Genomic DNA, 144,179 nt, shown 5'->3' with positions numbered 1-144,179 from the left:
GATTTTCATTTCCGCCATTCCATACCAATAGGACATCGTCTATGTACCGTATCCATTTAACAATGTTTGAATTCCATTCTTGCTTTGAAAAAATTTAGTTGGATTCCCAGTATGACATGAACAAGTTTGCATAGGCCGGTGCAAACCGATTGCCCATGGCCGTTCCTTTGCGTTGGAGGTAGTAGAAACCATCAAAGAAGAAATAATTGTTAGGCAATATGAAATGAATTGATTCCATAATGAAGTTCTTTCTATCTTCAGAGTGGGAAGTTTGGTTGAGAAAATGTTTTGTAGCTTCCATGCCTTTCTCATGGTCTATTATAGTGTATAATGAAGATACATCTGCAGTTATTATTGACATCTCTGATTCCCATGTTATTTCTTGAAGTTTCCTAATAGTGTCTCCCGTATCTTTTAGGTAGGCTGGAGTAGTCACAACTAAAGGTTGAAGTAGATGGTCAATGAGAGCGGAGAAATTTGAAGTTAAGGTCCCGGTGCCAGCAATGATGGGGCGTCCTGGTGGAGCAGTAATACTCTTATGTATTTTTGGTAATACATATATGGTAGGAGTTGTTGCATCTTCAATGTTGGTAAAGCCTAGTTCTTCTTCGCTTATTCCTCCAGTCTCTCTGTGTTTGAGTAGTAGCTTCTGAAAATTCGATTTTATTCTTGCGGCGGGATCACTTTTGAGTTTTTGGTAGACTTCAGAGTCGGATAATTGTCTTGAAATTTCACCTTTATAGTCGTCTGTATTAAGGATCGCGATGCCTCCACCTTTATCACAAGGTTTTATCGTAATAGTTTCATCTTCTTTTAATGTTCTAATGGCGTCCCTTTCTTTCCTAGTGAGATTCAAATTTCTTCCATTCTTTCTCCGTGTTTTCAGGTTTTTGAAGTCTTCAATCACCAACTGTTGAAAAGTGTTTATGAAATTCCCTTTTATATGAGCAGGATAAAATGTAGATTGTTTCTTAAACCTGTTCTCTGATGTATTCATGTTGGGCATTGTTGTCCGTGTCTCATTCTCTTTTATTTTGAAGAATTTTCTTAGTGATATTTTCCGAATGAACTTGTGGACGTCAATACATTTTTCAAAATCATCTGGTTGTGCCGTTGGTGCAAACTTCAAGCCTTTTACAAGGACCTTTCCTTCTATTTTGGTGACGGTTCTCGAGCTCGTTATACCCAAGTGAAGCGCTATTAGTACACTGTCACCCCAAATACTTTGTCCAGTTATTTTTACCCTAAGACAGAGTCCTGAGCAGCATCATGCTACACCATATTACGAGAAGGTCACAAGATGTCAAGGAAGCTTTTAGTATTGATTTTAAAAAAGAAGAAATTGAGATGACTACAGAGAATTTATCAACTGCCATGTATAAGATGGGAGAGTGGCTATTGAAGGAGAACCGCCTTTGGTGGGAAGTAGCCACACTTGAAAAATATATAGGAGAACAAGTAATACCAAAAGGCTTACGCTTTGATAAACAACCATAATTTTCAGATTCATCAGAAACTTTCATAAAAGAGTGGACAAACTCGTTAGATACATGCTCCTTTGCCCTCATGAATTTAATAGTGAAAGAAAGGAAAAGTAAATTTATAGAAGTCAAGGAAAGAATTGATACACTACAAGTTTTGATGGAACCGTATAAAAATCCACCCTCTTATAACACACTAGAGGAAGAAATCGAAGTAAAGATCGAACAGAACACAAAGTAATTGATAAAGAAAAAGCAGAAAAAACTCCAAAGAGATTTTGATTTCTATAAATTTGGGATCATAAAATCTAAACAACCCAAACCAGCTGGCAACATAAAAGATACGATAAGGTTAAAGGAACAGAACTCTAACAGACACCAATCCATCACCAGAGAGAGAGAGGATAGACAAGACATAAGGAAAACAAGAATATACTCTCTATATCGAGAGGGAAAATTCCCATAGATTTTATGATCAAAGAGAACCCAGGTTTAGATCTCATTATCCTTATAGGAGATATAACAACAGGTACCGTTCGGAACCCAGAATTCATCAGGATCGACAATACAGGAGGAGATTCCAAAGAAAAAGGGAACATCAGGAGTCTCATAAAGAAGAATGGAATCACAATAAAGACAGGCATTTCAGAGCGGAGAAAAAATGGACCGTGGATAGATGGCCATCAGTAGAAACATCACGACCGAGGAACAATGATAGAAGGAGTGTGGATAAAGAAATAGCAGGACCATCGCATGTTTCTTCTGGAACCCCTTTTTTGGAACAAAGACGGGACAGGAGACAATATTGATAAAAACTAAAAAGAAGAAAATTAAGAAAAATAATTCCAAAAAGAGAAAATATGGGGAACAATTAAAAAAATCAAGAAGAGGAACTAGAGGAGGAAAACGGAAAAAGCAAAAAGTTAACAACATCATTAGAACCAATAATCAATCACTTGAATCCAATATAGAGGTTAAGAAAATGGTCTTTAACTTGAGCTCGAGAACCCTCACCAAAATAGAAGAAAAGGTCCTTGTAAAAGGCTTGAAGTTTGCACCCACGGCACAACCAGATAATTTTGAAAAATTTATTGACGTCCACAAGTTCATTCGGAAAATTACACTAAGAAAATTCTTCAAAATAAAAGAAAATGAGACACCAACAACAACGCCCAACATGAATACATCAGAGAACACGTTTAAGAAACAATCTACATTTTATCCTGCTCATATAAAAGGGAATTTCATAAACACTTTTCAACAGTTGGTGATTGAAGACTTCAAAAACCTGAAAACAAGGAGAAAGAATGGAAGAAATTTGAATCTCACTAGGAAAGAAAGGGACACCATTAGAACATTAAAAGAAGATGAAACTATTACGATAAAACCTTGTGATAAAGGTGGAGGCATCACGATCCTTAATACAGACGACTATAAAGGTGAAATTTCAAGACAATTATCCGACTCTGAAGTCTACCAAAAACTCAAAAGTGATCCCGCCGCAAGAATAAAATCGAATTTTCAGAAGCTACTACTCAAACACAGAGAGACTGGAGGAATAAGCGAAGAAGAACTAGGCTTTACCAACATTGAAGATGCAACAACTCCTACCATATATGTATTACCAAAAATACATAAGAGTATTACTGCTCCACCAGGACGCCCCATCATTGCTGGCACCGGGAGCTTAACTTCAAATTTCTCCGCTCTCATTGACCATCTACTTCAACCTTTAGTTGTGACTACTCCAGCCTACCTAAAAGATACGGGAGACACTATTAGGAAACTTCAAGAAATAACATTGCCGCGATTCGCCCGCAATTGCATATACCCCTTAAAAGATAATAATTTACATACAAAAATATACAAGAAACCCACAGACTGTAATAGCCATATACCAGTAGACAGTGAACACCATCAAAACTGGCTAAATGGCATACCAAAGAGCCAGTTTATTAGAGTAAGGAGAAATTGCAGTGAGGATGCTGTATGTAATATGCAAATACAAGAAATGAAAAAAAGTGTTCCTGGAAAAAGGATATAATGGAGAAGATATAGATCAGACTGCAGCTTCTGTGCTTAATGCGGAGAGATCTACTTTACTACAAAAAAAAAGAGAGAGAAAATACTGAGAATAATTCCAAATTTCAGTTGTCCTTTCTCACTGGATATGATCCCAGCCACAAACAGGTGGAGAAAATAATAAAAAAGCATTGGCATGTTTTACAGATGGACAACACCCTGAAAGAGATTATTCTGGATCAACCCACCTTCATCTATAAAAAAGCAAGAAACCTTAAATCTGAACTGGTGAAAAGTACTTTACCATTTAAATCCATTAACCCTATCCGCACGGAGGGTTTCCATCGCTGTGGTCTCTGTGCAGCATGTAGACAAGTGAAAAGTGATATCTCTAACTACACAGAAATACGAATAAATGACATTCCATTTAAGATTAAAAATGTCATTACCTGTAACACTACCAATGTTGTATATGTTATTGTATGCTCGTGCAACAAAGCATATATTGGGAGGACATCAAGATCCCTCAAAACGCGCCTATCAGAACATCTTAGAAACATCAGAAAAGGTCTGCCAACACACAATCTCTCCGATCACTGCAGACTAGAACATAATTGTTCAGTTAGTTCGATCAAATTTTTTGCAGGACTTATACATGTTAAACCAACTTGGCGTAATCGAGATACAGAGTAGATTCTAGCAAAAACAGAAATGAAAACAATATTCAAATTGCAAACCCTATCACCAACTGGTTTAAATCAAGATTTTGAAATAAAATGGTTTTTGTAAAACATCAAACAATATGTATCTTTTATATCTGTTTTTTATTTATTTTTTATTATTTTTTCTTATGTCTCGCTTCTCTGAGGAAATTATACAAGATCCAGCTATTAAAATGAAGAAACACATAAGGATACTCCATATTGCCTAAAGACTGCATTTAATACATCTTTTGTTGCCACCTGGATCAAGATTATCATTGATTTTGACCATTATCACCTTTGCCAACATTTTTGCCCACAGTATCAATGACAGTTTGAAGAATAGGAGCACATTGTGGATTTGAAATGGCGGCCGCGGAACTTCCGGTTGACGCACTTCCGGTCAGCAGTCCTGCACTTCCGGTCAACGTAACTTCCGGTTCCGGGATGACGAAACCGGAAGTACCAATTTCACTGCCTTTTTAAATGGATCCTGGAGCAGAGGGGGTTACCTGCCTTGAGAAAGGAACCTTGTGTGTTCTGAAACGCGTTAGTAACATCCCCCAGTTGGACGGTCTTACCATCTTCTGGACCAGAGGAGTGATACCTGCCGGAGTGAGGACTTTAAGATCTGGGAGCAAATGCAGGGCAAGTCCGGACTTCCCTGCATAAACTATCACCTGCAGCTCCCCTACGTATATCCTCGGTAGGACTCCTTCCCTATTATCACATTATGCCTGGTGTGATATTTTATTAGTTGTATTTTATTAATTGTATGGTGTTTAGGTTATTAAAATGTGTATTTGTTTACATATTTGACTACAATATCCTATGTCAGCAATTGGGTAGCGCCACATTCAATACTAAACCTACGTATTTCTATATTCACTGAAGTGGGGTAAGGTACCCCATGCATGTATTGAACGGCTTGCTTATACCCAAGTGAAGTGCTATTAGTACACTGTCAACCCAAATACTTTGTCCATAGATTTGTATAATGTATATGGTGCCCAATACCACGGTCAGCAGACTATTACTGAGAGTATTTATGTGAAAATCATTTATTTATCTATGCTCTCTGAATAACTTTGTCTGCACAATAGACGGAGCATAAACTACTCTAAGTGATTATATATGATTGGTGAAAAATGTACCTAAATATCAGTCTATGTGATAGAAGTTTGTGGTACAACAGCTAAATAGTTTGAGGAATTGATTTATAATCTCTTATTGTAATATCTACATAACACCTAATTTACCCATTTATTGACCTTGAAGCAAGACAAATATAATTATATAAGTCTCATAGCTGGATACAATGTTTTAACATATGGAATTATAAATGGATATATTGGTAATATGTCCATGAAATAACTCTGACTGGTACCTTAGATAAATTAATAGATATACCTATCTAAACCTCTAATAAAAACTTTAACTCCGCTGAAACAATTAATTGATATGATTTAAGATCCATATATAACTACAGATTAAAATCAATGAAAGACCAATGCCAAAGCATCACACAGTGAGTCATAATTTTTTAAATTTTTTTATTATTTTTATTGTTATTCACTTTTTCGTTTATATTTCACATCACAAGAAATTCTTAAAATAATTATTAAAAGTTATATTTTAGCTATATAAATTATTACATTTCTCATTAAGTGTGCCAACAAAGAAACAATCCATTTCTGTTCTTTGGTTGTTCTTCATTATTATTGTTTCAGGCAGCATCCCCATTTTTGTTAATTGAACTATCTAATGGTAATAATAATTGGGGAATCTTGTGAAGGTAACTTGTGCAGAAGTCTATCCCCTTTCCCAGTGGCGTAACTAGAAGTTTTTCTCCCCCAAGCCAAAAAATTATTTGGCGCCCCCCCCCCCAATCCCTCATCCTCCATAATTGGCACTATGAAAGGGACAAACATGCACGCGCGCCACCAAAAAGGGTGTGTGGCTTCGTTGTAATGGGCGTGGCTTTGCATAAAGGGGCGTGGCATTGCAGGAAAAGACTTCCTTATACCCCAGTTTTGCAACCTGCACGCCCAGACGTTAGCCACCACAGGAAAGAAAAATAATCCTGATTCATGCCCCTTACATTATTTGTCATTGTTCCTCCTTATAGTAATGCCCGTTATACATTATGCCACATACTGCAATGGCCCTTAGACATTATTCCACACACAATAATGCACATGACACAATATGCACACACCATAATGCCCCCGACACATTATGCTACACACCGTAATGCCTGTGACACATTATGCCACACACAGTAATGCCTGTGACACATGACGACAGGAATCGCAATGCCCGTTATACATTATGCTACACACTGCAACGCCCCTGATACATTATAGCACATACAATGTCTGTGACACATTATGCCACACACCGTAATGCCTGTGACACATTATGCCACACACCGTAATGCCTGTGACACATGACGACAGGAATCGCAATGCCCGTTATACATTATGCAACACACTGCAATGCCCCTGATAGATTATAGCACATACAATGCCTGTGACACATTATGACACACACTGCAATGACCCTGAGACATTATACCACATACCACAATGCCTGTGATATAGTATACAACACACCGTAATGCCTGACACATTATGACACATACCGCAATGTCCGTGATACATTATGCCACACACTGCAATGACCCTGAGACATTATACCACATATCACAATGCCCGTGATATAGTATACCATACACCATAATACCTGTGACACATACCACAATGCCCGTTATACCCTATGTCACACTGCAATGCCCCAGAGACATTATACCACATACCACAATGCCCGTGATATAGTTTGCCACACACCGTAATGCCTGTGACACATACCGCAATGCCCGTTATATATTATGCCACACTGCAATGCCCCTGAGACATTATACCACATACCACAATGCCCGTGATATAGTATGCCACACACCGTAATGCCTGTGACACATTATGACACACACCGCAATGTCCGTGATACATTATGCCACACACCGTAACGCCCATTACACATTAAGTCCTACAGTAAGGCTTCTAATTACTTTTAAATTACCTGCTCGTTGCCAGGGGTTTCATGCTCTTGGTTCCATGCACGGTGCCAGGGGTTTTCATGCTCAGGGTGTCATGCTCGTTGCCAGGTGTTTCATGCACTGGGTGTCATGCATGTTGCCAGGGGTTTCATGCACTGGGTGTCATGCTCGTAGCTAGGGGGTAGTGCTTGTTGCTAGGGCTGTGCGCCCAGTGCCACATATGTCCCCAGTGCCAGATATTCCCCCACGGTACCAGGTACTCATGTGCCCCTAGTGCCAAATATAGCCCCCCCCCCAGTGCCACATATGCCCCCAGTGCCAGATATTCCCCCCCCCCACAGTGCCAGGTGCTCACGTGCCCCCAGTGCCAAATATAGCCCCCCCATGTGCCAGGTGTACATGCAGTGCCATATATGCCCCCTCAGTACCCCCCAGTGCCATATATGCCCCCTCAGTGCCATATATGCCCCCACAGTGCCATATATACTCCCTCAGTGCCCCCCCCCGTGCCATATATGCCCCCTCAGTGCCCCCCGTGCCATACATGCCCCCTTAGTGCCCCCCCAGTGCCATATATGCCCCTTCAGTGCCCCCCCTCAGTGTCCCCCCCTGCGCTCTCCCGCTGCTGTGAAGGAGGAACAAGGAGGGCACAGCGCGCGCCTCTCTCATGTCCCTCCTGCATCTCCGTCTTGTCTAATAAAGGAAGTGCCGGTTCGTGAGCCAATCAGAGCTCACGAATAGCAATTCCTTTATTAGACCAGACGGAGACGCAGGATGGACACGGGAGAGGCGCGCGCGGCGCGCTGTGCCCTCCACGTCCCTCCTTACAGCAGGGAGGGAGAGGAGACAGCAGATTGACATGTGGACGCTCGTCCGCATGTCAATCTGCTCTAAATCAGTGGCGGCGCCCCCGCAGCCCCTCGCCCCCAAGCCACCGCGAGGGCTGCGGGGGCAGTAGTTACGCCACTGCCCTTTCCCTATCCCCTGATGATAAGATCATTATGTAATAGCCACACCTCGTGCTACTGCTATCTATCTCTATATACAGATGTGTCCTCCTTCATTCTTGCTGCAGTCATGCTATACAGCCCATCTAGTCGCGCTTTGTCATGAGCATATTTACTAATGCCGGGCGTCTTTTTGTGCATTTCCCCCCCGAAAATGCATCTTATTTGCATTGCTATGCAAATAAGATGCACAAACAGACTCTACTAATGAAAATTATATGTGGCATGCCTATATTCTGTGTGTGACTGCGACTCTATCTGCATACGAAATGCTACGTTACTGTGTTTTCATGGATATTAGCAGATGTCTACATTAGAGTTTTTGCCTGACTTTACCAGAGTTGTGTGAAACCTGTCAGCTCAGTCACACCAGGCATCTTGCAGTGCATGGCATATTGAGGTTATATATATGGGGACACGTCTGTAGTACCGCTAATACAAAAATAAAAAGCATTCATCTACAATGACCATGTGGCTCTCACATATAGATACAGTACTTTGTGATACCCCATAAGTGTAATCACCTGCTATGATATGTATGGACATTTTTGTGCATATATGGAAATCTATAAAAAAAATACTGTTGGGACACTAAAGTACCTGGAGATACACAGGTATCCATCACAGAGGGTTATACAGAGCAGGGTGTGACCTGTCTCTGAGGAGAGAGGTGGAGTGATTTAGCTGGAGGGTGATTCATCTTGTCAAGAGAACTCCTAAGGGAGTAGACAAGTGGAGGGGAGTGTGTTCCCCGAGGTAACGTTTTGGAGAGGTGAGTGCTGCACGGTGTTGAAGGGTACCTCAGACACAGTGTCTGACCAGAGAAGGCAGTGTTGGAAGGAGATACTCTGTCAGCAGGTTGGAAATACCTACTCCAGGATCCTGTTTTTTAAAATCACGACAGTGGAGAAGGAAAGTTTACTATCCCCTTCCCCCTTACTGTAGCTTCCCACAGCCTAACCCTAACCTCCCCACTTAGTGCTAACCTTATCCTCCCCCAGTGGTACCTAAACCTAACCATCCCTCCCCACAGCCTAACCCTAACCCTCCCCCATTAGTGCCTAAACTTAATCTCCCCCAGTGGTGCCTAACCCTAACCCAGCATAACCCTAACCTCCCCCTGCTGCCTAACCCCACCGGGTGGCACCTAACATAACCTCTCCCACCCCTTCCCTAACCCTAACCTACCCACTATACTTATGGTCAGGATGCCAGCTGTTGGCATTCCGGCCTCAGTGTCCTGAGCCTATAGGGATTCAGGCGTTGGAACTCTGATAGGTGTGGGGATTCCAGCATCGGGATTCTGACTGCTGGAATCTCGACAACCGGTATCTTAACTGCATCCCTAATGTAACATCTTTAACACCCCGCGATTGGCGGATATGTCTAAGTGGCTGAGAGAGGTATCAGAGGTGTTGGGTGGCTGTGTGATGGATCTTTCTTCTGAAATGTTTATACTTTCTTCTGTAGTACCATGTTCAGAGAGGTAGAAAAGATGAATGTGATACAGGAGTGAGTCAGCCATTCCAACATGATGTCTTTTTCATCAGCCACAATGAACTCTGGATTGAGAATGATGATTGATTGATTGATTGATTGATTGGCATAAAAGAGGAAAAATCACAAGAAGAATTGGGCATCAAAGCGTAACGAGAAGATGTTGCAATGTTATCTGCAGCGTAATCTGGGCAGTACGGATGTTGTAATGGTTAGCATTACTGCCTCTCAGCACTGAGGCCATGAGTTCAATTACCACCATAGCCCTTTCTGTGTGGGGTTTGTATATTCTCCCTATACTTGCATGGATTTAACCATGTACTCCGGTTTCCTCCTAAAATCCAAAAATATACTGGTAGGGTAAAATGAACGTGTGTGTGTGTGTGTGTGTGTGTGTGTGTGTGTGTGTGTGTGTGTGTGTGTGTGTGTGAATATAGATTGTAAGCTCTACTGGTGCAGGGACTGATATGAATGGACAAATATTCTCTGTAAAACTATTTAAGTAACTGATAATAAATAAAATACACAAATAAAATTACGGATCCTGGTGGAAGTCTAAATGGGATAATCCGTTTCTGAGTTTTTCAATATGTTGACACAAGTATATTTTTTAGCAATAAATAAAGTAGCTTACTTGAAATGTCCTGATGTTACAATGACAGGATGAGAAGGACATTGATCATGCTGCTAAAGGTGCTGCTGTCAGCAGGCTGCCATGGCGGTCATTCTGAGTTGATCGCTCGCCAGCTACTTTTAGCAGCCGTGCAAACGCATAATCAACGCCCACGGGGGATTTTTTTTATGCTTTGCAAGTGTGCAAATGCCTGTGCAGCCGAGCTCTGCAAAAACAGTTTGTGCAGTTTCTGAGTAGGTCTGGACTTACTCAGCCCTTGCGATCACTTCAGTCTGTCCGGTCCCGGAATTGACGTCACACACCCGCCGTCCAATCGCCTGGACACGCCTGCGTTTTCCTTACCACTCCCAGAAAATGGTCAGTTGACACCCATAAACTCCCTCTTTCTGTCAATCTCCTTGTGATCAGCTGTGCGAATGGATTCTTCGTTAAATCCATTGCTCAGCAACATTCCGCTTTGGACCCGTATGACGAGCCTGCGCATTACGGTGCATGTGCAGTAGAAACCTGATTTCATTGTAGCGAAAATTGGCAGCGTGCGATCAACTCAAAATTACCCCAAATGTCAGTCCGCATGTCAGTCTGCGGTCTCGTTCCCTCCCCTGCTGTTAGGAGGGACAAGGAGGGAACAGCGCACGCCTCCCTGTGTCCCTCCTGGGTCTCCGGCGGCCGCGGGTCTCATAAAGGAAGTGCCGTTCGTGAGCACTTCCTTTATTAGAGTGACCCGCGGCCGCCGGAGACCCAGGAGGGACACAGGAGAGGCGTACGCTGTGACCTCCGTGTCCCTCCTAACAGCAGGGGAGCGGGGAGCAGCGGCGGCGGAGGAAGTGGGGGGGGGGGGGCGCACTGAGGGGGCATATCTGGCACTGGGGGCATATTTGGCAGGGGGGGGGAGAATATCTGGCACTGGGGACATATATGGCACTGGGGGGAATATCTGGCACTGGGGTTATATGTGGCACGGGGGGGGGGGATATCTGGCACTGGGGCATATGTGGCACTGGGGGGGAATATCTGGCACTGGGGACATATATGGCACTGGGGGGAATATCTGGCACTGGGGACATATGTGGCAGGGGGGGGATATCTGGCACTGGGGCATATGTGGCACTGGGCGGGAATATCTGGCACTGGGGGGAATATCTGGCACTGGGGGCATATGTGGCACTGGGGGGGAATATCTGGCACTGGGGGCATATATGGCACTGGGGGGGATATCTGGCACTGGGGGCATATGTGGCACTGGGGGGGGGAATATCTGGCACTGGGGACATATGTGGCACTGGGGGGGAATATCTGGCACTGGGGCATATGTGGCACTGGGGGCATATATAGCACTGGGGGGGGGGGAATATCTGGCACTGGGGGCATATGTGGCAGGGGGGGGATATCTGGCACTGGGGCATATGTGGCACTGGGCGGGAATATATGGCACTGGGGGGAATATCTGGCACTGGGGGCATATGTGGCACTGGGGGGGGAATATCTGGCACTGGGGGCATATATGGCACTGGGGGGGGATATCTGGCACTGGGGGCATATGTGGCACTGGGGGGGGGGAATATCTGGCACTGGGGACATATGTGGCACTGGGGGGGAATATCTGGCACTGGGGCATATGTGGCACTGGGGGCATATATAGCACTGGGGGGGGAATATCTGGCACTGGGGGCATATGTGGCACTGTGGGGGAATATCTGGCACTGGGGGGGTATATGTGTACCTGGCACATGGGAGGGGGGGCTATATTTGGCACTGGGGGCATGTGAGTACCTGGCACCGTGGGGGAATATCTGGCACTGGGGACATATGTGGCACTGGGAGCACAGCCCTAGCAACAAGGACTACCTCCTAGCAAGAAGCATGACACCCAGTACATGAAACCCCTGGCAATGAGCATGACACCCAGTGCATGAAACCCCTGGCAACGAGCATGACACCCTGAGCATGAAAACCCCTGGCACCGTGCATGGAACCAAGAGCATGAAACCCCTGGCAACGAGCATGACACCCAGTGCATGAAACCCCTGACAACGAGCAGGTAATTGAAAAGTAATTAGAAGCCTTACTGTAGGACTTAATGTGTAATGGGCATTACGGTGTGTGGCATAATGTATCACGGACATTGCGGTGTGTGTCATAATGTGTCACAGGCATTACGGTGTATGGTATACTATATCGCGGGCATTGTGATATGTGGTATAATGTCTCAGGGTCATTGCAGTGTGTGGCATAATTTATCACAGACATTGCGGTGTGTGTCATAATGTGTCAGGCATTACGGTGTGTGGTATACTAAATCACGGGCATTGTGGTATGTGGTATAATGTCTCAGGTTCATTGCAGTGTTGCATAATATATAACGGGCATTGCGGTGTGTGGCATAGGGTATAACGGGCATTGCGATATGTGTCACAGGCATTACGGTGTATGGTATACTATATCACGGGCATTGTGGTATAATGTCTCAAGGTCATTGCAGTGTGTGGCATAATGTGTCACAGGCATTGTATGTGCTATAATGTATCAGGGGCAGTGCAGTGTGTAGCATAATGTATAACGGGCATTGTGATTCCTGTCATAATGTGTCACAGGCATTATAGTGTGTGGCATAATGTGTCGGGGGCATTATGGTGTGTGCATACTGTGTCATGTGCATTATTGTGTGTGGCATAATGTCTAAGGGCCATTGCAGTATGTGGCATAATGTATACTGGGCATTACTATAAGGAGGAAAAATGACAAATAATGTAAGGGGCATGAATCAGGATTATTTTTCTTTCCTGTGGTGGCCAACGTCTGGGCGTGCAGGTTGCAAAACTGGGGTATAAGGTAGTCTTTTCCTGCAATGCCACGCCCATTCCAACGAAGCCACACCCATTCCAATGAAGCCACAGCCCTTTATTGCTCCCAGTTATGGGGGATGGGGGGGGGGGGGGCGCCGAAGAATTTTTTGGCTTGGGGGAGATAAATTTCTAGTTACGCCACTGCAGGCAAGTGTCCCCATTTTACACATTACAGCAGGTGGAAGAGAAGGGGGGAGAGGGAGAGACTTTCATTTGAAGCGGTTCTTCCCGCTCTTTGGCCCGCCTCTCCCTCGTCGTCGTCGCGACAGCCCTTCCTGAGTGTAGCTTGGCTCCACCTCCTCCAAAGTACCCAGCTCGGGGGCGGAGTTTTGTGGAATGACACGATTGCGTTGTGACGTCATGAGCTGGGTATTCGAGAGGAGGGGGAAGAAAAAAGCACCAGAAGTGCAGCGGTGGGCGCCCCGTGCGGTTGCACGGATCACCCACCACAAGAAACAGCACTGACTGTAGCCCCTGCTAGTCTTCATTTGTATCTGCTACAGCACAAGTGGTACAGTATATGCTTCATCCGGCCGCTCTAATCGTAGTTAGTTGTCCAAGAGTCAAGGAAAATAAATATTAAGCAGTCCTTGTGTTCACCATTCAACAATGAAATATAAATGTGGGCACTGTTAACATATTGTTAAATATATAAGTGCATAAGAAATATAATTTATTTTATTAATTCAATATATTTGCATATTTCATCAGTATAAAGCTGTACCTATACCCTAAGGGTGCATACACACGGTGAGATTCGGACTTATCCGATTCTCACCGTGCGACAGGGGGCCGGGTCGGCACTTAGCCAGTATCGCAAGCACATAATGAGTGTGCTTGCGATGCTGGCTATGTGCGATTTTGGCTAAGTGTCAATCCTGACTATCTCTTCTATAGAGATAGTCAGGATTGACTTGCCTGCACAGCCTATTTTTTCTGCCGATGCCGACCGCGCGGGGCCGCGCATCGGCATCGGATCGGGATCGCAAGGTGACTGTCACCTTGCGATCTGCACTATCTTTTCATCCGATTCTGACTATATAGTCAGAATCGAATGAAAAAATCTTACCGTGTGTACACACCTTAACCCTCCATCCATTTTGTTAGATAGATGACCTTTATACAGACATTAGTTCACCTATGAGATACATGTACCTTTAACAGAGTTTAGCAGACTCATTGTGTGTAATAGAATTGGAATTAGCACCGAATAAGGTTAACTAGCTTCTAGCTGGTTCCCTGTCCTAATATGAGCATAACATTGTACTCCAAGATGCATGAAATCAGTGGGAGTGTTATAAGAATTGGGTGTAACCATGTATTATAAAACTAAATGAATCGCCATGTTTCTCTGTTGATGTATTTGACCTGGGCTGAGAGGATGCTGCCTCTCACACTGTATATGAGCGGGGTCTTTTTTAATAAATAATTAAATAATTAATTTACTTAGTTGCAACAAGGAAAGCACAATGGTTATAATTAATTTGGTATTCAACAATATATTTCTATGACATGTTAAACCTATATACAGTATAAGTGGGCTTTTTCAAATAGAATACAAAACCACCTTAACAAAAGACATTCGTTAAATACTTGGGTGAACAGGTAAGTATTGAGTCTATTTTTTTATTAATTAAATGGGGGCTCCTCAAACTGTGCGGGGAAGTGAGTTCCATTGAGTCTGACCTGCAAAGCTAAAGGCTCGACCCACAAATCAATTAATGGAGAATCTAGATACTGTTAATATAGTCCTTCATCAACAGATCACAGTAATTGAGTGGGTAAGTAACAGATGCTTCAAGTTCCCTGGTCATATACGGCTTTGAAAGTCAGTAAGCCATTCTTGAAAATGAATCGCCATCTTACCTGCAGCCAGTGGAGGGAGTAAAAAGTGGGTGTTACGTGGCTGAAACAGTGATAGTTGGTTAATAGCCAGACAGATGCATTTGGTACCATCTGCAAGTGGTGCAATTCTTTTGCTGGGAGACCAGGGTTCCCTACCTAGCCATAGCAGTAGTCCTGGAGCCATGATATAAATGCATGTATGACATATGGAAGATCTTCTGAGGGAATGATGTGCTTGATTCTGGATATGTTCCTCATATGAAGACATGAGGATTTCATTGTGACTGATACCTGATGTTTCAATGTCAAGCAACTATCCACGACAACACCAAGATTCCTCACATGTTCAGTGTTTTGTAGTTCTGAACCCACAAAGGTAAGTCCTATTGGTTTTCTATGCTGCAGCAATGTCCACTGACCAATCATGAGGACCTCTGTTTAATAGTCATAGCCAATTGGCACTCATCCACTCCTGGAGCTCAGCTAGACATACATAATACCATTATAAATTAGCAATGTCCAAAGTAACTATCTCAATTTCTATGTTTAAATCATTACCATTTTTATGTAATCCTTACATTTCCAAACTGATGGTAAATTGTGGAAGGAGGCTGCTCTGCAACTATAGTGTCAGGATTTGTCAGACTCACATATAGCACTCCTGGACACCCTCAGACTCTCCTCAGAATGCTGCAAATTCAACATTTCTTTTTCAGTCTAAATATTCTGTCAAGGCTCAGTTGTAATTATTTTAGAGGTTTGAAACCTAGACTCAGATTCCGTAAGTGGTGCCTGTTCAAGCACAAAACATTATTGACCATGAGGGGGCTCAATTTTGCACTGGTACATATAAGATAATTAGCAGGACCACTACTAGCCAAAAGTGATTGTGATTTGAGCCATTCTTTTCACAATGTGAGGTAAATGGGAAAATAGCTATTTAATTTTATTTTTTTAACAAATCACTTCATTCATCAGCAACTTTTACATTAATACTTAGATCTAGAACAAATGTGGTCTTTTGATATTATTATAGTATTGTATTGTTTATAAGATGGAGTATTAAAGTAGGGGGAAAAACCTCAACATTATGTAATCATTTTTTAAAATTTTAAAATAAATTGAAAATCAGTACCACAACCAAAATCAAGGTGGTTTTGCCGTAACCAAAACCAAAACATAAAGTTGGTTTTCAAATTAAAACCAAGAAAATGGGGGTCTGTGCAAATCTCTCATATTCACCATAGCAAAATTATTTAGCACAAATACAAATTCTACATTTTTGACAAGCAAACAAACAGTTTAGCACACAGTAACATACAGTACAGTAGAATCACTTATTTCAACCTAGATTTGTCACTCCTACTCCTATTTTTAAAGTAGCATAATCACAATCTCATTTTACATTTTAGAAAGGCTGCTTTTACATCATTATTTCTAAGAGAATAAATCAAAGGGTTCAGCATTGGTGTAATAACTACATAAAATATAGCAATGAATTTGTCTGTTCCTGCTGCAGAGCTTGACCTAGGTTTCATGTAGGCAGCCATAGCTGAGCCATAAAACATTGTCACTACCATCATGTGAGATCCACAGGTGGAGAATGCTTTCCATTGCCCGGCTGCAGATTTCATTTTCAAGATACATGAAATTATTTGAGAATAAGATATTACAATAAATATCACTGGTATCATAAGATCACTCACACAAATAACAAAAATAATAAATTCAACAAACAAAATGTTTTCACAGCCCAGTGATATTATTTCTGGCACTTCACATAAAAAATGATTAATTTCATTATTGCCACAGCGATTTACATTGAGTGTAATAGTAACAAGTGAGGTAGAGAGAGGAACCCCAGATATCCATGTACCAATGGCTAATCTCACACAAACCGTGTTACTCATGATTGTAGTATAATGTAATGGATAATATATAGCTAAATAACGATCATAAGCCATAATAGCAAGCAGAATACACTCTGATTGTCCTAAACAGAGAGAAATAAACATTTGTGTTGCACACTCAGCATAAGAAATAGTTTTCTTTACTGACATCAAATCTTTCAACATCCTCGGCACAGTGGAAGATGAGTAGCAGAGATCCAGAAACGAGAGGTTGCCAAGGAAGAAATACATAGGTGTGTGAAGGCTGACATCAGACAGGATTAGAGTAATGATGGAGATGTTTCCAATTAATGTAATTATATACGCAAGAAGGAAGACAAAGAACAGAATAACTTGTGTCCTGGGATCACTGGAAAGTCCAAGAAGAATAAATTCTGTTACAACAGTATTATTTTTCCAAGGCATGCCTTAAAAATTTTAAAAATTTTCTCAGTGGTCTGTTACTAAATAATTTGCTTATTAACGTTGGTTAAAACTGTAAAGGAACTATTATTCATTGAACTTTGTAAATGTCTTCTCAATATTATAACAGATAAAATACATTTATGATGTACATGAGGTTGCATACCATGGTTTAAACTCATTTTGAGTAGACTTCAGTAACTTAATAGTTTATCATGCTTTACAAAGGCAGTCAGACCCTCTGAGATTATCCAATATCTGTACAATAATTAAAGCTAGAGGGTAAAATTCTGATTCTCTGATATTTCACCAACATTTATAAGGATGGATATCTCAAGATGAGTACAATATCCAAACTTGATTTAATATGATTTTAGACATATGTTGAACCAATATTTTAAGGTAAATATTAATAAAAGTTATGTTTTAAAAATTACATTATTTAATTGATATGAGTGGCCAACAAATATTTTTTGTCTTCTGCATCTACGCATTCGAGTAACTTGCCATAGGAGTTCCACATGCAATATTAGAGGAGCACATATCAAAAGGTACAAAGTTTATTTTACAGGTTGAATCTCCCACATACAATATTAAATAATACGGAATATTCCAAAATAATAATAATGGTTCAATGCACAGAAACTTTGTTTTATGCACCAAATTATTAAAAATATAGTACTAATATCTCATACACGCAGAAACAGAAGCTGCAATCTGGGTGCACTAAGAACCTCACAATTAATAAAACATATCCTTTATTCTTGTCATTTAAAATGAAGCTATATTTATTCAGCCATTATGAAATATATTAAAATCAATAGAAAAGGTGAAAAAGATGAAAGAAAATGTGATTAAAATTAAAAATATCTTTTATAAAGAGACTGCTCGCTTCTATTTTAAAGCTTTTTCTTTCAATAAAGATTAATCTCAGATATGTACAGAAAGAGCATGGTTAGTAACAGTATACTGCATGCGGAAAGTTCACATTTACCTGCCACAATCAAATGTGTCCCAAAGGGAGAATTTTTGCGTACGTGCAGGAATTGCACCAGTGATGAAAGGTTCAAACAAAGGGCCCAAGAATTAGGACAAAGATTAGAAAAGAGGGTAAAAAGACAATTAAGAAAGGATATAAAGCAGCAGCAACTAAAAACAGAAGATCCCTGATTTTACCAAAGTATAAAAACAGAACAGCAGAATCAACAATTAGATTTATTGGGAAGATATATACGAAAAATCCTGCAAAAACACTGGGCTATCCTCACTAATGATCAAGCAAGGGCAGAAATAATAGGAAAAAATGTCAATATACTGTAAATTGGAGAAAATCCCCTAATTTGGGAGATTGACTTGTCCATATAGACATTTTGGGAACCAGAAAAAAAATGAGAAAATAACTAAGGCATGTTCCCAGTGTGGAATTTGTAAAATTTGCAAATATGTAGAAAATACACCCTATCAAACACTTCATCAATTGCAAGACTGTATGAGTCATATATTGCCTAACTTGTGGATGTGGACTGAAATATGTAGGACTAACTAGTAGACAGTTAAGAACGAGACTGATGGAACATATCAAAAATGTGAAAAATTCTGAACAGGACCAGTTGAGATTCAAAAACTAAACGAGTGTGGTCAGACACTTCCTTAAAAAACTTGGAGGAATTCCAGAAAGTTTAAAAATAAAAGGTCTGGAAAAATACAATTAGGAATTTGAGTAGTAGACATGATGAGTAAACTCCTGAAAAAGAAACCAAGTGGATATTTCTGATGAATCGTGTGGACCCAGAGGGTCTAAATGAATATTATCAATTTTCCTCTTTTTTAGAAAAATTATAAAATTGTTTCAAATAAAATGAATATGTTATCTTGAATTATCTGAAATGTATAGATACTTTTGTAACATCTTATACTTTGCCTTTCCAAATTATTATCCAACTTAAATGAAGGGGCAGAATGAAAGATCAGCCATTGAAATAGGATTTAGCTTTGTGTATTCATGTTCATACAAAAATGTCATTATTAATTTGTATTTATCCCATTTAAAGTGGACACACGAAGAATAAAGATTGGTAGAATAATATGCTCATTTATTGGAATATATAAGAGGTAATATAACCTCTCTATAAATTATGATATTCCATTAGTTCTTCCTATATATATTTAGGTTCAATACTCATAAATTAGCCACCTTACATTTACTTTATTATATGAGCCTATCCCATGTACACCCAGGTCTACAACCGACTTGCTAGATAGATTTTATTTACCTTATAATACTGGTTTCAACAAGCTGAACAGTAGGGGAGAATAAAATAATACAATCTTAGTAGAGCATTTTTATATCTATGCTCTTTCTAAGAATTCTCTGTATGATATTGAGGTCTTATGTAGACTGTAGAGTCACCTTACCTTATATATAGCCATACCTACCTTATGTTTAGTCATAGTTACCTTGAAAATCGGAAACATGAGGAAGAGAATGGTGAAACATCAGGAATAGTAATCTAATAAAATCTAATGAGGTTTCCTGAACATCTATGCTATGTATAATGAGGGACTCTCCACAAGACATTCGATTTGTAATTCATGAGAAATAATAGGAAAATAAAATATTATATAACTCGTAGAAATGTAAACATACATAATGGGATCAAACACTAGGACAAGACCACATGATGGAATGGAATGGAATATAGGTCAAAGAGAAATCAGTGTGGAAATTTATGTTACTAATAAAAATATGGGTCACTGTGAGGTGGGATAGGAGATGAGTTGACCTACTGTATATCCATAGGTATAAATGATGAAGCAAGGGGCATATATATATATATTTGTTAGTTCTGCATTTCCAGCATTGTTCATGCCTGCCTTGAAGACGGTGCTTGCAGCCCCGAAACGTCGGCCTTAGCATAGGCATCCTGTAAACTTCCTAACATGCTCCAGTAAAAATATCTTTCTACTTTGATACTGAGTGCCGCAGTCTCCATGTTCATTATTCATCAGTTATACTGAAGGCACCGAGGAGTTACTGTTTTTCAGCACGGAGTGACGGTTCAAACCAGTCCTATATATATATATATATATATATATATATATATATATATATATATATAAAATACTCCTTGCCAAAGGGATGAATATATAAGACCCTTCAGAGAGATCATAATTCTATATTTAAGATCATAGGAAGAAAAAGCCTCTACTAAAATAATGACATTATTCTTACTAAAAAATATTCTTATCCTCTTTTCGATATTCTGCAAATAAAAGTTTTGAAGCACAAGTATTATTTTCAAAATGAAAATATGGATGAAATAACTAAATATAATTAAATGATAGCAAAGCACAAATATATATATATATTTTTTTTATCACTGTGCACATAGGTTTTAAAGGATTTTTACTTACTTCATAGTATTGGTTTTCAACAATTGTAGCACATTTGGTCGCTCACGAACAATTATCAGATCCTATTTTTCTACTGTTCATAATAGGAATATCCACCATAAGATATTTTATTATAATATACCAATAAATATTACACCTAAATATCACACAGGACATACACTATCATGAAAGATACCACTAACCACTTAATAAGAATACTGGTATATTACACCATCTTTTTCCTTATGCAATTAGTATAATGTCATACACTTATGGAATCTAGAACAAATAAAACGATATCACATGCGCTATGACAATAAGGTAAAATATCTACTGAAAACCGTTTCTAGAACGTCCACCAAATGGAAACTTCAAACTGTGATGGTAATTTCCTCTCCAAAAGGTTGATACATGCAACAAGCGAAAATGATAAACAATCCAATGTGTAGTATGTTCCTCAAATCAAAAGAGATAGGGGTTGGGAAAGTTCTATTGCAGAAATAGTCTCACTTTGTGTGTTATATTACAGGACCACCCGAAAAGTGTGCAACATCCGCTGCAGAAAACAAAATGCGCACTTTTTTGCTTACATAAAAGCAGTGAGATAAGGCATATAAAGGTATCTTTGGATTCCTATATGGAATATGACTTCTTATATTGTATGATTTTCTAATATTTCAGGCTTACGTGTAGGCTTACTTGAACAAACGTGATGTATGTTCCCGTAGCGGTTTCTTTAATTTAAATCCACGTCACAGACTCATGGAATCAAAACCTTGGTATGTAGGCTTGAACAACGTGTTGTATGTTCCCGTAGCAGTTACTTTAATTCATATTCGCGTCACATATTTTTGCTTACATAGAGATGATAAGATGAAACATATAAAGGTATCTTTGAATTTCTATATCAAGATATACTTCTTAAAAATATGTATTTTTCTGATATTCCAGGCTTACGTGTATGCTTACTTGAAAGATAAACTGTATAATCCCGTAGCAGTTTCTTTTATCAATATTAGCAATACGTATCCATTAAAACAAACCGTTTGTATAAAAACAGAAATTTTGATTGAAATAAAAACTTAGGACAAGGGTCACTTCACACAGGTAAGATGTATATACTCCCAATGAGTGGGCAAGTAACAAAAAAGGGCCCAAATGTTCTCACCACTCTGCTGGGGTTCACCAATATGAAGCTTGCCAAGTCCAAGTAAAAACAACCTGTCACCAACATGTTTTATCTAGTTTAGTCTTCCTCAGGGTGATGGTAAATTTTGGGATTCCATAGTCATCTATTTATGCTCTGGCAGGTCCCTCCCCTTTTTCTTAATTAGTGTGGGAAGGACTGGTATTGCTATATCCATGTGTCTCATATATACAGTGTTTAAACTTAAGATGAGATTGAACACTTATATAAACAAATAATTCCAACAAAATAACAATATTTCAAACTTTATAAAACTATATTTCTACTGGATTTGCGGGTTGTCATGGCAACCCACGATTTTATCCAATGAATGATCACAACAAACGTGGGGTGGAAGTACGTGTGAAGTACTTACTTATTGTGTGTTCCACTCCTGAATGGGTGGGAGGCACATAACGCACTTCCTGTCTGTGCGTTTCACCGACCAGGAAGCATGCGCTCCACTGCAGGAGGACATGTGGTCTGTCCTCCGAGCGGAAGTGTACATGACGTACTTCCCTTGTGCACAGTCTGCTCAACTTCTGAATGGGCGGTTGAGGTTACTCGCGGTCAACTGCTGACCGCAAAGTTCCCATCATTGGATACAATGGAGCGCCTATGCGCTACATTGTATCTTCACTGCACAGCCTCACTGACACTACAGGAGGACATAGCCAATCAGGAGGGTGCCACGACGTGGCGCTCCCTGATTGGCTGAAGGGACCCTCTTTGACAGGAGTCAGGGGGGGTCCCGGCACACGGATGAAAGGGGTCCCATGTGTAAACATGGGTCCCCTTTCAGTGCGTGGTCCGGGTATGCGTTTTTTTTTTTGCCAAGTACGTGGATTACAAAAAAAGAACTGGACACACTGGATGTAGGTGAGTATAATTTTATTTTCAGGTACGCCGGATTCTATGTGGAGACGTGGACAGAGTCGGCATCTGAACATAGGTAAGTATGTGTGTGTCGGCATGTATGTAATAAAGTTGTACTTTCAAGGTGTGCGTGTCCTGTTTTTATTTGGGTATTTTTTTGCAGAAGAACTACAGGTACCAGCGGGCCCGTTTAACCCCTGCATGCTGGTACTTGTGGTTCGCCAAGTACCAGCTGGCGGGGGTGGTTTGCAGGGACTTGTAGTTCTTGTACAAAAAACAATATTCTTTTATTTTACACTTGGCTATCAGCCGCCCTTGGATGGAGGGGGCCAGCCTCGGGCTTCACCCCTGGCCCTTGGGTGGCTGGAGGGAGGGACCCCTTGATTAAAGGGGTCCCCACTCCTTCAGGGTACCCCGGCCAGAGGTGACTAGTTAGTGATTTAATGCCAGGGCTGCAGGAACCTATATAAAAGTGTCCCCCGGCTGTGGCATTATCTCTCTGACTAGTGGAGCCCGGTGCTGCTGTAAAAAATACGGGGGACCCCTACGCTTTTTGTCCCCGTATTTTTTGCACCAGGACCATTCGCAGAGCCCGGTGCTGGTTGATGAAATATGGGGGATCTCCGGTCATTTTTTTCCTCAGATTTTTTTAACCAGGACCGGCTCAAAGAGCCCGAGGCTGGTTTTGCTTAGGAGGGGGGACCTCACGCATTTTTTTCCATAACTTTAAAAAAATTAAATTTTTTTAAAGGTGCACTATGAAGCCCTGCACGGATCTCACAGATCCGGCCGAGATTCATTGTGTTAATGTCGGCAGTGTTTTACTATTCACTCCCGTAAAACACTGCCAAAAAATACGAATGACATCAACATCAGAAAACTCGAAAAATGTAAAATACGACAGCATAGTAAATGAGTCGTAATAAATTCAAAAAGTTGCAAAATTACACATTCGTTATCATTCGTGTTTGAACTTTAATCTCATTCTGAAAATTAAGATTTTTAGTAAATATACTCCATGGAGTCTGTTACTGATCGTTTGAATAGATACATGCACATTTGTGGCTTGCTGGAGGTCATTTTGCAGGGCTCTGGCAGTGCTCCTCCTGTTCCTCCTTGCACAAAGGTGGAGGTACCGGTTCTGCTGCTGGGTTGTTGCTCTCCTTCAGCCTCCTCCACGTCTCCTGATGTACTGACCTGTCTCCTGGTAGCGCCTGATAGACACAACAAACCTTTTGCCACAGCTCGCATTGATGTGCCATCCTGGATGAGCTGCACTACCTGAGCCAATTGTGTGGGTTGTAGGGAGGTCATACAGGCACGTAGAGGCCACACACACTACTGAGCCTCATTTTGACTTGTTTTAAGGACATTACATCAAAGTTGGATCAGCCTGTAGTGTGTTTTTCCACTTTAATTTTGAGTGTGACTCCAAATCCAGACCTCCATGGGTTAATAAATTTGATTTCCATTGATAATTTTTGTGTGATTTTGTTGTCAGCGCAATCAACTATGTAAAGAACAAAGTATTTAATAAGAATATTTCATTCATTCAGATCTAGGGATGTGTTATTTTAGTGTTCCCTTTATGTTTTGAGCAGTGTAGTTTTACAGCAGCAAATTATAGTCATCACAATTCATTTAAGGGTCACAGCCTTATAAAATAAGCCTCTGCAGGTTCCGTGTTATTCCCTGCTACATCAGTTATTACGTTTAGCTGGTCATGTAAGTTTTGGGCCTCAGCTGTATTGGATCCAGCAATAACAGCGCTATTATACTACTCAGCATTACTCTCACAAAGCAATGGCATTATCATCAGAGTTTGCTGGGCAATGGACCAAACTTATACCAAGAAACCCACTGACCAGGAAGGTATCCGGTAGAGATGAGCAGGTTCGGTTTCTCGGAAACCGAACCCGCCCGAACTTCAGGGTTTTTACACGGGGCCGAGCAGGCTCGGATCCTCCCGCCTTGCTCGGCTAACCCGAGCGCGCCCGAACATCCTCATCCCGCTGTCGGATTCTCGCGAGGCTCGTATTCTATCGCGAGACTCGGATTCTATATAAGGAGCCGCGCGTCGCCGCCATTTTCACACGTGCATTGAGATTGATAGGGAGAGGACGTGGCTGGCGTCCTCTCCGTTTAGAGTGACTGACTAGTACAGAGAGACACAAATTTTGGGGAGCATATAGGAGGAGTACTACTTGCTGCTGATAGTGTGACCAGTGACCAGTGCCACCAGTTTACTAGTACAGAGAGACACAAATTTTGGGGAGCATATAGGAGGAGTACTACTTGCTGCTGATAGTGTGACCAGTGCCACCAGTTTACTAGTACAGAGAGACACAAATTTTGGGGAGCATATACAGGAGGAGTACTACTTGCTGCTGATAGTGTGACCAGTGACCAGTGCCACCAGTTTAGTTACTAGTACAGAGAGACACAAATTTTGGGGAGCATATAGGAGGAGTACTACTTGCTGCTGATAGTGTGACCAGTGACCAGTGCCACCAGTTTACTAGTACAGAGAGACACAAATTTTGGGGAGCATATAGGAGGAGTACTACTTGCTGCTGATAGTGTGACCAGTGACCAGTGCCACCAGTTTAGTTACTAGTACAGAGAGACACAAATTTTGGGGAGCATATAGGAGGAGTACAACTTGCTGCTGATAGTGTGACCAGTGACCAGTGCCACCAGTTTACTAGTACAGAGAGACACAAATTTTGGGGAGCATATAGGAGGAGTACAACTTGCTGCTGATAGTGTGACCAGTGCCACCAGTTTACTAGTACAGAGAGACACAAATTTTGGGGAGCATATAGGAGGAGTACAACTTGCTGCTGATAGTGTGACCAGTGACCAGTGCCACCAGTTTACTAGTACAGAGAGACACAAATTTTGGGGAGCATATAGGAGGAGTAATACTTGCTGCTGATAGTGTGACCAGTGCCACCAATTTAGTTACTAGTACAGAGAGACACAAATGTTGGGGAGCATATAGGAGGAGTACTACTTGCTGCTGATAGTGTGACCAGTGCCACCAGTTTACTAGTACAGAGAGACACACATTTTGGGGAGCATATAGGAGGAGTACTACTTGCTGCTGATAGTGTGACCAGTGACCAGTGCCACCAGTTTACTAGTACAGAGAGACACAAATTTTGGGGAGCATATACAGAAGGAGTACTACTTGCTGCTGATAGTGTGACCAGTGCCACCAGTTTAGTTACTAGTACAGAGAGACACAAATTTTGGGGAGCATATAGGAGGAGTACTACTTGCTGCTGATAGTGTGACCAGTGCCACCAGTTTACTAGTACAGAGAGACACAAATGTTGGGGAGCATATAGGAGGAGTACTACTTGCTGCTGATAGTGTGACCAGTGACCAGTGCCACCAGTTTACTAGTACAGAGAGACACAAATTTTGGGGAGCATATACAGAAGGAGTACTACTTGCTGCTGATAGTGTGACCAGTGCCACCAGTTTAGTTACTAGTACAGAGAGACACAAATTTTGGGGAGCATATAGGAGGAGTACTACTTGCTGCTGATAGTGTGACCAGTGCCACCAGTTTACTAGTACAGAGAGACACAAATGTTGGGGAGCATATAGGAGGAGTACTACTTGCTGCTGATAGTGTGACCAGTGACCAGTGCCACCAGTTTACTAGTACAGAGAGACACAAATTTTGGGGAGCATATACAGGAGGAGTACTACTTGCTGCTGATAGTGTGACCAGTGACCAGTGCCACCAGTTTAATTAATCCGTTCTCTGCCTGAAAAAAAACGATACACAGTGTGACACAGTCACGTACCATATCTGTGCTCAGCCTCAGTGTGCTGCATCATCATATGTAATAATATCTGACTGTGCTGAGTGCTCACACAGCTTAATTGTGGGGGAGACTGGAGACTGGGGACTGGGAGCAGTTAGAGCAGGAGTACATATAATATATTTTAAGTACAGTGCACACTTTTGCTGCCAGTGTGACTGACCAGTGACCAGACCACACTGACCCCCAGTATATTGTGATTGTCTGCTTAGGACGGAGTACTACTTGCTGATAGTGTGACCAGTGACCATTGACCACCAGTTTAATTAATCCGTTCTCTGCCTGAAAAAAAACGATACACAGTGTGACACAGTCACATACACATACCATATCTGTGCTCAGCCCAGTGTGCTGCATCATATGTAATACTGTATATCATTATCTGACTGTGCTGAGTGCTCACTGCTCACACAGCTTAATTGTGGGGGAGACTGGGGAGCAGTTATAGCAGGAGTACATATTTTTAAGTACAGTGCACACTTTTGTGTGACTGACCACTGACCACCAGTATATTGTGATTGTCTGCCTGGAAAAGTTAAACACTCGTCGTGTGCTGTTTTTATAAACGCATTCTGCAGACAGTGTCTAGCAGGTCCGTCATTACATTATATACCTGTCCGGCTGCAGTACTAGTGTGATATATATATATATTTTAATTTTATCTCATTATCATCCAGTCTATATTAGCAGCAGACACAGTACGGTAGTCCACGGCTGTAGCTACCTCTGTGTCGGCAGTCGCTCGTCATCCATAAGTATACTAGTATCCATCCATCTCCATTGTTTACCTGAGGTGCCTTTTAGTTGTGCCTATTAAAACATGGAGAACAAAAATGTTGAGGTTCCAAAAATAGGGAAAGATCAAGATCGACTTCCACCTCGTGCTGAAGCTGCTGCCACTAGTCATGGCCGAGACGATGAAATGCCATCAACGTCGTCTGCCAAGGCCGATGCCCAATGGCATAGTACAGAGCATGTAAAATCCAAAACACCAAATATCAGTAAAAAAAGGACTCAAAAATCTAAAATAAAATTGTCGGAGAAGCGTAAACTTGCCAATATGCCATTTACCACACGGAGTGGGAAGGAACGGCTGAGGCCCTGGCCTATGTTCATGGCTAGTGGTTCAGCTTCACATGAGGATGGAAGCACTCAGCCTCTCGCTAGAAAAATGAAAAGACTCAAGCTGGCAAAAGCACAGCAAAGAACTGTGCGTTCTTCGAAATCCCAAATCCACAAGGAGAGTCCAATTGTGTCGGTTGCGATGCCTGACCTTCCCAACACTGGACGTGAAGAGCTTGCGCCTTCCACCATTTGCACGCCCCCTGCAAGTGCTGGAAGGAGCACCCACAGTCCAGTTCCTGATAGTCAGATTGAAGATGTCAGTGTTGAAGTACACCAGGATGAGGAGGATATGGGTGTTGCTGGAGCTGGGGAGGAAATTGACAAGGATGATTCTGATGGTGAGGTGGTTTGTTTAAGTCAGGCACCCGGGGAGACACCTGTTGTCCGTGGGAGGAATATGGCCATTGATATGCCTGGTGAAAATACAAAAAAAAATCAGCTCTTCGGTGTGGAAGTATTTCACCAGAAATGCGGACAACATTTGTCAAGCCGTGTGTTGCCTTTGTCAAGCTGTAATAAGTAGGGGTAAGGACGTTAACCACCTCGGAACATCCTCCCTTATACGTCACCTGCAGCGCATTCATAATAAGTCAGTGACAAGTTCAAAAACTTTGGGCGACAGCGGATGCAGTCCACTGACCAGTAAATCCCTTCCTCTTGTAACCAAGCTCACGCAAACAACCCCACCGACTCCCTCAGTGTCAATTTCCTCCTTCCCCAGGAATGCCAATAGTCCTGCAGGCCATGTCACTGGCAATTCTGACGAGTCCTCTCCTGCCTGGGATTCCTCCGATGCATCCTTGCGTGTAACGCCTACTGCTGCTGGCGCTGCTGTTGTTGCTGCTGGGAGTCGATGGTCATCCCAGAGGGGAAGTCGTAAGACCACTTTTACTACTTCCACCAAGCAATTGACTGTCCAACAGTCCTTTGCGAGGAAGATGAAATATCACAGCAGTCATCCTGCTGCAAAGCGGATAACTGAGGCCTTGGCATCCTGGGTGGTGAGAAACGTGGTTCCGGTATCCATCATTACTGCAGAGCCAACTAGAGACTTGTTGGAGGTACTGTGTCCCCGGTACCAAATACCATCTAGGTTCCATTTCTCTAGGCAGGCGATACCGAAAATGTACACAGACCTCAGAAAAAGAGTCACCAGTGTCCTAAAAAATGCAGCTGTACCCAATGTCCACATAACCACGGACATGTGGACAAGTGGAGCAGGGCAGGGTCAGGACTATATGACTGTGACAGCCCACTGGGTAGATGTATGGACTCCCGCCGCAAGAACAGCAGCGGCGGCACCAGTAGCAGCATCTCGCAAACGCCAACTCTTTCCTAGGCAGGCTACGCTTTGTATCACCGGTTTCCAGAATACGCACACAGCTGAAAACCTCTTACGGCAACTGAGGAAGATCATCGGGGAATGGCTTACCCCAATTGGACTCTCCTGTGGATTTGTGGCATCGGACAACGCCAGCAATATTGTGTGTGCATTAAATCTGGGCAATTTCCAGCACGTCCCATGTTTTGCACATTCCTTGAATTTGGTGGTGCAGAATCATTTAAAAAACGACAGGGGCGTGCAAGAGATGCTGTCGGTGGCCAGAAGAATTGCGGGACACTTTCGGCGTACAGGCACCACGTACAGAAGACTGGAGCACCACCAAAAACGCCTGAACCTGCCCTGCCATCATCTGAAGCAAGAAGTGGTAACGAGGTGGAATTCAACCCTCTATATGCTACAGAGGTTGGAGGAGCAGCAAAAGGCCATTCAAGCCTATACAATTGAGCACGATATAGGAGGTGGAATGCACCTGTCTCAAGCGCAGTGGAGAATGATTTCAACGTTGTGCAAGGTTCTGCTGCCCTTTGAACTTGACACACGTGAAGTCAGTTCAGACACTGCCAGCCTGAGTCAGGTCATTCCCCTCATCAGGCTTTTGCAGAAGAAGCTGGAGGCATTGTAGGAGGAGCTAAGACAGAGCGATTCCGCTAGGCATGTGGGACTTGTGGATGGAGCCCTTAATTCGCTTAACAAGGATTCACGGGTGGTCAATCTGTTGAAATCAGAGCACTACATTTTGGCCACCGTGCTCGATCCTAGATTTAAAACCTACCTTGGATCTCTCTTTCCGGCACACACAAGTCTGCTGGGGTTCAAAGACCTGCTGGTGAGAAAATTGTCAAGTCAAGCGGAACGCGACCTGTCAACATCTCCTCCTTCACATTCTCCCGCAACTGGGGGTGCGAGGAAAAGGCTCAGAATTCCGAGCCCACCCGCTGGCGGTGATGCAGGGCAGTCTGGAGCGACTGCTGATGCTGACATCTGGTCCGGACTGAAGGACCTGACAACGATTACGGACATGTCGTCTACTGTCACTGCATATGATTCTCTCCCCATTGAAAGAATGGTGGAGGATTATATGAGTGACCGCATCCAAGTAGGCACGTCAGACAGTCCGTACTTATACTGGCAGGAAAAAGAGGCAATTTGGAGGCCCTTGCACAAACTGGCTTTATTCTACCTAAGTTCCCCTCCCACAAGTGTGTACTCCGAAAGAGTGTTTAGTGCTGCCGCTCACCTTGTCAGCAATCGGCATACAAGGTTACTTCCAGAAAATGTGGAGAAGATGATGTTCATTAAAATTAATTATAATCAATTCCTCCGTGGAGACATTGACCAGCAGCAATTGCCTCCACAAAGTACACAGGTAGCTGAGATGGTGGATTCCAGTGGAGACGAAATGATAATCTGTGAGGAGGGGGATGTACACGGTGATATATCGGAGGATGATGATGAGGTGGACATCTTGCCTCTGTAGAGCCAGTTTGTGCAAGGAGAGATTAATTGCTTCTTTTTTGGTGGGGGTCCAAACCAACCCGTCATTTCAGTCCCAGTCGTGTGGCAGACCCTGTCACTGAAATGATGGGTTGGTTAAAGTGTGCATGTCCTGTTTATACAACATAAGGGTGGGTGGGAGGGCCCAAGGACAATTCCATCTTGCACCTCTTTTTTCTTTAATTTTTCTTTGCGTCATGTGCTGTTTGGGGAGTAGTTTTTTGGAAGGGCCGTCCTGCGTGACACTGCAGTGCCACTCCTAGATGGGCCAGGTGTTTGTGTCGGCCACTAGGGTCGCTTAGGTTACTCACACAGCTACCTCATTGCGCCTCTTTTTTTTCTTCTTTGCGTCATGTGCTGTGTGGGGAGTGTTTTTTGGAAGGGCCGTCCTGCGTGACACTGCAGTGCCACTCCTAGATGGGCCAGGTGTTTGTGTCGGCCACTTGGGTCGCTGAGCTTAGTCATCCAGCGACCTCGGTGCAAATTTTAGGACTACAAATAATATTGTGAGGTGTGAGGTGTTCAGAATAGACCGAAAACGAGTGTAAATTATGGTTATTGAGGTTAAGAATACTATGGGATCAAAATGACCCCCAAATTCAATGATTTAAGCTGTTTTTTAGGGTTCTTTGAAAAAAAACACCCAAATCCAAAACACACCCGAATCCGACAAAAAAAAAAATCGGTGAGGTTTTGCCAAAACGCGTTAGAACCCAAAACACGGCCGCGGAACCGAACCCAAAACCCGAAAAATTTCAAGTGCACATCCCTAGTATCCGGTCTCCACATGTCGACCACACTTAAGTCGACAATGTCTAGGTCGACCACTATTGGTTGACAGGGTTTCTAGGTCGACAGGGTCTCTAGGTCAACAGGTCAGAAGGTCGATATGAGTTTTTCACAATTAAAAAAAACAACTTTTCCCATACTGAACGATCCACGTGGACTACGATTGGGAATAGTAACCTGTGTCGAGTGCAGCGGTAGCGGAGGGAGGCACCTTGCCCGAAGCATGGCGAGCTAAGCGAGGGGACACGATGCACTAAGTTGAGGTTCCCGGTCACTATACGGAGAAAACGACACCATAACCCCCTCACAAAAACCAATAGTGGTTGACCCTCCATACCACACCCAAACTGGCCATAATAAACCACTTACTGCTGGATACCACGGATCAGACACTACAGCCATCGTACCGTACAGGTCAGTGGGACCTGATGCTCCCAGGGCAGGGAACATGCATCTGGATATATAACTTCATGTATTTTGCAAAGCTTCACGATGAGCCCATTGTGTAACACATAACCTGGGTTCTTCATGTCAAAGTCGAAAAATATTGCAATGCACACATCACGTACAAACTACACACACATGGCCTCCGTGTGCACACTTGCTCTGCCGTGCGTGCGCATATTCACAATTTGCCTATGGTTGCTCCCGCGGACCTGCGCATTAGCGTGTGGTATGAGTATTTACAGTAAAGTTCGTAATTGAATGGAAAAGCCATCAAAACACATTACATATTAAATCCAAATAGTGCACATTTTACACAGTCTCCCTGCACCACAGCAGCAAGTTACAGCAGTTTAAATGGTTTCAGAACAAAGGGATTCACCTTCACAGGATAGGAGGGGGCAGACTAAGGTTCTAATGTGGTGTTTGGTATCCAGCTGTAGGGTATTTTAAGGGTAATATTCCAGTGTTGGTCTGCAGCAGATCGCATGTTCCTGCGGATAGTTATGTGCAGGAGCAGAATATAGATATAAACTGTATTTACTGTACATTATGTATGCGGCGGGAATCCAGAGGAGACCACCCACAAGAGCAGTTGGAACAGACATCGCCCATCTATTCAAACTGACCTATGACCTCTCCTGTACTGTAAATGACCATCCCTGTGTCCAATGGACAAAGAGATTACAGTATCCATTGTGTTGAGTTTTGAAGAATGAGAGCCTGCTGCAGGCCTTGTCAGATACAAGACTCACAAAGTTATCTATCAGATGACTGAGGACCAGACTGGGTAGCGCGGCGAATCCAAACACGTATGTACCATTGATTGTAGCCATTATTCTGTTGTATTGTATTGTTTGAATTGTAACCCCCTTTCAGTAATAATACGATATGGTGTCGGAACCCAACATTTTAAATAGCAAACCGGTGTCGTGTTTTCCTTTCCCTGCTAAAGGTTTAAAAGTGTATTGATATCGCTTGCATTGCTGTTAAGGGTTTGCGATGTATCTCTGGGAGTGGTGTACGCGCTGTGTGCACTATGTACCGTCAGCCCGGCGTTTGTACGCAAAGTCCGTACACTGTACGGGACTCTGTACGCAAACGGTGTACAATGTACGTAGGTGGTGTACTAAGTATAGCGGCCGCATCGGCTTCATGATAAAGTGTATTTAAAGTGTGTATAAGGTATAGCCTTTTATTCCTGTATATAAATCAGCATGATCATTCAGGAAATATTCCAGATCGCGCTTCCAGTATACATAACAGGACAGATTATTTTGCCTTATCTAAATGTTGGCATTTTATTGCTGAAGAAAACAATTCTATTATACAGGAGAGAAGCATTTATGAATAGGCAATGATCCACCGAGGCACAAGCTATATTGTTTAATAAAATTCTTTTTCAACAAAAAAAACATGAGCGTCCAAAATATAAATTTATTTCATCTGCAAATAGCGAGACGGCAGCGCGTTACCTGCATACATTTCCTTATCTTGTCTGAAATGCTTAATGGATGGTCTGATTTGCTCCTACGTAGGGCTGCGATTATACTTGGATTTTCCCAGTGATTTCTCATGAAAGAAGAAGTGCTTAGCGAAGACTATTTGCCTAGTTTCTTCATCTTCGATGTAAACATTCATCACGCTGTATGCTTGGCTTTGATTATGGACTAGATTGCAGCTGGCAATAGTAATTGCACCCGATTACTGGAACCATTTATCTCTCCTCCTGGAGCTCTTTCCTCTGTAGCTGGTGAATCCGGGTCTCCGCAGCCCTCTGAACTATTTCCAAGCCTTCCGTGTCTAGGTCCTTCAGCAGCAGCAAGACTGCATTAAGGAGGTTATTCTGATGACATTAGAAAAAAGAAAAGAAAATTTAAAGATCATTTTTAAACCATGGACCCCCCCCCCCCCCCCCCCGACACATAAGTGTCTATATTAATAACAGGAAGTTATGAAACTGTTTAATTATCCTTCCATCCCACAATGTAAGAACTGCGTCTTCGGAACATTACTGAACAGCGGGTTTACACAGCTGGTGATTCTCGATGGCTCTGACCACTGAACAGAAGACAGTAATTGTAAAACATGCTGCATCAGGTTTGTGTTGCAGTTACTTTATTGCTCTTTCCATTCTAAATCCAGCGGGCAAAATATTCCCAAGCGTTCGTACGGATGAGAGAGGTTACAGGAAGCAAACTGATGGCAACATACAGCAGGCTGGGGGTCCGATGACCATTCCATCTTCCCGCATGTACCGTCTAGAAAGCAATAAAACTGAGTGTCCCAAATGTGGGCGGGATAACACGACGTGTTGGTAATGATCTATTTACCAATGATTACTATGTTTTCATGGTTCAGATACCCATGTAAAACACCAGTCACGACAAAGAGCCCGATTCACAGATGTGCGCCAACACAAGTTTTAAGCAGTTGAGGCACTATTGGCCGACTGTGCATTTTCAGTGATGGTCTTGCGATGGCAATGAGGATACATTCGCAAAGTGACTGACAGGGACTGTTTGGGGAGAGCGACAAACAGACGTTTCTTGACCATTTTCAGTGCGCGCGTCTCAGCCCGCAACTGCGATCCTGTCCGCAGCAGTAATGGCTGCAGCGTCTTACTTTCTGCAACCATACTGCGTGACCATAGGGCTCCTCCGTTCATTAAATCAACTGATGTGCAGGCAACGCTGCATCTTTGTACCCAGCCACTGGGGCCCGGAAAGATGCCAGTGGGTATCTGTGTTGACCAGGATATAACACAAAAACTCCTTGGGGCTCAGATGCTCCCCACTTTTCGGTCAGACCATTTCGCTTTATTAATCTCTCCTCAGCTCAGATAAAACTAGAAGCCCGGCGTATCACCCCATTGGAAACGCAACTTGCCTTAGTAACCCAACAACATCAACACCATCCAAAAAAAGACTACTCAAAAATTCTATCGATTAAGGGTCACCTGTCTCAAGTTCTTGCTAAAAATAGTAGGTATGTATTATCAGGTGTGCAATCAACAGCAGCCGGTAGGGTCAGTTCCCGTATGGGTATATAACAAAAAGGAAAGTGTGTATACCGGTGCTGGCTGTTTATAGAAAGATAGAAAAATAGGACGGCTTGTAATATTAAAAATAAAATTTACAATTTATTAAAATTACACACAATAATGTATAATCAAAAAATGTATAAATATTAATATGCATCACCAATTCTCTGTGCTGGTGTAGCTTGGTTGTCAAAGGTCTCCACAATAGGGCTGGCTAGGACTCAGATACATTCAATCACTCAAGTAGCATCACCGGATCTCAGACCAAGCAAAGTCTTGAGGTGAAATTAATAGATACCGGTAGGCCAAGGTAATGGTTCAGTCCCCATATTTCCTCAGCTAGGAAAGAGTTCTCTGTAAAGCGGGGAATATATTACTATTCATGAATTTTTGACTATACAGAGTGTGTCATTTTAATAAATTGTATATTTATATATATAACAAGCCGGTCTCTTTTTCTTTCTATAAAAGAGACAGCGCCGGTATACACAATTTCTTCCTAAAAGGATGTTGTGAGTTCGTCAGACTCTATGAAAAATCGGACAAGGGTGACACGCTATTGGCTCGGAGATTATGAGCGAAACGCACACAAAACCACATACACTGAGATACTCAGACGGCTCCATCACAGGGTTTAGTATGAAATACCTACAATCAAAATACTGACAACGTCAAAATCCTGACAAGATCAAAACACCAACATTTAAAATGTCAACAGGTCAAAGTCGACACAGGTTTTTGATTGTTTTTTTGGGGGGGGCGTATGTCGACATAGGTCAACATGGGCACCGTGTAAGTGTACAGAGTAACATAATTCAAAAAGTTGCCATGCTTCGGGCACGGTGCCTTGCTGCGCTGGGCACACTATTATATTCCCCCTCCTGTCGGCACACTATTATATTCCCTCTCCTGTCGGCACACTATTATATTCCCTCTCCTGTCGGCACACTATTATATTCCCCCTCCAGGTCCACTGGGATGGTAAAAATAAGAATTTACTTACCGATAATTCTATTTCTCGTAGTCCGTAGTGGATGCTGGGGACTCCGTCAGGACCATGGGGAATAGCGGCTCCGCAGGAGACAGGGCACAAAATTAAAAGTTTGACCACTAGGTGGTGTGCACTGGCTCCTCCCCCTATGACCCTCCTCCAAGCCTCAGTTAGGATACTGTGCCCGGACGAGCGTACACAATAAGGAAGGATTTTGAATCCCGGGTAAGACTCATACCAGCCACACCAATCACACTGTACAACTTGTGATCTGAACCCAGTTAACAGCATGATAACAGAGGAGCCTCTGAAAAGACGGCTTCCAACAATAATAACCCGATTTAGTTAACAATAACTATGTACAAGTATTGCAGACAATCCGCACTTGGGATGGGCGCCCAGCATCCACTACGGACTACGAGAAATAGAATTATCGGTAAGTAAATTCTTATTTTCTCTGACGTCCTAAGTGGATGCTGGGGACTCCGTCAGGACCATGGGGATTATACCAAAGCTCCCAAACGGGCGGGAGAGTGCGGATGACTCTGCAGCACCGAATGAGAGAACTCCAGGTCCTCCTTAGCCAGGGTATCAAATTTGTAGAATTTTACAAACGTGTTCTCCCCTGACCACGTAGCTGCTCGGCAGAGTTGTAATGCCGAGACCCCTCGGGCAGCCGCCCAAGATGAGCCCACCTTCCTTGTGGAGTGGGCATTTACAGATTTTGGCTGTGGCAGGCCTGCCACAGAATGCGCAAGTTGAATTTTGCTACAAATCCAACGAGCAATTGTCTGCTTAGATACAGGAACACCCAGCTTGTTGGGTGCATACAGTATAAAACAGCGAGTCAGACTTTCTGACTCCAGCCGTCCTTGAAATATATATATTTTTAAGGCTCTGACAACGTCGAACAACTTGGAGTCCTCCAAGTCGCTAGAAGCCGCAGGCACCACAATAGGTTGGTTCAGTTGAAACGCTGATACCACCTTAGGGAGAAACTGAGGACGCGTCCGCAGTTCTGCCCTGTCCCAATTGAATATCAGATATGGGCTTTTGTACGATAAAGCCGCCAATTCGGACACTCTCCTGGCCGAAGCCAGGGCCAGTAGCATGGTCACTTTCCATGTAAGATATTTCAAATCCACCGATTTAAGTGGCTCAAACCAATGGGATTTGAGGAATTCCAAAACTACATTGAGATCCCACGGTGCCACTGGAGGCACAACCGGGGCTGTATATGTAGTACTCCTTTGACAAAAGTTTGGACTTCAGGAACTGAAGCCAATTCTTTCTGGAAGAAAATCGACAGGGCCGAAATTTGAACCTTAATGGACCCCAATTTGAGGCCCATAGACAATCCTGTTTGCAGGAAATGTAGGAATCGACCCAGTTGAAATTCCTCCGTCGGAGCCCTCTCCTTCAGGATCCGGCGTTCAACCGCCATGCCGTCAAACGCAGCTGCGGTAAGTCTAGAGGTAGAGTGCATGGATCCTCCGTGCGCATCTCTTGAAGTTCCGGGTACCAAGTCCTTCTTGGCCAATCCGGAGCCACGAGTATCGTTCTTACTCCCCTTCGCCTTATAATTCTCATTACCTTGGGTACGAGAGGCAGAGGGGGGAACACATACATTGACTGGTACACCCATGGTGTTACCAACGCGTCCACAGCTATTGCCCGAGGGTCTCTTGACCTGGCGCAATACCCGTCTAGTTTTTTGTTGAGGCGGGACGCCATCATGTCCACCTTTGGTTTTTCCCAACGGTTCACAATCATGTGGAAGACTTCTGGATGAAGTCCCCACTCTCCCGGGTGGTGATCGTGTCTGCTGAGGAAGTCTGCTTCCCAGTTGTCCACTCCGGAATGAACACTGCTGACAGTGCGATCACATGATTTTCTGCCCAGCGAAGAATCCTTGCAGCTTCTGCCATTGCCCTCCTGCTTCTTGTGTCGCCCTGTCTGTTTACGTGGGCGACTGCCGTGGAGTTGCTCTACTGGATCAACACCGGCTGACCCTGAAGCAGAGGTCTTGCCAGGCTTAGAGCATTGTAAATTGCCCTTAGCTCCAGTATATTTATGTGAAGTGAAGTCTCCAGGCTTGACCACACTCCCTGGAAATTTCTTCCCTGTGTGACTGCTCCCCAGCCTCTCAGGCTGGCATTCGTGGTCACCAGGACCCAGTCCTGAATGCCGAATCTGCGGCCCTCCAAAAAGGTGAGCACTCTGCAACCACCACAGAAGAGACCCCCTTGTCTTTGGAGACGGGGCTATCCGCTGATGCATCTGAAGATGCGATCCGGACCATTTATCCCGCAGACCCCACTGAAGGGTTCTTGCGTGGAATCTGCCGAATGGAATCGCTTCGTAAGAAGCCATCATTTACCCAGGACTCTTGTGCATTGATGCACTGACACTTTTCCTGGTTTTAAGAGGTTCCTGACTAGCTCGGATAACTCCCTGGCTTTCTCCTCCAGGAGAAAAACCTGTTTCTGAACTGTGTCCAGAATCATCCCTAGGAACAGCAGACGTGTTGTCGGGATCAGCTGGGATTTTGGAATATTTAGAATCCACCCGTGCTGTTGTAGCACTACTTGGTATAGTGCTATTGCGACCTCCAACTGTTCTCTGGATCTTGCCCTTATCAGGAGATAAGGGCAAATTGGGACATGGAGGTAAGCATCCTTGATGTCCAAGGACACCCTAAAGTCCCCTTCTTCCAGATTCGCTATCACTGCTCTGAGTGATTCCATCTTGAACTTGAACCTTTATATGTAAGTGTTCAAAGATTTCAGACTTAGAATAGGCCTCACCGAGCCGTCCGGCTTCGGCACCACAAACAGCGTGGAATAATACCCCTATCCTTGTTGTAGGAGGGGTACCTTGACTATTACTTGCTGGGAATACAGCTAGTGAATAGCTTCCAATACCGTCTCCCTGTTGGAGGGAGACGTTGGTAAAGCAGACTTCAGGAATCTGCGAGGAAGAGACGTCTCGAATTCCAATCTGTACCCCTGTGATACTACCTGCAGGATCCAGGGGTCGACTTGCGAGTGAGCCCACTGCGCGCTGAAATTCTTGAGACGACTCCCCCACCGGACCTGAGTCCGCTTGTAAGGCCCCAGTGACACGCTGAGGACTTTTCAGAAGCTGGGGAGGGCTTCTGCTCCTGGGAAGGAGCTGCTTGCTGCAGTCTCTTACCCTTTCCTTTGCCTCGGGCAGATATGAACGGCCTTTTGCCCGCTTGATCTTATGAGAACGAAAGGACTGAAGCTGAAAAGACGGTGTCTTTTTCTGTTGGGAGGTGACCTGAGGTAAAAAAGGTGGATTTTCCGGCTGTTGCCGTGGCCACCCAGTCCGATAGACCGACCCCAAATAATTCCTCCCCTTTATACGGCAAACTTCCATATGCCGCTTGGAATCCACATCACCTGACCACTGTCGCGTCCATAAACTTCTTCTGTCAGAAATGGACAGCGCACTTACCCTTGATGCCAGAGTGCAAATATCCCTCTGTGCATCTCGCATATAAAGAAAATGCATCCTTTAAATGCTCTATAGTCAATAAAATATTGTCGCTATTCAGGGTATCAATATTTCCAGTCAGAGATTCCGACCAAACCCCCCCAGCACTGCACATCCATGCTGGGGCGATTGCTGGTCGCAGTATAACATCAGTATGTGTGTATATACTTTTTAGAGTATTTTCCAGCCTCCTATCAGCTGGATCTTTGAGGGCGGCCGTATCAGGAGACGGTAACGCCACTTGTTTTTATAAGCGTGTGAGCGCCTTATCTACCCTAGGGGGTGTTTCCCAGCGCGCCCTAACCTCTGGCGGGAAAGGGTATAATGCCAATAACTTCTTTGAAATTAGCAACTTCCTATCGGGGGTAACCCACACTTCATCACACACTTCAATCAATTTATCTGATTCAGGAAAAACTACAGGTAGTTTTTTCACACCCCACATAATACCCCTTTTTGTGGTACTTGTAGTATCAGAAATATGTAACGCCTCCTTTATTGCCGTGATTATGTAACGTGTGGCCCTACTGGAAAATACGTTTGTTTCTTCACCGTCGACACTGGAGCCAGTGTCCGCGTCTGTGCCTGTGACGGTGTTTGAGACGCCTGGACAGGTACTAATCGGTTTGCCGGCCGTCTCATATCGTCAACCGACCTTGTAGCGTGTTGACACTATCACGTAATTTCATAAATAAAGCCATCCATTCCGGTGTCGACTCCCTAGGGGGTGACATCCCATTACAGGCAATTGTTCCGCCTTCACACCAACATCGTCCTCATACCTGTCGACACACACGTACCGACACACAGCACACACACAGGGAATGCTCTGATAGAGGACAGGACCCCACTAGCCCTTTGGGGAGACAGAGGGAGAGTTTGCCAGCACACACCAAGGCGCTATAATTATACAGGGACAACCTTATAGTAAGTGTTTTCCTTTATAGCAGCTTAATATATATTAATATTGCCAAAATATGCCCCCCCTCTCTGTTTTAACACTGTTTCTGTAGTGCAGTGCAGGGGAGAGCCTGGGAGCCTTCCCACCAGCGGATCTGTGTGGGAAAAATGGCGCTGTGTGCCGAGGAGATAGGCCCCGCCCCCTTCACGGCGGGCTCTTCTCCCGGTTTTTTCTGTAATCCTGGCAGGGGTTAAATACATCCATATAGCCCAGGGGCCATATGTGATGTATTTTTAGCCAGTATAGGTATTCTCATTGCTGCCCAGGGCGCCCCCCCCCCAGCGCCCTGCACCCTCAGTGACCGCGGTGTGAAGTGTGCTGAGAGCAATGGCGCACAGCTGCAGTGCTGTGCGCTACCTTAAGAAGACTGGGAAGTCTTCAGCCGCCGATTTCTGGACCTCTTCTCTCTTCAGCATCTGTAAGGGGGCCGGCGGCGCGGCTCCGGTGACCCATCCAGGCTGTACCTGTGATCGTCCCTCTGGAGCTAGTGTCCAGTAGCCTAAGAAGCCCAATCCACTCTGCACGCAGGTGAGTTCGCTTCTTCTCCCCTTAGTCCCGCGTTGCAGTGAGCCTGTTGCCAGCAGGACTCACTGAAAATAAAAAACCTAACAAACTTTTATTCTAAGCAGCTCTTTAGGAGAGCCACTTAGATTGCACCCTTCTCGGCCGGGCACAAAAATCTAACTGAGGCTTGGAGGAGGGTCATAGGGGGAGGAGCCAGTGCACACCACCTAGTGGTCAAACTTTTAATTTTGTGCCCTGTCTCCTGCGGAGCCGCTATTCCCCATGGTCCTGACGGAGTCCCCAGCATCCACTTAGGACGTCAGAGAAAGTATAAACAACTCTGTAGCGATGAAAAAAAATCCTGAAAAACTCATGTCGACTTTTTGACCTGTCGATATTTTAAATGTCGCTATTTCGACCTTGTCTGTATTTCAACTGTCGGTATTTTGACCATGTCAGTATTTTGATAGTCAGTCAATGGTTGACGGTATTTTGATTGTAGGTAAATTGGCCGCATCCCCCATCACATGTGATCCTACAGTAATGGCCACATAGTTTTAAAACTACTGTTGGTCATTATATAATCTCGCACCCGCTAGTATCACTGATACTCAACATACCCTTAAAATACAGCAATACTTAGCGTCTCATCATCTTCCAAAACTCTGGGACAGACGTTGCTGCTCTTCATGCGACCATCTCACAAGAGGAAATCTTAGGGGCAAATACTCGGCCGCTCAGAGGCCCCCAGAATCGATGGCCTCACCACTTTATACTACAAAAATTTATCGGAGCCTATTCTCCGTATGCTCCACTCTCTTTTTAATTCACTTTTAGATGGGGGCTCGCTCGATGAGGCCACCACCAGGGCTAACATTAGTGTCATCCCCAAACCAGAACAAGACCCTCTGGAAATGAAAAATAATAGGACAATATCGCTTTTGAACGTTGATCTAAAGCTCTTTGTTAAAATCCTTGCTCCCCTCCTACCTTCTTTCATACATCCGGACCAAGTCGGCTTTAAATTTATCGACCCTGGTGGTGGCCCTCGACACAGAAAAGGCCTTTGATAGAGTGTCTTGGCCCTTCATACAACAAACCCTAGTTAGTATGGGTTTGCATGGAGCCTTTTTCAAGGGTGTTACTTCACTTTATCAGAGTCCCTCTCTGTCAATCCTAGTCATTGGTCTCTCTTGTAGTTCCCTACTTATTAGAAATGGACCCTGTCAGGGTTGTCCCCTCTCCCCTCTACTCTTTGCCCTGGTAATGGAGCTGTTGGCCGGAAAAATCAGATTAAATCAAAGTATATTGGGTATTGTTGTATGAAGTAGAGAGCATAAAATTGCATTATATGGTGACGATGTTACCCTGACCCTAATGGACCCTCGTGTTTCCCTCTCAAACTTATTCGAGGAAATTAAAGTTTATAGTCAACTTTGAAATTATAATATTAACACTGACAAAAACAGAAATCTTGGATCTACATGTTTCAGATCCCGATCTTCATCTTTTACAGTCCTCCGACACATGCAAATGGCAAACTGACAAACTTAAATACTTGGGCGTTTACCTAGCCAAATCCTGTACCAGTTGCTATGCAGCCAACTTTCCGACTTTTGGACGCATGGCTGCGGCTAAGCTGACTTTATTGCCACATTGGTTGTATCTCTAGCAGACCCTCGCAAGTCACACTACGACTAAAATACTGAAAAACCTCCAAATAGAAATTTCCAATTTTATCTGGGCAGGGAAAGAAAAACCCAGGGTTAAAATGCAACTCCTACAAAAACATTGACCATCAGGGATTTTTGGAGTTCCTGACCTCATTAGTTATCATTGAGCTACTCAATTAACTTTATGTGTCCTCTGGCATGTTCCCCCTGACCATAAGATATGGACACTCCTGGAAGCGAATACTCTTAAGATATACTCTCTATGTAGTCTTTAATGGTTCCTGCCCCAAACCTTCTCCTGTTCATTCATTCCCAGAATTTGCCGATTAACAGTCCCATTACTCTCTCGCTCACTCTGTATTCTACCAATTTCTACAGTTACGTCATTTTTATAATTCCCTTGACAAACGGGATCTTACCAAAGAATAAATTAAACATGTAATCATTATGTCAATATCACCACTCTACTGAAGGCTTGATCTCTACTAAATATCAAGTCTTACTCTCTTATAATTCACCTCAAAAAGAGGTTCATGAAAGAGCCCAGGAGCAAGATGTAGGTGAGACTCTGACCCCCGAGGAGTTGTCCGATATTAGAACAGAAATTGCCAAAAGCTCCATATCACTTCGAATCAAGGAAAATTCCTACAAACTAGACTACCTCTGGTTCCTGGTGCCCACCCAACTCCATTCAATCTACCCCACTTGTCCAGATGGATGTTGGAGACTGTGTGGTCAACGTGGAACCAAGCTTCCTATCTGGTGGTCTTGACCACTAATTCAACAATACTGGAGTGAGGTTTATAAATTAACCACTGATAATGTCAATATTTCAATTATAAACTCACCCCTATATACTCTACTCTCTCGCCCTATGCTTAATGCTTCTAGTCAACGAAAAGTTGGCCAAGCATATCCTGAATACATCTAAATGCAAAATTGCAGCATGTTGGAAATCAACAACACCTCCTACACTAGCTGCCACAATAAATGCCATCTGGTTCACTTACAGGCTTGGGAATATCACAGCCGTCTTACATGATATTTCTGATTACTTTGTTAAAACTTGGACCCCTTGGACACCATTTCGGAGCTGAGCCTCCGTTAGCAACTATATAACTCTGTACAACTTAGCTGCAATCTAACTTATTCTTATAGCTTGGACTGGATGGCTATCTCACCCGTTAAACGTAGATGGGTGTCCATAAGAATTATCTAGATTGAAATGCATTGATTCTTTCACTAGAACCCTTACAAATCTAACCTTGGCCTTTATTACCCGACGTTCTATTGATGATTTATTGGCTTATTGTTATACACCAATGTTTTGCTATTTTGTTCATCCATGCACACTCAAGATCTCTCTGTATGTACTTCATCCTTGACTGTTAAACTTTGAAGTCAATAAAAAGGTATTAAAAAATAAGATTTCACTCACCGGTAAATCTATTTCTCGTAGTCCGTAGTGAATGCTGGGGACTCCATAAGGACCATGGGGAATAGACGGGCTCCGCAGGAGACTGGGCACTCTAAGAAAGATTTAGGACTACCTGGTGTGCACTGGCTACTCCCCCTATGACCCTCCTCCAAGCCTCAGTTAGGACACTGTGCCCGGAAGAGCTGACACAATAAGGAAGGATTTTGAATCCCGGGTAAGACTCATACCAGCCACACCAATCACACCGTACAACTCGTGATATGAACCCCGGTTAACAGTATGATAACAACGGAGCCTCTGAACAGATGGCTCGCCATAACAACCCGATTTGTGTAACAATAACTATTTACAAGTATTGCAGACAATCCGCACTTGGGATGGGCACCCAGCATCCACTACGGACTACGAGAAATAGATTTACCAGTGAGTAAAATCTTATTTTCTCTGACGTCCTAGTGGATGCTGGGAACTCCGTAAGGACCATGGGGATTATACCAAAGCTCCCAAACGGGCGGGAGAGTGCGGATGACTCTGCAGCACCGAATGAGAGAACTCAAGGTCCTCCTTAGCCAGGGTATCAAATTTGTAGAATTTTGCAAACGTGTTTGCCCCTGACCAAGTAGCAGCTCGGCCAAGTTGTAAAGCCAAGACCCCTCAGGCAGCCGCCCAAGATGAGCCCACCTTCCTTGTGGAATGGGCTTTTACAGATTTAGGCTGCGGTAGTCCCACCGCAGAATGCGCAAGCTGAATAGTGCTACAAATCCAGCATGCAATAGTCTGCTTAGAAGCAGGAGCACCCAGCTTGTTGGGTGCATACAGGATAAACAGCGAGTCAGTTTTCCTGACTCCAGCCGTCCTGGAAACATATATTTTCAAGGCCCTGACTACATCCAGTAACTTGTAATCCTCCAAGTCCCTAGTAGCCGCAGGCACCACAATAGGTTGATTCAAGTGAAAACCTGATACCACCTTCGGGAGAAAGTGAGGACGAGTCCTCAACTCTGCCCTATCCATATGGAAAGTCAAGTAAGGGCTTTCACATGACAAAGCCGCCAATTCTGACACATGCCTGGCCGAAGTCAGAGCCAACACATGACCACTTTCCATGTGAGATATTTCAAATCCACGGTTTTAAGTGGCTCAAACTAATGTGATTCCAGGAACTCCAAAACCACATTGAGATCCCAAGGTGCCACTGGGGGCACAAAAGGGGCTGAATATGCAGAACTCCCTTTACAACGTCTGAATTTCAGGCTGACATCCTTCCTGGCTTTGATCAGGGTAGGAATGACTTCCTCCGGAATGCCTTTTTCACTCAGGATCCGGTGTTCAACCGCCATGCCGTCAACGCAGCCGCGGTAAGTCTTGGAACAGACAGGGCCCCTGCTGCAGCAGATCCTGTCTGAGTGGCAGAGGCCAGGGGTCCTCTGAGATCATTTCTTGAAGTTCCGGGGACCAAGCCCTTCTTGGCCAATCCGGAACAATGAGTATAGTTCTTACTCCTCTTTTTCTTATTATCCTCAGTACCTTGGGTATGAGAGGGAGAGGAGGGAACACATAAACCGACTGGTACACCCGCGGTGTCACTAGAGCGTCCACAGCGATCGCCTGAGGTTCTCTTGACCTGGCGCAATATCTTTTTAGCTTTTTTGTTGAGGCGGGACGCCATCATGTCCACCTGTGGTCTTTCCCAACGGTTTACCAGCATTTGGAAGACTTCTGGATGAAGTCCCTATTCTCCCGGGTGGAGGTCGCGCCTGCTGTGGAAGTCTGCTTCCCAGTTGTCCACTCCCGGAATGAACACTGCTGCCAGTGCTACCACGTGATTTTCCGCCCAACGGGGAATCCTTGTGGCTTCTGCCATTGCACTCCTGCTTCTTGTGCCGCCCTGCCTGTTTACATGGGCGACCTCCGTGATGTTGTCTGATTGGATCAGTACGGCTGGTTTTGAAGCAGGGGCCTTGTTTGGCTTAGGGCCTTGTAAATGGCTCTTAGCTCCAGAATATTTATGTGAAGTGAAATCTCCTGTTTGGACCACAGTCCTTGGAATTTTACTCCCTGTGTGACTGCACCCCAGCCACGAAGGCTGGCATCCGTGGTCACCAGGACCCAGTCCTGTATTCCGAATCTGCGGCCCTCTAGTAGATGAGCCCTCTGCAGCCACCACCGCAGCGACACCCTGGTTCTTGCCGACCGGGTTATCCGCTGCTGTATCTGGAGATGGGACCCGGACCATTTGTCCAACAGGTCCCACTGGAAAATCCTTGCGTGCAACTTTCCGAATGGAATTGCTTCGTACGAAGCTACCATTTTCCCCAGGACTCGTGTGCATTGATGTACCGACACCTGTCCCGGTCTTAGGAGGTTTCTGACTAGAGATGACAACTCCTCGGCTTTTTCCACTGGAAGAAACACTTTTTTCTGGTCTGTTTCCAGAATCATTCCCAGGAACAGAAGACGTGTCGTCGGGCCCAGCTGTGACTTTGGAATATTGAGAATCCAGCCGTGCTGTTGCAGCACTTCCCGAGAAAGTGCTACCCCCACTACCAACTGCTCCTTGGACCTTGCCCTTATCAGGAGATCGTCCAAGTACGGGATAATTAAAACTCCCTTCTTGCGAAGGAGTATCATCATTTCGGTCATTACCTTGGTAAAGACCCTCGGTGCCGTGGATAATCCAAACGGCAGCGTCTGGAACGGATAGTGACAGTCCTGTACCACAACCCTGAGGTACTCCTGGTGAGGAGGATAAATGGGGACATGCAGGTAAGCATCCTTGATGTCCAGAGAGACCCTGTAATCCCCCTCGTCCAGGTTCGCAATAATCGCCCTGAGCGATTCCATCTTGAACTTGAATCTTTTGATATATGTGTTCAAGGATTTTAAATTTAAGATGGGTCTCACAGAACCGTCCGGTTTCGGTACCACAAACATTGTGGAATAGTAACCCTTTTCCTGTTGAAGGAGGGGTACCTTGATAATCACTTGCTGTGAATACAGTTTTTGGATAGCCACCAACACTGCCTCCCTGGCAGAGGAAGTTGCCGGTAAGGCAGATTTTAGGAAACAGCGGGGGGGAGACGTCTCGAATTCCAGCCTGTACCCCTGAGATACTGTTTGAAGAACCCAGGGATCCACCTGTGAGAGAGCCCACTGTGCGCTGAAATTTTTGAGACGGGCCCCCACCGTACCCGGGTCCGCCTGAGCAGCCCCAGCGTCATGCTGTGGACTTACCGGACGCAGGGGAGGACTTCTGCTCTTGGGAACTAGCTGTGTGCTGCAGCTTTTTCCCTCTACCTTTTCCTCTTGGCAGAAAAGATGAGCCTCTAGCCCTCTTGCTTCTCTGGGGCCGAAGGGACTGTACCTGATAATACAGTGCTTTCTTTTGCTGTGGGGTAGCTTGTGGCAAAAGTTTTGATTTCCCAGCCGTAGCTGTGGAAACGAGGTCTGAAAGACCATCCCCAAACAGTTCCACCCCCTTATAGGGCAAACTTCCATGTGCCGTTTTGAATCGGCATCGCCTGACCATTGCCGAGTCCATAACCCCCGCCTGGCGGCAATGGTTTTACATAGCGCTTATTTGTGATGCCAGCCGGCAAATATCCCTCTGTGCATCACGCATGTATAAGACAGCGTCTTTTATATGCTCTACTGTCAGCAAAATATTGTCCCTATCCATAGTATCAATATTATCCGACAGGGAATCTAACCACGCAGCTGCAGCACTGCACATCCATGCCGAGGCAATAGCAGGTCTCAATATAATGCCCGTGTGTGTGTATATAGCTTTAAGGGTAGTTTTCTGCTTTCTATCAGCAGGTCCTTCAGGGCGGCCGTATCCGGAGACGGTAGTGCCACCTTTTTTAATAAGCGTGTAACCGCTTTATCTACCCTAGGGGGTATTTCCCAACGTGACCTATCCTCTGGCGGAAAAGGGTACGCTGCTTAGAAATGATCAATTTCTTATCGGGGGAAGTCCACGCTTCCTCACACACCTCATATCAATTCCTCAGATGCAGGAAAAACTACTGGTAGTTTTCTCTCACCAAACATAATACCCTTTTTTGTGGTACCTGGGGTATTATCAGAAATGTGTAATACATTTTTCATTGCCTCAATCATGTAACGGGTGGCCCTATTGGAAGGTACACTAGTCTCATCGTCGTCGACACTGGAGTCGGTATCCGTGTCAACATCTGTGTCTGCCATCTGAGGTAGCGGGCGTTTTAGAGCCCATGATGACATTTGAGACGCTTGGACAGGCACAAGCTGAGTAGCCGGCTGTCCTATGTCGTCAAACCTTTTATGTAAGGAGTTGACACTGTCACGTAATTCCTTCCATAAGTCCATCCACACCGGTGTCGACCCCGCAGGGGGTGACATCCCATTCACAGGCATTTGCTCCGCCTCCACATCCTTATCCTCATCATACATGTCGACACAGCAGTACCGACACACAGCACACACACAGGGAATGCTCTGACAGAGGATAGGACCCCACAAAGCCCTTTGGGGAGACAGAGGGAGAGTATGCCAGCACACACCAGAGCGCTATATATCACATATTCTATACTGCGCCTAAATTTGTGCCCCCCCTCTCTTTTGAACCCTTTCTGTAGTGCAGGACTGCAGGGGAGAGCCAGGGAGCGATCCCTCCAGCGGAGCTGTGAGGGAAAATGGCGCCAGTGTGCTGAGGGAGATGGCTCCGCCCCTCTCGGCGGGCTTTCTACCGTGTTTTTGTAATTCTGGCAGGGGTATTTTTACACCTATATAGCCCCTGGGGTTATATATGGTGTTAGTTTTGCCAGCCAAGGTGTAAATATTGCTGCTCAGGGCGCCCTCCCCCAGCGCCCTGCACCCATCAGTGACCGCAATGTGTGGTGTGCATGAGGAGCAATGGCGCACAGCTGCAGTGCTGTGCGCTACCTTGGAGAAGACGGAAGTCTTCAGCCGCCGATTTTCCGGACCTTCTTGCTCCTGGCTCTGTAAGGGGGACGGTGGCGCGGCTCCGGGAACGGACGACGAGGTTGGGTCCTGTGTGCGATCCCTCTGGAGCTAATGGTGTCCAGTAGCTTAAGAAGCCCAAGCTACCACCACTTAGGTTGCCAGCAGGTCTCACTGTAAAATAAAAAACCTAAACTATACTTTCTTTCTAGGAGCTCAGGAGAGCCCCTAGTGTGCATCCAGCTCGGCCGGGCACAGCAATCTAACTGAGGCTTGGAGGAGGGTCATAGGGGGAGGAGCAAGTGCACACCAGATAGTCCTAAATCTTTCTTTAGATGTGCCCAGTCTCCTGCGGAGCCGTCTATTCCCCATGGTCCTCACGGAGTTCCCAGCATCCACTAGGACGTCAGAGAAAGAAAGTTGCCAGTGGGCATCTCAGTGCAAATGTAGGCAGCTGCGGCAGTCGCTGAGAACGCATTCACAGTTGCATTAGCGGACATCTTTGAATCAGGCATAGGGGCTAATTCAGACCAGATCGCTAGCAGGTGATTTTTGCACTGCTGCGATCAGATAGTCGCTGCCCATAGGGGAGTGTATTTTAGCTGTGCAAGTGTGTGATCGCATGTGTAGCAGAGCAGTACAAACAGATCTTGTGCAGTCTCTGCGCAGCCCAGGACTTACTTATCCGCTGCGATCACATCAGCCTGCCCGGGGCCAAAATTGACTTCAGACACCCGCCCTGCAAACGCTTGGACATGCCTGCGTTTTTCCAGCCACTCCCAGAAAACTGTCAGTTGCCACCCACAAACGCCCTCTTCCTGTCAATCTCCTTGCAAACGCATGTGCGAATTGATTCTTCGCACAAACCCATCGCTGAGCGGCGATCCGCTTTGTACCCGCGCGACACGCCTGCGCATTGCGGTACATACGCATGCACAGTTTAGACCTGATCGCCCGCTGTACGAAAACGCAGCCTTGCGATCAGGTCTGAATTAGCCCCATAATACCTATGTATCCAGTCGTTCTTTACATTTTGTCAGCATTCAAATAAAAAAATAAAAAACTTGTTCAATAAAACCTGCCAGATGGCATCACTGCAAGGTTGCCACGGACCTAGCTCAGGCATAGACATCCCATTGCAAGCAAAAAGGTTCTGAAAAGGTGTGTGTGGGGCCTATCCCCTCTTCTGCTACGCATGTGGTGCCGCTCCTCCTGCCCTGCTCCACCTCCTTCCCTCACAGAGGAGACGTCTATGGAGCACTAGACTCTCCCCGAACCGAAGAACCCAAGTGTGGCCTGCATACCCAGTGAAGCCTGGGCCTCTGGTGAGTGAGCCCTACCAGAGTCAGCCCAGCTGAATGACCGTAAGGCATTCTGCATACTACAATTTATCACCCTGAACGGAGGAACGAGCTCCAACAACGGAATCACAGGGAAGCCGCTAACAGTTTTTGTACACATCTATTACTTGTGTAAATGCTTGTGTACAGATGTGTCCACTTGCACATTAAACAGCCCTTCTAATCACACTATTCCGTGGCACGACTTTTCCCATTAAAATACATCTTATCCACAAAACAAAACACAACACATCGGACGCACAAGCAGCTTATGCTGATTAAAATGTTACGCGGTATGTCTATGGAAGTCATTCCGAGCTGATTGCTCGCTAGCAGTTCTAGCAGCCGTGCAAATGCTATGCCGCCGCTTACTGGGAGTGTATTTTAGCTTAGCAGAAGTGCGACCGAAAGGATCGCAGAGCGACTGCAAACATTTTTTATGTAGTTTCAGAGTAGCTCAAAACCTACTTAGCGCTTGCAATCACTTCAGACTATTCAGTTCCAGATTTAACGTCACAAACCCGCCCAACTTTTGCCCAGCCATGCCTGCGTTTTTCTGAACACTCCCTGAAAACGGTCAGTTGCCACCCAGAAATGCCCACTTCATGGCAATCACTCTTCGGCCACCAGTGCGACTGAAATGCATCGCTAGACCCTGTGCAAAATTACATCGTTCGTTGTGCCCGTACGTTGCGCGTGCGCATTGCGCCGCATACACATGCACAGAAGTGCCGATTTTTAGCCTGATCGCTGTGCTGAGAACAAATCCAGCTAGCGATCAACTCGGACTGCCCCTCTATATTATATACCGCGCCTGTAACTATATATGAAATGCTACATTACAGTGATTTCCTAAAAAACAGCCACTGACACCGTAACGTAGCATTTCATATACAGACACATAAATAATAATAAATGATCTGCTTGTGCGTCCTATTCGCATAGCAATGCGGTACGAATAAGACACATTTTCGGCAAATAAAGACGCCCGGCACGGAATGGAGTTGCACGGGACCTGTCAGCTCACTCACACCAGGCATCTCCCGCTACATGACATATTAAGGCAAGACGTATGAGGACATGTCTGTATATTGTAATGGCGGAGGGACTCCAGAAGGTGTTTTGGCTTATAATTTTGAATGTCTGTCACCCAAAGAGACAAATGCTGCCTAACCTTGGCCATGAAAGGTTGTTCATTAGTAAAGGGAGATACGAGAGTGAATACTGGGAACGGTATTTAAGAACCAGAATAAAATAAGAATTTACTTACCGATAATTCTATTTCTCGTAGTCCGTAGTGGATGCTGGGAACTCCGTAAGGACCATGGGGAATAGCGGCTCCGCAGGAGTCTGGGCACATCTAAAGAAAGCTTTAGGATCACCTGGTGTGCACTGGCTCCTCCCCCTATGACCCTCCTCCAAGCCTCAGTTAGGATACTGTGCCCGGACGAGCGTACACAATAAGGAAGGATTTTGAATCCCGGGTAAGACTCATACCAGCCACACCAATCACACCGTACAACTTGTGATCTGAACCCAGTTAACAGTATGATAGCGTAGGAGCCTCTGAAAAGATGGCTCACAACAATAATAACCCGATTTTTGTAACAATAACTATATACAAGTATTGCAGCCAATCCGCACTTGGGATGGGCGCCCAGCATCCACTACGGACTACGAGAAATAGAATTATCGGTAAGTAAATTCTTATTTTCTCTGACGTCCTAGTGGATGCTGGGAACTCCGTAAGGACCATGGGGATTATACCAAAGCTCCCAAACGGGCGGGAGAGTGCGGATGACTCTGCAACACCGAATGAGAGAACTCCAGGTCCTCCTCAGCCAGGGTATCAAATTTGTAGAATTTTACAAACGTATTTGCTCCTGACCAAGTAGCTGCTCGGCCAATTGTAAAGCCGAGACCCCTCGGGCATCCGTCCAAGATGAGCCCACCTTCCTTGTGGAGTGGGCATTTACAGATTTTTTGGCTGTGGCAGGCCTGCCACAGAATGTGCAAGCTGAATTGTACTACAAATCCAACGAGCAATAGTCTGCTTAGAAGCAGGAGCACCCAGCTTGTTGGGTGCATACAGGATAAACAGCGAGTCAGATTCCCTGACTCCAGCCGTCCTGGAAACATATATTTTTCCGGGCCCTGACAACGTCTAGCAACTTGGAGTCCTCCAAGTCCCTAGTAGCCGCAGGTACCACAATAGGCTGGTTCAGGTGAAACGCTGAAACCACCTTAGGGAGAAACTGAGGACGAGTCCTCAATTCCACCCTGTCCGAATGGAACATCAGATAAGGGCTTTTACAGGATAAAGCCGCCAATTCTGACACGCACCTGGCACAGTCCAGAGCCAACAGCATGACCACTTTTCCTGTGAGATATTTTAACTCCACAGATTTAAGTGGGTCCAACCAATGTGACTTTTGGAATCCAAAAACTACATTGAGATCCCAAAATGTCACTGGAGGCACAAAAGGAGGCTGTATATGCAGTACCCCCTTTTACAAACGTCTGAACTTCAGGGACTGAAGCTAGTTCTTTTTGGAAGAAAATTGACAGGGCCGAAATTTGAACCTTAATGGACCCCAATTTCCGGCCCATAGACACTCCTGTTTACAGGAAATGTAGGAAACGACCCAGTTGAATTTCCTCCGTCGGGCCTTACTGGCCTCGCACCACACAACATATTTCCGCCAAACGCGCTGATAATGTTTTGCGGTTTCATCCTTCCTGGCTTTGATCAGGATAGGGATGACTTCATCCGGAATGCCTTTTTTTTTTTTTTTACTTCAGGATCCGGCGTTCAATCGCCACGCCTTCCAACGCAGCCGCGGTAAGTCTTGGAACAGACAGGGTCCTTGCTGGAGCAGGTCCCTTCTTAGAGGTAGAGGCCACGGATCCTCCGTGAGCATCTCTTGAAGTTCCGGTTACCAAGTCCTTCTTGGCCAATCCGGAGCCACGAATATAGTGCTTACTCCTCTCCATCTTATCAATCTCAGTACCTTGGGTATGAGAGGCAGAGGAGGGAACACATACACTGACTGGTACACCCATGGTGTTACCAGAGCATCTACAGCTATTGCCTGAGGGTCCCTTGACCTGGCGCAATACCTGTCGAGTTTTTCCCAACGATTTATAATCATGTGGAAGACTTTTGGGTGAAGTCCCCACTCTCCCGGGTGGAGGTCGTGCTGAGGAAATCTGCTTCCCAGTTTTCCACTCCCGGAATGAATATTGCTGACAGTGCTATCACATGATTTTTCGCCCAGCGAAGAATCCTTGCAGCTTCTGCCATTGCCCTCCTGCTTCTTGTGCCACCCTGTCTGTTTACGTGGGTGACTGCCGTGATGTTGTCCTACTGGATCAACACCGGCTGACCTTGAAGCAGAGGTTCTTGCTAAACTTAGAGCATTGTAAATGGCCCTTAGTTTATTTATGTGAAGTGATGTCTCCAGGCTTGACCATAAGCCCTGGATATTCCTTCCCTGTGTGACTGCTCCCCAGCCTTGCAGGCTGGCATCCGTGGTCACCAGGACCCAGTCCTGAATGCCGAATCTGCGGCCCTCTAGAAGATGAGCACTCTGCAACCACCACAGGAGGGATACCCTTGTCCTTGGTGACAGGGTTATCCGCTGATGCATCTGAAGATGCGACCCGGACCCTTTGTCCAGTAAGTCCCACTGGAAAGTCCTTGCGTGGAATCTGCCAAATGGGACTGCTTCGTAGGAAGCCACCAGTTTTACCCAGAACCCATGTGCATTGATGCACTGAGACTTGGCTCGGTTTTAGGAGGTTCCTGACTAGCTCGGATAACTCCCTGGCTTTCTCTTCCGGGAGAAACACCTTTGTTCTGGACTGTGTCCAGGATCATCCCTAGGGACAGAAGACAAGTCATCGGAACCAGCTGCGATTTTGGAATATTGATAATCCAATCGTGCTGCCGCAACACTACCTGAGATAGTGCTACACCGACCTCCAACTGTTCCCTGGATCTTATCCCTTACTTGGACGATTCCCTGATAAGGGTAACTAAAATACCCTTCCTTTGAAGGATTATCATCATTTCGGCCATTACCTTGGTAAAGACCCGGGTTGCCGTGGACCATCCCTACGGCAGCGTCTAAACTGATAGTGACAGTTCTGTACCATAACCTGAGGTACCCTTGGTGAGAAGGGTAAATTTTGACATGAAGGTAAGCATCCTTGATGTCCCGAGACATCATGTAGTCCCCTTCTTCCAGGTTCGCAATCACTGCTCTGAGTGACTCAATCTTGAATTTGAACCTCTGTATGTAAGTGTTCAAATATTTTAGATTTTAGATTTAGAATCGGTCTCACCGAGCCGTCTAGCTTCGGTACCACACTAGTGTGGGATAATACCCCGTTCCTTGTTGCAGGAGGGGTACCTTGATTATCACCTGCTGGAAATACAGCTTGTGAATGACTTCCAAAACTGCCTCCCTGTCAGAGGGAGACGTCGGTAAAACCGACTTTTGGAAACGGCGAGGGGGAGACGTCTCGAATTCCCATGTGTACCCCTGAGATATTACCTGAAGAATCCCGGGGTCTACTTGCGAGTGAGCCCACTGCGCACTGAAATTCATTGAGAACGGGCTCCCACCTTGTAAAGCCCTAGCGTCATACTGAGGGCTTGGCAGAGGCGGGAAAGGGTTTCTGTTCCTGGGAACTGGCTGATCTCTGCAGCCTTTTTCCTCTCCCTCTGTCATGAGCAGAAAAGAGGAACCTTTTGTCCGCTTGCCAACAAAGGACTGCGCCTGATAATACGGCGTCTTATTTTGAGAGGCGACCTGGGGTACAAATGTGGATATCCCAGCTGTTGCCGCGGCCACCAGGTCTGAAAGACCGACCCCAAATGTCCCCCTTTTTAAGGCAATACTTCCAAATGCAGTTTGGAACCGCATCACCTGACCACTTTACTGGTAGAATTGGACAACGCACTTATACTTGATGCCAGTCGGCAAATACTCCGCTGTGCATCATGCATATATAGAAATGCATCTTTTAAATGCTCTATAGGCAATAATATACTGTCCTTATCTAGGATATCAATATTTCCAGTCAGGGAATCCGACCACGCCAACACAGCACTGCACATCCAGGCTGAGGCGATTGCTGGTCGCAGTATAACACCATTATGTGTGTAAATACATTTTAGGATACCTTCCTGCTTTTATCAGCAGGATCCTTAAGGGCGGCCATCTCAGGAGAGGGTAGAGCCCTTGTTCTTACAAGCGTGTGAGCGCCTTATCCCCCCTAGGGGGTGTTTCCCAACGCACCCTAACCTCTGGCGGGAAAAGGTATACTGCCAATAACTTTTTAGAAATTAACAATTGTTATCGGGGAGAAACCCACGCATCATCACACACCTCATTTTATTTCTCAGATTCAGGAAAACTACAGGTAGTTTTTCCTCACCAAACATAATACCCCTTTTTTTGGTGGTATTCATATTATCAGAAAAGTGTAAACCTTTTCCATTGCCTCAATCATGTAATGTGTGGCCCTATTGGAAATCACGGTTGTCTCTTCACCGTCGACACAGGAGTCAGTATCCGTGTCGGTGTTGTATCTGCCATCTGAGGTAACGGCCGCTTTAGAGCCCCTGACGGCCTATGAGACGTCTGGACAAGCACAAGCTGAGTAGCCGGCTGTCTCATGTCAACCACTGTCTTTTATACAAAGCTGACACTATCACGTAATTTCAACCGTACATCCACTCAGGTGTCGACCCCCTAGGGGGTGACATCACTATTACAGACACTCTGCTCCGTCTCCACATCATTTTTCTCCTCATACATGTCGACACAAACGTACCGACACACAGCACACACACAGGGAATGCTCTGATAGAGGACAGGACCCCACTAGCCCTTTGGGGAGACAGAGGGAGAGTTTGCCAGCACACACCAGAGCGCTATATATATACAGGGATAACCTTATACAAATGTTTTTCCCTTTATAGCTGCTGTATTGTTTATACTGCGCCTAATTTGTGCCCCCCTCTCTTTTTTAACCCCTTTCTGTAGTGTAGTGACTGCAGGGGAGAGCCAGGGAGCTTCCCTCCAACTGAGCTGTGAGGGAAAATGGCGCCAGTGTGCTGAGGAGATAAGGACGCCGAGAAAGGGGCGGAGCCTATCATCCGTTTTTCTGTATGTTTTGGCAGGGGTTAAATGCATCCATATAGCCCAGGAGTTATATGTGATGCATTTATTTTAGCCATATAAGGTTTTTATCGATTTATTGCGTCTCAGGGCGCTGCCCCCCCAGCGCCCTGCACCCTCAGTGACCGGAGTGTGAAATGTGCTGAGAGCAATGGCGCACAGCTGCGGTGCTGTGCGCCTACCTTATCTGAAGACAGGAAAGTCTTCTGCCGCCGATTTTTCCGGACCTCTTCGCTCTTCTGGCTCTGTAAGGGGGCCAGCGGCGCGGCTCCGGTGACCCATCCAGGCTGAACCTGTGATCGTCCCTCTGGAGCTAATGTCCAGTAGCCTAAGAAGCCCAATCCACTCTGCACGCAGGTGAGTTCGCTTCTTCTCCCCTTAGTCCCTCGATGCAGTGAGCCTGTTGCCAGCAGGTCTCACTGAAAATAACAAACCTAAACTAAAACTTTCACTAAGAAGCTCAGGAGAGCCCCTAGTGTGCACCCTTCTCGTTCGGGCACAGAGATCTAACTGAGGCTTGGAGGAGGGTCATAGGGGGAGGAGCCAGTGCACACCAGGTGATCCTAAAGCTTTCTTTAGATGTGCCCAGACTCCTGCGGAGCCGCTATTCCCCATGGTCCTTACGGAGTTCCCAGCATCCACTAGGACGTCAGAGAAAAATACTACACTATGGGCCGGCATGTGCGTCTTTTGGCGATCGCCTGTCTGACTTCATGCAAATGCCGCTACAGCTGGAGGGGGTGCTTTGGGAAGTCAGGAATGGATTTGTGCAACAAGATGTAATTACGGCTGATCAGAAACTGCAGAGCAAAGACACTGGTAGCCAGAGAAATGAACAAAATATTTTAAAAGCAACTATTCCCCACAAAAGTAGATAAATGATGCACTTGTGAAATAGATGAATTACCTTTTTCTTCCGGCTTCCACCGTCTTCCATTGGTGATGAGAAAGGTGAAAACTTGTCTCTTGGGAGCGGTTTCATGCCCAGCTGTTCACGTATTTTACTTAAAAGCACAATATAGTTATGTAATAGTTGTGTAAAGCTCGGTGTGACACTAATAACACATCAAGTTGTTATTTCTCACATGTCTATTTGTAATTCTGCAATGTTAGCAACCTAAAACAGGTTAGGGTTTATTCCTACAGATTAATCAGCGGGATGGCCCATATTCCTGATTGGTTTAAAGTACATAGTGCAAAAAGGTAATATTGCCCCCGATTGCCCTTATCTGCACTTTCCTCAGAAACGCTTCTTGCCCGCACACCTACAATCCAAGACACTCAATGGATCAAGTGCGGAGCAACAGCTGACAGAATAAACTTATTTACCTGTCTGTTGTTTTTTTTAAACATGGACTTCTAAACGTATCTCTTTATCCTCATTGTACAAGTCTGTTGCTAAATGACGCTACCTTTCCGGCGAGAAGATCAATGTAGAGCTTAAAAGTAAAGTTCTAAATCATAAACGCTCTTCCACATCATGTGGCCTCCTCTGGCAAGCTAACTATTCTCCTGTATTTAGGGATATCAATATGGCTCATAACAATAACCCTTTAGTTATGCAATAACTATATACATGTATTGCAGAGAGTCCGCACTTGGGACGGGCTCCCAGCATCCACTACGGACTACGAGAAATAGAATTACCGGTGAGTAAATTCTTATTTTCTCTGACGTCCTAATGGATGCTGGGTACTCCGTAAAGACCATGGGGATTATACCAAAGCTCCCAAACGGACGGGAGAGTGCGGATGACTCTGCAGCACCGAATGAGCAAACTCAAGGTCCTCCTCAGCCAGGGTATCAAAATTGTAGAATTTTGCAAACGTGTTTGAACCCGACCAAGTAGCAGCTCGGCAAAGTTGTAAAGCCGAGACCCCTCGGGCAGCCGCCCAAGAAGAGCCCACCTTTCTCGTGGAATGGGCTTTTACCGATTTTGGATTCGGCAGTCAAGCCACAGAATGTGCAAGTTGAATCGTGCTACAGATCCAGCGAGCAATAGTCTGCTTTGAAGCAGGAGCAGCCAGCTTGTTGGGTGCATGCAGGATAAATAGCGAGTCAGTTTTTCTGACTCCAGCCGTCCTGGAAAAATATATTTTCAGGGCCCGGACTACGTCCAGCAACTTGGAATCCTCCAAGTCCCTAGTAGTCGCAGGCACCACAATAGGTTGGTTCAAATGAAACGCTGATACCACCTTAGGAAGAAATTGGGGACGAGTACTCAATTCTGCCCTGTCCATATGGAAAATCAGATAGGGGCTTTTACACGACAAAGCCGCCAATTCTGACACCCGCCTGGCCGAAGCCAAGGCCAACAGCACGACCACCTTCCACGTGAGATATTTTAACTCCACGGTCTTAAGTGGCTCAAACCAATGTGATTTTAGGAAATCCAACACAACGTTGAAATCCCAAGGTGCCACTGGAGGCACAAAAGGGGGCTGAATATGCAGCACTCCCTTAACAAACGTCTGAACTTCAGGCAGTGAAGCCAGTTCTTTCTGAAAGAAAATAGACAAGGCCGAAATCTGGACTTTTATGGATCCCAATTTTAGGCCCATAGTCACTCCTGACTGTAGGAAGTGCAGAAAATGACCCAGCTGAAATTCCTCTGTTGGGGCCTTCCTGGCCTCACACCAAGCATATTTTCGCCATATGCGGTGATAATGTTGTGCTGTCGCAACCTTCCTAGCTTTTATCAGCGTAGGAATGACTTCATCCGGAATGCCCTTTTCCCTAAGGATCCGGCGTTCAACCGCCATGCCGTCAAACGCAGCCGCGGTAAGTCTTGGAACAGACAGGGCCCCTGCTGCAGCAGGTCCTGTCGGAGCGGCAGAGGCCATGGGTCCTCTGAGATCATTTCTTGAAGTTCCGGGTACCAAGTTCTTCTTGGCCAGTCCGGAACGATGAGTATAGTTCTTACTCCTCTCTTTCTTATTATTATTATCCTCAGTACCTTGTGTATGAGAGGAAGAGGAGGGAACACATAAACCGACTAGAGCAGGGCAGGCCAAACCGATCCTCAAGATCTACAAACAGTTCATGTTTTTCAGGCCTCCTGGAGATCTGTAGAATTGTCAGTTAGGAATGAATGCAGCACATCTTAATTAGTAATGACTACACCTGTGCACCAGCTAGGTGGTCTGGAAAATGTGAACCGTTGGTAGATCTCGAGGACCGGTTTGGCCAGCCCTGCACTAGAGCGTCCACAGCTTTCGCCTGAGGGTCCTTGACCTGGCGCAATATCTTTTTAGCTTTTTGTTGAGGCGCGACGCCATCATGTCCACCTGTGGTCATTCCCAACGGTTTACAATCAGCTTGAAGACTTCTGGATGAAGTCCCCACTCTCCCGGGTGGAGGTCGTGTCTGCTGAGGAAGTCTGCTTCCCAGTTGTCCACTCCCGGAATGAACACTGCTGACAGTGCCAGCACGTGATCTCCGCCCATCGAAGAATCCTTGTGGCTTCTGCCATTGCCATCCTGCTTCTTGTGCCACCCTGTCGATTTACATGGGCGACTGCCGTGATGTTGTCTGACTGAATCAGCACCGGTTGGTCTTGAAGCAGGGATTCTGCTTGACTCAGGGCATTATAAATGGCCCTTAGTTCCAGAATATTTATGTTTAGGGAAGTTTCCTGACTCGACCATTGTCCTTGGAAGTTTCTTCCCTGAGTGACTGCGCCCCCCAACCTCGGAAGCTTGCATCCGTGGTCACCAGGACCCAGTCCCGTATGCCGAATCTGCGGCCTTCGAGAAGATGAGCACTCTGCAGCCACCACAGCAGAGACACCCTGGCCCTCGGGGACAGGGTGATCAACCTATGCATCTGAAGATGCGATCCGGACCACTTGTCCAATAGATCCCACTGGAAGATCCTTGCATGGAACCTGCCGAAGGGAATCGCTTCGTAAGAAGCTATCATCTTTCCCAGGATTCGCGTGCAGTGATGCACCGACACCTGTTTTGGTTTCAGGAGGTCCCTGACCAGAGATGATAATTCCTGGGCCTTCTCCTCCGGGAGAAACACCTTCTTCTGTTCTGTGTCTAGAATCATGCCCAGGAACAGCAGACGCTTCGTAGGAATCAGCTGTGACTTTGGGATATTCAGAATCCAGCCGTGCTGATGCAGCACTTCCTGAGATAGTGCTACGCTGATTAGCAACTGCTCTTTGGACCTCGCCTTTATCAGGAGATCGTCCAAGTACGGGATAATTATAACTCCCTTCTTTCGAAGGAGTATCATAATTTCGGCCATTACCTTGGTAAATACCCTCGGTGCCGTGGACAGATCAAACGGCAACGTCTGGAATTGGTAATGACAGTCCTGTACCACAAACCTGAGGTACTCCTGGTGAGGTGGGTAAATGGGGACATGTAGGTATGCATCCTTGATGTCCAATGACACCATAAAATCCCCCTCTTCCAGGCTTGCAATAACCGCCCTGAGCGATTCCATCTTCAACTTGAACTTCCTTATATAAGTGTTCAAGGATTTTAAATTTAGGATGGGTCTCACCGAACCGTCTGGTTTCGGTACCACAAACATTGTGGAATAGTAACCCCGCCCCTGTTGAAGGGGGGGTACCTTGATTATCACCTGCTGGAGGTACAGCTTGTGAATAGCTGCCAGTACTATCTCCCTTTCTTTGGGAGCAGCTGGCAAGGCTGATTTGAGGTAACGGCGAGGGGGAGTGGCCTCGAACTCCAGCTTGTATCCCTGAGATACCACTTGCAGAACCCAGAGATCCACCTGTGAGCGAACCCACTGGTCGCTGAAGTTCCGGAGACGCGCCCCCACCGCACCTGGCTCCGCCTGTGGAGCCCCAGCGTCATGCGGTGGACTTAGAGGAAGCGGGGGAGGATTTGTGTTCCTGGGAACTGGCTGTCTGGTGCAGCTTTTTCCCTCTTCCCTTGCCTCTGGGCAGAAAGGAAGCGCCTCTGACCCGCTTGCCTTTTTGGGGCCGAAAGGACTGTACCTGATAATACGGTGCTTTCTTAGGCTGTGAGGAAACCCGAGGTAAAAATGTCGACTTCCCAGCTGTTGCTGTGGATACGAGGTCCGAGAGACCATCCCCAAACAATTCCTCACCCTTATAAGACAAAACCTCCATGTGCTTTTTAGAATCAGCATCACCTGTCCACTGCCGAGTCCATAATACTCTCCTGGCAGAAATGAACATTGCATTAATTCTAGATGCCACCCGGCAAATATCCCTCTGTGCATCCCTCATATATAAGACTACGTCCTTAATATGCTCTATGGTTAGCAAAATAGTATCCCTGTCGAGGGTATCAATATTATCTGACAGGGTATCGGACCAAGCTGCTGCAGCACTATACATTTATGCTGAAGCAATTGCAGGTCTCAGTATAGTACCTGAGTGCGTATATACAGACTTCAGGATAGCCTCCTGCTTTCCATCAGCAGGCTCCTTTAAGGCGGCCTTATCCTGAGACGGCAGTGCCACCTTTTTTAACAAGCGTGTGAGCGCCTTATCCACCCTAGGGGAAGTCTCCCAACATAACCTGTCCTCTGGCGGGAAAGGGTACGCCATCAGTAACTTTTTAGAAATCACTAGTTTCTTATCGGGGGAACCCCACGCTTCTTCACACACTTCATTCAACTCATCTGATGGGGGAAAAACCACTGGTTGCTTTTTCTCCCCAAACATAATATCCTTTTTGGTGGTACCTGGGTTAATGTCAGAAACGTGCAACACATTTTTCATTGCCGTAATCATGCAACGGATGGCCCTTGTGGATTGTACATTAGTCTCGTCCTCGTCGACACTGGAGTCAGACTCCGTGTCGACATCTGTGTCTGCCATCTGAGGTAGCGGGCGTTTTTGAGCCCCTGATGGCCTTTGAGACGCCTGGGCAGGCACGGGCTGAGAAGCCGGCTGTCCCACAGCTGTTATGTCATCGAACCTTTTATGCAAGGAGTTGACTGTCGTTTAATACCTTCCACATATCCACCCACTCTGGTGTCGGCCCCGCAGGGGGTGACATCACACTTATCGGCACCTGCTCCGCCTCCACCTAAGCTTCCTCATCAAACATGTCGACACAGCCGTACCAACACACCGTACACACACAGGGAATGCTCTGACTGAGGACAGGACCCCACCAAGTCCTTTGGGGAGACAGAGAGAGAGTATGCCACAGCGCTATATAACCAGGGATTTACACTAAAGTGAGTGATTTTTCCCTATAGCACAGAGGTTCCCAAACTGTGTGCCATGGCTCCCTGGGGTGCCTCTGGACACTTGCAGGGGTGTCATGGGTTGGTGGTCCAGGACCAATTTAAATTATCTATGGGCTATATAATAGGCAAAACCAGTGCTGGTGGCTGCCAGTCATAAAATATGTGGCCAAGCAGAAGCAAATCTTGTCCCTCACTACACAACTGACCCTAAGGATGACATATAAACGCAATCTACATAATGTAATATTTCTTTCTAAATTTCTCAATAAGAAATTTTTGGCCTAGGGGTGCCGTGAAAAAAAAATCTGATATTCTAGGGCGCCGTGATTCAAAAAAGTTTGGAAACCACTGCTACAGCAGCTTGTTATACACAGTTTGCGCCTAAATTTAGTGCCCCCCCTCTCTTTTTTGTCCTTGAAGCCTGGAAACTGCAGGGAGAGCATGGGGAGCCGTCTTCCAGCGTAGCTGTGAAGAGAAAATGGCGCCGGTGTGCTGAGGAAGATAGCCCCGCCCCATTCTCGGCTGACTTCTCCCGCTTTTCTATATACTTTATGGCGGGGGATTATGCACATATACAGTTTAATAGCTGTATTATGTGCTATTTAGCCAGGTAAGGTACTCTAATTGCTGCCCAGGGCGCGCCACCAGGTTACTGTGCAGTCGGGGTGTTAAATCATGCCGGATGGTGTCCGAGATGGTCCATATAGTGTCACGTGCCAGGGGGATCCGGTCTGAAAATCGACAGTGCCTAGGTCGACAATGTTTAGGTCGACCACTATATGTCGACAGTCACCAGGTCGACATGGATGGAAAGTCGACAGGGTTTCTAGGTCGACATGTGCTAGGTTGACAGGTCTAAAGGTCGACATGAGTTTAAAAAAAAAAAAATTTTGGGGGGTGATTTTTTCATACTTAACGATCCATGTGGACTACGATTAGAACGGTAAAGTGTGCCGAGCGAAGCGGTAGCAGAGCGAAGGCACCATGCCCGAAGCATGGCGAGCGAAGCGAGCCATGCGAGGGGACGCGGTGCGCTAATTTGGGATCCCAGTCACTTTACGAAGAAAACGACACCAAAAAAAAAAAATCCTCATGTCGACCTTTAGACCTGTTGACCTAGCACATGTCGACATAGAAACCCTGTCAACCTTTCATCCATGTCAACCTATTGACTGTCGACCTATAGTGGTCGACCTAAACATTGTCGACCTAGACACTGTCGATAAAACGAACCACACCCGTGCCAGGCTACCGAGTGTGCAGAACGGTAGACTGCTCAGCAGGCTGACAGTGGGACAGCCGGATCAGGACCCCTGTGGGAAGCTCAGCGGCTGTGTGTAGTCCTACAGTCTGACATCGCACGCATGCACCATCTAAGTGTTAATTATATTCTAAACCTAAATGTTTAAAATAAGTGTGAATGCTTTTTCCAGGTGAGAGTTTGTGCAGAGGCATTGTGTCTTACAGCTACAGTATATTACTTACATTCTGCCTATGACAAGGGTGTATCAGAGCTTTGCTGGGGAGACTCATTACTTTCACAGTAGGGGTGAGCGTTTACAAATCACTACTTTAGTTCTCCTATTATTGCACTGATACGATTATTATAATTATTATCATCATTATTATCATTACAGTTGAAGACCATATATGACAAGTACAGGGTAACTAAACATAACTACATCAGCAGATGACACTGACATAAGTATCAGGTGGCAGAAGACTGCTGGATTTGGTCAGTTGAGGACTATTAAAGTAAGAAAAGGATAAGCACATGAGGGAAGAGGGCCCTACTCGTGAGAGCTTACATTCTTAAGGTGGGGGGAGGGGGGTAGACAGACAGGGGTGAGACAGATGGGGTACATAGAGAGTGTAGAACAGAGGGTTAGGATGAGATTTGGCTGGGTTTGGTGAAGAAGTTGGTCTTGAGAGCCCGTTTGTAGTTCTGTAGAGAGGTGGAGAGTCTGAGGGGGAGAGGTAAAGAATTCCAGAGTAAGGGAGCACCACGTGAGAAATCTTGGAGATAGGAGTGGAAGTAATCAGAAGACAGGAGAATCTGCGTGCATTAGCAGAGAGAAGAGGACGGGTGGGAGAGTAAAGGGAGATAAAGTCAGATATGTAGATGGGAGAGGAGTGGGTGAGGGCTTTGTAAGTGAGTGTGAGAAGTTTGAATTGGATTCAGTAAGGGAAGGAAAGCTAGTGAGGGGCTTGTAGGAGTGGAGAGGTGGATGTAGTGCGGTTGGAGAGGAAGATAAGCCTGGCTGCAGCATTGAGGATAGATTGGAGTGGAGAAAGGTAATGGTCGGGGAGGCCAGTCAGGAGGAGATTGCAGTAGTCCAGTCTGGAGATGACTAGTGAGTGGATAATGGTATTGGTGGCATCCTGGGTGAGAAAGGGTCTGATCCTAGAAATATTTTTGAGATTAAAACGGTAGGTTTGTGAGAGGTGCTGAATGTGTGGTTTGAAGGAGAGGGAGGAGTCAAGGATTACTCAAGACAGCGCACTTGGGCTAGAGGAGATAGTCGTGCCATCAATAGATAATGAGAGTGTAGGAGGTGAGGTTAAGCGGGAGAGAGGGAAGATGATCAGCTCAGTCTTAGACATGTTGAGTTTAAGAAAACCCCTGTGACATCCAGGAAGAGATAGCAGAGAGACAGTCAGGGGAACGAGTGAGGAGAGATCAGGAGAGGAAAGATAGATTTGAGTGTCATCAGATGCGATGCAATATGATAATTACCACTGCCCATGAATATATATTAATAAATTGACCACGGAATATCTTACACCTGGCCCTATGAGTAATAATGATGTCTGCCTGGCATATTACAAGTGTATATTATTTGTTGAGCTTAATATAAATTTTGTGTTATTATAAGCTGTTATTTTGTCCCTCTACGTGTTATCCTTCTATGTAATATCACAGTCCGCACTTACTTTGTTTCCTCCATGCTGAAGTTTAGCACGTCGTTTTCTGACTCCGCTGTGACTTCAGGACAGGTCTGCTCCGTCTCCGTGTGACCATTTTCTGTATTAGAGGAGTCAGTTGGAGGACCGGAGACCTCCTCACCTTCCTCACTGGCCTTTGAGACCTCCTCTGCGGTCACAGCTGGCAAGGAAAAATGTGCAACGATCAATAATCTACAGTAACAAACTTGTTCTTATCAAAATAGGTTTTAAATCTAATTATTTTTTGTGGTTCCATAGGCTCCACAGGGGAGACAACTGGATGTAGGTGGTGGTAAAGGACTGGGCACCAAACAGTTTAGCTCTCAGTATAAAACATCCAAATGGTTCCTTTCTGTCAATCACTTTTCCGTGATCCTCATTGCGAGAGGAGTAACAGCGGCATCTTGGCACATGCGCAATGCGATCGCAGCACATGCAAAGTCTGACGATAATCGCTGTTGCATGAGCACCGGTCATTGCGGGGATAGGGGACGCACGGGCAAATGCCGGCTGTGCTTGTCATGCATAACAACATCCCCAATCTAACAGAGCAAAACTAAGGTGCTTGGCATAATTTTTGGCCAAAAATATATGGGCCCACTAACCAACGTCCAGGTGACCTCATCTGGTAACTCCCTAACACTAAGGTTCAAATCCAGGGTACCCAACCAAGTCTGCACAGGCCAGCCACCCCAAAGCACCACTGTAGTGAGATGCTAAAGTGTTAGTGCTGACTTGGTGGGGTCCTGAGACCTGGACTTGAACCTTAGTGTTAGGGACTCACCAGATAAGGTCACCTGGACGTTGGTTGATGGTCCTATATTTTTTGGCCAAAAATTATTCCAAGCACATCAATTTTGATCAGCAGTCCTTGGTTCAAGAGAGAGAGTGCATCTGCATGTTTTCTTTCTATAAGGAACTACAAGTCTCAGCATGAGAGCACATCATTACGTTTGGAATTAGGGTGTGCAGTCCAAGCACACCCCAATATATTCTGTGTCATACTGTACAGAGACCCCTTCACTGCGTCATACTGTACAGAGAGCCCTTGCCCTGTGCCCCAGAGGAGACCCCCTATAATGTTAAGGACCTGCCCGATGAGGTTACCTTTAATGATTGGTGGCTGATAATATTGGCCAGTTTTATGTCAAAAACCTCAAATATGATTTATTATAATTCTAATGGCTGTGTGGTGCACCTGCTCTCTTGTTTCTATGTTGTAGGTAGAACATCCCGTTATAAGTATCTAGGGCAGGCATTCCCAACCACGGTCCTCAAGGCACACTAAGGGCTGTAACACACTGGCCGGTTTCTCCCGGATGGCAAAAAGCCGGACAAACTTTGTCCAGCTTTTTGCCATCCGGGAGAAACCGGCAGAGTCGCTCACACAGGACGGCTTTGAGCCATGTGTGATGCTGTGCGCATGCGCAGCATCAGACACGGCTTGAGAAAAAACCGTTGTGTGTGAAAGCTCCCCTTCACGCTCCCCTTCACACACAGCCGGACCTTCCAGTGGATAGTTCCGTGCCGTGTGTAAGGACACATTGCGCTTTGCATCACGGTAGCGGTTAAAAGCCGGCCAGGTTTTTGCCGGGCGGCACCAGCCGGCTCGTGTGTTTTAGCTCCAACAGTGCAGGTTTTAGTGATATCCAGGCTGCAGCACAGATGGTTAAATCAAAATAACTGAGGTGCTAATTAAGTCACCTGTGCTCAAGCCAGGATAGCACTAAAACCTGCACTGTTAGTGTGCCTTGAGGATCGTGGTTGAGAATGCGTGAGCAAGGGTGCGCAGTCCAGGCGCCCTCTTCCTACCAGTTACAGGTGAGCTAAGACGTGCCCTCCTCCCAGTTATACATTTGTTTGCCTGCTTGCAGCTAACATTGCTCTGACAAGGTGCAAAACTGCTTCTCCTAAATGAAATTACTTCTAACGCTACACAAGTCCTTCAACGTGGAACACCGAAAAACATTTTTATTTTACTCAGGGCTGATGAAAACCAGAATTGTTAAGTGCACTAAAATGTATGTATAGATAGACAGAAGGCTGGCGCCACCTACAGATAACTAAAGAAATGGCATACATACAGCAATGCAATATCATCACCATCCAATGCATGAAGTATAGGCATCTGCTGTACACAGTGATCCATACATACACAGTATTGGAAATTCCATCTTTACTGGAAAGAGAATAACACATTCCGTAGAAAAACTATACAGTGTGTCACGTCACTAGTAGCCGCATTGTTGAACAGAAGACTTTGGGCTTAATTCAGACCTGATCGCTCCTCAGCGTTTTTGCAGCGGTCTGCGATCAGATAGTCGCCGCCCATAGAGAGTGAAACCCTTGCAGGAGAGCGTGCCTTTGTAAAGCGCGTTCCGCGCAGTATTAGACAGACACCAGCATTGCACATTACCTTGATTGTCCAGTTTGTGCAGGTTGGGGAGGTTCCTCAGGACGGTCATCCTGTAGCGGTGAGGGTCTGGGTAGCAGCACGGATTCTCCGACAGCCACAGGATTCTCAGCTTGGGCAGCAGTTTCAGGTAGTAGACTTCACTCAGGCTGCAAATGCTGTTCTTCCTCAGGTACAGCTCGGTCAGGTTCTGACAGTGGCTTATGGGCTCCAAGGAGGAAATGCTATTTACACTGGAAACAGTCGCGTATCAAGGATTTACATTTTCACCTTTGCATTATATAGCGCTCTGTATTTAATTAGTTGAAAAGGACCCGTTAGGATATGCTTCTAAAAAGTAATGACTACAATTACATATAGTAATAGACAGATGGTATCTCTAAGCTGCAGAAACTATTTCACCCACTTTCCAGACTCCATATTGGTGATAGGAGCATAAATATGTATTATTCACTAGGAGTGAGTAGAACAATCTGAATGGCACTTCCCATGGTGCCAGGTTAATAGTGTAAAACAAAACAAAGAGTAAATGCAACGTGAGACCACAAGTACCAGCAACACTTAGCAGCTACTGTCCTCTTTGGCACGCTGCTGCTTATAGAATTACAAGGAGCCCATAGCTGTCAGCAGAGAAGGCCACTCTGAGTGGAAAAGCATAAACTACACACAGACACGCAAACAAATCACTCGCAGTTGCATTACCCTCTAGGACTGTAGTTTCCTAGTGGTGGGACCATGACACCTGGGGGCCGCTCTGCGTAGCCGTTTCTCTGGGCTGCCTCCAGCTCCTGAAAGTCCCGACTAAAAGCAGTTGCACCAACGCAATCTAAAGATGATGCCTCTTCTACCCCTTCTGTGTCTGTCTGCCCCTCCCCTTCAGAATGTAAGCTCTTGCGTGCAGGGCCTTCTCCCCTCATTAGCTTTTCCCTCTCAAACTATTTTTCACGCCATACCCCGTTCAATGGCACCCGACCACCGGTTTCTGCCCGATGCTTATGTCAGTGTCCTGTTCCTTGATGCAGCAATATGTATATATTCCATGTACCTGTCCTGCATTGTTCTTGTACTGTAAATCGCTGCTTTCTTGTTTCGCTCATTTATTTATGTTCTCAGTTAGGCGCTGCGGAACCCTTGCGGCGCCATGTAAATTAACAATAATAATTTACTGGTTCTGTATTACAAGATGGATTGCCAGGTCCTGCTGCAGACACAACGATCTACCAAATGAGAGACTGTACTGCAGCCTCAACTGATCAAAAAGACAATAAGAATTTACTTACCGATAATTCTATTTCTCGGAGTCCGTAGTGGATGCTGGGGTTCCTGAAAGGACCATGGGGAACAGCGGCTCCGCAGGAGACAGGGCACAAAAAGTAAAGCTTTAGGATCAGGTGGTGTGCACTGGCTCCTCCCCCTATGACCCTCCTCCAAGCCTCAGTTAGGATACTGTGCCCGGACGAGCGTACACAATAAGGAAGGATTTTGAATCCCGGGTAAGACTCATACCAGCCACACCAATCACACTGTACAACCTGTGATCTGAACCCAGTTAACAGTATGATAACAGCGGAGCCTCTGAAAGATGGCTCACAACAATAATAACCCGATTTTTTGTAACTATGTACAAGTAATGCAGATAATCCGCACTTGGGATGGGCGCCCAGCATCCACTACGGACTCCGAGAAATAGAATTATCGGTAAGTAAATTCTTATTTTCTCTATCGTCCTAGTGGATGCTGGGGTTCCTGAAAGGACCATGGGGATTATACCAAAGCTCCCAAACGGGCGGGAGAGTGCGGATGACTCTGCAGCACCGAATGAGAGAACTCCAGGTCCTCCTCAGCCAGGGTATCAAATTTGTAGAATTTTGCAAACGTGTTTGCCCCTGACCAAGTAGCAGCTCGGCAAAGTTGTAATGCCGAGACCCCTCGGGCAGCCGCCCAAGATGAGCCCACCTTCCTTGTGGAATGGGCATTTACATATTTTGGCTGTGGCAGGCCTGCCACAGAATGTGCAAGCTGAATTGTATTACACATCCAACTAGCAATAGTCTGCTTAGAAGCAAGAGCACCCAGTTTGTTGGGTGCATACAGGATAACAGCAAGTCAGTTTTCCTGACTCCAGCCGTCCTGGAACCTATACTTTCAGGGCCCTGACAACATCCAGCAACTTGGAGTCCTCCAAGTCCCTAGTAGGCGCAAGGCACCACAATAAGCTGGTTCAGGTGAAACACTGACACCAACTTAGGGAGAGAACTGGGGACGAGTCCGCAGCTCTGCCCTGTCCGAATGGACAAACAGATATGGGCTTTTTTGAGAAAAAAACCACCAATTTGACACTCGCCTGGCCCAGGCCAGGGCCAAGAGCATGGTCACTTTTCATGTGAGATGCTTCAAATCCACAGATTTGACTGGTTTTAAACCAATGTGATTTGAGGAATCCCAGAACTACGTTGAGATCCCACAGTGCCACTGGAGGCACAAAAGGGGGTTGTATATGCAATACTCCCTTGACAAACTTCTGGACTTCAGGAACTGAAGCCAATTCTTTCTGGAAGAAAATCGACAGGGCCGAAATTTGAACCTTAATGGGCCCCAATTTGAGGCCCATAGACACTCCTGTTTGCAGGAAATGCAGGAATCGACCGAGTTGAAATTTCTTCGTGGGGCCTTCCTGGCCTCACACCACGCAACATATTTTCGCCACATGTGGTGATAATGTTGTGCGGTCACCTCCTTCCTGGCTTTGACCAGGGTAGGAATGACCTCTTCCGGAATGCCTTTTTCCCTTAGGATCCGGCGTTCCACCGCCATGCCGTCAAACGCAGCTGCGGTAAGTCTTGGAACAGACATGGTACTTGCTGAAGCAAGTCCCTTCTTAGCGGCAGAGGCCATAAGTCCTCTGTGAGCATCTCTTGAAGTTCCGGGTACCAAGTCCTTCTTGGCCAATCCGGAGCCATGAGTATAGTTCTTACTCCTCTACGTCTTATAATTCTCAGTACCTTAGGTATGAGAAGCAGAGTAGGGAACACATACACCGACTGGTACACCCACGGTGTTACCAGAACGTCCACAGCTATTGCCTGAGGGTCTCTTGACCTGGCGCAATACCTGTCCCGTTTTTTGTTCAGACGGGACGCCATCATGTCCACCTTGGTATTTCCCAACGGTTCACAATCATGTGGAAAAACTTCCCGATGAAGTTTCCACTCTCCCGGGTGGAGGTCGTGCCTGCTGAGGAAGTCTGCTTCCCAGTTTCCACTCCCGGAATGAAACACTGCTGACAGTGCTATCACATGATTTTCCGCCCAGCGAAAAGTCCTTGCAGTTTTTGCCATTGCCCTCCTGCTTCTTGTGCCGCCCTGTCTGTTTACGTGGGCGACTGCCGTGATGTTTTTCCCACTGGATCAATACCGGCTGACCTTGAAGCAGAGGTCTTGCTAAGCTTAGAGCATTATAAATTTACCCTTAGCTCCAGTATATTTATGTGGAGAAAAGTCTCCAGACTTGATCACACTCCCTGGAAATTTTTTCCTTGTGTGACTGCTCCCCAGCCTCTCGGGCTGGCCTCCGTGGTCACCAGCATCCAATCCTGAATGCCGAATCTGCGGCCCTCTAGAAGATGAGCACTCTGTAACCACCACAGGAGAGACACCCTTGTCCTTGGATATAGGGTTATCCGCTGATGCATCTGAAGATGCGATCCGGACCATTTGTCCAGCAGATCCCACTGAAAAGTTCTTGCGTGAAATCTGCCGAATGGAATTGCTTCGTAGGAAGCCACCATTTTTACCAGGACCCTTGTGCAATGATGCACTGACACTTTTCCTGGTTTTAGGAGGTTCTTGACTAGCTCGGATAACTCCCTGGCTTTCTCTTCCGGGAGAAACACCTTTTTCTGGACTGTGTCCAGAATCATCCCTAGGCACAGCAGACGTGTCGTCAGGATCAGCTGCGATTTTGGAATATTTAGAATCCACCCGTGCTGTTGTAGCAGTATCCGAGATAGTGCTACTCCGACCTCCAACTGTTCCCTGGACTTTGCCCTTATCAGGAGATCGTCCAAGTAAGGGGTAATTTAAGACGCCTTTTCTTCGAAGAAGAATCATCATTTCGGCCATTACCTTGGTAAAGACCCGGGGTGCCGTGGACAATCCAAACGGCAGCGTCTGAAACTGATAGTGACAGTTCTATACCACGAACCTGAGGTACCCTTAGTGAGAAGGGCAAATTTGGGACATGGAGGTAAGCATCCCTGATGTCCCGGGACACTATATAGTCCCCTTCTTCCTGGTTCGTTATCACTGCTCTGAGTGACTCCCTCTTGCTTTGAACCTTTGTAAGTGTTCAAATTTTTTAGATTTAGAATAGGTCTCACCTAGCCTTCTGGCTTCAGTACCACAATATAGTGTGGAAAAATACCCCTTTCCTTGTTGTAGGAGGGGTAATTTGATTATCACCTGCTGGGAATACAGCTTGTGAATTTTTTTCCATACTGCCTCCTTGTCGGAGGGAGACCTTGGTAAAGCAGACTTCAGGAGCCTGCGAGGGGGAAACGTTTCGACATTCCAATCTGTACCCCTGGGATACTACTTGTAGGATCCAAGGGTCCTGTACGGTCCCAGCGTCATGCTGAGAGCTTGGCAGAAGCGGTGGAAGGCTTCTGTTCCTGGGAATGGGCTGCCTGCTGCAGTCTTCTTCCCTTTCCTCTATCCCTGGGCAAATATGACTCTTATAGGGACGAAAGGACTGAGGCTGAAAAGACGGTGTCTTTTTCTGCAGAGATGTGACTTAGGGTAAAAACGGTGGATTTTCCAGCAGTTGCCGTGGCCACCAGGTCCGATGGACCGACCCCAAATAACTCCTCTTCCTTTATACGGCAATACACCTTTGTGCCGTTTGGAATCTGCATCACCTGACCACTGTCGTGTCCATAAACATCTTCTGGCAGATATGGACATCGCACTTACTCTTGATGCCAGAGTGCAAATATCCCTCTGTGCATCTCGCATATATAGAAATGCATCCTTTAAATGCTCTATAGTCAATAAAATACTGTCCCTGTCAAGGGTATCAATATTTTTAGTCAGGGAATCCGACCAAGCCACCCCAGCTCTGCACATCCAGGCTGAGGCGATCGCTGGTCGCAGTATAACACCAGTATGTGTGTATATACTTTTATATGATATTTTCCAGCCTCCTGTCAGCTGGTTCCTTGAGGACGGCCCTATCTATAGACGGTACCGCCACTTGTTTTGATAAGCGTGTGAGCGCCTTATCCACCCTAAGGGGTGTTTCCCAACGCGCCCTAACTTCTGGCGGGGAAGGGTATACCGCCAATAATTTTCTATCGGGGGGAACCCACGCATCATCACACACTTCATTTAATTTATCCGATTCAGGAAAAACTACAGGTAGTTTTTTCACATCCCACATAATACCCTCTTTTGTGGTACTTGTAGTATCAGAAATATGTAACCCCTCCTTCATTGCCCTTAACGTGTGGCCCTAATAAGGAATACGTTTGTTTATTCACCGTCGACACTGGATTCAGTGTCCGTGTCTGTGTCGACCGACTAAGGTAAACGGGCGTTTTAAAACCCCTGACGGTGTTTTTGAGACGTCTGGACCGGTACTAATTGTTTGTCGGCCGTCTCATGTCGTCAACCGACCTTGCAGCGTGTTGACATTATCACGTAATTCCCTAAATAAGCCATCCATTCCGGTGTCGACTCCCTAGAGAGTGACATCACCATTACAGGCAATTGCTCCGCCTCCTCACCAACATCGTCCTCATACATGTCGACACACACGTACCGACAAACAGCACACACACAGGGAATGCTCTGATAGAGGACAGGACCCACTAGCCCTTTGGAGAGACAGAGGGAGAGTTTGCCAGCACACACCAAAAAACGCTATAATTATATAGGGACAACCTTATATAAGTGTTTTCCCTTATAGCATCTTTTTATATATTTCTAACGCCAAATTAGTGCCCCCCCTCTCTGTTTTAACCCTGTTTCTGTAGTGCAGTGCAGGGGAGAGCCTGGGAGCCTTCCCTCCAGCCTTTCTGTGAGGGAAAATGGCGCTGTGTGCAGAGGAGATAGGCCCCGCCCCTTTTTCGGCGGCCTCGTCTCCCGCTCTTCAACGGATTCTGGCAGGGGTTAAATATCTCCATATAGCCCCCGGAGGCTATATGTGAGGTATTTTTTGCCAAAAAATAGGTTTACATTGCCTCCCAGGGCGCCCCCCTCCCAGCGCCCTGCACCCTCAGTGACTGCCGTGTGAAGTGTGCTGAGAGCAATGGCGCACAGCTGCAGTGCTGTGCGCTACCTTAAGAAGACTGAGGAGTCTTCTGCCGCCGATTCTGGACCTTCTTCTCTTTTCAGCATCTGCAAGGGGGCCGGCGGCGAGGCTCCGGTGACCATCCAGGCTGTACCTGTGATCGTCCCTCTGGAGCTAATGTCCAGTAGCCAAAGAAGCCAATCCATCCTGCACGCAGGTGAGTTCACTTCTTCTCCCCTAAGTCCCTCGTTGCAGTGATCCTGTTGCCAGCAGGACTCACTGTAAAATAAAAAACCTAAGCTAAACTTTTCTAAGCAGCTCTTTAGGAGAGCCACCTAGATTGCACCCTTCTCGGCCGGGCACAAAAATCTAACTGAGGCTTGGAGGAGGGTCATAGGGGGAGGAGCCAGTGCACACCACCTGATCCTAAAGCTTTACTTTTTGTGCCCTGTCTCCTGCGGAGCCGCTGTTCCCCATGGTCCTTTCAGGAACCCCAGCATCCACTAGGACGATAGAGAAAAAAAAAAACTCAAAATATATTTGTTTTTCACAATCCTTCCAATCAAATGCAAGTTGCGCTGACTTGCTGTTCATGTATTGGTGGCTTCATTCTGTCTCATCGCAGCTCCGCAAACAGCAAGTCATATTTTTCACTTTTCTTTTTAGCCCTAATTTCACTGTTTCAGGTATGAAGGAAAAGTCCCATGTGGATTTAGCAGTAACACATAAATGCAAGGGGGAATTGGGGTTGATTAAAGCAAACACCAGGTGCCAGGCCTTGCTGGAACTTGAAGTTTCACATCACTACTTACTCTATGGGGTATATTTACTAAAATTCGTATTTGTGCCGATTTGGAGGGAGATTAAACACGAATGACATCGAATGTGTGAATTTGCAACTTTTTGAATTTTTTACGCCAGATTTACTATGCCGTCGTATTCTGCATTTTAGTTTTTTCCGATGTCGATGTAATTCGTAATTGCGGCCAGTGTTTTACGGGAGTGAATAGTAAAACACTGCCGACATTAACACAATGAATCTCGGCCGGATCTGTGAGATCCGTGCAGGGCTTCATTGTGCACCTTTAAAAAAAAAAAAAAGAAAGGGTGGGAACTTTGCGGTCAGCGGTTGAGGTCACTCGTGGTCAACCGCTGACCACAAAGTTCCTACCATTGGATACAATGGAGCGCCTATGCGCTACATTGTATCTTCAGTGCGCAGCCTCACTGACACTGAGGAGCGCACAGCCAATCAGGAGAGTACCACGACGTGGCGTTCCCTGATTGGCAGAAGGGACCCTCTTTGACAGGAGTCAGGGGGGATCCTGGCAGTCGGGAAAAGGGTCCCATGTGTAAACATGGGACCCCTTTCAGTGCGTGGTTCGGGTTTCCGGTTTGTTTTTCTCTTTCATCCATCTGGGGGACGCTGCGCCATTACTTGTGGGTTAGAGGTGTGTGGTTGTGGAGTTTGGCACAGAACTATTAAAACCTGACTCCTCCCCCCTCTAACCCCTCCCATCTCCTTCCTGCCCAGCCAGCACCTCAGTTTTTGTTTTGTGCCTGTGGAGTACAGACACAGATTTTTTTCTCTGAAAGATATTTTATTATTTTATTCTTGGAGTGCCTAGTCCCTGTATACAGGTGGCAGATACTATTAGAGTGGGGTTAGCTAGATTTTCCCACTCTATTCTGCTGCTGGAGGCCACCACACTTCGGTCACTGGGGCTGGATTCCTGTCTCTGAGAAGTCGGCAGTGAGGAGGTACTGGATAGACACAATCTGTCTCTGACAGTATTGGTCTATCCTTCCTATGTATATATATATCTATATTCATTTTATTGAAACTGTCCTCCTCTCTCTCTCTCTCTCTCTCTAAGGGGAGGTAATTTTTGCAATACACCCTCTCCCCCCCTCCCCCCAGACCTCTCTCCGGAGGTGAGCGGTGGCGCGCAGTAGCGAGGGCTTTACTCATCCCTGCTACTGTCTTTTTGGGTAGGCCGGGAGAGGGGTGAGTCACTCCCCGGGGAAGCCGCTAGACGCTACCCGAACAGAGCAGCTCGGTGTAGCGGCGCGCGAGAGCCGCGGACTTCCAGCTGCAGCGCGCCTACTGAAGCTGACAGGCGCTTCCTTGTTCAAGAAGGGACGGATTCCCGCCCTCCACTGCCACGCGCGCACTCCCGTCCAGGTATGCAGGGCTCCGGCCGCCATCTTCTCAAGAGGCAGTACGGTGGACACTGTGCAGCGCTCGCAACACTTGTTTGGCAAGGCTGATCACCTAACAGCAAGTATATTTTGGGGGCACAGTATAATTCACAGTAGATTTACATTGTGTCATGCCATACTTTTAGGGGAGGTCATTTTTGCAATATATAATATGCATTGCACAGTATGATTCATAGTATATTTGCAATATACAACAGTATGTCAAAGTATTGGACTACTCTACTGAGTTTATTGTTCATTTGTAGTGCATTTGCTGTTCTTAAAAAAAAAAAAAAAAAGGGGAATAAATTAATTAATTAATTATGAAATCTACAAAGGGTAAGACCGCCTCGGTGGTCTATTTTTTTCCTGCTCACTATGTGGATCATAGCTAGCGAAGGGAAGCCGGACGCAGGTACTCTCTGTGTTTCATGCTCTGGTGCATCTGTGGCGGACCAGCAGGAAAGTTCCGCGGATCAGTCTATGCCTCCATGGCTACAGTGGAAGCTCTATGGGCTCAAAATATGGGCTCAATCTCTAAACAAATTTGTTAACTCTGCCGGCAGTTCTTCTGCTACAAAACGGCCACAGCCGTTGCCCGCTATAACTTTTCCGGAGGAGTAGTTGGAAACATTCCCATTGGAGGATGGGGAAGTAGACCCAGAGTGGGATGGTAGGATGAGTAGTTTTTGTACTAGCTCAGGTGTTAGATTCTGATACAAGCCATCCGTCAGACTCTTAATATTCAGAGTTCGGAGGTGGCGGGTTCTTCCTCTGCCTTTTTCAAAACACAGAAAAGACAAGTTACTTGCTTTACCCCTTATTCACACTTTGCGGATATTTAAAAGGAACCCTGGCTTAAGCCGGATTCTCCTTTCCCAGCCCCAAAAGAAATTGAAATTTATATATCCTTTTACAGAGGAGGATACAAGATGTTGAGAAACAGCCCTAAAAGGTAGACGCGCCTATTTCACATTTAGCAAAGGCTACGGTTATTCTTTCTGTACCGTCTGTGACGTTGAAAGATCCTACAGATAGGAAGATTGAAACAATAATTAAATCTATGTTATCTTTATCAGGTGTTTTTCTACGCCCAATTCTAGCTAGTACTTGGGTCCTCATGGCCGCGGATGACTGGCTGGCACAGGTTGTATCTGGAATGCAGTCTCACGATCCATCGGAAGCCATTCAGTTAGCAGAACAGATTTAGGAGGCACTTACTTATGTGAGGCCTTGTTAGATTCTACTGCGCTACAATCCCGTATTTCTGCCTTGACCGTGACAGCAAGACGGTCTCTTTGATTTCGGGTTTGGGAATGCAGTTTCTGACTCGAAACAGAACTTGACGGCGGTACCCTTTTGAAGGTGAGTTTCTTTTTGGGTCGGAATTACAGAAGATTATTTCAGATACTACAGGGGTCAAGAGCCCTTTTCTTCCATTTGCTCCTCAGAAACCGAAGACCACGAGGTTTCGGTCCTTTCGTACACAGGACAGAGGTAGTTTCCATTCCTTTCGTTCTTTCTCCAGGTTCCCACGGAGAGAGGCATTCAGAGGTAGAGGAACACAGGCGACTCGTAGACCAGCCAGTAAACCTCCCGACAAACCCACTGCATGACGGTTAACGATCTCTGGAGGGATCAATGACTGTTAGGGCTCAGTTACGGCAGTTCAAGGAAGTGTGGCTCCTGTCAAAACCAGATCGGTGGGTGACGGAGGTCATATCCAGAGATTATATTTTACATCTCGAGGAACCAGTCCCATATCGTGTGTTCGTCACTCCTCTCCAAAACGCTCCCTCCAGACGTCGAGCTCTTCTTTATGCAACAGCCACTCTCTTACGAAATGGAGTAATTCTTCTAGTTCCTGCTCAGCAGAGAGGTCGGGGATTTTACTCAGGTCTTTTTCTTGTGGACAAACCGTTTCGGCCCATTTTAAATCTAAAAGGGTTTAAATCCATATCTCTCAACCCAAAAGTTCAAAATGGAATCCATCCGTTCGATTATCGCTGCCATGAAACCAGGGGAATATTTGGCTTCAATAGACATAAAAGGCGTCTACCTGCATGTTCCTATTTGGACGGGTCGTCAATCTCGTCTGAGATTCGCAGTCGGTCCTTGCCATTTTCAGTTTCTCTTCCCTTTGGTCTATCCACGGCTCCTCAGGTATTAACAAGGTCATGGGCCGTGTGGTGACAATTCTGCGGTGCCAGGGTATCAGCATTACTCCGTATTTAGACGGATCTTTTCATCAGGACTATCAGAGTTGATCCTTCACCAGAACTTGCGTCTCACGATAGAGACTCTATAGTCATTCAGATGGATAATAACTTTTCCACAGTCATCTTAACTTTCTTCCCAGAAAATGATATTTCTGGGGCACTTATTCGACGCCACTAACCAGAAAGCGTTTCTTCCTCACGGACAGGACCTCCTCTCGAATTACAACTGATCCGCTTGTCTGTAAAGACTCGTCAGTCGCTTCGCTGGTGGCTTCACAGCCCCAATTTGACCAAAAGGGGTTCCGTTCATGACTTGGTCTTGGGTGATGGTCACCACAGACGCAAGCCTCAGAGGTTGAGGGGCGGTGTTTCAGACTCATCACTTTCAGGGCTTCTGGAACAGTCGAGTCGAAGTTACAGATCAACACTTTGGAGTTGAGGGCAGTCCGGTATGCACTCCTTCGGATCAAAACATGGTAAAAGGTCATCCAGTCCGGGTTCAGCCCGACAACGCCACGGCAGTTACTTCAATAAACAAGCAGGGAGGAACTCGAAGCTGGACCGCCAGGAAAGAAGTCGCTCAGATTCTCACTTGGGCGGAACATTGGGTTCCGATCATATCCGCGATTCACATTCCAGAAATCGAGACCTGGGAAGCGGTTTTCTTAAGCCGTCACACGGTGCATAAGGGAGAGTGGGGGCTTCACCAGGAGGTGTTTCTGACTCTAGTAGCCCGGTGGGGGATGCCCGATGTAGATCTGATGGCATCTTGTCTCAACAATAAACCTCCTCTCTACGGGTCGCGTGCTCAGGACTCTTAAGCAATTCTAATCAATGCACTGAAGCAATTCTAATCAATGCACTGACGGCGCTGTGGCACTTGCAACTGGGATATGTGTTTCCACCATTTCCACTGATTCCACGTCTACTTCAACGCGTTCAGAGAGAAGGTCTTCCAATCATTCTGGTGGACCCAGATTGGCCACGATGACAGTGGTACACTCTTCTGCACAATAGGGTTGTCGAGAAACCATCCCGACCCCCTCTGCTCCAGATCTTATGATTCAAGGACCATGTCACCACACAGGTTGGGTCGGCTGACTTTGACGGCTTGGTTCTTGAATCCAACATTTTAAGCGGAAAAAAGTTTTTCTCGTCCTGTTGAGTAAACGATGATTCAGGCTAGATAACCGGTGGCTTCTGGAATTTACCACGGAGTGTGGCATATTTACATTGCTTGGTGTGAAAAGCGTGGTTTAACACCGGATGTGTTTAGAGTTTCCTCATCTGTTATCTTTCCTTCAGGAGGGTCTCAATAAGGATCTGAGACTTCTTCACTAATGGGGTCAAGTTTCTACCTTATTGGTTCTACTTCATAGGAGACTGACTATCATTCCAGAAGTTCAGACGTTCCTTCAGGGAGTTCTTCGGATTCAGCCACCTTTATTTTATTTTTGGTTCCTCCGGTTCCTCCCTGGGACTTTAACTTAGTCCTTACGGCTTTTCAGAAATCTCCATTTCAACCTTTGGAATCTGTACAATTGCGGTATATAACGTTCAATGTCTTCCGATTGACAATTGCCTCCAAAAGATGAGGATCTAAATTGGCAGCTCTTTCTGGCAGACCACCCTTGTTGGGTTTTCATGATGATCGGGTGGTTCTGCGAACAAAACCTTCCTTCCTTCTGAAGGTTGTGTCAGCGTTTCATCTAAATCAGGACATTGTCCTTTCAGCGTTTACTCCTCCTCCTTCCGGGGAGGATTCCCATTTGGCTCTTTTAGATGTGCTTAGGGCCTTACGGATTTATTTATCTCGTACGAATTCTACCAGTCGTACGGATGCATTGTTGGTTTTTAATGGCTGCGTCCAAACGAGATTGGCCGGATCCCAAGTACACAGTGACTTGTTGGGTAACTACGACCATCACACAGTCTTCTAATGTTTCAGTTCCTGACTCGATTCAAGCTCCTTCGACTCCAGCTATTGGAGCTTCTTGAGATGTTCGCGGGGCTGCGTCTATTGAGCAGTCGTGTAAGGCGGCGACCTGGTCGTCTGTGAATATGTTTAAAAAGGTTTTACCGTTCTAACACTTTTGGTTTGGAGACTGCCCCTGTTGGGCGTCAAATTTGGCGGACGGCTATGCCGTCTATGTCTCCCTCCTCTCATTTGCTTGCTTTGGGAAATCCCACAAGTAATGGCGCAGCGTCCCCCAGATGGATAAAAGAGAAATCGGGATTTTTGTTTACTTACCGTAAAATCTCTTTCTCTGATTCCATCTGGGGGACGCTGCGATCCCTCCCATATGTTGTCTGGTTTAACCAGTTAATTTTTTTCGGTCTATCTCCTTTGGCTTGGCTAAACGTTAACTGAGGTGCTGGCTAGGCAGGAAGGAGATGGGAGGGGTTAGAGGGGGGAGGAGTCAGGTTTTAATAGTTCTGTGCCAAACTCCACAACCACACACCTCTAACCCCACAAGTAATGGCGCAGCGTCCCCCAGATGGAATCAGAGAAAGAGATTTTACGGTAAGTAAACAAAAATCCCTATTTTTGCCAAGTACGTGGATTATAAAGAGAACACAAGCTACACTGGATTATGCGAGTATAATTATTTTCACAGGTACCCCATGGATTCTACATGGAGAAGAGGACCGAGCCTCGTGTGAACATAGGTAAGTATGTGTGTATGTAGGTGTGCATGTATGTAATAAAGTTTTACTGTCACGGTGCGTGTGTCCTGTTTTTTGTTGGGTATTTTTTTTGTAGTAGTACTACTACTACTACTACTACTACTACTACTACTACTACTACTACTACTACTACTACTACAGGTACCAGCGGGCCTGTTTTTCCACCACATGCTGGCACTTGTGGTTCTCCAAGTACCAGCTTGCGGGGGAGGCTTGCTGGGACTTGTAGTACTGCTACAAAAAACAATATTCTTATTTTTTCACAAGGCTATCAGCCCCCCATCCGCCACCCTTGGATGGGGGGGGGGGGGGGGGGGGGAGGACAGCCTCGGGCTTCACCCCTGGCCCTTGGGTGGCTGGAGGGGGGGGGACCCCTTGATTTAAGGGGTCCCCACTCCTCCAGGGTACCCCGGCCAGGAGTGACTAGTTAGTGATTTAATGCCAGGGCCGCAGGGACCTATATAAAAGTGTCCCCCGGCTGTGGCATTATCTCTCTGACTAGTGGAGCCCGGTGCTTGTTCAAAAAATACGGGGGACCCCTACGCTTTTTGTCCCCTGTATTTTTTGCACCAGGACCAGGCGCAAAGCCCGCGGTGCTGGTTGATCAAATATGGGGGAACCCCTGTCAATTTTTTCCCATATTTTTTCAACCAGGACCTGCTCAAAGAGCCCGAGGCTGGTTTTGCTTAGGAGGGGGGACCCCACGCATTTTTTTTTTTAAATTAACACTTTCCCACCCCTTCCCACTGATAAACATGCACGGATCTCATGGATCCGTGCATGCCTATCAGAACACTGTAAAAAAAAGCAGGTCTATTTTAAAACTGCTTTTTTTTTTACGATTTGTATTTTTTCACGGCAGTGTTTGGCTATTGCCGGCAGTGTTTGCGAAATACAATTTTTAGTAAATTACCGAGTTGTATAAAACAACAGGCGCATTTGACAGATGGTGTATTCATTCGTATTTTTTTTTCTTTGACTTCCAAAAAAATACGAATGCCCTCATCACTGCCGAGATTTTGGTTTAGTTAATTCCCGAGATGACACTTTGAAGAAAAAATACCAAATCGGTCAAAATCGGGACCTTAGTAAATATATCCCTATGATTGACTCTTATAATATAACCTGGCGCCAACTGTCCAAGGTGCCCCCAATGCCATCTCTCCACTCCGAGGTCACCGTCACTACGTAAATGCTGCCAAATTGCTAACTATAGTTACAATATTACAAAGTGTTTTGTGGGGTATCCGTTTGGACGGTCGACAGTCATTAGGTTGACCACTATTGGTCGACATTGACACATGGTCGACACATGAATAGGTAGATATGGCTTTTTAAAGCTTTTTTTTAAAATTTTACGTTTTTCATACTTTACCATCCACGTGGACTACGATTGGTAATAGTAACTTGTGCCGAGCGCCTTGCCCGCAGCTGCGGTACACTAATTGGGTTCCTGGTCGTGTTACGGGAAAAATGACACCAAAAACAGTTCAAAAATCTATGTTGACCTTTTCATGTGTTGACCTGTCATGTGTTGACCATTTTCATGTGTCGACCATTTGTCCAGTAATGGTCGACCTAATGACTGTTGACCTTAACATGGTCGACCACTCATACCGGAACCGTTTTGCGGTCTTACAGTGGACAATTACTTGTGAAATTTAATATTTTGGTAGCGAGGCGCAGTAATTAAATGGCATGAAGACGGTGCAGAGAAGACGTTGTTTCATAGTAATCGCTGTTACAAATAAATATATTGTATACTTAACTCAAAATACGTAGCCTGACCTGTCATGTGAGATCAGAGGAAAGATACGGGTTCTTGCGCACACAAACCCCAGATAAAGCAAGCGGCGTTCATGGGTACTGCGCACTTACAGGAGGAATCACTCACCTTAATGTTATAACTTCAATGTTTGGAAGCTCATGAAAAATAGAGATCTGTAAAATACATAAGGAACGTTCTTCAGGTTCCGACACACGATGATTTGTACATAGGGCAGATGAAAGGACCGGCACAAAGCAATACTGCGCTGTTCTGAGCTGTTCTGTGTGATACAGACAGTCACAGAAACTCATTTGTTTCATTGCACACAGAAGATAAAGCTCAGTCTATTTGTGAGCACGTTATACAGAGATACGTGGGGCACACAGAAGGTAAAGCTCAGGTCTATTTGTGAGCACGTTATACAGAGATACGTGGTGCACACAAAAGATAAAGCTCAGTCTATTTGTGAGCACGTTATACAGAGATACGTGGGGCACACAGAAGATAAAGCTCAGTCTATTTGTGAGCACGTTATACAGAGATACGTGGGGCACACAGAAGATAAAGCTCAGTCTATTTGTGAGCACGTTATACAGAGATACGTGGGGCACACAGCTGTACGCCACTGTCCACAGGGATCTGTATGATATATCGATGGCCGGGATGCCGACGTCAGTATACAGACGGCCACCAGTACGCTCGCCACAGGTTATATTCTTCCTCTATGGGTGTCACATAAATACTACCGTAATGCACTTTGGCCGTGTCTACGGGTGTGGTATGCAAGGTCGACAGTAACTAGGTCAACAACTGTTGGTCGACAGTAATTAGGTCGACAGGTCAAAAGGTCGACATGAGTTTTTTATGTTTTTATGGTATTGTTTTCACCGTACAGTGACTGGGAACCCCAATTAGTGCACCGTGTCCCCTCGCTTCGCTCGTCATACTTCAGGCAAGGTGCCCCGCTGCGCTCGCCACAGGTTACTATTCCCAATCGTAGTCCACGTGGATCGTTAAGTATGAAAATGGTCACACAAAAAAGGAAAAAAAATTGTGATAAACTCATGTTGATCTTTTGACCTGTCGACCTAGTTACTGTTGACCTGGAGACCGGATCCCGTGTCTACACATCCCCTCCAATCCCCGACCCCCTCGGTGCTGGGATCTGTAAGTGGAAAATGCAGCTGGATCACCAGGGCAAGGACTCGTTTCACCAAATGACGCACATGCATAAAACACAGCGAGTTCCTGAGAAGCGAAGCCACAAGTTCTGTTTAATTCCAACTCTCATTCCCAATATCATGTCATTGTAATGGGGGGGGGGGGGGGGGGGGTACACACCTAGAGATGTGTGGGGAGTGATCTCTCCCTCCCCCCGCTCAGCGCGATGCAGGCACAATCTAGAACCGGCGACAGCAACGCGCGGGGCCGCGCATCACTATCACTGTGGGGCATACACACGGAGAGATCCGAGCGTAACTTCTAAGCAATCTAGTCAAATCTCCCCTTAAGTCTGTACAGGCCGATAACACAAATGACATTTTCTTTTCTACACAGTAAAACATGAAACAAAGTATCACTTACATCTGTAAGGCGGCTGCCCCTGAAACAGAACAAAGAAACAATTAACACGTACATTTGGTTTTTCAAAATATCTGAATCTGTTTCTATAACCATGAAATGTATTCTAATCTAGATCCTGGAACACGGGGATATTAAACAAGAGGATTATCCGTCCCGCCATGTCCTTCCGCGAACTGCGTCACTGAATTATCAGTTCTACTGGCAGTAATGGTACAACAGGCACTTGGAGATAATTTCTGCAGATACAGTATAGGCCCCAATTCATAGCCGCATGCAATTAGTGTTCATTCTAGCACCCTGCACCTGTCACAACCCGTGCAGTTCCTATTTCCTGCCTGGGGCGTCGCTCTCTGCTCTGGTGCTTCTAGCACACTGTAGTCTGTACCTCAGTGCTAGAAGCACCAGAGCAGAGAGCGACACCCCAGGCAGGAAAGATTAACTGCACGGGTTGTGGCAGGTGCAGAGTGCTAAAATGAACACTAGTAATGGTACAAAGGTCCACTTGGTGATTATTTCTGCACATATACAGTAAGGCCTGATTCAGAGCCTCACGCAATGCTGATGTTCCTGTAGTTTAGCCATTATTTGCTACCGCACATACATGAAAAGTCAGAAAACCCTTATGCGCATACGTCACACAAAGTGTATGCACCAAGGAGCAGTTGTGATTGATTCAGACAGTATGAGAAAGGTGGCATACAAGTGATGTGCGTTCCTGGGTGGTGACTGGCAGGCGGCTGGTGCATGCAAATATAGACCATTCAGAGGGCATATTATGGGAGTGTCGCTGGCATGTCAATGCAAGCAGCTCTGTACACAGGCGCGCAGGCGTAGGAGGCCACACTCAGACGGAGAAGCTGCCATCCAGGGATACACCAATCAGCAGTACAGGGTGCACCAGTGTAGGCATAGGAGGCCACACCCAGACGGAGGAGCTGCCATCCAGGGATACACCAATCAGCAGTACAGGGTGCACCAGTGTAGGCATAGGAGGCCACACCCAGACGGAGGAGCTGCCATCCAGGGATACACCAATCACCCGGGGCTATTTAATTAGAGCCCCCTTTTCTAGCCTGGGACATTAACTGTTAACGGGCATTAACCCATAGAATCCTGAATAAGTTTCCAGAACGGAGTGTTAATGGGTGTAACATGTAAGGTCGACCACACTTAGGTCGACAACTATTGCTCGACAGTAAGTAGGTCGAGATGGACTCTAGGTCGACATGAGTTTTTTTACTTTTTTGGCGTTGTTTTCTCCATACAGTGACCGTGAACCCCAATTAGTGCTGCGCTCGGCACAGGTTACCGTTCCCAATTGTAGTCCACGTGGATCGTAAAGTATGAAAAAAAGTTCAAATAATGAAAAAAAAAAAGTTAAAAAAATAAGAATTTACTTACCGATAATTCTATTTCTCATAGTCCGTAGTGGATGCTGGGACTCCGTCAGGACCATGGGGAATAGCGGGCTCCGCAGGAGACAGGGCACATCTAAAAAAGCTTTTAGGTCACATGGTGCGTACTGGCTCCTCCCCCTATGACCCTCCTCCAAGCCTCAGTTAGGTACTGTGCCCGGACGAGCGTACACAATAAGGAAGGATCTTGAATCCCGGGTAAGACTCATACCAGCCACACCAATCACACCGTACAACTTGTGATCTGAACCCAGTTAATAGTATGATAACACAAACGAAGTAGCCTCTGAACAGATGGCTCACAACAACAGTAATAACCCGATTTTTGTAACAATAACTATGTACAAGCATTGCAGACAATCCGCACTTGGGATGGGCGCCCAGCATCCACTACGGACTATGAGAAATAGAATTATCGGTAAGTAAATTCTTATTTTCTCTAACGTCCTAGTGGATGCTGGGACTCCGTCAGGACCATGGGGATTATACCAAAGCTCCCAAACGGGCGGGAGAGTGCGGATGACTCTGCAGCACCGAATGAGAGAACTCCAGGTCCTCTTTAGCCAGAGTATCAAATTTGTAAAATTTTACAAACGTGTTCTCCCCTGACCACGTAGCTGCTCGGCAAAGTTGTAATGCCGAGACTCCTCGGGCAGCCGCCCAGGATGAGCCCACTTTCCTTGTGGAATGGGCCTTTACAGATTTAGGCTGTGGCAGGCCTGCCACAGAATGTGCAAGTTGGATTGTACTACATATCCAACGTGCAATCGTCTGTTTAGACGCAGGAGCACCCAACTTGTTGGGTGCATACAATGTAAACAACGAGTCAGATTTTCTGACTCCAGCTGTCCTTGAAATATATATTTTTAATGCTCTGACAACGTCCAGTAACTTGGAGTCCTCCAAGTCGCTAGTAGCCGCAGGCACCACAATAGGCTGGTTCAAGTGAAATGCCGAAACCACCTTAGGGAGAAATTGAGGACGTGTCCTCAATTCTGCCCTGTCCGAATGGAATATCAGATATGGGCTTTTGTATGACAAAGCTGCCAACTCCGAAACTCTCCTGGCTGAAGCCAGGGCCAACAGCATGGTTACCTTCCATGTAAGGTATTTTAAATCTACCGATTTTAAAGGCTCAAACCAATGAGATTTGAGAAAATTTAGAACCACGTTCAAATCCCACGGTGCCACTGGAGGCACTATTGGGGGTTGTATATGTAGTACACCTTTGACAAAAGTTTGTACTTCAGGCACTGACGCCAATTCCTTCTGGAAGAAAATTGATAAGGCCGAAATTTGAACTTTAATGGACCCCAATTTGAGGCCCATAGACAATCCTGCTTGCAGGAAATGTAAGAATCGACCCAATTGAAATTCTTCCGTTGGAGCCTTCTTGGCCTCACACCACGCAACATATTTTCTCCAAATGCGGTGATAATGTTGTGCGGTCACTTCTTTCCTGGCTTTAATTAAAGTAGGAATAACTTCCTCAGGAATGCCCTTCTCTTTTAGAATCCGGCGTTCAACCGCCATGCCGTCAAACGCAGCCGCGGTAAGTCTTGGAACATACAAGGTCCCTGCTGAAGCAGATCCCTTCTTAGAGGTAGAGGCCACGGATCCTCCGTGAGCATCTCTTGAAGTTCCGGATACCAAGTTCTTCTTGGCCAGTCCGGAGCTACCAGTATTGTTCTTACTCCTCTTTTCCGTATAATTCTCAGTACCTTTGGTATGAGAGGCAGAGGAGGGAACACATACACTGACTGGTACACCCACGGTGTTACCAGAGCGTCCACAGCTATTGCCTGAGGGTCTCTTGACCTGGCGCAATACCTGTCCAATTTTTTGTTGAGGCGAGACGCCATCATGTCCACCTTTGGTTTTTCCCAACGGTTCACAATCATGTGGAAAACTTCTGGATGAAGTCCCCACTCTCCCGGGTGAAGGTCGTGTCTGCTGAGGAAATCTGCTTCCCAGTTGTCCACTCCCGGGATGAACACTGCTGACAGTGCTACGACATGATTCTCCGCCCAGCGCAGAATCCTTGCAGCTTCTGCCATTGCACTCCTGCTTCTCGTGCCGCCTTGTCGGTTTACGTGGGCGACTGCCGTGATGTTGTCGGACTGGATCAACACCGGCTGACCCTGAAGCAGCGATTTTGCCAGGCTTAGAGCATTGTAGATCGCTCTTAGCTCCAGTATATTTATGTGAAGAGACGTCTCCAGGTTTGACCACACGCCCTGGAAGTTTCTTCCCTTTGTGACTGCTCCCCAACCTCGTAGGCTGGCATCCGTAGTCACCAGGACCCAGTCCTGTATGCCGAATCTGCGGCCCACTAACAGATGGGCAGTCTGCAACCACCACAGGAGAGACAACCTTGTTCTCGGTGACAGTGTTATCCGCTGATGCATGTGCAGATGCGATCCGGACCATTTGTCCAGCAGATCCCACTGAAATGTTCGTGCATGGAATCTGCCGAATGGAATCGCTTCGTACGAAGCCACCATCTTTCCCAGGACTCTTGTGCATTGATGTACTGACACAGTTCCTGGTTTTAGGAGGTTCTTGACAAGTTCGGATAACTCCCTTGCTTTCTCTTCCGGGAGAAATACCTTTTTCTGAACCGTGTCCAGAATCATGCCCAGGAACAGCAGATGTGTTGTCGGGGTCAATTGAGATTTTGGAAGATTTAGAATCCACCCGTGTTGCTGAAGCACTACTTGTGTTAGCGCTACACCGACTTCCAGCTGTTCTCTGGACTTTGCCCTTATCAGGAGATCGTCCAAGTAAGGGATAATTAATACGCCTTTTCTTCGTAGAAGAACCATCATTTCGGTCATTACCTTGGTAAAGACCCGAGGGGCCGTGGACAACCCAAACGGCAGCGTTTGAAACTGATAATGACAGTCTTGTATCACGAACCTGAGATACCCTTGGTGTGAGGGGTAAATCGGGACATGTAGATAAGCATCTTTTATGTCCAAGGACACCATGAAGTCTCCTTCTTCCAGATTCGCTATCACTGCTCTGAGTGACTCCATCTTGAACTTGAATTTCTTTATGTACAGGTTCAAGGATTTCAGATTTAGAATAGGCCTTACCGAACCGTCCGGTTTCGGTACCACAAATAGTGTGGAATAATACCCCTTTCCCTGTTGTAGGAGGGGTACCTTGACTATCACCTGCTGAGAATACAGCTTGTGAATGGCTTCCAAAACCGACGTCCTTTCTGAGGGAGACGTTGGTAAAGCAGACTTTAGGAACCGGCGAGGGGGAGACCTTTCGAACTCCAGCATGTAACCCTGAGATACTATCTGCAGGACCCACGGGTCCACTTGTGAGTGAACCCATTGATTGCTGAAAATCTTGAGTCGACCCCCCACCGTTCCTGAGTCCGCTTGTAAAGCCCCAGCGTCATGCTGATGGCTTTGTAGAAGCCGGGGCGGGCTTCTGTTCCTGGGCAGGGGCTGCTTGCTGCCCTTTCTTACCCTTTCCTCTGCCTCGCGGCAGATAAGACTGTCCTTTTGGTCGCTTTTTATAGGAGCGAAAGGACTGCGGCTGAAAAGACGGTGTCTTTTTCTGTTGGGAGGGGGTCTGAGGTAAAAAAGTGGATTTGCCGGCAGTTGCCGTGGCCACCAGGTCCGAAAGACCGACCCCAAACAATTCCTCTCCTTTATATGGCAATACTTCCATATGTCTCTTGGAATCCGCATCACCTGACCACTGTCGCGTCCATAAACTTCTTCTGGCAGATATGGACATCGCGCTTACTCTTGATGCTAGAGTACAAACATCCCTCTGAGCATCTCGCATATAAAGGAAAGCATCCTTTAATTGCTCTAGAGTCAATAAAATACTGTCCCTATCCAGGGTATCAATATTTTCAGTCAGAGAATCCAACCACACTACCCCAGCACTGCACATCCAGGCTGAGGCTATTGCCGGTCGCAGTATAACACCAGTATGTGTGTATATACTCTTCAGTGTAGTTTCCAGCCTCCTATCTGCTGGATCCTTGAGGGCGGCCGTATCAGGAGACGGCAACGCCACTTGCTTTGATAAACGTGTGAGCGCCTTATCCACCCTAGGGGGTGTTTCCCAGCGCGCCCTAACCTCTGGTGGGAAAGGGTATAATGCCAATAACTTCTTGGAAATTAGCAGTTTTCTATCGGGGTTAACCCACGCTTCATCACACACGTCATTCAATTCCTCTGATTCTGGAAAAAATACAGGTAGTTTTTTCACCCCCCACATAATACCCCTTTTTGAGGTACCAGCAGTATCAGAGATCTGCAAAGCCTCCTTCATTGCCGTGATCATATAACGTGTGGCCCTATTGGAAAATACGTTTGTTTCTTCACCGTCGACACTAGATTCATCTGTGTCGGTACCCGTGTCGACTGACTGAGGTAAAGGACGTTTTACAGCCCCTGACGGTGTCTGAGACGCCTGAACCGGTACTAACTGGTTTGCCGGGCGTCTTATTTCGTCAACTGACTTTTGTAATGTGCTGACATTATCACGTAATTCCATAACTAAAGCCATCCATTCCGGTGTCGACTCCCTAGGGGGTGACATTACCATCATCGGCAATTGCTCTGCCTCCACACCAACATCGTCCTCATACATGTCGACACACACGTACCGACACACAGCAGCCACACAGGGAATGCTCTAATCGAAGACAGGACCCCCTAGCCCTTTGGGGAGACAGAGGGAGAGTTTGCCAGCACACACCAAAAGCGCTATAAATGTATATAAACAACCCTAGAAGGTGTTGTTTACTATATATGCGCTCTTAATATATAAATATCGCCAATTTATGCCCCCCTTCTCTTTGTTACCCTGTTTCTGTAGTGCAGTGCAGGGGAGAGACCTGGGAGCCTTCATCACCAGCGGAGCCGAGCAGGAAAATGGCGCTGAGTGCTGAGGAGAATAAGCTCCGCCCCTTTTTCGGCGGGCTTTTCCCCGGTTTTTAAGAAACTGGCCTGGGTTAAAATACATACATATAGCCTTAATGGCTATATGTGATGTATTTATTTTGCCACTAAAGGTAATTATATTGCTGCCCAGGGCGCCCCCAGCAGCGCCCTGCACCCTCCGTGACTGAGTCAGTGAGCCGTGTGACAACAATGGCGCACAGCTGCCGTGCTGTGCGCTACCTTCAAGAAGACTGAGGAGTCTTCTGCCGCCTGCTTTCCGGACCTCCGTTCTGCCGTCTCTTCAGCGTCTGTAAGGGGGATCGGCGGCGCGGCTCCGGGACGAACCCCAGGCTGACCTGTGTTCCGACTCCCTCTGGAGCTAAGTGTCCAGTAGCCTAAGACTCCAATCCATCCTGCACGCAGGTGAGTTGGAAATCTCTCCCCTAAGTCCCTCGATGCAGTGATCCTGTTGCCAGCAGGAATCACTGAGATTGAAACCTAAAAAAAAACTTTTCTAAACAGCTCTTTAGGAGAGCCACCTAGATTGCACCCTCTCGGACGGGCACAAAAACCTAACAGAGGCTTGGAGGAGGGTCATAGGGGGAGGAGCCAGTACGCACCATGTGACCTAAAAGCTTTTTTAGATGTGCCCTGTCTCCTGCGGAGCCCGCTATTCCCCATGGTCCTGACGGAGTCCCAGCATCCACTAGGACGTTAGAGAAATAAGATTTTAAACCTACCGGTAAATCTATTTCTCCTAATCCGTAGAGGATGCTGGGGACTCCGTAAGGACCATGGGGGTATAGACGGGCTCCGCAGGAGACATGGGCACCTAAAATAACTTTTCCTATGGGTGTGCACTGGCTCCTCCCCCTATGCCCCTCCTCCAGACCTCAGTTAGAGAACTGTGCCCAGAGGAGATGGACAATACGAGGGCAGGATTTTATAAATCCAAGGGCAAGATTCCTACCAGCCCACACCAATCATACCATGTAACCCGGAACATACATAACCAGTTAACAGTATGAACAAACAGCAGTAGCGGTCCAATACCGATTCCAACTGTAACATAACCCTTATGTAAACAACAACTATATACAAGTCTTGCAGAGTTTCCGCACTGGGACGGGCGCCCAGCATCCTCTACGGACTACGAGAAATAGATTTACCGGTATGTTTAAAATCTTATTTTCCCTTACGTCCTAGAGGATGCTGGGGACTCCGTAAGGACCATGGGGTTTATACCAAAGCTCCCAATCGGGTGGGAGAGTGCGTATGACTCTGCAGCACCGACTGAGCAAATGCTAGGTCCTCATCATCCAGGGTATCAAACTTGTAGAATTTAGCAAAAGTGTTTGACCCCGACCAAGTTGCTGCTCGGCAAAGCTGTAATGCCGAGACGCCCCAGGCAGCCTCCCAAGAAGAGCCCACCTGCCTAGTGGAATGGGCCTTAACCGAATGCGGTAACGGCAATCCTGCCGTTAAATGAGCCTGCTGAATCGTGTTACAGATCCAGCGAGCAATAGTCTGCTTCGAAGCAGGCGCGCCAATCTTGTTGGCAGCATACAGGACAAACAGAGCCTCTGTTTTCCTAATTCCAGCCGTCCTGGCTACATAAATCCTCAAGGCCCTGACTACATCCAGGGACCTGGAATCCTCCAAGTCACTCGTAGCCACAGGCACCACAATAGGTTGGTTCAAATGGAATGAAAAAACCACCTTAGGCAAAAATTGAGGGCGTGTCCTCAATTTCACTCTATCAACATGAAAAATCAAGTAGGGGCTCTTGTGAGACAAGGCTGCCAATTCTGACACTTGCCTTGCAGATGCTAAGGCCAACAACATGACCACCTTCCAGGTAAGAAATTTCAACTCAACCTTGTTAAGTGGTTCAAACCAGTGTGATTTTAGGAACTGCAACACCACGTTCAGGTCCCATGGTGCCACTGGAGGCACAAAAGGAGGCTGGATATGTAGCACTCCCTTTACAAAAGTCTGGACTTCTGGAAGAGAAGCCAATTCCTTCTGAAAGAATATCAAGAGGGCCTTAACAGAGCCTAATTTCAGGCCCATATCCACTCCTGTCTGTAGGAAGTGTAGAAAACGACCCAAATGAAAATCTTCCGTAGGGGCGTTCTTGGTTTCACACCAAGACACATATTTTCGCCAGATACGGTGATAATGTTTTACAGTCACCTCCTTCCTAGCCTTTATTAGAGTAGGGATGACCTCCTCCGGAATCCCCTTCTCAGCTAGGATCCGGCGTTCTACCGCCATGCCGTCAAACGTAACCGACGTAAGTCTTGGAACACGCAGGGACCCTGCTGCAACAGGTCCTCCCTTAGAGGAAGAAGCCAGGGATCTCCTGTGAGCATCTCCTGAAGATCTGAGTACCAGGCCCTTCGAGGCCAGTCTGGAACAATGAGTATTGTCTGTACTCTATTTCGCCTTACGATCCTCAACACCTTTGTGATGAGAGGAAGAGGAGGAAACACGTAGACCGATTGGAACACCCATGGCGTTACCAGCTCGTCTACTGCTACTGCCTGAGGGTCCCGGGACCTGGCACAATACCTCCGAAGCTTCTTGTTGAGGCGTGACGCCATCATGTCTATTTGAGGAACTCCCCAAAGACCCGTTATCACTGCAAAGATTTCTTGATGAAGTCCCCACTCTCCTGGAAGGAGATCGTGTCTGCTGAGGAAGTCTGCTTCCCAGTTGTCCACTCCCGGAATGAAGACAGCTGACAGAGCGCTTACGTGATTTTCCGCCCAGCAAAGAATCCTGGTTGCTTCCGCCATCGCGGCTCTGCTTCTTGTCCCGCCTTGGCGGTTCACATGAGCCACTGCTGTGACCTTGTCTGATTGAATCAGAACCGGTAGGTTGCGAAGAAGATTCTCCGCTTGTCGAAGGCCGTTGTATATGGCTCTTGGCTCCAACACGTTGATGTGTAGACAGGACTCCTGGTCTGACCACAGTCGCTGAAAATTTCTTCCTTGGGTGACTGCTCCCCATCCTCGGAGGCTCGCGTCCGTGGTTACCAAGATCCAGTCCTGAATTCCGAACCTGCGACCCTCCAGAAGGTGAGCACTTTGCAGCCACCATAGAAGAGACACCCTGGTCCCGGGGGACAGTGTTATTTTCTGATGTAAATGTAGATGGGACCCGGACCATTTGTCCAGAAGGACCCATTGAAACGTCCTTGCATGGAACCTGCCGAAGGGGATGGCCTCGTAGGCTGCCACCATTTTCCCCAGAACACGAGTGCATTGATGAACTGACACTCTTTTTGGCTTTAGCAGGTCTCTGCCATGTTCTGGATGTCATGGGCTTTTTCCAACGGGAGAAAAACCTTCTTTTGTTCCGTATCCAGTATCATACCTAGGAACGTTAGTCGAGTTGTCGGAATCAACTGTGACTTCGGTAGATTTAGAATCCAACCGTGTTGCTGGAGCACTCTCAGAGAGAGTGTCACATTGCTCAGCAATTGCTCTCTTGATCTCGCCTTTATCAGGAGATCGTCCAAGTATGGGATAATTGTGACTCCATGCTTGCGCAGGACCACCATCATTACCGCCATTATCTTGGCGAAAATCCTTGGGGCCGTGGAAAGCCCAAACGGCAACGTCTGAAATTGGTAATGACAATCCTGTACAGCGAATCTCAGGTACTCCAGATGGGAAGGATATATGGGGACATGAAGGTAAGCATCCTTTATGACACCATAAACTCCCCCTCCTCCATGCTGGCTATTATCGCCCTGAGCGATTCCATCTTGAATTTGAATCTTCTCATGTACAGGATGAACAACAATAGAAAAACACCTACACTAAAGTAGCCCCCCTGGCGCCAATACACTTAGTTTTATTCAATTAACAACATGTACAGGTTTAGGGATTTCAGATTTAAAATAGGTCTGACCGAACCATCCGGTTTCGGGACCACAAAGAGAGTTGAATAGTACCCTCTTCCCTGTTGGTTCAAGGGAACCCTGATAATTACATGCTGTTGACACAGCGTTTGAATTGCAGCCAACACTACATCCCTGTCTGGGGTATAAGCTGGTAAGGCCGACTTGAAAAATCGGCGTGGGGGCACCTCTTCGAATTCCAGTTTGTAGCCTTGGGAAACTATTTCCAACGCCCAAGGATTCAGGTCTGAGCTGACCCAGACCTGGCTGAAGAGTCGAAGACGAGCCCCCACCGGTGCGGACTCCCGCAGGGGAGCCTCAGCGTCATGCAGTGGGTTTTGTAGAAGCCGGGGAGGACTTCTGTTCCTGGGCACCAGCCGAAGCAGGTGTTCTTTTCCCTCTACCCTTACCTCTGGCAAGCAAGGAGGATCCCCGACCTCTTCTGGACTTTTGTGACCGAAAGGACTGCATCTGATATGTTGGAGTTTTCTTCTGCTGTTGGGGTATAAACGGTAAAAAGTTAGATTTACCTGCGGTAGCTGTGGAAACCAGGTCCGCCAGCCCATCCCCAAACAACACGTCTCCCCTATAGGGTAGAACCTCCATATGCTTTTCGAATCCGCATCACCCGTCTACTGGCGGGTTCATAAGGATCTTCTCGCTGAAATACCCATGGCATTGGCTCTGGAAGCCAGTAATCCAATGTCCCTTTGAGCGTCTCTCATATACAAGACTGTGTCTTTGATATGGGCTAGAATTAACAAAACAGTATCTCTATCCATGGTATCAAGGTCAGCCGACAGGTTATCTGTCCAGGCTGAAATTGCGCTACATACCCATGCCGAAGCAATTGTCGGTCTTAGCAAAGCTCCAATATGTGAATAAATAGACTTTAAAGTAGTCTCTTGCCCGCGATCCGCAGGATCCTTGAGGGCCGCTGTGTCTGGAGACGGTAGCGCCACTTTCTTTGACAGGCGCGTTAAAGCCTTGTCCACAGTGGAAGAGGATTCCCAACGTACCCTGTCCTGTGTAGGGAAGGGGTATGCCATATTAATTATTTTGGGAATCTGCGGTCTCTTATCCGGAGTCTCCCAAGCTTTTTAAAAAAACTCATTTAGTTTATGAGATGGGGGAAAGTTTATTATCTGTTTCTTTCCCTTAAACACGTGTACCCTCGTGTCAGGAACAGAGGGTTCATCAGCAATATGCAACACATCTCTTATTGCTATAATCATACACTGAATGCTCTTTGTCACCTTAGTGTGCAATTTAGCTTCATCATAGTCGACATTGGAATCAGAGTCCGTGTCAGTAGTTGTGTCCACGATTTTTGCCAAGGGACGCTTTTGAGACCCCGACGGGCCCTGAGTCGGTCCAATCCGAGGATTGACCCCCTGACGCCTCCCCGAATTCAGCCTTATCTAGCCTCTTATGTAAAGATGTCACACTTGCATTCAACATATGCCACATGTCAATCCATTCTTGAGTCGGCACTACCGACGGGGACACACCACTCATCTGCTCTACCTCCTCCTTGGAGAAGCCTTCCGCTTCAGACATGTCGACACGCACGTACCGACCCCCCACACACACAGGGATATACTTATAAGGGGACAAAACCCCAACCAGGCCCAAAGGAGAGACAGACAGAGAGTTGCCAGCACACACCCAGCGCCCAAATGACACTGGAAAAACCAGATAGCGCTTTTATATTATATATATATATCCAATTTCCCACTCACTGCGCGCCAATGTGCCCCCCCCTTCTTTTTTCCAACCTCTGAAGCGTTCAGCAGGGGAGAGTCCGGGGAGCCACTGTTTCTCATGCAGCTCTGTGGAGAAAATGGCGCTGGTTAGTGCTGAGGGATCAAGCTCCGCCCCCCCCCAGCGGCGGGCTTCGGTCCCTCTTCAATTTTCACAAAAACGGCGGGGGATCATCTATTTGCTGCCTCCGCAGCCCAATAGCACCTTATTGCCCAAAAACGAGGTTTATTGCTGCCCAGGGCGACCCCCCTGCACCCATCAGTGCTGTCTGTGTGTTGTGTATGGGAGCAATGGCGCGCAGCGTACCTCATGAAGATCTGAAGTCTTCTGCCGCCTGCGATGTCTTCTTGTTTCTCATACTCACCCGGCTTCTATCTTCCGGCATCTGTGAGGAGGACGGCGGTGCGGCTCCGGGACGAACCCCAGGGTGTCTAAGGCTACTGGACACCATTAGCTCCCTCTGGAGCTAATGGTGTCCAGTAGCCTAAGAAGCAGAGCGTATCAGTTAAGTAGGTCTGCTTCTCTCCCCTCAGTCCCACGATGCAGGGAGCCTGTTGCCAACAGGACTCCCTGAAAATAAAAAACCAAACAAAATTATTTTTCCACAGAAAACTCAGGAGAGCTCTCTGCAGTGTACCCTTCTCCTCTGGGCACAGAATCTAACTAAGGTCTGGAGGAGGGGCATAGGGGGATGAGCCAGTGCACACCCATAGGAAAAGTTCTTTTAGGTGCCCATGTCTCCTGCGGAGCCCGTCTATACCCCCATGGTCCTTACGGAGTCCCCAGCATCCTCTAGGACGTAAGAGAAAGTCAGGTCGCCCTAGAGTCCCTGTTGACCTACTTACTGTCAACATAGACATTATCGACCTAAGTGTGGTCGACCTAGAGACTGGATACAGTGGGAACATGGGGCATTTTGTTTTTGAAAGAAAAAAATCCCTGCTAACTTTGGCCTGCAGTCAGCCTTCAGGGCAAACTGAGCCCACCTGCTGAGCCCGCTGACTGAACTCCCCCCTAAGTGTAATACCCAGAGTCGTGGCCAGCATAATATTCAGGAAATACACTGGGCGCCGCTCTGTATATTACGCCGGGCACCAGGCACCACTCTGTATATTACGCCGGGCACCACTCTGTATATTACACCGGGCACCAGGCACCGCACTGTATATTACACAGGGCACGAGGCACCGCACTGTATATTACGCAGGGCAACACGCTGTATATTACACCGGGCACCAGGAACAGCTCTGTATATTACGCCAGGCACCAGGCACCGCTCTGTATATTACGCCGGGAACCAGGCACCGCTCTGTATATTACGCCGGGCACCACTCTGTATATTACACCGGGCACCGCACTGAATATTACACCGGGCACCGCACTGTATATTACACAGGGCACCAGGCACCGCTCTGTATATTACGCAGGGCAACGCGCTGTATATTACACCGGGCACCAGGCACAGCTCTGTATATTACGCCAGGCACCACTCTGTATATTATGCTGGGCAGTGGGCACAGCTCTGTATATCACGCCGGGCAACTCTCTCTATATTACATAGGGCACAGCAATGTATATTACTCAGGGCACAGCTCTGTATATTACACCGGGTACCTTTCTGTATATTACACAGGGCACCTTTCTGTATTACACAGGGTGCCTCTCTGTATATTACACAGGGTGCCTCTCTGTATATTACACAGGGTGCCTCTCTGTATATTACACAGGGTGCCTCTCTGTATATTACACAGGGCACAGCTCTGTATATTACACAGGGCACAGCTCTGTATATTACACAGGGCACAGCTCTGTATATTGAGCCGGGCACCTCTCTGTATATTACACAGGGCACCTCTCTGTATATTATGCCGGGCAGCAATGAAAGTGAACACTTCCCCCATCATCAGACAGCAACAACAGCTCTGGGGCACAACGTGACGCATACAGGAGGGGGCAGTTCTCCACATGATGCTGCATGATCCTCAGACTGAGATCTCATCACAGCACTCAGCAGCGGCAGGCACCAGGGAGATGCGGGATCTCGACACCGGCGGGAGCTGCGGGATCCCTTGGCAGTGGCGGGGTAGGCTGTCACTGGCAGCGGTGTAGGAGTTGCGGACCTCGGTAGTGGTGGAGCGGCCGTTTGCCCCTGCTCTCCCCCGCACTCACCAGCAGTTCAGCTTCCTCACACTCTCCAGGTCAGAGGCCTTAGCCCGGGACAGAACCTGCTTCCGCGTCAGCTTCATGCCCGGGGCGCAGCGTTCCGGTAACGGAGGGAATGAGCGGCCTCTCCGCCGCCCGGTAACTAGGGCTGCACCGGCGTCTGCTTGACTGGTCGTTAGGGGGCGTGGCGTGCCGCAGTATCCGGCTTCCGTTCAGCCTGGCAGTCACATGCGTTCCGTGCCTCGCTCTGAGATCCGGCGGTTGATTGCATGGTCGCCTGGGGGCGTGGCGTACCGCATCATACGGCTCCAGCCTGGCAGTCACATGCGTTCCGTGCCTCGCTCTGAGATCCGGCGGCTGATTGGCCAGCACTCAGTGAGCTGTGCCATTTAGTGCAGGGATACAGCACAGCAGATGGCAGCACTGGGACCAGCAGGAGTCTGATCCCAGCGCTGGTGCTGCAGCAGCGGCGGGTGTCCAGAGATGGGACCATCTATTGGCATACTTGCCTACCTGACCCTCTCCATGAGGGAGAAAATGCTCTGTTCCTGGACTCTCCTGGTAATGTATGATTGCCATCACCTGTGGTGAGCTAGTTAGTTGATAAGAAAGGTGTTTCAACACAGGTGATGGCAATCATACATTACCAGGAAAGTCCAGGAACAGAGCATTTTCTCCCTCATGGAGAGGGTCAGGTAGGCAAGTATGTCTATTGGTTCCCGACACGGGTCGTTCAGCAGCGGCGTTTTACACTTGGCACCCTCCATGAGCCTATCACGGTTCGCAGAGCGGCAACCAATGGGAAGCCATTGGCTGCCATTTCGCAGGTCGTGATTGATTGGTTCACGGAGAGCGGCAACTTTAAAACGCCACTGGCCCCGCCGGGGAATGGAAAGAGGTCGCGCGGAAGAAGACGGAGGACACTGCGGGAACGGTTCCATAGGCTGCAGAAGAGGCCAGAAGACTCCGGGGTTCAGCAAGAAGATTGGCGCCGGCGGCTGGATGCAGAGAAGAAGCGGCGCCGCCGCTGGCCAGGATGGGGCCAGCGGCAGAAGACTGGAGATGCGGACCGGACAGGCCACCAGGGGAGGGAAGAAAAACATCTAACGAAGCTCCCCCCGGCGCCTCTCCCACCGGTATAGGTAGGCCCTTGGTGAGGGCACCTGCCGTACCATATAACTGGAGGCTCTGTCTGCCGTACCACGTAACTGAGGGCTCTGCCTGCCGCAATGTCTAAAATGGGGTTCTACCTAGCGCAATGTGCGTAAGTGGCGCTACTGTGCAGTTTAATTTGAATAAAGGAGTCTACTGTTCAGCGTAATATGAATTGGTTTTATTTTGGGCCACGTCCCTTCCCCGTGGGTGTGGAGCCAATGCTGTTTCTTGCACACAGTGCTAAAATGTCTAGTTAAGGCACTGGTGAAAGACCCCAGTGCTGCTGCCTCCCGTGTGTGTGTATGTGTGAGAGCCCGCTGCTGCTGCTCCTCGTGTGTGTGTGTGTGTCATGTGTGAGAGCCCGCTGCTGCTGCTCCTCGTGTGTGTGTGTGTGTGTGTGTGTGTGTATGTGTGAGAGCCCGCTGCTGCTGCTCCTCGTGTGTGTGTGTGTGTGTGTGTGTGTATGTGTGAGAGCCCGCTGCTGCTGCTCCTCGTGTGTGTGTGTGTGTCATGTGTGAGAGCCCGCTGCTGCTGCTCCTCGTGTGTGTGTGTGTGTCATGTGTGAGAGCCCGCTGCTGCTGCTCCTCGTGTGTGTGTGTCATGTGTGAGAGAGCTCGCTGCTGCTGCTGCCCCTCCTGTGTGTGTGTGTCATGTGTGAGAGAGCCCGGTGCTGCTGCTGCCCCTCCTGTGTGTGTGTGTGTCATGTGTGAGAGAGGTCGGTGCTGCTGCTGCCCCTCCTGTGTGTGTGTCATGTGTGAGAGAGCCCGGTGCTGCTGCTGCTCCTCCTGTGTGTGTGTCATGTGTGAGAGAGCCCGGTGCTGCTGCTGCTCCTCCTGTGTGTGTGCCATGTGTGAGAGAGCCCGGTGCTGCTGCTGCCCCTCCTGTGTGTGTGTGTCATGTGTGAGAGAGGTGGGTGCTGCTGCTGCCCCTCCTGTGTGTGTGTCATGTGTGAGAGAGCCCGGTGCTGCTGCTGCCCCTCCTGTGTGTGTGTGTGTCATGTGTGAGAGAGGTCGGTGCTGCTGCTGCCCCTCCTGTGTGTACCATGTGTGAGAGAGCCCGGTGCTGCTGCTGCCCCTCCTGTGTGTGTGTGTGTCATGTGTGAGAGAGGTCGGTGCTGCTGCTGCCCCTCCTGTGTGTGTGTGTGTCATGTGTGAGAGAGGTCGGTGCTGCTGCTGCTCCTCCTGTGTGTGTGTGTGTCATGTGTGAGAAAGCCCGGTGCTGCTGCTGCCCCTCCTGTGTGTGTGTCATGTGTGAGAGAGCCCGATGCTGCTGCTGCCCCTCCTGTGTGTGTGTCATGTGTGAGAGAGCCCGGTGCTGCTGCTGCCCCTCCTGTGTGTGTGTGTGTCATGTGTGAGAGAGCCCGGTGCTGCTGCTGCCCCTCCTGTGTGTGTGTCATGTGTGAGAGAGGCCGGTGCTGCTGCTGCCCCTCCTGTGTGTGTGTGTCATGTGTGAGAGAGCCCGGTGCTGCTGCTGCCCCTCCTGTGTGTGTGTGTGTCATGTGTGAGAGAGCCCGGTGCTACTACTGCCCCTCCTGTGTGTGTGTCATGTGTGAGAGAGGCCGGTGCTGCTGCTGCCCCTCCTGTGTGTGTGTGTCATGTGTGAGAGAGCCCGGTGCTGCTGCTGCCCCTCCTGTGTGTGTGTGTGTCATGTGTGAGAGAGGTCGGTGCTGCTGCTGCCCCTCCTGTGTGTGTGTCATGTGTGAGAGAGGTCGGTGCTGCTGCTGCCCCTCCTGTGTGTGTGTGTCATGTGTGAGAGAGCCCGGTGCTGCTGCTGCCCCTCCTGTGTGTGTGTGTGTCATGTGTGAGAGAGGTCGGTGCTGCTGCTGCCCCTCCTGTGTGTGTGTCATGTGTGAGAGAGGTCGGTGCTGCTGCTGCCCCTCCTGTGTGTGTGTCATGTGTGAGAGAGGTCGGTGCTGCTGCTGCCCCTCCTGTGTGTGTGTGTCATGTGTGAGAGAGGTCGGTGCTGCTGCTGCCCCTCCTGTGTGTGTGTCATGTGTGAGAGAGGTCGGTGCTGCTGCTGCCCCTCCTGTGTGTGTGTCATGTGTGAGAGAGGTCGGTGCTGCTGCTGCCCCTCCTGTGTGTGTGTCATGTGTGAGAGAGGTCGGTGCTGCTGCTGCTCCTCCTGTGTGTGTGTCATGTGTGAGAGAGGTCGGTGCTGCTGCTGCTCCTCCTGTGTGTGTGTGTGTCATGTGTGAGAGAGGTCGGTGCTGCTGCTGCTCCTCCTGTGTGTGTGTCATGTGTGAGAAAGCCCAGTGGGGAGGGGGTTATGTGGCGATGCCATATGGGGAGAGATGTAAATGATATAAGCAGAGCATTAGGGACAGAATGGAGCTACCCACACACAGCTACCAGACAATGTGTATGAGGAATACTGAGGACACCACAAGCCCCAACATCACACACACACACAGCTACCAGACAATGCGTATGAGGAATACTGAGGACACCACAAGCCCCAGCATCACACACACACACAGCTACCAGACAATGCGTATGAGGAATACTGAGGACACCACAAGCCCCAGCATCACACACACACACACAGCTACCAGACAATGCGTATGAGGAATACTGAGGACACCACAAGCCCCAGCATCACACCCACACACAGCTACCAGACAATGCGTATGAGGAATACTGAGGACACCACAAGCCCCAGCATCACACCCGCACACAGCTACCAGACAATGCGTATGAGGAATACTGAGGACAACACAAGCCCCAGCATCACACCCACACACAGCTACCAGACAATGCGTATGAGGAATACTGAGGACACCACAAGCCCCAACATTACACCCACACACAGCTACCAGACAATGCGTATGAGGAATACTGAGGACACCACAAGCCCCAACATTACACTCACACACAGCTACCAGACAATGCGTATGAGGAATACTGAGGACACCACAAGCCCCAACATTACACCCACACACAGCTACCAGACAATGCGTATGAGGAATACTGAGGACACCACAAGCCCCAACATTACACTCACACACAGCTACCAGACAATGCGTATGAGGAATACTGAGGACATCACAAGCCCCAACATTACACTCACACACAGCTACCAGACAATGCGTATGAGGAATACTGAGGACACCACAAGTCCCAGCATCACACCAACACACAGCTACCAGACAATGCGTATGAGGAATACTGAGGACACCACAAGCCCCAACATTACACTCACACACAGCTACCAGACAATGCGTATGAGGAATACTGAGGACACCACAAGTCCCAGCATCACACCCACACACAGCTACCAGACAATGTGTATGAGGAATACTGAGGACACCACAAGCCCCAGCATCACACCCACACACAGCTACCAGACAGTGCGTATGAGGAATACTGAGGACACAACAAGCCCCAGCATCCCACCCACACACAGCTACCAGACAATGCGTATGAGGAATACTGAGGACACCACAAGCCCCAACATTACACCCACACACAGCTACCAGACAATGCGTATGAGGAATACCGAGGACACCACAAGCCCCAGCATCACACCCACACACAGCTACCAGACAATACATATGAGGAATACTGAGGACAACACAAGCCCCAGCATCACACTCACACACAGCTACCAGACAATGCGTATGAGGAATACTGAGGACACCACAAGCCCCAGCATCACACCCACACACAGCTACCAGACAATGCGTATGAGGAATACTGAGGACACCACAAGCCCCAACATTACACCCACACACAGCTACCAGACAATGCGTATGAGGAATACTGAGGACACAACAAGCCCCAGCATCACACTCACACACAGCTACCAGACAATGCGTATGAGGAATACCGAGGACACCACAAGCCCCAGCATCACACCCACACACAGCTACCAGACAATGCGTATGAGGAATACTGAGGACACCACAAGCCCCAACATCACACCCACACACAGCTACCAGACAATGCGTATGAGGAATACTGAGGACACCACAAGCCCCAGCATCACACCCACACACAGCTACCAGACAATGCGTATGAGGAATACCGAGGACACCACAAGCCCCAGCACCACACCCGCACACAGCTACCTGACAATGCGTATGAGGAATACTGAGAACACAAGCCCCAGCATCACACCCACACACAGCTACCAGACAATGCGTATGAGGAATACTGAGGAGAACACGAGCCCCAGCATCACACCCACACACACACAGCTACCAGACAATGCGTATGAGGATTACTGAGGACAACACAAGCCCCAGCATCACACCCACACACAGCTACCAGACAATGCGTATGAGGAATACTGAGGACACCACAAGCCCCAGCATCACACCCACACACAGCTACCAGACAATGCGTATGAGGAAAAAAAAGAAAAGGAGTGTGTTCAATATCCGCGCACAACTGTTTGAAACATGTATACCCTTCACCTTAATACAAACAGAGTCACAAATAAATGCAGTATACTGAGCTTTAAATGTCCGACTCCTTTTGCCAAGTTGTTCACAAAGGTGAATTTTGGAAGTTCATTCAATTCCAAGTGATAGCGGTTCTGCAAAAATGTGTTCCAAACCAGTGCTTGATAGCAGTGGAATGGGCGCCACAAGAAATAAAAACAATAATAGTGCAGTAGTAAAAACAAAGCTGATGTTTTAATAACAAGTTGCACTTACAGAAAAATAGAATTAAAATCACATGTAAAGGATCCAGTGGCACACAGGAACACAGCACAGCAGCTCACGGACATCCACAGATGGTCTCCAAAGGGTAACGACGGCCTCAAAACCGGAATTTGAAGTCGTCAGTCCTCGAGATATCATGCAGCGTCCTCGGGTGTCCACAAGAGTAGATAGTCCACAGCCACACTTAACGCATTTCGGATCACATAGGATCCTTCATCAGAAGTGTGGTAAAAGTCCAGAAACAGTCCTTTTAAAGACCTCCTAATCACATAATCTAAAACACATGTGCAAATCAATCAAAACTACTTCCTTCCGGCGGATATTACATCGACCGGAAGTTATACGTGCGTTCCAGCGTGGATTTGCATGATAATATTACCATATATGAGGAAAAACTCCTTCATCCTTATATTTAAAGCTGACATTAATGAAGGACAGCCAATCGACGCTGGTACGCTATAAACAACCAGTCCAAATTGATGAAAAAAAGGAGAGATGAAAAAAAGAATTTCTAAAGGTCCGGGCGGATGTGACGTAACCCGGAAATCCTATATGCGTTCCAGCGCCGGTCTGCGTGTCATCGACCTTTTCCTTCACAATCTTTGTAGCTCTCCTTGATTTTAAGGAAATAGCTTGCTTGGGCGATCATGCGCATTCCGGCGCTGGCTCACGCTTCACAAATACATTCAATCAGTTGCAAAATGATCTGAAAGGCAATGAAAAAAAGATGTATAAATATTTCATCACCTTTGATTCATAACATGAATAAATCTAAAAAATGGAAAGGGGAATATGATCCAAACACCAAGACAAAGGGAAAGAAAATATAACCCCGTGATGTCAGACAAGAAAACAACCCAGATCAAAGTCACTATTCAGACCTTTAGGGATTAGGGTTTTTAATTGATAAATCCAACGGGTTTCCGCCATAGCCAATCTTTTATCTATGTCCCTAGTTCTTGATTTTGGAAGAATCAATTCTATTCCATAGAAAGTTTTTATATGACATTCATTTTTACCATGATATTTCTTAAAATGTGCTGGAACAGTGTGTGTCTCAACTCCTTTTCTAATGTTGTATATGTGTTCTGCCAACCTCGTTTTCAACGCCCTAGAGGTCCGTCCCACATATCGGAGTCCACATGTACACTCGAACACATATACAACATTCCTAGAGTTACAGGTGATGAACTGATTGATAGGATATGTTTGTCCATCTACTATAAATTCCTTAAATTTATTGGAATTACTTTTAACTGTTCTGCACATTAAACAGCTGCCACAACGGTGGAAGCCCTTCGTACGTATGCTTTGACGAATGTCGGTTTCCAGACTACTTTTAACCAGTTTGTCCTTTAATGCCGGGGCTCGTCTATAGATGAAGGACGGATATCTAGGTATATGATCAGAGAGGACAGGATCTTGTAACAAGAGCTTCCAATTAGCTTTAAATATTTTTTCTATATTTTTATAGCTATTGCTATATTGGCTGACAAATGCCCATTGATATTTGTCATTTTTCTCCCCCTCAATATTGTTAGTTTTCAATAAATCCTCTCGTTCCACCTTGGAGATTCTATCTCTAGCTTTTTCAATAGTGGATGCAGCATAACCCTTTTTAGAAAAACGTCCTGATACTTCATTAAGTTGGTTTTCACATACATTAATATCACTGCAATTACGCTTCACCCTTGTGAATTGGCCAAAGGGAATCCCCTCTAGCCAATTTGTGTGATGTAAACTTGATCTTTCTATGAAATTGTTAGAGTCCGTAGGCTTACGATAGGTTTTAGTTTTCAATAAGCCATTTTCACTATAGATACATAGATCCAAGAAGTGTATTTGTAGTTTACTATATTCAAAGGTGAGTTTGATTGACAAATTATTTATATTCAACTCATTTTGAAAAGAGAGAAGAGATTCTTCATCACCTGTCCATATGAGGAGGACATCATCAATGAAACGTTGCCAGGATACCAGGCCCGCCCTCAGAGTGCCACCCATCCATATCTGTTGTTCTTCCCAATGGGCCATAAATAAATTGGCATAACTGGGGGCGAACCTGGTACCCATAGCTGTCCCAATGATCTGCAAATAAAAAACTCCATCAAACACAAAATAATTATTCATAAGAATGAATTCTAACCCTTCTAATATAAATTCCTTCAAAGGTTCACTTAAATCACTTCTATCTAAAAAGAAAGAGACGGCTCTTAAACCCTCTTCTTTTTGTATTATTGTATATAGTGTGCCTACATCGGCACTACATAAGAAGGAGTTGTTATCCCATGGAAGATCTCTCAATTTACATAGGAAATCCCCTGTATCTTTAAGATAAGCCCTTGTAGTTCGCACCAATGGTTGAAGATAATGGTCTATTAAGGCCGATAGGTTAGAAGTGATACTGTCACACCCAGAAATGATCGGACGTCCTGGGGGATTCTGACTGTCTTTGTGCACCTTAGGGAGGGTGTAAATAGTTGGAATAGTGGGGTTCTTAATATTTATAAAATCCGATTCTTTCTGTGTAATGACCTCTTTAGCCAATGCCTTTTTTGTAAGTTCTTGAAGATCCTTCTCTATCCTATTCGTCGGGTCACCTTTTAATTTCTTATAAGTTATCCCATCGTTGAGCTGTCTAAATACTTCTTCCATATATTTACTTTTGTCCATTAGGACAACTCCCCCACCCTTATCGGCCGGTTTTATTATTAATTCCAAATCATCTCTCAATGATCTAATAGCTTGAAATTCTTTTTTAGTCAAATTAAGTTTTCTATTATCTTTCCCATTGGTTTTGTTTAATGTTTTATCAATTTCACTACAGACTATTTTATTGAAACTTTCTATTTGACTACCTTTAAAAAAGGTGGGATAGAATGTTGAAGGAGGTTTGAATTGTGATGTGTCACTCATCACAGGAACATTATCTGCAGGTGTTTCCTTCTCTTTATTGATAAAAAATCTTTTAACAGTTATTTTTCTGATAAACTTTTGTACGTCAATAAAGACGTCAAAAGGATTAGGTTGGTATGATGGGGCAAATTTAAGCCCCTTTTTTAGGACTTTTTCTTCATTAGTGTCTAATGCCCTAGAACTCAAATTAAAAATCTTTACATCCTCCTCATTAATTAATTCTGGGGATTCTATAGGAGTGACAGTTACCTTTTTCCTGCCAAAATTTCTTTCTCTATTTTTATTCCCTGATCTTTTCCCTCTAAATTTCTTTTTTGTATTTTTCTGTTAACAGCGCACTATTGTAACATCAATTTTTACATTTGCCTATTTATTCATCCTTGTTTGTTATTCAGTGCTGCAGGCATGTTTACATTCAGAGAAAGCCGTAAAGATTTAATTTTTTCCACCTTTTCAAAATTAGACACTAATGAAGAAAAAGTCCTTTGATGGAGTTTTTTATTTGCAGATCATTGGGACAGCTATGGGTACCAGGTTCGCCCCCAGTTATGCCATTTATTTATGGCCCATTGGGAAGAACAACAGATATGGATGGGTGGCACTCTGAGGGCAGGCCTGGTATCCTGGCAACGTTTCATTGATGATGTCCTCCTCATATGGACAGGTGATGAAGAATCTCTTCTCTCTTTTCAAAATGAGTTGAATATAAATAATTTGTCAATCAAACTCACCTTTGAATATAGTAAACTACAAATACACTTCTTGGATCTATGTATCTATAGTGAAAATGGCTTATTGAAAACTAAAACCTATCGTAAGCCTACGGACTCTAACAATTTCATAGAAAGATCAAGTTTACATCACACAAATTGGCTAGAGGGGATTCCCTTTGGCCAATTCACAAGGGTGAAGCGTAATTGCAGTGATATTAATGTATGTGAAAACCAACTTAATGAAGTATCAGGACGTTTTTCTAAAAAAGGTTATGCTGCATCCACTATTGAAAAAGCTAGAGATAGAATCTCCAAGGTGGAACGAGAGGATTTATTGAAAACTAACAATATTGAGGGGGAGAAAAATGACAAATATCAATGGGCATTTGTCAGCCAATATAGCAATAGCTATAAAAATATAGAAAAAATATTTAAAGCTAATTGGAAGCTCTTGTTACAAGATCCTGTCCGCTCTGATCATATACCTAGATATCCGTCCTTCATCTATAGACGAGCCCCGGCATTAAAGGACAAACTGGTTAAAAGTAGTCTGGAACCGACATTCGTCAAAGCATACTATTGATTTATGGAATCATATTTATGAATATTAATATTTAATATATCATATATGGTATTTAATATATGGATATATTTCAATTAATATGCATTTATCATATATATCTGCAAATATATTATGTCAGGCTTACAAACTAATTGGCTGATACATATATGCAGTCCTTATACATATGACTTATGAAGTTATTAAGTTAAGATTCCTTAAAGAGAGTTCAAGCTTGAATATTACCGCTCTTTTTATATGATTCTTTATTTACAGGCAGATCAAATCGTACAGAATAAGATATACACAGTAGTGATATATATACTAATTATAATTATATATGCTTCCTTCGTTACATAACATAAAACAACATGACATAAGTTTCACAAACAGTTTCAATTGCTAACATAAAATGTATACTTGCAAGTTAAAGATTGCCATCCCAAGAATCATTCCTTCTGCATGTTCTCCATGACTTCTCCTCCTGACTGACTTCCTTCCTTCTCCTTCTTCTTCTCCCTCTCCCTCTTCCTTCTAACTCCTAACTACAAGTCTGGTCCTTTTATCTCATATTTTACCAATTCAAACTATCATATTCTCATAGTTTCCAATGGAATAGGTAATTATAGGTTTGTCAGATTCCAAGGTGTAATAAAACAAACATTGAACTGGGCTGTCGTGTCCTGTTCACGGAGGCATGGTGTCATAAAAGTGTGGTGTCCACACTGCCTTAAGCAAGTATAGTATTGTAAAATCTGGAATGTCTTTTCATCCAAAGTTCTGTTGTATTGACAAGTTTTCCTGGGGTCGGTTACACAATGTTTTATCAATGGATGTGATCTCTTTTCATAGTAGTTAATTTATACTCCCTAGCTTTTAACCTTCACTGGACAATAGACAAACCAGTAGATTCTGATCTACTGTAAGCACACCTGTGAATTCCAATGACCAACAGAGCTCTGTCACATACCTATTATCATTTATGGCCTAATACCTTTTCTCTACAATGACTCTTGATCTTACTGTAACCTCTCTGGCCTTATTTATGACTAGAGCAGAATAAACCTGTTCCCTACACTATTTTTTACCATCTTGCTGTAAAACACAAATATACAGTATATCTATATAAACACATACACAAACCTAATCTCTTAAATCAGCTAAACATTACCTCATACATTCAAACTTATTTCATATCTATTCCTTACTATATATATCCAGTATACTGTCCACTATGGTAACATCGCCTATTTATAATGAATTATATTTTGATTCAGACAATATCCATTGCCCTAATATTATACTAAGTGCAGACAATTACCTATAAGGCAACAGTCGCCCCCTTGTGGCCATGAGAAATTCTTTTGATTGGCCACACATTAAACTAGCGTAATTGCTTCCAAATACATTTCAAAATATTCCTTCAAACATAACTTTCGTTGTAACCATAATATATACCATAAGTGTAATAATAATAACCATTATGATTTTAAAAATCTCTAAAAATTCTTAGCTTACCTAACCTTATTCTACTTTTTAACTAAAGCAGACAAAACTGAGGTTTTTATTCAGTATTCATGAGGAAAACTAATTTCTACAGACATTTGGAATACCATAGCCCAATTGTAGACCTTTTTTCTGTATCTGGATCAGTACGTTTGGACATTTTTGCTGTTCTTGTATGTAGCAATTTACTGGGATAAGACTGTCATCTGCGTGGTTTGCTTGCAATTGGAGATGCCTTGCGTTTGCATTATGGCCTTGCGTTTGCAACATTTGCACCATTACTAGAAGTAGAATTCTTCGTAGCAGCTGCTCCTTTGCTTGCCATTTCGCTGTTTGAGGCAGAGGGCTGTGTACGTCGAGTGCTGTGTCTTGAACATTCAGTACTTGTGACGACCCTCAGTAATAGTAATAGTCTTTATACAGTCTTTAGCAGTTCTGTTTCCTTTGCGTTTATCCAATGCCGCAGTTGTGACCAGTGTCCATATTGCTTTTGCACAAACAGGTTGTGATTTTGAATAGAACAGGCATATATGAAACAGTCTTTTTTTTTTTCTTTCTTTCTTTCTTTCCTTGCTTGTTAATAGTAGGTCTTAATTGTCTTCGGGCAATAGTACCACAAATGGCTGTGAGTAGTACACCTACTCTGTTCTGTATTTCCTCACTGAATAAATTACCATGCAGTCTTAAATCTCCTTATTCTACCTTGTACCTATTTATACATCTCAATCTTACATAAACTTATACCAGTTTAACCCATATAAAGGCGTTTTCTATCCTACCTATATTTTGACTAATAATTATTTAAAATGCTTTTGATGTGTATATAGTAACATCCTATCAATACAATAAATGAATATAATTTTGCTTCAAACAGATATTAAATATCATTTAGGAATGGCTTTAAATATATCTAATTCCATCCAATATTATTTTATATGCAGCCATGTGCATATACAGTGACCCTGTTATGCTACAAATAATTATCTTAGACTTGTGACAGTCTTTATTAAGAGAATTATTCATCCCACTTAATAATCTCGGCCCAATTTGTTATAACGTGGTATACCATCCTGTATTAGATATTTAATTACTTTTGAAGCTTTTACGAAGGAAGCATAGGTAGTATCTATTGTGTAATATATAAAAAAAACATAAAATATTTACAAGGTATATATGCAATGATATAAAATATATCTCAGACAAATGTTTACATATATGTGATTAAGGTATATGAAGGGATGAGACAGTTCTGTATAATCACAGTGATGAGATGTGCTGTACACTGTTGTGGGAGTGTACATGTAGTTTGAAAGACAAGTAATGATTACTTGTGATGAAAGGGTTAATGAAAACCTTCCCCTTTCTTGTGAAACTGGAAAACTCCTTGAGGATTTGTCCATATATCAGTCTTTAGGGATGCTATGTAGATTTTGCTGGATAGCAGCGATGAAAGGGTTAATGAAGACCTTTTCCCTTGTAAATTGGAGTCTTTTTGGAGTCTTGCACCATTCTGTATACAGGTTGCCAGGATTACTATGAATCAAACAAAAATACATACAATGACTATCACAGATATTTATACAGTGATTTAACATAGCTTGCTATGCATTCTGTCCTATCTGCTGCATGTTATCAGGTACAGAATTTACAAATGTGTCTTTTAACGATTGAATAACAAACAAACAATTGTTTCTGGCCTGTGCCAATCTTTCCTGTCACATTGTGTGTCAATGACAGCACAATTGTCGCTGCAGATATGATGCAGGTTTAATTTGGAAACTGTGGCTGTTTGAACATCAAAGCAAACAATGGCTTCATTGGATCTAACAAGTAAAGGAATGATACTACCGTATTCACTTGTGACCATACTCCCTTGTGATGCAGCCTGGTCCCAGACTGTCTTTAACCATAGCGTTTGCTGCTTGGTGTGGCTCCTTAGTTTGGAAGAATCTTGGAGCTTCTGAAAAAACCTACTTTTGTGGGGAGAGAAACTTGTTAAACTTTGCCAAATATGTATTGCAGGTCCCAGGGCTTTCTGTCTTTCCACACCTGTAATAAAATGGTTATGGCACCAGGGCATAAAAACATTTTCATCCTGGTGATCCTTTTTGTCATTGTTAATTGGTGTGTGGTTTGCAGAATGACACTCTGCATGTGGTCTCTCTGAGAGCATGCAAACATTTGCACCATCACTAGAAGTCTCTGAGTGCTCTGTGGGGGTTACATAAGTTTGGGAACTTTGTTTGTAAACATGCATTCCTGAATTAATTTCATGGATTTTCCCTTTAAACATGTTTCCAGGTGAATACATTTCAAGGTTTGCAACTCTGGTTGCCATGGGAGTTTTCACCATGGGGAACTTCCCCACCCCTGTGTGCACTGTACTGCTGCTATCAGTGTTTAAATCTGCTGACAATTCACCTTTGCCTAAGGGCATAACAAATTCTTCATTTACATTGGGAACTCTGAGAGTGTATTCAGCAGAATACTCATAATCTGAGTTACAATGATCTTCCCCCTTACTAGACACAGTATAGGGGACATCTCCTATTGCTGCTACCTCCTTTACATTAATGTGCTGTCTGATGATAGACACATCCGGCACATTGCTACTTTCTTCCTTTACCACAGAGGCTGTTCTGCTGGTGGTCTGTGTGACCATAGCAGACTCCATGCGCTGCACATTGATGCAGTCCTGCAACATGTAACTTTCCTTAATTTTAGGATCTTGACTGATTAAGTCATTTCTGACTCCTGTAGACTCTGTGTACAGAGTTTCACATACCTCAACACTATTCCTGTTTGGTGTTTCTATCTCAGCTTGCTTGCTGGATGTTATCTCTTCATCAGAGATCTTGACAATTTGATTACAAACTGTCAGGCTTTTCGCTTCTGCCCCAAACTTTTTCTGTTTATTTTTCTGTTTAAGGGACTTAAATAACGAATGCATTTTTGCATTAATGGTCAGGCACGCCTTACGAAGACGTGAACCTGATTCTTCTTTACATTTCTGTTTGGCTTCTAGAGCCGCAGTTCTGCGCATTTTTCTAAATGCTACAGAAAACTTTTGCATTTTTAACATTTCAATGCTAAATTTATATATTCTTTGTTTTTAGTACTGAAGGTATCCTCTCCTTAAGATTGACCGGTGTCTTAAGGTTAAACTCTAATACCTGGTACATTTATACATTTATTTGGAAATACTCTTTTCCACTGTGCACATTTTCTATTCTAGGCCTTTAAATTCTTTATTCTCATTTGTAACCTATTCCACTGTGATCTTGTATTTTGCCAGCAGGCTTATAGCCTTTGGTGCTGCTTCCTAATAGATATTATGTTAGTTAAAATAACGTATATTGCACTAACACATTTATCCTAGGTTATACAGAATACAAAATTGACATTACACAATGGTAATAAATTTTCATAGATACATCCCCACCGTGATTCTGCAGATTTGGTAGCCAGCTTATAGCATCTGCTACTCCTCATAAATATTATAGATCAGATAATCAGATTCAGTAATAACAAGTCCAATTCGTGGTCGCCAATATTGATTTATGGAATCATATTTATGAATATTAATATTTAATATATCATATATGGTATTTAATATATGGATATATTTCAATTAATATGCATTTATCATATATATCTGCAAATATATTATGTCAGGCTTACAAACTAATTGGCTGATACATATATGCAGTCCTTATACATATGACTTATGAAGTTATTAAGTTAAGATTCCTTAAAGAGAGTTCAAGCTTGAATATTACCGCTCTTTTTATATGATTCTTTATTTACAGGCAGATCAAATCGTACAGAATAAGATATACACAGTAGTGATATATATACTAATTATAATTATATATGCTTCCTTCGTTACATAACATAAAACAACATGACATAAGTTTCACAAACAGTTTCAATTGCTAACATAAAATGTATACTTGCAAGTTAAAGATTGCCATCCCAAGAATCATTCCTTCTGCATGTTCTCCATGACTTCTCCTCCTGACTGACTTCCTTCCTTCTCCTTCTTCTTCTCCCTCTCCCTCTTCCTTCTAACTCCTAACTACAAGTCTGGTCCTTTTATCTCATATTTTACCAATTCAAACTATCATATTCTCATAGTTTCCAATGGAATAGGTAATTATAGGTTTGTCAGATTCCAAGGTGTAATAAAACAAACATTGAACTGGGCTGTCGTGTCCTGTTCACGGAGGCATGGTGTCATAAAAGTGTGGTGTCCACACTGCCTTAAGCAAGTATAGTATTGTAAAATCTGGAATGTCTTTTCATCCAAAGTTCTGTTGTATTGACAAGTTTTCCTGGGGTCGGTTACACAATGTTTTATCAATGGATGTGATCTCTTTTCATAGTAGTTAATTTATACTCCCTAGCTTTTAACCTTCACTGGACAATAGACAAACCAGTAGATTCTGATCTACTGTAAGCACACCTGTGAATTCCAATGACCAACAGAGCTCTGTCACATACCTATTATCATTTATGGCCTAATACCTTTTCTCTACAATGACTCTTGATCTTACTGTAACCTCTCTGGCCTTATTTATGACTAGAGCAGAATAAACCTGTTCCCTACACTATTTTTTACCATCTTGCTGTAAAACACAAATATACAGTATATCTATATAAACACATACACAAACCTAATCTCTTAAATCAGCTAAACATTACCTCATACATTCAAACTTATTTCATATCTATTCCTTACTATATATATCCAGTATACTGTCCACTATGGTAACATCGCCTATTTATAATGAATTATATTTTGATTCAGACAATATCCATTGCCCTAATATTATACTAAGTGCAGACAATTACCTATAAGGCAACAATACGTACGAAGGGCTTCCACCGTTGTGGAAGCTGTTTAATGTGCAGAACAGTTAAAAGTAATTCCAATAAATTTAAGGAATTTATAGTAGATGGACAAACATATCCTATCAATCAGTTCATCACCTGTAACTCTAGGAATGTTGTATATGTGTTCGAGTGTACATGTGGACTCCGATATGTGGGACGGACCTCTAGGGCGTTGAAAACGAGGTTGGCAGAACACATATACAACATTAGAAAAGGACTTGAGACACACACTGTTCCAGCACATTTTAAGAAATATCATGGTAAAAATGAATGTCATATAAAAACTTTCTATGGAATAGAATTGATTCTTCCAAAATCAAGAACTAGGGACATAGATAAAAGATTGGCTATGGCGGAAACCCGTTGGATTTATCAATTAAAAACCCTAATCCCTAAAGGTCTGAATAGTGACTTTGATCTGGGTTGTTTTCTTGTCTGACATCACGGGGTTATATTTTCTTTCCCTTTGTCTTGGTGTTTGGATCATATTCCCCTTTCCATTTTTTAGATTTATTCATGTTATGAATCAAAGGTGATGAAATATTTATACATCTTTTTTTCATTGCCCTTCAGATCATTTTGCAACTGATTGAATGTATTTGTGAAGCGTGAGCCAGCGCCGGAATGCGCATGATCGCCCAAGCAAGCTATTTCCTTAAAATCAAGGAGAGCTACAAAGATTGTGAAGGAAAAGGTCGATGACACGCAGACCGGCGCTGGAACGCATATAGGATTTCCGGGTTACGTCACATCCGCCTGGACCTTTAGAAATTCTTTTTTTCATCTCTCCTTTTTTTCATCAATTTGGACTGGTTGTTTATTGCGTACCAGCGTCGATTGGCTGTCCTTCATTAATGTCAGCTTTAAATATAAGGATGAAGGAGTTTTTCCTCATATATGGTAATATTATCATGCAAATCCACGCTGGAACGCACGTATAACTTCCGGTCGATGTAATATCCGCCGGAAGGAAGTAGTTTTGATTGATTTGCACATGTGTTTTAGATTATGTGATTAGGAGGTCTTTAAAAGGACTGTTTCTGGACTTTTACCTCACTTCTGATGAAGGATCCTATGTGATCCGAAACGCGTTACGTGTGGCTGTGGACTATCTACTCTTGTGGACACCCGAGGACGCTGCATAATATCTCGAGGACTGACGACTTCAAATTCCGGTTTTGAGGCCTTCGTTACCCTTTGGAGACCATCTGTGGATGTCCGTGAGCTGCTGTGCTGTGTTCCTGTTGTTTCAGCAGTGTCCACTAGGTGGTGGTGAAGGAGCATGACTTGTGTTTTCTGGTCTTTTGTAGCGCCTCAGTAAACGTTGGTGTAGCGGTCAGCTTACCGACGCCGGGATCCCGGCGGGGAGGGGTGAGTGCAGCAAGCCCCTTGCGGGCTTGCTGCACTCGCCACGCTGCGGGCTCGGTGGTGACCTGCGGTCGCCACGGGTTCTATTCCCACTCTATGGGTGTCGTGGACACCCACGAGTGGAAATAGTCCCTTTTGGTCGGCATGCCGACCATCGGGATAGTGAGCCGTCGGGCTCATGAAGGAGGTCATGTGACTGTCGGTCAGCTGACCGGCGGTCACATGAATACCACCCGTAAACGTCACCTAGGATCTCCATTGTTATTGTCTTCATCTGGAAGATGATCATCAATGTTTGTAATCTCAGTCAGAGCTATTATCATGTAAATCACTAACTTTTGTTTTTCAGTTCCTCGGACTGCAGTACCAGTGAGCAGCTACAGCAGCGCCTTGAGCAACGCAGCAATCAGCAGGAGGCTTTGAAGATGGTGGTAGGCCGCAGAGGGTCAGCACTGTAGGAGCATTCAGCAGGATGGGGACAGGCAGCTGGGAGTAATCCAGAGCCAGGAACCAGACAGTGGGGCCACAGACAGGAGAGCAGAGTAATGGCGGCTTAGCATCTGGAAGCGTGGCAGGCCCCAGTGCAGAGCGGAGGATCAGGGAAGCACACAGAGGTCAGAGTTCAGCAGAAGGACATCAGGTACAGGTAAGCAGTAGTCTCAGGGTAACCACAGAACTAAGACTCAGGATGATTCAAGATTCAAAGGTTTTATTGTCATATTGTCCTGTACATCAGCAGACAACACTGAAATAAGTATCATCGTGGCAGAAATCCATGTAAGAGAAGGATAAGCACATGAGGGAAGAGGGCCCTGCTCGTGAGATACATGTAATTATTGCTGTCTCCAGCAGGTGGAATAATGGCGTAGTTTCTCTGGTGATGGTAACCTGTAATTAGTGGTAATAAAGGCCTGTTACTGTGTTATACATAGCATATGTGTAAGCAGAATCATTACCAGCGAGGTAGGGGGGAAATTTAGGATTCAGGAAGCCCCTAGGCTCAGCAGTAGTAGTAGGGACACCTTAGCACAGGTATAAGGGACACACAGAATGACAGGTCCTCCATCCCTCACCACCACTGCCCATTACACTTATAATACCACACTGGATACTCTATCTGCAAGGTCACAGACTCGCTTATGCTGAGAGAGCAAGGGACAGTCTGCAAACTGCTTGCCATTATACAAGTGTATCCAACAGTGTTTGAATACACGTGTACAGTGGTAAGTAGTTTGCAGACTGTCCCTTGCTGTCAGCGGGCGTGAGATCTTACAGACAGGGAGATCATCTGTGCTGTCATCCGCAACCCGGCAGATGTGGCTCCTGATAAGTATTACAGCACTGCCGCCCAGAGGTGACGCATGGAATCATGGTGCCCGGGGCGCACACATGCTACGCTGCACCCCTCTCCCAATTATACATAGGTGTATGTATGAATTTATGTCCCAAACCCCAGAATTGGGGATCATCAGTCTGATTGCACCATAACCCCAGCTGCAGTCTAACCCTACATTTATGGGTCGACATTCTGTCTGTTGACATGTTGAATATCAACATTATGAACACGTTAACATCATGAATGTCAACATTATGGTGTCGGCATTGTAAATGTCACCCCGATGACTGCGTAACCTCCACTGCTTGTCATTTCTAATATATATTGCTACACATTATTAATAAATCATAATTGTAACATGTACAGTAAGTGACTTACCTTCATGGTGGAGGTACAGGGTCCACTGATACTGCAGCTCCCACTGTCTGTGCATGAAAGTGCAGGATGATGCCGGGATCTTCCCTCTCTCAGTGCTCTTCTGCTGGAGTTGAATTCGAGTAGGGGAGGGAGGGGGTGCGCCAGATGGCGCAGGGTGGGGGGGAGAGAGACCAGGAAAGGGGAGATGGGGGGGGGGGGGGGGATATTTGGAGCCCTTACCTACTCTATCTCCTGTCACAGCTCCAAAACCCCCTTACCTCAGTTGGAGGGGAGAGGGGGGGGGGGGGGGTTGGAGCTGTGAGGGGGAGAGAGCAGGAAAGGGGGAGTGGGGTCTGCAAATGCAGGTGGGGCGGCTCTTTTCCCTCACAGCTCCAAATCTCCTACGTGGGTAAGTTTGGAAATGAGAAGGGAGAGAGCAGGAAAGAGGAACTAGGAGTGGTGGGGGGGGGGGGTGGATTGCAAATGCAGGTGGGGTGGGGCGGGACTGAGTTTAGAGAGGGGGTGGAAAGAAGAGGGTGGGGAGTAACAGGAAGGAGGGGGAGGAAAGAGGAGGAGGGACAGGAAAAAGGGGTGGCCTAAGGAAACAAGAAAATGACTGTCAGGGGGCTAGCTTGTAATAGAATAGATCCAGACACAGTGACCCCCGGTCCCCAGACTGCCTCTGCCAATGAATAAATTACATGTGAAGGGGTAGCGGCCTGTTGTGCCATTCCCAGCAGGGGGCGCCCTCCAGGCCTCAGGTCCCTAGTGGGAAATCCGCCAGTGGTTATTACTGAATACATTCTTATCTCCAGTAACATGGGGAACGGGGGAGGGGAAATATTATGTTGTAGATAGACGACGTGTAAGTACTGGTCATGAATGTAGTTTTGCTGTATGTGTAACATTGGAATGAACTGTTGCAGTTATCATTCTTAAGGGCCCTACACACTAAAAGATTATCTGTCCAATCTGGCTGATTGGAAAGTAAATCTGGCAATGTCTGGGAGCAAATGGCAATTGACTATTTGCTCTCAAACATTGGAAAACAGGCAACAATGGACTTTAAGACAAATTGGTTAAGTTTGTTTCATTAAACCAATTTATCTGAACTGTTTTTGTCCATTTTCTTGATTTTGGGAGCAAATTGTTGATTGTCATTTGCTCCCAGCCATTGCCAGATTTTCTTTCCAATCAGCCAGATTGGACAGATAATCTTTAAGTGTGTAGGGCCCTTTATTATTAAGGGGACTGGGAAGAAAAGTGACGCTGCATACAGCAGCCCCCATTATTCTGTATCACTGTGTAATGGCTTCATGCCATGAATGTAAAGTCCCTAACTTGCCAAAACACTATAAATATCCCTAAAGACAATCTGAGGAGATGGCACCAACTCTACAACGTCCCTGACACTACTGTGGTGCTGTGGTAACGAGCTCCAGTACCCCACTGGCCTGTAATGTGACCTACCCCTGTGATCCTCCTGTGTACTTACCTTACTCGCTGTTCACGCCGTGCGCTGTGAAACAGCATGGTAAATATCTACAATGGGAAAGAATGAGCATTTAGACACCATCGCATGCCAAGAAACAGTCACTTTGAGTCATTGTCAGAGATCCCTGATCCCTCATTCACGTCTCCTTTTCTAGGTTATATTACTCAGGGTGAAATCTCTGGTAATGCTCCAGTCACCACCACTTCAATGTAAATTAACCCTTAAAATAGAATAATGCGGAAATGAGAAGGGATTAGCATCCGGGTTACTACTCACTTCACGCACTTGGCGCGCTACCACTGGCGGGAGAATCGCCTAGGCTTTCTGAAAGCTAAAAACAAAGAAACAAATTAAGTTCGGGTGCGTGGGCCTGCGCAGTGGGACTGACTTTTTGTTTCAAATTAAATAAAGTAGGTAATACATAAAAATATGTTTTAAATAATATTCAGAACAACAACAGGTATTAGTAGTGAGAGCAATGTTACCATTAACCCTTTATTGCAATGGTTCTCAAACTCGGTCCTCAGGACCCCACACAGGTCACATTTTCCGGGTCACCTAGCAGGAGCACAGGTGTACTCATTACTGACAGGTTTTATAAGACCCACAGGTGAAGCTAATTATTTCACTTGTGGTTCTGTGAAGAAGAGACCTGGAAAACATGCACTGGTTGGGGTCTTGAGGACTGAGTTTGAGAACCTAAGCTATATTGGATAGTGTAAAACAGAGGTTCTCAAACTCAGTCCTCGGGGGCCCACACAGTGCATGTTTTGCAGGTCTCCTCACAGAATCGCAAGTGAAATAATTAGCTCCACCTGTGGACCTTTTAAAATGTGTCAGTGAGTAATTAATACACCTGTGCACCTGCTGGGTTACCTGCAAAACATGCACTGTGTGTGCCCCCGAGGACCGAGTTTGAGAACCTCTTGTGTAAAACAAAGCTCTATCATGGAAGAAAACACCTATTTTCCCCGGTAATAGGGCTCTCCATGCTACATAACTGTAACCCTACCCTCAAAACCTTGAACGAGGGCTGTCTACTATATTAAGGGATGGTTACCAAATAGTTGTGCCTCCACTCATGCTATGTGTGTTTAATTATGAATAAGGCTTGCTTGAGTAAGCCTGACCTTTATACTTAATATATGTTTTTTTTGTAACTTAAATTTACTGTCTAACATACCTATCTCTTTCTTCCAGGATCTACAGATCAACTTCCAGTTGGACCGGGCACGTGTGGTAAGTATAACGGTTTAATGCTTAGTGTCACATGGATTAAGTGAACATTAGCATTTCATCAATTACACATTCACTTTTATTCCCTGCTAATCCCTTTACGTTAGGCCTATACACAGTACCTGCATGCAATACACAAAAAACTGTTTTCAAATCACGTTCTATAAGGGCCCATAAGCTTCATAAAAATAACAGCATTTAGTACAGAATGTCTAATATCATTCCTAAGCAATAACATTCAGTTCCCCTCCTGGCTGAGTATAGAATATTAGTGTAAGGGCTAAAACACACGAGTCGGCTTTCGCCGGCCGGGAAAAAGGCGGATGGCTTTTTCCCGTGCCGGCATTGTAATGAACAGTGTGAGGAGTAGTGTCCTTAGGGCTAAAACACAAGAGTCGGCTTTTGCCGGCTGGGAAAAAGCCGGATGGCTTTTTCCCGTGCCGGCATTGTAGTTAACAGTGTGAGGGGTAGGGTCCCTTCACACTGCACGGCCCCGGCCCGGCTGCCGGGTTGCAGCCGGGTCTCACCACTGGAAGGTCCGGCTGCCGGGCGGGCGCCGGGCCGTCTTTGCAGCCAGTGAACCGTGTGTGTGAAGGGGAGCTTTCACACACAACGTTTTTTTCCCAAGCCGAGTCTAAAGCTGCGCATGCGCACAGCATCACACACGGCTCAAAGCCGTCCTGTGTGCGAGACTCTGCCAGTTTCTCCTGGAGGGCAAAAAGCCGGACAAAGTTCGTCCGGCTTTTTGCCATTCGGGAGAAACTGGTGCGTTTGTTTTAGCCCTAACAGTCACTGCCTGGTATAATGCTACAAATGTTTCCCTTTTTTTGGGCTTATATGTAGCAAACACTGGTGAATATTTGTTTCTGTTTATCAGCAGATGTGTAATTGTAGCAGTATAATTCTCCTTAGGAGATCCGATATATCTGACAATAAATGAATCCTCTCTGCTCCTGCAGGATTTAGGTGCAAGCTGTCCCCTTAGCAATGTCTTGGCGCTACATGAAGTGCGTTTACAGTCTCAGTTTATGTAAATCCTTTTACTTGTGACGGAACAGTTTTCTATATCTGTAACAGCCAGTCTCTTCACAATGTATATATAAGCACAGCAAAATTACTGAGTAGCGATAGAAGTCGAAACTGCCGTCTTGCCGGAAAGACGGCAGTTTTCGACTTTTTCAGGTCGGAAGAGGTTACGACCTATTCAATCCCTGGCTTTTTTATCCGACAAGTCGGGGAATTCGACTTGTCGGAAAGCACGTGGATTGGTGGAATAGCTGCCGATCCGCGTGCTTCTGTCAGAAATGTGGCCAAATCCGACATGTTTTGGCCCCGTTTCCTACCATCTCAATACGACTTTAAAAAAAGTCGGATGGAGATGAGTATGCTGAGAGCAGCGGGGAGACGGGGGAGAGCAGCGGGGAGACGGGGAGAACAGCGGGAGACGGGGGAGAGCAGCGGAGGAGACGGGGGAGAGCAGCGGAGAGACGGGGAGAGCAGCGGGAGACGGGGGAGAGCAGCGGAGGAGACGGGGGAGAGCAGCGGGGAGACGGGGGAGAGCAGCGGGGAGAAGGGGGGAGAGCAGCGGGGAGACGGGGGAGAGCAGCGGAGGAGACGGGGGAGAGCAGCGGAGGAGACTGGGGAGAGCAGCGGAGGAGACTGGGGAGAGCAGCGGAGGAGACGGGGGAGAGCAGCGGGGAGACGGGGAAGAGCAGCGGGGAGACGGGGGGAGAGCAGCGGGGAGATGGGAGAGATGGGGGGAGAGCAGCGGGGAGACGGGGGAGATGGGGGAGATGGGGGGAGAGCAGCGGGGAGACGGGGGGAGAGCAGCGGGGAGACGGGGGAGACGGGGGGAGAGCAGCGGGGAGACGGGGAAGAGCAGCGGGGAGACGGGGGAGATGGGGGGAGAGCAGCGGGGAGACAGGGAAGAGCAGCGGGGAGACGGGGGAGATGGGGGGGAGAGCAGCGGGGAGACGGGGGGAGAGCAGCGGGGAGACGGGGGAGAGCAGCGGGGAGACGGGGAGAGCAGCGGGGAGATGGGGGAGAGCAGCGGGGAGACGGGGGAGAGCAGCGGGGAGACGGGGGAGAGCAGCGGGGAGACGGGGGAGATGGGGGGAGAGCAGCGGGGGACGGGGAGAGAGCTGCGGGGATACGAGGGAGATGGGGGGAGAGCAGCGGGGAGACGGGGAAGAGCAGCGGGGAGACGGGGGAGATGGGGGGAGAGCAGCGGGGGGACGGGGGAGAGCAGCGGGGAGACGGGGGAGATGGGGGGAGAGCAGCGGGGGGACGGGGGAGAGCAGCGGGGAGACGGGGGAGAAGGGGGGAGAGCAGCGGGGGACGGGGGGAGAGCAGCGGGGATACAGGGGAGATGGGGGGAGAGCAGCGGGGAGACAGGGAAGAGCAGCGGGGAGACGGGGGAGATGGGGGGAGAGCAGCGGGGGGACGGGGGAGAGCAGCAGGGAGACGGGGGAGATGGGGGGAGAGCAGCGGGAGACGGGGGAGAGCAGCGGGGAGACGGGGGAGACGGGGAAGAGCAGCTTCCTAGTTCTTATAGTGGAGCTTGAGTAGATACTGTGCTATCTGTTGCTGGGCTAATAATGCATTATAATTGAATTCAGTTGCCCTGTAACTGACTCCTCTATAGCTGTTGTCTGGAGCTGATGTTAAATGTCCCCCTTCTGTCATAAGCAAGTGTAATCGTATAATTGGTGCACAGTGTAAAGTGGATATTTGATTAAGTACACTTACACCTCCATCCAATAGTGCCGCTGTAGGGTGCTCCCCCGACTCCTCCTCTGAGCAGAGATTGACGCCCCCTTTCTGCTTATTGGCGCCTCTACGCAATGACTCTGTCTCTGGTGGGAGGGAGAAGCGGCCGCTGCTGGGAGGCTGCTGGTGTCTGGGTTGCTATGGCGCCAGACCCTTCCGCTTCCCTCACTGCCTCTGCTGCTCTGGGAGCCCTCTGCTAGGTCACACTGCCTTCCACCGCCTGACTGGGTGACACAGCACCTCAGCACTGCCTTCGCTTCTCCGCCCGGCACCCGGACACCGAACTTGCCGGTACTTTAAGGGCTCCGCTACCTGTGGCCTGTCTCTCCAGCTGCCCTGTTCCGGCCATGTTGTCTGAGCACCAGCTACCGCCAGATGTTTACAGCGCTACAGCTCTAAGCGGCGCTGCAGGCTCAGACATGCACACTGACAGGGGGATCTGCAGACTGCCGCGCCACCAAAGGGGATCTCTTTTTATAGTCTCCGTTGGTGGCACGCGATCCCTCTATCATCTTGTGCCCCCCCCCCCCCTGTTTTCCCGCAAAGGTCCGCATGAGTGCTTGTTCTGTGATCGTGGGAACACTCTGGAAGCTTCTCCAGCTTCCCTCTCAGCATTGTGTGCAGGGTATATTTACAGATTGAGCCAGGTTTATCTTGGCTTCTCTGCTGCACCTAGGCACACCATGGATTATTAGCATAAACCCTTCATCTATTGTTCTCAGCTGCAATACAATACAGAGAACAATACAGCAGGGGATTAAGTCATTACAGCAGGGGATTAAATCCGACTGCCCTGGCTCAGTAAATCATATTAAAGGCCAAGATAAAGTTAGCTCCATCTGTAGTTTCACACAAAAGTAGAAAAAAATCGATAATAATATTCAAATAATCTGTATAGTGAGACCACTATGAGTCCTCTCTTCAGCAATGATCTCCTATACCCTTACACAAAACAGTAGTGTGGCTCAGGGAAAATGAAAAAAGAGATATAGGGGGTCATTCCGAGTTGTTCGCTCGTTGCCGATTTTCGCAACTGAGCGATTAATGTGAAAATGTGCATGCGCATGGTAAGCAGTGTGCATGCGCTAAGTATTTTAGCTCAAAACTTAGTAGATTTACTCACGGCAGAACGAAGAATTTTCATCGTTGAAGTGATCGGAGTGTGATTGACAGGAAGTGGGTGTTTCTGGGCGGAAACTGGCCGTTTTCAGGGAGTGTGCAGAAAAACGCAGGCGTGCCAGGATTAAACGCGGGAGTGTCTGGAGAAACGGGGGAGTGGCTGGCCGAACGCAGGGCGTGTTTATGACATCAAACCAGGAACGAAACGGGCTGAGGTGATCGCAGTGTAGGAGTAAGTCTGGAGCTACTCAGAAACTGCTAAGAATTTTCTTTTCGCAATTCTGCTAATCTTTCGTTCGCAATTCTGCTAAGCTAAGATTCACTCCCAGAGGGCGGCGGCCCAGCGTGTGCAATGCTGCTAAAATCTGCTAGCGAGCGAACAACTCGGAATCACCTCCCATAGTGTAGCTCATTAAAACATTTAATAACACCACACATTTAGGCAACACATATAAAATCCATTAAAACATGTCAACATTCAGCATCAAGTAGAGGATCCTTAATGGACTGAACGGGTGGAAATCTACCAGTGTCCAGGAAGAACTGGCAGTGGGCAGCTGTTAATGAGCAGGTGTACACACAAGACTTCCCCAGGCTGCAGCTTCGGGAATCCTCCTTACACTTGTACTGCTCCGTCCTTTCTGCGTCCACCCGGAGGCATCAAAGGATCATCTTATCGGCATCCACGTGTTCCGACCCTTCATTGGTTCTTTCTCAAGTTTGGCCTTAGATGAGAACGCTGCTTAAATCACCCTCTTTCATTTTCAATTGGTCCCCGCGCTTGGATCTCTATTCCAGGTTAGAACTACCAGTCCCATGATCCTTTGCGGTTCCTGTTTCTCCTCATTCTAGCGTCCCGATGCTTTGGAAACTCCAAAGGCAGCGGAATATTTACGATCTTCTGTCCATCAGTGCAGTGTCCTCTAGTACAATAGTCCACAATGGCTTTTTTAGGCTTATCAAATCAAATACGTCTTATAGCCCAATCTGTATAAAAACGTATAATGATGACAACCATTATTGATAAAACTTATAAACAAATGTATGTCTCTCGCCCAGCACCACACCGTGAGAAAGCAGCATCCTATTGACCACATTTAGACTACAAGAACCATTTAATCTCAAAGTCAGAATTGAGGCCGCCAGGTTGTAAGATGCCTAGTTCATATATTTTTTTCATTTCAGCTCTTGCCAATTGATTGGCTAAATTTCTTTTCCTCCAATATCCTTTAACCCATTGTATACCCACAAGTTGTTTAATGGCACTTGTTGGACAATTATGTACCATTTTAAAATGGTTGGACAGAGCATGATTTTCCACCCCTTTTCGAATGTTTCTGAGGTGCTCCCCAATTCTGACTTTGAGTGACCTTGAAGTCCTACCTACGTAAAATAGACCACATGTGCACTCCACTGCATATATGACACTTTTTGTGTTGCATGTTATGAATTCTCATACGTCCTAGAGGATGCTGGGGACGACATCAAGACCATGGGGTATAGACGGGATCCGCAGGAGACATGGGCACTCTAAAGACTTTTCATTGGGTGTGAACTGGCTCCTCCCTCTATGCCCCTCCTCCAGACCTCAGTTTTAGAAACATGGTCATCAGGCAGAATTAGAGGCCACATTAACATGACACCAGAGTCCATTATCATGGGCCAGGTACAAGAAACAGCCAGGTAACAGCGAAGCCCTGAGATGCAGGGGGAGGTCCAATCCTGTGATGGTATCCATGCAAGACGTTAAAGAGCCAGAACAGTGCTCTGGTGCCGTGAGTCCAGGGAGATCGTTTTTGGGTGAAGCCTCTGGTCGCAGTGCCAGACAATGACTGTAACTGTTATGATCCATTATGGGAGGCAAGTGACCAAAACCAAGACACCTGCACCAGATAGGAACAACACAGCTGTGCAGAGTCCAAGAAAGTCTCACAAAATGGTCCTTGGGCTTTGTGGAGAAATGGATACAGATGTATCTGTCATGAGAGTGCAGCAGAGGAATGATGTAGCCAAGTGGAAATGATTTCATTACCATGAGTGTTACAATCAATATTTTGTGTCTACGTTATATATTGCTATAACCATTCAGCATCTTTTGAAAAAGATAAATACTAACTAAGCCTGGTCATCTACTGATACATATAGGCTGTGCTAGATACATCAAAGCTAGTATGTGATTGGAATTGCAATGGGCAAGTGTCCACTTGATCTCTCTCCAAGCTTTGATTCAACTACCTCCCTGTTCCAAACTGGCCATCTGGCAAATGCCTGAAAGGCCAATGCCTTGATAGTCTGGTCCAGCCGCCTAAAAGTGTGGTCAAGCACCACCGTCTACTGGAACTCTCTTCGTCCTGCATTCAGATAGACAGGGCAGGATGCCAGGCCACGCCCCTGTTACTTGTGACAAGCCCTCACGAGCCATGGCCACACCCATTTTTGTGCATGTGCAATAAGGTATGCTGGGGCTGAATTATAGCCCCAGTCCATCCCTCTCTCCCCCTGTGGATCCTCAACAATCGTACACATGTCACATCAGTGTAACAATCTCCTCTAGGCTTCATATGAAGTAACTGCCCCCAGCATTCCCCAACAACATACTGTATATTAGCAGCTTATAGACTGTCTGCGTGTAATACTCCCCCTGTGTATCCAGTATTGGGAATGGATAAGTACATGAAACGGGAAGCAGTTAGCTTCTGGTTGAAATACCAACGCCAGGAACTCGGGGGTTGACACAATCCCGGTGTCGAAATACAGACACCAAACTGGACATCTGCGTCAAAATACTGACAGCCGGCATCTCGATCGTGCTGATAGCGAGATTCGCTGTCATCCTGCCGCCGGCATTAGGGTGCAGGCACATAGAAGGGGAGTGTTAGGTTTAGACAGCGGGGAAGGGATGGTTAGGGTTAGGCACATAGAAAGGGAGGGTTAGGTTTAGGCAGCGGGGAATGGAGGGTTAGGGTTAGGCCAGAGGTTCCCAAACTGTGTGCCGTGGCTCCCTGGGGTGCCTCGGGACACTTGCAGGGGTGCCCTGGGTTGGTGGTCCAGGACCAATTCAAATTATTCATGGTCAATATAATAGGCAAAACCAGTGCTGGTGGCTGCCAGTCAAAAAATATGTGGCCAAACAGAAGCAAATCTTGTCCCTCACCACATAACTGACCCTAAGGATGACATATAAACGTGATATACTTAATTTAATATTTCTTTCTAAATTTCTCAATAAGAAATATTTGGCCTAAGGGGTGCCGTGAAAAAAATTCTGATATTCTAGGGCGCCGTGATTCAAAAAAGTTTGGAAACCACTGGGTTAGGCACATAGAAGGGGAGCGTTAGGGTTAGGCAGTGGAGAAGGGAGGGTTAGGGTTAGGCACATAGAAGGGGAGTGTTAGGTTTAGGCAGCGGAGAAGGGAGGGTTAGACAGCGGGGAAGGGAGGGTTAGGGTTAGGCACATAGAAAGGGAGGGTTAGGTTTAGGCAGCTGGGAATGGAGGGTTAGGGTTAGGCACATAGAAGGGGAGCGTTAGGGTTAGGCAGTGGAGAAGGGAGGGTTAGGGTTAGGCACATAGAAGGGGAGTGTTAGGTTTAGGCAGCGGGGAAGTGAGGGTTAGGGTTAGGCACATAGAAGGGGAGGGTTAGATTTAGGCAGCGGGGAAGGGAGGGTTAGATTTAGGCAGCGGGGAAGGGAGGGTTAGGGTTAGGCACATAGAAGGGGAGTGTTAGGTTTAGGCAGCGGGGAAGGGAGGGTTAGGTTTAGGCAGTGGAGAAGGGAGGGTTATGGTTAGGCACATAGAAGGGAGTGTTAGGTTTAATCAGCGGGGAAGGGAGGGTTAGGGTTAGGCACATAGAAGGGGAGGGGGAGGGTTAGGCAGTGGAGAAGGGAGGGTTAGGCACATAGAAGGGGAGGGTTAGGTTTAGGCAGCGGGGAATGGAGGGTTAGGGTTAGGCACATAGAAGGGGAGGGTTAGGGTTAGGCAGCGGGGAAGGGAGGGTTAGGGTTAGGCACATAGAAGGGGAGGGGGAGGGTTAGGCAGTGGAAAAGGGAGGGTAAGGCACATAGAAGGGGAGGGTTAGGTTTAGGCAGCGGGGAATGGAGGGTTAGGGTTAGGCACATAGAAGGGGAGGGTTAGGGAGCGGGGAAGGGAGGGTTAGGGTTAGGCACATAGAAGGGGAGGGGGAGGGTTAGGCAGTGGAGAAGGGAGGGTTAGGGTTAGGCACATAGAAGGGGAGTGTTAGGTTTAGGCAGCGGGGAAGTGAGGGTTAGGGTTAGGCACATAGAAGGGGAGGGTTAGATTTAGGCAGCGGGGAAGGGAGGGTTATATTTAGGCAGCGGGGAAGGGAGGGTTAGGGTTAGGCACATAGAAGGGGAGTGTTAGGTTTAGGCAGCGGGGAAGGGAGGGTTAGGTTTAGGCAGTGGAGAAGGGAGGGTTAGGCACATAGAAAGGGAGTGTTAGGTTTAGGCAGCGGGGAAGGGAAGGTTAGGGTTAGGCACATAGAAAGGGAGGGTTAGGTTTAGGCAGCGGGGAAGGGAGGGTTATGGTTAGGCACATAGAAGGGAGTGTTAGGTTTAATCAGCGGGGAAGGGAGGGTTAGGGCTAGGCTCATAGAAGGGGAGGGGGAGGGTTAGGCAGTGGAGAAGGGAGGGTTAGGCACATAGAAGGGGAGGGTTAGGTTTAGGCAGCGGGGAATGGAGGGTTAGGGTTAGGCACATAGAAGGGGAGGGTTAGGGTTAGGCAGCGGGAAGGGAGGGTTAGGGTTAGGCACATAGAAGGGGAGGGGGAGGGTTAGGCAGTGGAAAAGGGAGGGTTAGGCACATAGAAGGGGAGAGTTAGGTTTAGGCAGCGGGGAAAGGAGGGTTAGGGTTAGGCACATAGAAGGGGAGGGTTAGGGTTAGGCAGCGGGGAAGGGAGGGTTAGGGTTAGGCACATAGAAGGGGAGGGGGAGAGTTAGGCAGTGGAGAAGGGAGGGTTAGGCACATAGAAGGGGAGGGTTAGGTTTAGGATGCGGGGAAGGGAGGGTTAGGGTTAGGCACATAGAAGGGGAGGGTTAGGTTTAGGCAGCGGGGAAGGGAGGGTTAGGGTTAGGCAGCAGGGAAGGGAGTGCTAGAGTTAGGCAGGGAGGGAGGGTTAGGGTTAGGCAGTGGAGAAGGGAGGGTTAGGCACATAGTAGGGGGAGGGTTAGGTTTAGGCAGCGGGGAAGTTAGGGTTAGGCACATAGAAGGGGAGTGTTAGGTTTAGGCAGCGGGGAAGGGAGGGTTAGGTTTAGGCAGTGGAGAAGGGAGGGTTAGGGTTAGGCACATAGAAGGGGAGTGTTAGGTTTAGGCAGCGGGGAAGGGAGGGTTAGGGTTGGGCACATAGAAAGGGAGGGTTAGGTTTAGGCAGCGGGGAAGGGAGGGTTATGGTTAGGCACATAGAAGGGAGTGTTAGGTTTAATCAGCGGGGAAGGGAGGGTTAGGGTTAGGCACATAGAAGGGGAGGGTTAGGTTTAGGCAGCGGGGAAGTGAGGGTTAGGGTTAGGCACATAGAAGGGGAGGGTTAGGTTTAGGCAGCGGGGAAGTTAGGGTTAGGCACATAGAAGGGGAGTGTTAGGTTTAGGCAGCGGGGAAGGGAGGGTTAGGTTTAGGCAGTGGAGAAGGGAGGGTTAGGGTTAGGCACATAGAAGGGGAGTGTTAGGTTTAGGCAGCGGGGAAGGGAGGGTTAGGGTTGGGCACATAGAAAGGGAGGGTTAGGTTTAGGCAGCGGGGAAGGGAGGGTTATGGTTAGGCACATAGAAGGGAGTGTTAGGTTTAATCAGCGGGGAAGGGAGGGTTAGGGTTAGGCACATAGAAGGGGAGGGGGAGGGTTAGGCAGTGGAGAAGGGAGGGTTAGGCACATAGAAGGGGAGGGTTAGGTTTAGGCAGCGGGGAATGGAGGGTTAGGGTTAGGCACATAGAAGTGGAGGGTTAGGGTTAGGCAGCGGGGAAGGGAGGGTTAGGGTTAGGCACATAGAAGGGGAGGGGGAGGGTTAGGCAGTGGAGAAGGGAGGGTTAGGCACATAGAAGGGGAGTGTTAGGTTTAGGCAGCGGGGAAGTGAGGGTTAGGGTTAGGCACATAGAAGGGGAGGGTTAGATTTAGGCAGCGGGGAAGGGAGGGTTAGATTTAGGCAGCAGGGAAGGGAGGGTTAGGGTTAGGCACATAGAAGGGGAGTGTTAAGTTTAGGCAGCGGGGAAGGGTGGGTTAGGTTTAGGCAGTGGAGAAGGGAGGGTTAGGGTTAGGCACATAGAAGGGGAGAGTTAGGTTTAGGCAGCGGGGAAAGGAAGGTTAGGGTTAGGCACATAGAAAGGGAGGGTTAGGTTTAGGCAGCGGGGAAGGGAGGGTTATGGTTAGGCACATAGAAGGGAGTGTTAGGTTTATTCAGCGGGGAAGGGAGGGTTAGGGTTAGGCACATAGAAGGGGAGGGTGAGGGTTAGGCAGTGGAGAAGGGAGGGTTAGGCACATAGAAGGGGAGGGTTAGGTTTAGGCAGCGGGGAATGGAGGGTTAGGGTTAGGCACATAGAAGGGGAGGGTTAGGGTTAGGCAGCGAGGAAGGGAGGGTTAGGGTTAGGCACATAGAAGGGGAGGGGGAAGGTTAGGCAGTGGAAAAGGGAGGGTTAGGCACATAGAAGGGGAGGGGGAGAGTTAGGCAGTGGAGAAGGGAGGGTTATGCACATAGAAGGGGAGGGTTAGGTTTAGGCAGCGGGGAAGGGAGGGTTATGGTTAGGCACATAGAAGGGAAGGGTTAGGTTTAGGCAGCGGGGAAGGGAGGGTTAGGGTTAGGCAGCAGGAAAGGGAGTGCTAGAGTTAGGCAGGGAGGGAGGGTTAGGGTTAGGCAGTGGAGAAGGGAGGGTTAGGCACATAGTAGGGGGAGGGTTAGGTTTAGGCAGCGGGGAAGGGAGGGTTAGGATTAGGCACATAGAAGGGGAGGGTTAGGTTTAGGCAGCGGGGAAGGGAGGGTTAGGGTTAGGCACATAGAAGGGGAGGGTTAGGCAGCGGGGAAGGGAGGGTTAGGGTTAGGCACATAGAAGGGGAGGGTTAGGGTTAGGCAGCGGGGAAGGGAGGGTTAGGATTAGGCACATACAAGTGGAGGGTTAGGTTTAGGCAGCGGGGAAGGGAGGGTTAGGGTTAGGCACATAGAAGGGGAGGATTAGGTTTAGACAGCGGGGAAAGGAGGGTTAGGGTTAGGCACATAGAAGGTTAGGTTTAGGCAGCGGTAAGGGAGGGTTAGGGTTAGGCACATAGAAGGGGAGGGTTAGGTTTAGGCAGCGGAGAAGGGAGGGTTAGGGTTAGGCACATAGAAGGGGAGGGTTAGGTTTAGGCAGCTGGAAAGGGAGGGTTAGGTTTAGGCAGCGAGAAAGGGAGGGCTATGGTTAGGCACCAAGCGGGGAGAGTTAGGGTTAGGCACCCACAAGGGAGGTTTAGGGTAGGGAAAAGGTGAGGGTTAGGGGATAAATGGGGGGCTGTCAGGATTCTGATGGACGGGATGCCGCTGACGGTATACTGACAGCTGGCATCACGTCCATCGGGAACTCACACTGAACCCCATCCAACAAGGAATGAGGAGACGATAGCATCAGCACTGATTTTAAAGCACTTTATTGTCATTCTATTGTCATATAATACAGGTTCATCACATCTTATTTATTCTTCAGCGTTTGCATTACCTGAGTCATTTCACCTATATCCAGATTATTAAATATTTTATAGAAAGAAACAATATAAGTGAAGTTTTGACAATGTAACTGATCCATAACACAATGAATACAATACTGCCAGATGATTAAGGGGCATATTCTCTAAGTATCGAGATTTAGACCCAATATCTAGAATTTCTTGTCACTGCTATTCATGTCAATACGGAGTTAAAGTTTGCAGGGCCAGGAATGTACAGTACTAACAATCAGGTTCCAGGAGAGGGGCTCCAAAAGGGATGTGTAGGTAAGTGAAATGATCACAGAAGCTATCATTTCACTTCTACCTGTATATTGGGAGCTAGGGCCGTACTGCGCATGCACGTCTGCTGACCACGCATGTCCGGCGGCCATTGTTAGGGAGGGTTCTGACAGGCTGCAACTGTTATCAGAAATGGTGAGACCGCAGCATATATCTGAGATATACTGTATGGTTCCCTCCATAGTACATCTGGGGAATCTGTAATATTTATGGCTGATTTTTGGTAATAGGCCCCTATCTTTAATCCATAAGTAGTCAATTTGACAACAGTTGTATTATTTTCCTGTTTTCTTGGTTGACATTTCTGTATTTACAGTTCAGCTCTCCATGGGATTGATGTATTAACGATTATGACATTGGGGAATGAATTAATAGGAAACGTAATCTAATGCTGGCACAAAGCCCATTTATAGAAACAAAAGCTGAACATCGGGGGCCGGGAATTATCTCTGGTATATGTTACAAGGAGAATTTAATTCTGATAAAAGTAGACATATTGTACATCAGTTTAGATAAAAACAAGGATATTGTCATTATCACACTATATATTCCTTTTTATTTTTTGAGAACTCTTGGGACTATAAACAATCAGTTTTGACATTTGCATCTGTTGAGGCTGATCTGTGATCCCTGCCAGTCTATGGGCCTGATTCAGAGATGGGTGAAAATGCCATTACAGTTGCGATTTAGTATGCAGCGGCTGTTGCAAAATTATGCAAATGTCACAGCCACCAGGATTTGAATTAAGATACCAACTGGAGACATTACAGATCTACCGCTTGTGTATGAAGATGCAACATTAGATGCAAACCAGTCAAACAACGACCTTCTGAGTCCTTATGAACTTATGACTTATGAGTCCTTATGACTCAATGACTTATGACCTTATTACTTCTGAGTCCTTATGATTTATGACTTCCCAGTCCTTATGATTTATGACTTCTGAGTTCTTATGACTTTTGACCTTATATATATATGACTTTATAATTTATGACTTCTGAGTCCTTATGAACTTATGACTTCTGAGTCCTTATAATTTATGACCTTATGATTTATTACTTATGTCCTTACGACTTCTGAGTCCTTATAATTTATGACCTAGTGATTTATGACTTATGACCTTATATTTATGACTTGTGAGTCCTTATGACTTATGACTTCTGAGTCCTTATAATTTATGACCATATGATTTATGACTTATGGCCTTACGACTTCTGAGTCCTTATACTTTATGACCTTATGAATGATTTATGACTTCTGAGTCATTATGACTAATTACCTTATAATTTCTGAGCCCTTGTGACCTTATGACTTCTGAGTCCTTATGATTCATGACCTTATGACATGACTTCTCAGTCCTTATGACTTATGACGTTATTACTTCTGACTCCTTATGAATTATGACCTTATGACTTTTCAGTCCTTATGACATCTCACCTTTTTACTTCTGACTCTTTATGAGTTACAGTATGACCTTATGACTTCTCAGTCCTTATTACTTCTGACTCCTTATGAATTATGACCTTATGACTTCTCAGTCTTTATGACTTATGACCTTATGATTTATGAGTCCTTATGATTTATGACCTTATGACATGACCTCTCAGTCCTTATGACATATGACCTTAATACTTCTGACTCCTTATGAATTATGACCTTATGACTTCTGAGTCCTTATGACTTCTGAGTCCTTATTTATGACCTTATGACATGATCTCTCAGTCCTTATGACTTTTGACTTCTTATGACTTCTGAGTCTTTATGACTTCTGAGTTCTTCTGACTTCTGACATAGAAACATAGAATCTCATGGCAGATAAAAACCACTTGGCCCATCTAGTCTGCCCATGTAACCTTATGACGTCTGAGTCCTTATAACGTATGACCTTTATTACTTCTGATTCCTTATTTTCTCTTACGTCCTAGAGGATGCTGGGGACTCCGTAAGGACCATGGAGTATAGACGGGCTCCGCAGGAGACATGGGCATTATAAAGAACTTTTAGTATGGGTGTGCACTGGCTCCTCCCTCTATGCCCCTCCTCCAGACCTCAATTAGATCGTGTGCCCAGAGGAGATAGGGTGCATTACAGGGAGCTCTCCTGAGTTTCTCTGTTTAAAGAATTTTGTTAGGTTTTTTATGTTCAGGGAGCTCTGCTGGCAACAGGCTCCCTGCATCGTGGGACTGAGGAGAGAGAAGCAGACCTACTTAACTGATAGGCTCTGCTTCTTTGGCTACTGGACACCATTAGCTTCAGAGGGAGTCGGAACGCAGGTCTCACCCTGCCGTTCGTCCCGGAGCCCCGCCGCCCTCCTCCTCGCAGAGCTGGAAGGTAGAAGCCGGGTGAGCATTAGAAGAAAGAAGACTTCAAAGGTGGCAGAAGACTTCAGATCTTCACTGAGGTAACGCGCAGCGGTAGCGCTGCGCGCCATTGCTCCCGCATGACACACACACACACACACACACACACACACACACAGAGCAGGCACAGATGGGTGCAGGGCGCAGGGGGGGCGCCCTGGGCAGCAATAAACCTCTGGACTGGCAATTTTGGGTGAATTAGGCTGCGGAGGCAGTAAATACACAAGCCCCCGCCATTTTTTGCATATTGAAGTGGGACCAAAGCCCACCGCTGGAGGGGGCGGAGCTTGTCCCTCAGCACTAACCAGCGCCATTTTCTCCACAGTAGCTGCTGAGACGCTGGCTCCCCGGACTCTCCCCTGCTGAACTCCGTGACAGAGCTTAAAAAGAGGGGGGGGGGGGGGCACATTATTGGCGCAGTAAGTGTATATCTTATTGATTTAATCAGAAAAGCGCTGTCTGGTTTTATTCCAGTGTCAGTGAGAGCTGGGTGTGTGCTGGCATACTCTCTCTCTGTCTCTCCAAAGGGGAATTGTCCCCTTATAGTTAAATCCCGGTGTGTGTGGGGTGTCGGTACGTGCGTGTTGACATGTTTGAAGCGGAAGGCTTGTCCAAGGAGGAGGTGGAGCAGATGAGTGGTGAGTCCCCGTCGGCGGTGCCGACTCATAAGTGGATGGATATGTGGCATATGTTAAATGCAAGTGTGGCATTATTGCATAAGAGACTGGACAAAGCAGAGTCCAGGGAGACAACAGGGGGTCAATCCACAGATCGGACCGAGTCACAGAGCCCTTCAGGGTCTCAGAAACGTCCCTTGTCACAAATAGTAGACACAGATACCGACACAGAGTCTGACTCCAGTGTCGACTATGATGAAGCTAGATTGCACCCTAGGGTGACAAAAAGTATACAGTGTATGATTATTAAGACACTAAAAAGGAGCGCTTGATTAATTTAAATAATGTGTTGAACGCACATACCTGTAAAAAAAAATTTTGGTTAATAACAATGTTTAAGCTCTTTTTTGAAAAGGTGGTGGAACGGAGATAATGGATGGTATTTGTATCTCAATTGAGATTATACGGGACAGTTCTTTTCCACGGCGTATCAGTGTTGGCATACACTGATAGAATGTCCTCCGTTTCTGCACCATAAAGTATCAGGATACTTTATGGTGCAGAAACGGAGGACATTCTATCAGTGTATGCCAACACTGATACGCTGACACGCTCCCAAGCAAGCACGCCGCACGAGCAACACAGAGCCGGAGCAGCCGCAGCAACGGGAGAGACGGGACCAGCTACACCCGCGGTGCACGCTGATGCTGTTAACAGCGAGCCGCGAGAGGTACTATTAGGGATAGCAGGGAGAGAGTTACCCGTGGAAAAGAACTGTCCAGTATAATCTCGTATTGTCCATCTGCTCTGGGCACAGTTCTCTAACTGAGGTCTGGAGGAGGGGCATAGAGGGAGGAGCCAGTGCACACCCATACAAAAAGTTCTTTATAGTGCCCATGTCTCCTGCGGAGCCCGTCTATACCCCATGGTCCTTCTGGAGTCCCCTGCATCCTCTACGGACTAGGAGAAAAAGATTTACCGGAAGGTTTAAAATCTTATTATTTATATCCATCTGGGTCATTAGACCCTATAGTTACATGGCGTCAGAAATAAGATGTCAGAGTCAATTTAAGTGCATGCAGGATCACAGTAGCAAGCTGCGACACATTCCCTGAAATAGTTACAACACATGTAAAGATCAATTAATACCCTTTGGGGGTCATTCCGAGTTGTTCGCTCGTTGCCGATTTTCGCAACGGAGCGATTAAGGCAAATATGGTACGCAGTGCGCATGCGCTAAGTATTTTAGCACAAAATTTCCGAACGAAGAATTTTCATTGATGAAGTGATCGGAGTGTGATTGACAGGAAGTGGGTGTTTCTGGGCGGAAACTGGCCGTTTTCAGGGAGTGTGCGGAAAAAGGCAGGCGTGCCAGGATAAAACGCGGGAGTGTCTGGAGAAATGGGGGAGTGGCTGTCCGAACGCAGGACGTGTTTGTGATGTCAAACCAGGAACAAAACGGGCTGAGCTGATTGCAGTGTAGGAGTAAGTCTCGAGCTACTCAGAAACTGCTAAGAATTTTCTATTCGCAATTCTGCTAATCTTTCGTTCGCAATTCTGCTAAACTAAGATACACTCCCAGAGGGCGGCGGCCTAGCGTTTGCAATGCTGCTAAAATCTGCTAGCGAGCGAACAACTCGGAATGACCCCCATTGTATTGTATACCAATAAAAATGTATAAAAACACAATTGAATTATATCTAATTTATTCAGGTTCAGAAAGTAATGACAATTACTGAAAATCAATGTAGATACTGGACACGTTTAAAAGAGCCAATTCTAGAGTTTAAAGCGCCCCAGTCGGTGTATCTCCGGTACTCCCCAGGCTTCAGGTAGTACTGACGTCCCCGGTAGCTGGGCTCCTCGTAGAACACCCAGTGTCCATCCAGGACGTTGCAGGAGTGTATATCATGGTAGCGGAATTGCTCTTGGACATGAGGACAATCCTCAGTGAACTCCATCATCTGACCTTTGAAGTCTTCTCGCTCATAGATCTTAAGTCTAAATGGCCCAAGATGCTTTAAAATATAAAACAAGAAGGTTTGATAGCTAAACTCTGTGTGTGTGTGTGTGTGTGTGTGCGTGCGTGCGTGCGTGCGTGCGTGTGTGTGTGTGTGTGTGTGTGTGTGTGTGTGTGTAGAAAAGGAAAATATGAAGAGTTTATTAAAGAAATTCCACATAGCAACAATTTTATTTCTTCATTAAAAATAATATATTTTACTTAGTCTTTTCTGATTTTATGTTCTTTGCTTTTCTTCACATACAGATGGAGCCATGTTTATCTTGGCCTTTAATAGGATTAATTGAGCCAGGCCAGTCAGATTTATTCCCCTGCTTTAATGACTTAACCCCCTGATGTGTTGTTCTTTCTGTATTGTATTGCAGCTGAGAACAATAGATGAATGTCTTATGCTAATAATCCATGGTGTGCCTAGGTGCAGCAGAGAAGCCAAGATGACTGTGGCTCCATCATACATAATATCGCCTGTCTTTAAAACCTGACAGCCAGACCTCTATTAGATATTTATGTATAGGAGAGATAGTTAGACAGGACAGATAGATGATAAGGGCCCTACACACTTGGCGACATCGATGATAGATATGAACGATATTGTTAAAAAATGAACGATTAAATCATTCATACCGTTCAGTGTGTATGCATCAACGATGTACGACACGCGTCTCCGCAGTTGTTCATCGTTGGTCGATCATCGTTCATACATGCAAGCCAGTTTGGACGTTATAGATGTAATGTAATGTCATATCATCCAAATCAGCCATGGATATCATCCAGTGTGTATGCAAAAACAGAAAAGAAAAAACACCTGCGCTATGTTGTACCAATGGGTTATTCCCTCTAATCTCTCATAAAATCAAGATAACATAATTAGATACAAATCAAAAAGGACGGTAGGTTTTATATTGAATTAATATAACAATTTATTAAAATATTTATTTAAATATTTATTTAAAAACATAGAATTTGTGGCATCTGTATTTGACTAAAATAGACTCAATTCATAAGTCATCAGCTTAAAACGTTCAGTTCATGGGTCAACGACAATCACTTATCCCCTAGGAGAATTTAAATAGTACCCCAGGCTAGGATTCTCTCCAAATTATGGTCCACAGTATAGATGTTTGGTGAGTGACAGCTTTTGAAAGTCCCTCTTTTAAGCACAATGTGCAAGCTTTTTCATGAGACGGCATTGCTGGACAGATTTCACTACTCATCCCCTGCTAAATTGGAGAAATTTCTACCTTTGATTGACCCGGACGGCACGAATTGGTCTCTCCACTTTGGACCCAACCTGCTATGGTGAGATTGAGAAATAAATCCCTACCTGCATGAAAAAGCTTGCACATTGTGCTTAAAAGAGGGACTTTCAAAAGCTGTCACTCACCAAACATCTATACTGTGGACCATAATTTGGAGAGAATCCTAGCCTGGGGTACTATTTAAATTCTCCTAGGGGATAAGTGATTGTCGTTGACCCATGAACTGAACGTTTTAAGCTGATGACTTATGAATTGAGTCTATTTTAGTCAAATACAGATGCCACAAATTCTATGTTTTTAAATAAATATTTAAATAAATATTTTAATAAATTGTTATATTAATTCAATATAAAACCTACCGTCCTTTTTGATTTGTATCTAATTATGTTATCTTGATTTTATGAGAGATTAGAGGGAATAACCCATTGGTACAACATAGCGCAGGTGTTTTTTCTTTTCTGTTTTGTGACTTTATTGGGGATTACCACCCCCTACACCAGCTGCTACTGACAGCGCACCCCATCCATATTTCTCCTTACGTGTATGCAAAAACGTTCTTTAAAAATCGGTCAACGATGATATCGTTGGTTGTCAAAATTGCTGAAATCGCCAAGTGTGTAGGGCCCTATAGATTAGATAGATAGATAGATAGATAGATAGATAGATAGATAGAGGAAAAGTTGCAGACAGATTGATCGATGGACAAACTCTACAAGAAAGTCAAAAGTCTGGAAGATGTAACAGCTGGGACCTTCAGTGGATTTATCAACAAGTGGATTACACAATTATCCATGTACTGTAGGCTGATGAATGCTAAAATACTCAACTGTACTCATGGAAAAAGATGTATGGGATACTTACTAAGCAATGATAAGAGTGGAGAGGTTGACCATGGCAACCAATCAGCACTGAAGTAACATCTATAATTTGCATACTATAAAATTATACAGAGCTGCTGATTGGTTGATGGGGAAATATCTCCACTGACTCACTTCTCCGCTCTTATCACTGCTTAGTAAATGTCCCCCTTTCTGCTTGACTGCATACAGATGTACAAATGTCACACATCTGGTCAGTGTAATCTATCAGAATAGTTTTGTCGCTCCCACTTGTTTTATTATTTGAATAAGATGAACATTTATAGTAAGAGCAACATTCAGCGCGGCAGAGTCACCTGGTACTTGGCGCATCGAGAGGGGCTGTTTGGCGTGACTGAAGCCGCAGCGTATGAGTACACATCTGTACTGCAGTGTTGGCCAGCATTAGAATTATATTTAATATATGTGTAATAGAACAGAGCAAGATACAGCAGGTCATTTTAGCAATGAGATTTGACATGACAGGAAACCCCTTATAACAAGACTTTAATAAAAGTTGAATTATTTTGGAATAAAAACATACCTGTGGGGTCAAGCGACAAGACCTAATGATGTCATTGAATCCCAGCCATTGTTGGAAATCCGGATATTCGCCTCTCCTAAGATAGTACTGGTGTCCTCTGAAGTTGGAGTGCTCGTACAAGATCCAGTTCCCATTTTCAACACGGATGGAGTTACAGCGGTTGAAATATGAGGACATATCGGCGCAGTCCCCGCTGCATTCATAGGAGCGGCCCTGGAAATTCCTGTCCTCGTAGAAGATGATCTGTGTAGAGATAATTACAATGTAATCATTTGGCTTTAGGGAATAAATCGGCAATATTATTCTGCAGTATATTTTCTTAATATTTAGCCTTTTCCCAACTGTATCCAACACTGACACCAAGGTCGTTCAGTTTTTCCTTGATTCTGCAGTACTGTAGTTACTCAAACAATTAAAAAAAACAGAAACAAAAAAAGAAAGAATTCTACGTATTACGTGCAGATGCACAGCACTAGACGATCAGTCATTTAACGGTAACATAAAGAAGATAATATTTTCTGAGACTGATGTATAACATGTATTTGTACTGTACTAACCTTTCCCATGTTGGCTGGTTGGTAGGTTTGTGCAATGAGCTGAGAGCTTCTGCAATGCACAGAAAATACCCTTATATACAGTCACTGGTGCTGATGTCTGCTGACTCTGAACACTGCTGTGCTTTCATTTCTGTCCAGTAAGTAAAACGTATAGCTCTTTTATTTCCCACCTTTCTGTAAACCCGTGTGTTTGTGTGCTTCTATTGTGTATGTGTGCTTACTATGACACACTATGTTGTTCACTATTGTACAGGAGCTAGTTCACCAGAGAGATTACTGCTCTCACCTGTCTACAGTACATTCTGGATGGTTCCAGATTCATATCAAGCATAAAAAAAAAAAAACACTTTACCACAAATGAACTTTAGTGGTAAAGTTCATTGCTTGCTTTAAGATTACTATATTAATTACTATATTAATCAGACGTGACCACTTACACTGACTGGCACCACTTAATGCACCCAACTGGACTTTTACTGCCATGACTGTAACCATGCCATATGCAGCAGGGCTGGCAACATAAATCTGATCCCTTCCATAGGCAAACGCAGGGGGGGGGGGCTCATTCCGAGTTCGCTCGCAAGCTGCTTTTAGCAGCATTGCACACGCTAAGCCGCCGCCTACTAGGAGTGCATCTTAGCTTAGCAAAATTGCGAACAAAAGATTCTCAAAATTGCGAATAGAAATTTCTTAGCAGTTTCTGAGTAGCTCGACACTTACTCTACCACTGCGATCAGTTCAGTCAGTTTCGTTCCTGGTTTGACGTCACATACACACCCAGCGTTCGCCCAGACACTCCCCCGTTTCTCCAGCCACTCCCGCGTTTTTCCCAGAAACGGTAGCGTATTTTCACACACTCCCATAAAACGGGCAGTTTCCGCCCAGAAACACCCACTTCCTGTCAATCACACTCCGATCACCAGAACGAAGAAAAAACCTCGTAATGCCGTGAGTAAATTACCAAACTTCATTGCAAATTTACTTGGCACAGTCGCAGTGCGAACATTGCGCATGCGCAGTTTGCGGAAAATCGCTGAGATGCGAAGAAAATTACCGAGCGAACAACTCGGAATGAGGGCCATGGTACACTCAACCTATATACAGTGGGGCAAAAAAGTATTTGGACAGCCACCGATTGTGCAAGTTGACCCACTTAAAAAGATGAGAGAGGTCTGTAATTTCCATCACAGGTACACTTCAACTGTGAGAGACAAAATCTGGAAAAACAAAAACTAGGAAATCATATTGTATGATTTTTAAACACTTTACTTGCATTTTCTTGTGGAAAATAAATATTTGGACACCTACTAGCAAGATTTCTGGCTCTCACAGGCCTATTACTTCTTCTTCAAGAAGCTCTTCTATCCTCCACACGTTACCTGTATTAATGGCACCTGTTTGAACTGGTTATCTGTATAAAAGACACCTGTCCACACCCTCAAACAGTCAGACTGCTACCTCTCCACCATGGCCAAGATCAGAGAGCTGTCTAAGGACACCAGGGACAAAATTGTAGAGCTGCACAAGGCTGGGATGAGCTACTCTACAATAGGCAAGCAGCTTGGTGAGAAGAGATCAACTGTTGGCGCAATCATTAAAAAATGGAAAAAATACAAGATCACTGACAATCTCCCTCAACCTGGGGCTCCATGCAAGATCTCACCTCGTGGGGTATCAATGATCTTTAGAACGGTGGGGAATCAGCCCAGAACTACACAAGGAGACCTGGTCAATGACCTCAAGAGAGCTGGGACCATAGTCACAAAGGTGACCATTTGTAACACACTACGTCATCATGGATTGAAATCCTGCAGTGCCCAAAAGGTCCCCCTGTTTAAGCCAGCACATGTCCAGGCCCGTCTAAAGTTTGTAAAAAAAAAAAAACAGCCAAATTGGGCGCTAATGTTTAAATCGGATGGTAGCCGCACGTTCCTGGGGCCTGGTTTCTCTGCCTCCACTTAATAGAACAAAATAGAAACAAATTGGAACTGCGCACATCATCCAATTAAAGACATTTATTCACTATCACAATCCATAAAAACAATTGTACAATTACCGTCCGGATGTAAATATATTAAAACATAAAACAATAAGTATACTAATTAATACCCTCAATACCTCTAAAAAATAAAGTTACCACACATGTGTAAATTTTTTAAAAGAGAAACTGAGGAAGCCGCTGACGATATATCAAAGCGGTGAAACGTGTTTGTGGAGGATTGGATAAATGAGTTTACAGCCGGCCGGCCGGCCGGCCGACTAAACTGTTAACAGGACATTCTATAGGCATATTTTGCATGATGGCTTACTAACTAACTAGGCACCTGGACATCCGGACCCCAGTGCTAAGGGGGAATAGGGAGTGTGCTCCCAGACCAAAGTGTTTTTAATAGCCATTTATTGATCAGAGACTGCCTTCTAATTAAATACCCTAGTGCTAAAGGGAAGTATATTTACAAGCTTGCTTTAACTGCATTACTAATACCGCTTTGCTGACCTATTGTTCGTTGGACATTTTATTACAAATGACTGCTATCCAGTACAACCCCAGAGAGAGATATAGGGGTATGACAAGTGAATTCTAAGATTGCTTTGCCGTTATACTAACATATACTGCGTACATTTAATTATCTGCTATGCATTGCAGGGACGCCTGCAAGGTTACAGGTGTCACCTATGAGTAATTACATAAATCAGTGAAACGATTATGGGGTATATGCAATTGCGGTCGAATTCCCGAAAATGTAGAAAAACAGGACATTTTCGCCCCCCCAAAAAAATTAGACAATGCAATTTAGTACTTTTCGCCCAAAAAACGGGCATTCCAAATTCGACTTTTTGAAATTCGACATTTGTCAAATTCGACATTTCTGCAATGGTACAAATGCGGCATTTCGACAAAAGTATATTCAATTGAAGATTGT

General features: G+C 45.9%; 3 protein-coding genes across 3 annotated transcripts; all 3 read right to left on the bottom strand.

Moving 5' to 3' along the window:
• Nucleotides 1–16,309: 16,309 nt before the first annotated feature.
• Nucleotides 16,310–17,406, bottom strand: LOC134943283 (olfactory receptor 5AR1-like). Its single transcript, XM_063932225.1, has one exon. It carries the CDS (start codon nt 17,404–17,406, stop codon nt 16,480–16,482), a length of 927 nt encoding a protein of 308 aa, XP_063788295.1. The 3' UTR covers nt 16,310–16,479.
• A 15,859-nt stretch (nt 17,407–33,265) lies between these two features.
• On the bottom strand, nt 33,266–99,220 carry CFAP410 (cilia and flagella associated protein 410). The gene is made up of 7 exons (XM_063932720.1): nt 98,988–99,220; nt 84,811–84,829; nt 83,353–83,399; nt 68,065–68,294; nt 65,637–65,808; nt 57,406–57,502; nt 33,266–33,740 (listed from the first exon to the last, which is right to left on the bottom strand). The coding sequence occupies exons 1-7, from the start codon at nt 99,062–99,064 to the stop codon at nt 33,612–33,614; spliced, it is 771 nt and encodes a 256-aa protein (XP_063788790.1). The 5' UTR covers nt 99,065–99,220; the 3' UTR covers nt 33,266–33,611.
• A 38,540-nt stretch (nt 99,221–137,760) lies between these two features.
• On the bottom strand, nt 137,761–141,264 carry LOC134943282 (gamma-crystallin 1-like). The gene is made up of 3 exons (XM_063932224.1): nt 141,256–141,264; nt 140,699–140,941; nt 137,761–138,036 (listed from the first exon to the last, which is right to left on the bottom strand). The coding sequence occupies exons 1-3, from the start codon at nt 141,262–141,264 to the stop codon at nt 137,761–137,763; spliced, it is 528 nt and encodes a 175-aa protein (XP_063788294.1).
• Nucleotides 141,265–144,179: the final 2,915 nt, after the last annotated feature.

Source organism: Pseudophryne corroboree, chromosome 7, assembly GCF_028390025.1.
Source record: "Pseudophryne corroboree isolate aPseCor3 chromosome 7, aPseCor3.hap2, whole genome shotgun sequence".
NCBI classification, from domain to species: domain Eukaryota; kingdom Metazoa; phylum Chordata; class Amphibia; order Anura; family Myobatrachidae; genus Pseudophryne; species Pseudophryne corroboree.
Note: the sequence above shows the minus strand (reverse complement) of the source record. Positions and strands in the feature narration are given on the sequence as shown.

What these genes read in the sequence shown, in the direction of transcription:
- LOC134943283 (XM_063932225.1), bottom strand. Translation starts at nt 17,406, where the DNA reads ATGCCTTGGAAAAATAATACTGTTGTAACAGAATTTATTCTTCTTGGA.
- CFAP410 (XM_063932720.1), bottom strand. Translation starts at nt 99,064, where the DNA reads ATGAAGCTGACGCGGAAGCAGGTTCTGTCCCGGGCTAAGGCCTCTGAC. An exon ending in ATTGAAGTTATAACATTAAG is followed by an intron (nt 68,295 to 83,352) that starts GTGAGTGATTCC and finishes GACTGTTTCCAG; the next exon opens with TGTAAATAGCATTTCCTCCT. An exon ending in GTGGAAGCCGGAAGAAAAAG is followed by an intron (nt 33,741 to 57,405) that starts GTAATTCATCTA and finishes TAATGTCATCAG; the next exon opens with AATAACCTCCTTAATGCAGT.
- LOC134943282 (XM_063932224.1), bottom strand. An exon ending in CTTGTCGCTTGACCCCACAG is followed by an intron (nt 138,037 to 140,698) that starts GTATGTTTTTAT and finishes TATATTTTAAAG; the next exon opens with CATCTTGGGCCATTTAGACT.